Below are 143577 nucleotides of genomic sequence, written 5' to 3'. Positions count from 1 at the left end.
ACCTGACATATCATGCACTCCCATGTCTCATGGAGTATCTACTTGTCTCAACTCGAAGATAATGTGAAGAGGTCCCCATTTGGCCTATGGCACATTACATCCAAATGGCATTTGCACATCCATCTATCCTAGCTTGATGATGAAGCCATCCTCAAAAAGCTAAAGAAGATGCACCTCATAGAAGATTATACTTTCTTCAAGCCATGGATATGGGGTAATTTATGTCCCCTCAATATTTATTTGTATGATGTCCATCCTAATGACATGCTTTAATTTATTGTGGTCGATTTGCATCATGGGTACATCTAGATTATATTGGAATGGTTATAGGGTATCAATTTAGATGCCACAGTCCCTTAGTCATCCACAAACATGTGCAAACCAACATCCCATGTCTCCTTGTTGTGAATTTCTTTTGGCCTTTTTTGGCTTATATGGTCTTCTATCTTTAAGCTTTTGCATTTCCATTCAAATTGTCTTTTTTCTTTTCCTTGAATCTCTTGTTTACTTGGTTTCAAACTTCTTGTCATCCCTCCTTGTTTTCAATTCAATTGTTTCTTAGTGACATGAAGAGGGTCTTGAGATCTTTCAATAACTTAGTGTTTTACCCTTCTATAATGGAGTTTAGCTAATTTGGATGAGTATGTTGAACATGCAATCACTCCCCCTACTCTCATGAGTCAACATAGATGTTATGGCTATGCACTAGAGGTGATCTAGGGGAACAGTCAAGGTGTCTACAATCACTTTCCAAGTCAATCAAGATAGTCATGATTGTGCGACTTGAAGTGATAATTGAGATCCTAGGATGTAGTTGAGGTTATCTACAGCTATAAATTCAAGAATTATGTATAATAGTTTGATTCCGATCCTTGTCACGAAGGTCTAGATTGATCAATAGTCAAGATGATCAATTGATAGTCAAGATGAGGATGCTTGTTAGAAAGGTCTAGATCGATTAATAGTCAAGATGAGCTAGATCAATTGATAGTCAAGATGAGGATGTTGTTAGAAAGGTCTATATCAATTAGTAGTCAAGATGAGGATGCTTGTAAGAAAGTTCTAAATCGATTCAAGCTAAGGATGCTTGTTAGAATGGTCTAAATTAATTGTTAGTTGAGGTGATCTAGGGGCTACAAATTCAAGGGATTATGTATAATCACTTTGATTTTGATGCTTGTCAAAATGGTCTAGATCAATTGATAGCCAAGATGAGGATGCTTATCAAATGAGGTCTAGATAGATTGATAAGTCAAGATAAGGATACTTGTTAGAAAAATCTAGATCGATTAGTAGTCAAGACGAGGATGCTTGTCAGTCAAAAATTTCTAAATTAATTGTTAGAAAATATGTGCATGCTTGCCAAAGAGTTCCAAATTAATTGTCAGTCAATATTAGGATGTAACAATCAAAATTAGCTTATAAATATTCAACATTCTAGTCTTCCAATCAAAATTTGCAACATATGACTAGTTGAGGTTATGTTTTTGCTTAGAGATAGTTCTAGATTGAAGTTGGTCATGGACTAAATATATAGAATGCTATGTAGACAAAGTATTCAACAAGTAGAGGTACTTAGTATGTAGTTAGTGTGATGGGTTTACATATTCGAGTAGGGTTGGAAGCATTCAAGGTGAGGCAAGGGTGATGAAGATCTTGATAAATTTAAGCACATACAATTCAAGCCACACATTTGAGGTGATGCATGAGACAAAAATAATGTAGATCTTGAAGAATTTGAGCACATGCAATTCAATCCACATATATGCAATAGATCTCAAGGTGTGAATCCAATCAATCAAATCAATATCTCTTTCTTAACTCAATCTTTTATTGGAAATCCATGATTAGAAGCATAGTTGTTAAGAGTAGATGTTGTGTGCAAATCAATATGTGTGGATGTAGTAGATGGATGATTTAAGACTTTCTAGCTTGTCAAATGTAGCTTTTCTAAGATGTAGTTGACTTGATCTTCATAACTTTTGGTGATTATTTGCTACATCTCTCAAGGTTTTGATGCAATTATGGTATGCTAGTATGCATGAAACTTGTGTTTTTTATAGTTTGGCTTCAACTTTTTGTGTTATTTTCCTAGTTGAGGTTATCAAAAGAGCTATTGAGGTGATTATGAGCACCTACTACACACTATTTCAACCTTTTTTGGATAATGGGCACCTCTTCAATTTGCATTTTAATGGCTAGATCTTATCATGTGTCACTAGATCTTCCTACTTTTTTCCACTAAAGGTGATGTTTGATCTTAGTGATGATAAATTTATCAAATTTTATGGTTAGTCAAGGTGATTTTTCAACTTTTGAACACCTTTTGGATGCTTCATAAACATTTTTGGGATGGGTTTATTCACCTTTCAAATGGGGGGCAATGCAACCTATGCAATGTTTACGAAGTCATGGAGGTATGAGGATGCACTACTAGTGATATAGAAGCAATATTATCTATTTACCTTGATCAAAATTTGTCCAATCAAGGTGATTCTAGTTGAGGTGATACTAATTACCCTGAGTGGTTTTGAGGTGGTGACCACCTTGAGTGTAGTTGACAAAGTAGTGTGGATTAATTATGAGATTTTGCCATTCAGATGGCAAGAATCACTATTTGGCTACTTACAATAATATAGCCAAGGTTAACACATTGTGCATGACTTATTTTAGATGTTGGATGCAAGCTAAATCACCTTGAGTGGAAGGTTCAATCAAGATGATGGATGTTGATAAGGTGATCTAGTCAAGATAAAGGTCACCTAGATCAAAGTGATAAGTATAGTTAGGGTGAAGTCTAATCAAGATGAATGTAGTCAAGGTAATGCTAATCACCTTGAGTGGAAGTGGTGTTGGATTACCTTGATTGGAAGGAATCCAACCAAGGTATTGAGGTTCATTCAAAGTGATGATCACCTTGGTTAAGGTGAAATTAAATCAATATGATGGTCAAAGTCAAGATGGATTATATTGAGTGGAGATGATGATGGCATGTAGTCAAGGTGATGACCAACTTGAGTAGAATTCTAGATGAGTGCATACAAGTACCCACACTCTATTGCCTACATACATTATATGAAGCCATGCTTCTACCACTTTTTAACTCAAAAGAAGGACGAGAAATGATAAGCAAATGCCCAAATTTTGTATGCTTTCATTTTATGCTTTACAAGCATGATATGTCTTGAACTGCTTCAATTTGTATAAGCAAGAAAAGTAATACATGTATCCATTGCTTTTAGCTTAACAAAAGTTTGAAAGTAAGACCTTTTTAATTATTTGTATGAATTTGATGGATAAAAAAAGAAGAAAAAATATTATGCTATGCTACTCTCTACCCATTCTCCATCAAGCTAATTCTATTCTCACTTGGCCTTTATACTCCATTTTTGTGAGCTTTGAAAAGAGTGTTTAATCAAAGAGTAAAGGTTCAATTCTTTTGACAAGCTTAATCTCCTAATTTGCTAGTCTAGCTAACTTAAACTAGCCATCCACATTTTGGATTAGCCATGCTTCTCTAATTAGAGAGATAACTAATCTATTTTAAGACATAAATGGCTTGATATTTTAAGCACTCGTGGTCTCCTATCTCTATACACAATGAGAGTTCGAGAAACCACAAGGGAGGATTCCATCCTTAGTCCCAACAACAAAACCTAAAATAAAGTTTATATTCAACAAATTGGACATTTGATGAACTCTTATTCATTCAAGAGCTTCCCTTCTTTTGTGGTTTATGGCTATCCCTCACACAACTAGCGCGTAGCTAGCTTCAAATCATTTATACCCTGTCCTCTCATCCTGTCAAAGTAGGAAAAGAAATAGTGATCCAAGAGTTTGTAGTAGAAACATTAAAAAACACATTTCTCATTGTAGTCAATTCTCAAAAGAGAGGTTTATGGCCTCAAAATCCATATGTGGCTCCTCTTGTGCTCCAACCATCGATTTGCCACCACTATGCTCCCCTCCAAGGCATCAACAAGAAGAAGAATAGCAAAGGAGGAGAAGAGGTTTCTCCCTCTTGGTCTCACACTCTCTCCATCTTTCCCTCACTACCTCACTTTTTTTTCTTACGCAAGCATGTGACAAGTGTTCTTATGTTGTGGGGTTGCATGTGCTATGTCTAATAATGATTATTGATAGTGTACTATGGGTGGCATGCAAACAAATAATAGGAGTGGAGGGCATTCCTTGCTTGGTGTTCTCGACTTTCTTTATGGAACATGATTAGTAGGCATATCTTAAAGCATAGAGGTAGTTGAAGATTAAGGGTCATGCTAATGCAATGGATCTAAATTGGATTTGTGTTTGTGGGGATAGATGGTACAATATCAGTTTAATGTACAAGTGAATGTGTTTTCACTTTTCATATTGTCTTTTTTGTGAATGTGTGCTTAATTTAATTCATATAAGAAGCCTAAAAGGGAAAAAAAAGGGGGTTTGGGGGGGGGAGAGAAATGAAAGTGCCAAATCAAGCAAGTTTGAAAAGAACAAAGAATGAACATTATTGGGAGGGAAATAAAGATGGAATAAACGAGGTTTATAGAGGCATGATGTTGTAACACATGCAAAACAAGAGGTTTAGACATGATCATTAAGTTTATTAACAAATATATTGAAATAGAGGAGGGTAGTCATATGTTTATCATGAATAGCCTCCATGTGTAAGTTGGGGGTAAGTTCCCATAGTGGGGTTGCCTCCTCCAAAAGAGGCCATATGTTATCATTGATGGATTCTAAGTGGCATAATCTCTTTAAGACATTAAAGATGGTTTATAAAGACATTACAAGTGATGATTCTTTTCTTTGCCATCATTTTCTTACTTATATATAAAACATGCTTTTTTTGGGCTCATGTGTGAAGACATTAGAAATTGTGTGGCATTGGCATTGTTGGTTAGGTCAAATGGTTAACTTGGTATTCGTGCTATGTTATTTTTGGTACATTCTTATATTAATTTTTTCGATGTAGTGTCAATCGTTGAATGGGCACAAAAAGGAATTTGACCTCCTTTGTTTTGCTCATGAATATGGCACTATACTTGTGTGTATAGTCCTATTTCAAAGGCAAAGCAAGCGGGTATTAGAATGAGAGAAAATGCAAGTACCTCCTCCAATGAGTTTATTGATCAAGTATGTATCATTGAGGATTTTGCACAACATGGTGAAGTGGCTAATTATGGGCAGGAGGTTGAGAGTTACCCATTATTTGTTGCCAATAAGAGGAGGGCCAATATGTGTATAACAAGTGTTAACCAGTTTCAAGAAGTATTACATGTAGCACCTTCTAAAGGTAATAAATAGTAGTTGATGGGGTCCAAAAGTATGAAGGAAGTATCGAGGCCATCAAGAGTTATTAGAAGCACCATTCTCATGAGATGCCAAAAGTAGCAGCTGCCATAAATAATAACTACTAAAAATATTAAGTAAGGGTCCTCATTTGGAAATGGCAAGAAGAGACTCCAGCCAGGGCAAAGAAATATAATACAAGAGTAGTTAGAAACATTTTAGTCCTTTATCTCTCAAAATAGAATCTCCATTTCCTTTTAACTCCCAAGACTGGTCCAATAGTATTTTAGAGTTACGTTGTACAAGACTTACAACATGTGGAGAATGCTTTATCTCTCAAAATAGAATCTCCATTTCCTTTTAACTCCCAAGACTCGTCTAATAGTATTTTAGAGTTACGTTGTACAAGACTTGCAACATGTGGAGAATGCTTTGTATGGGAGCGAGCATGGTCTTGCGTGAACCTCGAAGTAAAACTAAAATTTTTAGCACACATGTATACAAAAACATCCCATAGGCCAAATCAAATAATCCAGCGTACGCATTTCAATATCATAAAAATAAGATGCCTAAGAAGACATAGTCTAAAGACCATGAGTATTGTTAAGTGTATAACAAGGGAACTAAAGGGTGGAGGGTGCCCACTTAAAAGGAAAGACTATTATTTAATGTGCAAAAATGAATAAAGAGTCCATTCTAGTGTGTGCAAACTTATGAGCTCTTGCTTCCATCTTCTACTCTCTCACTTCCACCATAGTCAACGTTTCAAAGAGTAAGACACACACACAGAGAGAGAGAGAGAGAGAGAGAGAGAGAGAGAGAGAGAGAGAGAGAGAGAGAGAGAGAGAGATGTGTGTGTGTGTGTGTGTGTGTGTGTGTGTGTGTGTGTGTGGGACCAAGAAGGAGAAATTTGTTTCAATTATTGAATCCATTTGTTTTCCTCTTGATTTTCTTCTTTTCTTAGTGGCAACAAAGGTGAAGATGAATCAGATTGAAAAGATAGCTTGAGAGTTTCAAGGCAACATCGTGAGAATTGAAAGGCCGTCAAAAACCCTCTCATGAATTGGACTACAATGAGGAAGGTAATTTATGGCGAGTCTACTACAACCTTTTAGTTTGCTTTGTTCTTTTGCATTTGTGGGTTTGAGTGGAGAGAGGTTAGTTGTTTTAGATCTAAAATACAAGTCATATAGTTGTTAGCATCCATAAATGTTAAGGTAGCTATCAAGGGCACCAAGAGTTATTAGAAGCATAAAGCTATCACAAGTATATGAAGAATAGTATGTAACAATCAATAGCTAGAAATAATAAGAAGAGATGAAGGCATGGCCCCAAAATATAATACGTAGTTTCTAGAATCATTTAAGGTCTCAACCTCTCTTAAAATTTATGTCTCTATTCATTTTTCAATCCTAAGACTAGTCTTTGGTATTTTTAGGGCCAATATGTAAATTGCTCCTAATATTCAAAGTGAACACGTATTACAAAGTTTGAGCACCAGTTACTCCCATTTAAATTGTTCAATCTATATGTAGAACTAAAATCTCCACTATCCATGTATGCACTAAAATATCCCCCACTCTAAATCGAAAAATCTCAAGCATGCATTCCAATGTCTCACAACCAACTATGAAGAAATAGTTTAAAGATTGGGCATTCTAACTAGACAAAAGAGGGACTAAAGGGTTTAGGGTGCCCATCCACAAAGAAATACGATGTATAAAAAATAAATAGAGAGCTCATACTGGTGTTTGCAAACTTATGAGCTCTTGCTTCCATCTTATCCCTTCTTACTTCCACAATACCCAAAGCTTGAGAGAGTGTGTGTCACTATGTAGGAGAAAGTAGTGAAGCTTTTCTAGGAGATAGTGAGGGAGAGGGAAGTAGAAGCTTCAACTCCATTCTTTGCTCTTCCCTTATTCTTATTCTCTTCAACCACAAGGGGAAAGCTTGAGATGGCCACAACTTTACCTTCAAGGACACACACACACACACACACACACACACACACACACACACACACACACACACACACACACACACACACACACACACACACACACACACACACACACACACACACACACACACACACACACACACACACACACACACACACACACACACACACACACACACACACACACACACACACACACACACACACACACACACACACACACACACACACACAGAGTATGGGAAGGAGAAGCTTCTTCTCCATTCTTCATCCCCTTACTTTTCTACCTTTCTTAGTGACGATGAAGGTGAAGTGGACTAGGTTGAAGAGGTGGCTTAAGAGCTTCAAACAAGCATCGCTTGGATCGTGAGGCCATCAAAGATCCTTTCAAAGAAACTAGAATACAATGCAATATTTGTGTCCATGTTTTTGTGAGTCTATGATATTTGAGTTAGCATTATTCTTAAGCATTCACCTTATTCATTAGAGAGAGGATATTTGGTTTAAAGATAGAGTAAAAAATGGCTATGTGAGAGATAGCTTGAGCCATAGAGAAGAAAAAGCTTTTGAAACAATAACAATTCCACAAAGGTCCTACCATTGAGCATAAGCTATAACATTGTGGGTCCACTATTGGAACATATAAGTAATCTACTCTTTATGGTATTTGGTACTCCTGCCATTGCATTGAGATAAGAGATATAATTAAGCCGCTTATGCTTTTTAGAATAAGGGACTCATTGAGCCACACATGCTTATGTCACGATAAGGGACCTCACCAAGCCATAATGTAGTTGCTAGAATAGAGGGTCTCATCAAGCCACACATACAACTACTTTAAAAGGCCAAAGTGAAAGGAAATTGAATCTACTCCATGCTTTGCATCCACATAGTAAAACAAAGTACTTGCATACAACGGTGCCCTTGTGTTTTTATCTATTATGGGGGCATATATAGATAAGTTGCTCACTTATAAAATGAAATGGGTACATAACACATAATGGCATACAATGGTGCCCTTTTGTTTGTGTCTATTATGGGGGACAAAATTGATAAGTTGCACACTCATGAAACATAACCATAATACATATTACATAGAGCATGAGTGGCAAAATCCATTTGAAGGTATACCTAGACTAGTGCCTTTATTATTGAAGGATCTTCAAAAGATCAATTATGCATGTACTAGTTATGCATAAGCTTTTTGCTCATTGGGGCTTACTTATAAAGTGATCACACTATCAAGATAAGCATGAGAATGGTTCAAAATCAATCCATAAATAGCTAATGCTCTATGCTAGTGGAAAGTGAAATCATAGCAATAATTCATAACCATAGTGATGAGGAGGAGCTTGATCATTGTGATGTCCATGTCTTTATGCACAAAGGCCAATGCAAAATTATACTTTGTTGATGTCAATATTAACAAAAAATAGTGTTGCCATCTTCTTTGGCTAGCATTAGATTTAGGCATTAGGTGTATCAAGATGCCATGGTATTGATCATTAATGGTAAAGGCAATAATTTTGGCATTTACACATGTAATACCAATTGGCCAAAAATACAAAAAGCTCCTTTTTTTTTCCCCAAGTTGCACATGATCTCCTTGACTTTTTTTTTAAAGAGGGGATTACCTCATTCTCATACTCTATCATTTTATAGTAACCTTTCAAATCAGCAAATGCTAACCAGTTTGATAGATTAGTTTTTAAGATTAGGAAAGGTTTCTAGCTTCCTATGAGATAGCTATTGAATGTGATTTTATTAATTGCATGGAGAGCTTAATGAAACCAATCATTGCATAAGTAATGAACAAATATATATTTGCTAAAATTTGTGCTAACAACAAGTATCGATGATACCCAATATAGCCTTTTTAGTAGACGAGATAATCGAAATAAAGTTGATACAAAGGGTAACAATCTATATAGTCATTGGATTGTACCTTGCAACCCTTGTTTGATAAACAAGCTATAACGTCCATATAAGTGTTATCACTCATGCTAGTGTAGCTTGACATCTATGTGTGTGATAGACCATCCACTGTAGTCAGTTAACAAGAGATTGGTGATGAAAGTGATAGATACCTTGATATGGGGTATGTTATCACATCTAAGGCATGTTGGCACATTTTTATATAGCCACTTTTAATGAAGACCAAATGATTGATTAAGGTTTTTTGAGTTAATAAATAGTTTTATAGAACCTTAATCATAAAGCATGGTAGCATGCTAAGGTATTGACACAAGCATTGATGTAATATATGAAAGAGTTTCAGTCTAAACATGAATGTATCAACTGAACAAGAGTTGGAGAAAATGAAGGGGTGAGCATCCATTCCCCCAATGGTAGTTGGCAAAATTGCGTATGAAAAAAGGAGTATCAAGATCTCAAAGTTACAATGACTCTTAAGCTTTTTTGAGTTGTTTTGTATGATAGTGGCAACAAGAACTAATAATCATTTCACTTTTATCATCAATCCCCAACACACCATTAAGTGTGGATTGTATTGATAGGCCAAACCCAATGAAGCAAAAGATGCTACAGTTATGCAATGGGCTCATCAATGTGATGGTCTATGAACACCCAACTTATCAAGCCCAATTTGAAGCTTTATAAGGCCAAGAGTCAACATCGACACATGAGACAAATGACAAAGACCATAATCCTTATATAGCAGAGTAATAATACCTTCAAAGGACTAATGTGATGTCCCTAGCAAGCATTCTCTTTGAAAACTTATGTATCTCATATCTCCAATATGTATGATTTCACAATAAAAATAATATGTGATGTCTACTACCACAATTCAAATGCAAAGTCCATCCAAGTTTTAGCGTGAAGAATAACAAAATCAACATGACCAATAAGTTCAACATGAACAAAGGGTCAAAGACCAAATGTCAAACCAAAGCTAGAGCTAAAACAGAAGGCTAAATCTAGATTTGGTAGTCAAAGACAAAGTGAGGGGCCAAAAATATCAAAATAATCAAGAGTCTAGCACCAATAGTACTAAGAAAACAAAAGAAATGGAAGGCCATATAGATTGGAAGTGAATAGATTAAGAATGACAAGTTTCAAAAAGAAGATCAATTGACAAGAGCTTATTCTAATTTCCTTTCAAAAAGCCTTGTAAATTCATAAGTGTTGTATCTGCTTTAAGAGGCCAACCATCTAGTAAGGGGGGAATACTCTTTGTTCATAACCTTGAAAACACTCCACACTACCTCAAAGGACTTTTAAGATTCAAGCTAGAAAGTCCCTTTCTTGTAACTTAGAAAATTACATGTAAATGATCGACATATCTACTTTCAATCTATATTTAAAATTTGGATGTATTGCATCTCTTCTTTGCAGTGAGCCTATGAAAGTGATTATTCTGGGCAATCCAATGTTTACTGTGTTGCAATATGGAAACATCATCTAAAGACAGAGAGGATTAATTCCATAAACCTCTGTTTTAGGGAGGTGGAAATGTGATTGTGGGCTACCATTGGAGTCCTGAACCTAGGACTAACCAATGTCATCAAACCTATTCAAGGGCACTCTCTTTAGTATAATGAGTCAAATGTGAGTGCATTTGTCTATGTGTGTCTCATAGCATCCTCTCACATGAATGATATTAATTATCACTTGCCTTTTGAACAATTTGCACAACGAGAAGCCCAATGTTCAATAATGATAAAGCCATGTATCGACTTATTTTTTACACATTGACATGATCAAAGATGTGGTCATGGATGACAACACCTAAGAGCTATGATCATGGAGTGATTTACAGGCAATTAGTAACATCCTAAGGCTAGAATATCATTGCATGAGGAATTTCCATCACCGCGGCTTTAGAAATCAAGTAGAGAAATGTGAAACAAAAGGAGATAAGGGAATTTGTCATACATGTTTTGTGCCTTCCACATGCACAATTTTCTATAAATATTTACTTTTTCTTCTTATTATGGATGAGAAAGTGCTTCATTTGAGGACTTGCAAACTACTAATTGTGTGCTATACTATATGTGAAAAGAGGATTGCATTTGAAAGGGCATGCTTGAGAGTGACAATGAATGGTCCCGTTGCTTAGAATAAGCCACTCGTGTAGACTCGAATGCACTTCCAAACTGCTTTGTTACGATTTTGGTTTTTGTGAGCCTTCCTTTTTAATACAACTCTAAAAGGGATTAATAGTGCCATTTATGGAAGATGTATTACATATATTGACATTGGCACATGTGCAAAGTGAGTGATTGCAAGGAGAAGCCTCTATGAAGTGTCGAAACATGTGCAAGGAGAAGCCTCTATGAAGTGTCGAAACATGTCCAAGAACAACCCTACTAAAACTTCACATTACTATTAGGGATAGATGGGCACTTGCTTGCAATACACTTATTCAAAGCAATCATATTGATTGGTTAAGATAAACTTATGTTGTGGGGTGAAGCTGAAATGATGTACTTTTCGAGCAATACATAGTTCTCTACGGAGAACTTAGATCTCCAAGGGGTATATGTGCTATAAGAAACCTTTTGGAGGCAAGATTGTTCCTTTTGGCATTGATTTTAGCATATACTGAAAGGTGTCCAGGAGGACTTTGTTAATACATCACCTTTTTTTTTCCAAACTATAGTCCCATAGCGATGTTTTGATATTAAAACAAAAACCTATCCAATTTGAAAGCTAAAGATTCTTGTTGAGGGTGATTTTGTTAGCTAGATAAAAAGTATTTGGAACAATACATGATAGCACAATGACAAAGACAATATGTGTCTAAAATGGTGATTCATGGTGGTTCCATTCATGACCTCATTGATTTTTAAATGTTGATGCCTCTACTATGCATGATCATGTAATTCCAATAGTCAAGTGACTACCTTAAATGCTAATGCCTTGCAAATAATGCTAGGGGAATAAAAGCAATATTTCAATGCAAATAATGTTGCTAATGGGAATGAGAACTCATTCCTTTACTCTCTAGAATATCTAAATTCATTTCTTAGAGGTGGCTTCTCATCTATTTACTAATCTTGAAGTTGAACATCCCTATTATCTTGCTGAGAAACTTAAGCCCACAACTGGATTGTGTAGTGGTACAAGAATTATATGCAAGACACTTTATAAGAAGTTCATAGAGGTGGAGATAATAACATGCCTTACATTGCTATTAAGCTATTCATCCAAATATTTATTTCATTCCTTCTATGTTGCATTTACCAGTCTTTATGAGATGGGGCTAATTTCCAATATGGTTGGCATTTGCCATGACCATAGAAAGGCCATACATCCAAACATAATCCTTATTGGGCTTGTTTCTCAAAACTTCAATATTCATACATGGCCAATTAAATGTTTCATTTTCTCATTTTGCTTGAAGATGTTGCTTAAAAGCAAAGAATGGTAAATATAATGACATCTCTCGCATAAGTACAAGGTTGTTCATTCTAAGGATTCTTTTTTTTATTTCCACTACTTTGCATTTATCATTCTCTATGAGGTGGAGATAATTTCTAGTAATGATGGCATTTGCCATGACCAATGCAAAAGCAAAAGGTCAAACACTATCCTTATTGGGCATGGATCCCAAAACTCCAATATTTACACATGGCCAAGTAAATGTTGTAACGCCTCATTATGGTATGCCAACTTGCTCATAAGTTGCTTTTTCTTTACTTGGCTCTCTCACAAAAGGCTATCACTACAATAACCCTTGATCACCAGATATTAATATTCTCCCTCTAACAAAGTTTGTTTCTCTTTTTCCACTTTTTAGACTTGCCCATCGCATTATACATACTTTGTGTAGAACATTCATCAACTTTAGTGGATTGCCACTTTTTGTTTTGTTTGGTTGAATGTAGATCAGTCAAGGTTACTATTCTTAGCTTAGGTGCATACAATCATCTAACCATCAACTTCTTGAGAATGTTTATTGGTATCCCTTAGTTGTGGTAGGTCCTTATAAGGTGTCTTTATAAAATGGCAAGCCCTATATTATAGCAAAATGCATTGTTCATGTATCTTATTCTTGTTTCTATGCTATATAGAACAACACAAAGTAGATTGTAAAAGCCCTTACCTAAAGAAATGACAGGTATCAAAAATCTTGCACAAAAGGACAAAATAGCTCGTGCAATTTGGGCAATAGTGCAAATGGAGCTCAAACAAAACCTGAATTGAAAATCCAATAACCTTAAGCCCCATATGGGCTTACACATAACTTACAAATGCAATCTTGTCGCAATAAAAGGGGATGAAGTGGATGGTTATGACAACTTTACCTAAGAGATCAAAGTGCACTCTAATACAATTCTAGAATTAGGGTATTAGGAATACAACACATTGAGCTCCATCAATGAGGTGACACTTCTCTCAAACGTTGTCAAATTGCTTCTATGCTATGGATGGTTGTAACCTCTTCTTCCAATATCTTCCAACCATGCAATTCAAACAAAAACAAATGAAAAACTATCAATTAGACCCAACCTTGCAAACCCTCTAGCAAAGAGGTGAGTGAGGATGACAAGCACATGTGGGTTTCCTAATTCCTTCATCAATTTTGCTCAAATATTACACTCTATTGCTTCAACAAAGTATCTTGATGATCTACATAACAACAATAATCATTTTCTTTAGGGGAGAGAGTTAGCCAATGCTTTTTCAACAAGCATAAAGATCTTCATTGATGTTACTCAAGCGTTAAGCAAAGCTTTCTTCCTTAGCACCATCATCATCATCATCAAGCTTTCCAAGCAAGGTATTAATTAGTGCGAGCACCATCATCATCATCATGCTTTTCAAGCAAGGTAGTGCAAGGACCAGTCTCAATGTGTATGTGCTCACTTATGCTCTACACAGAGCTCCATCATCATATTACAAGTTACAAATCATGTGAGACATCTCTATTACCACCCAAACATCTCTCTTTATTTGTTATAAGTAATTATATTAATCACATGAGAAATGTAGGAGTCATAGGAAAGTAACAAAAGAAACAACCATATGCCAAGAAACTAAATATACTCTAAGGAGAAGGCCAAAATGCTAAATAAGATCCAAGTGCCAATGGAGAAGACCCTTGAGCCAATCAATATCATGGTGAACCTCAAAAGGGAAATCAAAGATGAAGGCATTCCGAGTGATTGAGTTGTGATCCCCCCCCCTCGTAAGGGCTTTGTAGCTATACCATGATGTTATTACCGAAAACACCTATATAGGGAGTAGTAGTGACTCTGAGCCCTGCTTGGTTTCCACTCTACTTGTGATTCCCTATACCCAATGGTGAACCCTCTCATGTGCGGCCTCATGAGGGTGTAGTCCTCAGATGTGCCTATGTTGTACCATTTCTTTGATTGAATAATACAAGAGTATACCTTGCTCTCACATATTGTGTTACCTTTCTGCATCGTGTTGAGTGAGTAACAAGTGCAGGTGCATCACACTTGGTATTAGAGCAACTCTTGCTCGAAGTGAAGGAGTGCTCACAGAAGTAGGAGAAAAGGATTTAGTGCCTCGAAGGGAATGAGCCACAACAACCCATGTTGTGTCGCCCAATGTCATAATGCCTCATGGTGTGTCGACCCCTGACGCATCCTCCCACGTCGCATCGATTGACCCTTATCGTGTCAATCCCCGTCGCGCCAACCCCAACGTGACGCCCCGGCATGGCAACCCCGACACCACCAACCATCTAAAGATATGATGCGACTTCCCTATGTCACAACCACCACCCCAAAGGTGAAACACAGCTTCCCCACGTCGACAACCCCACCAACCACAAGGAGGACAATAGAGAGAATGTACCCATGCCAACAATGGAAGAAAGGAAGAAGAGTGGAGGGCAAGAATGGAGAGTAGCCCAAGAGAAGAAGGTAGCTCGATTGGAGTGACGGTTGGAGGGCATGTCAGGCATGCTAGAGTCAATTTGGAGGAACATGCAGATGAAGGAAGAGGAAGAGGAAAGAAGAAGAAAATTAGAAGTGGAGCATGGCTCTAGAGAATGGGTGTTACAACAACAAGAAGAGGAGTAAAGGTAGAAAGAGCAATGCGACTTCTAGGAGAGCACAAGATACAAGAAAAGACAAGGAAAAGATAGTAAAAGCAGGAAGTAAGAAACAAGACAAGAAGAAGAACAAGAAGCACAGCCATAGAGAAGAGGAAGATAGTGATAGCTCAGAAGATGACTACAACAAATTCAAGATGCCCCAACCTACCAAGTACAAGGAGAGAGAGACTGGCTAGTTCTAAAGAAGTAGATCATAGAGATGGACAGATAGTTGAAGTATGCCAAGATCACCGAAGACAAGAAGGTAGAGGTGGCAACCATCTACTTGGAGGAGGACGCTACTAGTTGGTACCTGCTGGAAAGAACTAGAGCAGGGACACACCATCTTTTCATGGGAATAACTCCAAGAAGAACTCAAGGATTACTTCATTCCAAAGATGGAAAAATTCAAAGTCAAAGACGAATGGAGGAACCTCAAGCAAATGTAAGGGAAGATAAAGAAGTACGTTAGTAAATATATGCAAATCATGCCACAACTACCCAACATGGACACTAACACCAAACTGCATGGATTCTTATTTGGGATGCAAGAATGATCCAAAAGAGATGTAAAGAGGTAGGAGCCAACCAATTTAGCTGAGGCCATGAGAATGGCTGAAAGACTAGTGGATTTGGAAGGCAGGAGGATGGCCCAAGGGAACCAAAACAATTTCAACACCAACCTCAACAACTCATGGACCTAGAGACCCAATGCCCCCAAAGGCCAGTTCACAGAAACACAAAGCCAAACTACCAACATAACACTAGTTGCAGCACAATCTGCATTAGTACCAAGAGGAGCAAGTGGAAGATGGGGGAATAATCACTAATGTGCATCATATGGTCCCAATGGATCAAACACATCATGGTGGAGACCCCCAGGCCCAACCACAAGGATTAGATGCTTTATATGCGGAGGACCACACTATCAAAACAGATGCCCCATGAAAGACACAACATCATCAAGTGGATCAAGGGTGAATGCCACTAGTGTGTATGGAGGAGATGAACCACAACCCCTGCACATCCAAGAAATTCCTAACGGATGTGAGGAAAGCATGGATCACCCAAGGGTGGGGACAACCCCATTACATGGCAGCTCGAGTAGCAACAATCCACCACTTATACATCAAAGGAAGAGTGAGCGAATGAAGTTAGGCCATTACGGTGGACATAGGGGCCACTCACAACTTTATCACATCAAAGTGTGCAACCAAACACAAATTGAAATTGTCCAAGGCCCCAGAAGGATTAACAATAACATTCGCGCAAGGAGAGGCCAAAGAAGTGAAATATGTCTCTGCAGTGCAAGTAGAAGCCGAGAAATGGAAAGTAAAGCTCAACTTCTTAGTAATCCCCATGGATGATTTTGAAGTTATCTTATCTTAGGCTTGGAATTCTATGATAAGTATGTCATTGCAATGTTTGGAAAGGGAGTGAATGAGATGATGCTGGATATGCAAGGAGAATCAGAGTACCCTGTGAAAGAATGCAATTACCATGCAGAACACCAATCAAAGTGCAAATGAAGAAGAACAAGGCTAGGACTACTTGCCAAATAGTGAAGTCAAGCCCAAACCAACTAAGGGGGCCAACCCAAGCAACAACATGTCAAATGAACCCCATTAGACCACACATCATGACATATAGTGCCAAGCAAGTGGAGAGATCTGTTAAGCAAGGAGACATGGTAACCCATTGAGTAGGAGACCACCAAGAAGCCAAGACCCCAAACCAATAACTCAGAAGTGATAGAAATGATGTAATGCCGGTAGAACTACCCAAGGGTCTTCCACTCAGAAGAGATGTGGATCACAAAATTGAGCTCATTCTAGGATCCGCCCCACCGACCAAAGCCCCTTATCGAATGAATCACACAAAACTCATGGAATTGAAGAAGCAACTTCATGAATTAGAAGAATAAGTTTTCATCCACCCCAGCAAGTCCTTTGGTACCCCAATGTTGTTTGTGAAGAAGAAGGATGGGGGGCTTAGACTATGTGTAGATTATAGGGCCCTTAATAAAATCACCATAAAAAACAAATATCCCATGCCCCTAGTGGAAGACCTCCTAGATAGGCTACACGAAGCCAAGTACTTTAGCCACAAAGAGACCTTAGGTCAGATTATCACCAGATTCGCATAGCAGAAGAAGATATCCCAAAAATAGCTTTCCGCACCAAATATGGTAGTTTTGAATGGTTAGTCTTAGGATTCGGGCTAAGCAATGGCCCAGGCACATTTTTGTGGCCTCATGGATGGAGTCTTTAGACCTGAGATAGATGTATTTGTCATTATCTACATTGATGATCTACTAGTCTATAGCAAAACCTTAGAAGAACACAAGCAACACTTATGCCTAGTTTTTGAGAAACTGTGGCAACATGCTATATGCCAAACCAGAAAAATGTGAGTTTGCAGTGAGGGAGTTAGAATTCCTAGGCATCATTCTAGGATCAGATGGTATCAAAGTGGACCCCAAGAAAGCGGAAGCTGTCAAAAAATGGCATGTACTAAAGACTATAAGGAAAGTGCAGTAGTTCCTCGACTTCACAGTATTTTGTAGAAGGTTCATCAAGGATTACAGTCTCATCACTGCCCCACTCTCCCACCTCACCAAAGAAGATAACACTTTTACATGGGATAGCTTTTGAACAGATGAAGAAATGCATGAGCCAAACCCCTATCTTGAAAGTACAGAACTTCACCAAACCCATTGAGATCTCCACAGATGCATCCAATTATGGCATTGGGGGAGGTACTGGTGCAAGAAGGCTACCCCATAGCGTATGAATCCAAGAAGTTCACAGATGCTGAAACTAGATGGAGCACACATGAGAAGGAAATGCTCGCGGTCAGCCACTACCTCAAAAAATGGAAGCATTATGTTCGAGACAAGCACACAGTAGTCTTCACCGACAACATTTCCCTCAAATACTTCCAATCACAACCCAAGCTATCGGCAAAACAAGCTTGCTAGCTAGACTTCCTAGCTGAATTCGACTTGGAGATAAAACACAAGCCAGGCTCCACCAACAAGATAGCAGATGCCTTGAGCCGTAAAGCTGACTTGAAAACCATCATTGTGGTCAGTAGCAACTTCATGGAGCTAGTGAAGGAAGCCTTGGAACATGACCAAGACATGCACAAAATTATCCAAGATGTGGAAGTTGACAAGACCCCGCATGGAATGTACACCCTTGAGGAGGGGAAGGGCAAGAAGCGAGCTTTTTGAGCGAGCTTTTCTGGGTAACCTTCATTTCTTGTTCCACATATTCCACTTATTCCTCCTATTCTCTTGTGCACATATCAAGTACCACTACCGCCCCTACTACCACCACCATCTCCACCACCACCATCACTATCGCCGCCACTGCCATCACCACCACCTCTACCGCCACCTCCACTACCGTTGTCATTACCGCCTCCACCGCTTTCACCACTACCGTCCGCTCCCATGTTTCTCCCTCCATGTTAATTAAGCTCTCTCTCTCTCTCTCTCTCTCTCTCTCTCTCTCTCTCTCTCTCTCTCTCTCTCTCTCTCTCTCTCTCTCTCTCTCTCTCTCTCTCTCTCTCTCTCTCTCTCTCTCTCTCTCTCTCTCTCTCTCTCTCTCTCTCTCTCTCTTGGCAACTTCTCGCTTCTCCCTCACTTACACTCACCTTCTCTCCCGCTTGCTCTCTCTCTCCTTGTGTCGCTCACAAATACATATTCACCCACTCTCTCTCTATCCCTCTTTTCTTTCCCTCATATAAAGACAAAAAAAAAAGTAAAAAAATATTATTTAATTTCTCCTAAATTGAGAAATTAATTAACTAACTAATCAATATTGATTAATAATTAAGCAAATAATTAATTCACTGTAATTAACTATTAATAAATTAGTTAATTTTTTATTTTAATAAGTTAACTAAAAAGGCAAAAAGTGTTATTTGATTTCTCTTAAATTTAAAAATTAATTAACTAACTAATCATTAGTGATTAATATTTAAATAACTAATTGAATAAATAATTAATTAATTATTAACATATTAGTTATTTTTTTAGCAAGTTAACTAAAAAAGTAAAAAGTATTATTTAATTTCTCCTAAATTGAAAATTTAATTAACTAACTAATCAATAGTGATTAATAGTTAAATAACTATGAACTAATAATTAACTAACTATTAACAAATTATTTAATTTCTTATTTTAGCAAGTTAACTAATTAATGAGTTAATCACTATTTGAAAGTAATTAGGTAACTAATTAGTTAATTAACTAATTACTAATTAATTTAATTATTAAATTAACTTACTAATTAATTAATAAATTATACTAAATAAATAATTAGGTAAAATTTTATTAAGTAAAAAAATAAACGAATAAAATTAACTATTAACTAATTAACTATTAAGCATTTAATTAATTTTTAACCAACTTCACTTATTAATCAATCTATTGATTAATTAAGTAACTAATAAAAATTAAGTAATAGCTTTTTTGAACAATTAATTAATTAATAACTTTTAAATTTAATTATTTAATAAGTAAGTGATTAATTAAGCCACTAATTAACCAATAAATTAATGACCAACTCATCATTAATTATCTAATTAAAAACCAAGTAACTAATTAAGAAATTATTTATTAATTAACAAATAACATTATATTTTATATTAGTTACTTTGTTAAATAATTAAGTACTTAATATTAATAATTAATAAATAACTAATTTATATATTAGTTATTAATTAATTACCTAGCCAATAAATTTATACATTGATCAATTAGTTGACATTAATAACTATGTGTTTAAAATTAATAACTACAAACTAAAAGATAGTTAGTAATAACCAATAACTAGTTATCTAAAATTAATAAATAATTAATTAAAATTAATAACTAATAATTAATAATTGATTATTTATGAATTACTTAAATATCTTTAATTAGTTATAAATTAGTTTTTAACAACCAATAAATATATTTTATTCAAGTAATGATTGCTAATGGTAATATTATATATTTATTTTATTTAAATTATTAAAAAAATTATCATATAGTTATCTAATAATTAAAAATATTTATTACTCAATTATTTAATATTAATACATTAATTAACATTTTATTACTTTCATATAAATCAAATAATATTTAACAAGATGATATCCGTTAGTTCATTGATTAGATATTTAGTGTATCGATCAAATTATATCAATTAAATTATTAATTAATTTCTTAATTCATAATAGTGAGCTTGTTTTATAATTCATGTATATCAACTAGCTTATTGATTAATTAGCTATTGCAGTAATCAAATAGTATGAAGTGAACCATTGGTATAGTAATATTACTTAACTTGTTTATTAATTTATATATTACTATTAATCATTTCATATACATCAATGTATTGTAATAGTAATACTTATTAATCAGTTAGTATGATTGTATATTAATACGTTAGTTATATGGGACTTTTTTTGGAGGGAATGAAGAGAGAGTGCAAGTGCATGTGGATTAGGATCTTTTTGCCCATCGAGAAAGGGGTCATAGGCGTGCCTGCCTCATCTATCTTAGTTATTTGGGTTTAGGGTCCAAGGTATGAGAGAGTGTGTGCGTGTGAGCCAGGATGGCTAATGAGAGAGTGTATGTGGATTGGGATCATTTTGTCGCCAAAGAAGGGATCGCCGGCAACCTAATATTTGGTGTACTAGCACCCCCCTCCCCCCTTTCTCACATCTCTCTTTTCGTATGGCACATGTCTCCCAGTCTCCCTTTCTCCATCTCTCTCTTTGACATGCATTTAAAGCCCCACTATGTCAGAGTAGTTATATAAGGCCACACCCCCCCTATGACACAACGCCTCCCCCTCCCTCAAGTTGTGGATTATTTTCTTAATCTCGTAGGTACATACACCTCTCTCTCTCTCTCTCTCTCTCTCTCTCTCTCTCTCTCTCTCTCTCTCTCTCTCTCTCTCTCTCTCTCTCTCTCTCTCTCTCTCTCTCTCTCTCTTCCTTTCCCTCACTCTATCCATCACTCCTGATCTCTCTCCCAGGCTCCCTCTTGGTGTTCTCCAACCCCTCCTCTCTCTCTCTCTCTCTCTCTCTCTCTCTCTCTCTCTCTCTCTCTGTAGCACCCATATCCACTCACACACTCTCTCTCTATCTCCCTTTTTTGCTCTCTCTCTCTCTCTCTCTCTCTCTCTCTCTCTCTCTTCCTTTCCCTCACTCTATCCATCACTCCTGATCTCTCTCCCAGGCTCCCTCTTGGTGTTCTCCAACCCCTCCTCTCTCTCTCTCTCTCTCTCTCTCTCTCTCTCTCTGTAGCACCCATATCCACTCACACACTCTCTCTCTATCTCCCTTTTTTGCTCTCTCTCTCTCTCTCTCTCTCTCTCTCTCTCTCTCTCTCTCTCTCTCTCTCTGTGTAGCACCCATATCCACTCACACACTCTCTCTCTATCTCCCTTTTTTGCTCTCTCTCTCTCTCTCTCTCTCTCTCTCTCTCTCTCTCTCTCTCTGTGTGTGTAGCACCCATATCCACTCACACACTCTCTCTCTATCTCCCTTTTTTGCTCTCTCTCTCTCTCTCTCTCTCTCTCTCTCTCTCTCTCTCTCTCTCTCTCTCTCTCTCTCTCTCTCTCTCTCTCTCTCTCTCTCTCTCATGCCAAATACTTTATATATATAGCACTCGCACACGCGCACATGCATGTACACACATACACACACACACACACACACACACACTCTCTCTCTCTCTCTCTCTCTCTCTCTCTCTCTCTCTCTCTCTCTCTCTCTCTCTCTCTCTCTCTCTCTCTCTCTCTCTCTCTCTTGTATATGACATACACCCCCACACTAAGTCTTTCAATATCACCCATATGTGACATGAGTATTTGTACATGTGTAGATAGCTTTGGAAATGGATCCAACATCCACTGCTACACCAAATACCGAGGTCCACATATATGTATCATCCCTCTCTGCCAAACCTATTATGCACTACACAAGTAGTCGGTTCCTAATGTTGAAGAAGGAATACATTTGCAATGGCAATGGCTACCGTGTTCTTGCTATCGCCCATGCAAATGGCCGAATACAAAGCACGCTGGTCCATTGTAACAATGACCATGAGGCTGTCCAAGTATATGTTCTGGATACCTTGGTCTCGCAAGACTATCTTGTCGAACAAGGAAATGGGCATGCATTGCAGCCTTCCCCCACCATAGACCTCACCCAGAGCCCTTGTAGCATTGAGAAAACAACAATCACCATGGAAGCATCACCACCCTCCTTGGACATTGAGAAAAACAAAATCATCCCTATCATGCTTGATGTGGAAGAGGAGGGAATGTGACAATCCTCTTATGCTGTAAGTATGGTTGAGTACATAATGTCTTTGGGGGGCCGACATCGAGTCTCATATCATTTGCTTCAGAATATGAGAGCTATAGAGAGAGTGGAGGAGATCCCAGTTTTCTATGATGGCAATGTTGCGTACGAGCTTCCACCAGTAGCAGACAATGTGCATCCAATAGAGGGTATGGAGCAAAAGTATGATGGCCATTGCTGAACAAAGCCCACGTCAACATTGATGGCATTCATCGGTACTATTCGTTGAAGCAAATGTATCGGAGAGCTAGAGTGTCCTAACAGAGATTATATTGACAGGTCGATTTTTAGCTCCCCAAACAAGGTGGCATGAACATGTGCAAGATTCTTCATTCACTCCACTGTCATTAAAGTGATTGCAGAGTCGCATGACATGGTTCTAGTACCCTATCGCAAGTAAATCACACTAATCACGTCCAAATGCATGCCATGCAGGAAAACTTAGTACCACCATACCGACTGTTGGGATGTCAATTGTTGGTCTCATGTGAGATGAAAGAAGAGGATATAGATGCACAAGCTCTTTTTGGGACAAACATGAATGAGGTGATGGAGAAGTGTGGACACCCAAGTGCTGATTTTCGAGGATTCATGGCAGATGAGGCAATTGCCAATTGGAGGGCCATCCGCACAGTGTTCAATGGTGGTCCATATAACATAATGCAAGGAAGGGAGAGATCTTGCTTATTTCATTGGGAACAAAGTCTCCAAATACACACATCACAATATGTGCATAAGAGTTTTCAAGATGAGCATAAGAGCTTGTGCCGCATGTGGAGGTGTGCAGTCACGGAAGATGATGCAATAATGCAATATCGATTCATTCAGGCTTGGTGGGCCGCACGGAAAGTTGTGGATTGCAATATACCAACAATGGATTGTTGGCTTAGTTGGTGGCATATCAGATCCACGTTGGAGGCGGCACTTTGTCAACGTAAGATTAGTTCATAATAGTAGGATGTGACATGTGGTGCATTTGTTTTCTCGTGCTCCATACCTTCTCGTGCTATATTTTTATCCAGGTGGTGGAGGACATTGCTCATATGCCAACCACAAACTTAGCAGAGCCAATGTATGCAAGTTGGTTGGTAGGGGAGGGATTCAAGGGATCCATCAGCTTGTATGATGCATGTGTCAGTGATTTGGCCAATGCTCTACTATAGAGCACAAAACGACATGTATTCATTGATGGAAAGTTCTATGGTGCAGGACCCAGAAGCTTTTAAGTTGACTACAACAAGGAATTAGGCCCACACTCAAGGAACGATAAGGATGGTTGAGGAGGTGCCAAGAGGAATTGAATTGCATTAATGTCTCGATTTTCGAGGGGACAATGTGACAATAGTAAGAAAACACAAGGTTGATGGGAAAGTGGGGTCCGAGTAAGCCAATGCCTCTCACAAGCTTAGATGTTGATGGTGCACTTGGTTCAAGTTCATATCTCATCCCTCAAAAAAGGATCCAAACTAAACTTCGCCTATTCAACCAATCAAAAGGAAAGTCTCCAAATACTCGAAGCATCATGTCAAACCAATCCTGATCGACGTCATTTGGGCTATAAGAAGGATTCCAGCTCGCAGCCATGTACAATGTCAAGGATGGTTGGGAGAGCTAGAGTGGGAAAATGCAAAAAACCTATTAAATATACATCACATGGGATGCCTGCACCTTCATTTTGGGGCATCATGGAGTGGTCTAGCTCAAGAGGAGAAGCTAGTAATCAACATGGAATGTGGTGCCAATTCATGTGGTTTTGTAACGATAGTGTGGACCATACATGGAACATTTGTTCTTACATTCAACACGCACCGCCCAAGGTTCCACAAGTATGGCCAGTGGCACGAGGCACTAATTTGACCATATAATAAATCCATACATTGGAGAGTGGTGGGTTTGTTTTACAAAAGGCGATATAAGAGGTGGATGTTAACAAGGCCTCATGTAGATATCGAAGAGGTGTTTCACAAGCTGTAGGGAAAAGGATTGACTTAGCATTGGCTCTAGATGCAACTGTGAAGGGCCACACAATGGTGAAGGCCTTAAAGCATGAGGTTTTCAAACTAGAGACAACTAACTCAAGTGTCATGCATTAGTGTTATGATGTGCACATTGCAAGCAATATAACATATTATTGAAGGGATTTCATGGACCGTGCTGCAGAAGGAAAAGCATGTTTGGTATGCAAGCACCTATACTATGTGTACCTCTAAATGTTTGGGATGGATGCAAATGCCAACATGTTTATATACCAACCCACACTCACAGAAGAAAACTTGCACATTGTATTTGGAAGCAAAATAGCTTTTCCAACACCACCTATATAGTGACCAGCAATGTAATGTCGACACTACCTCTTAGCACAACCGCATTTTATTTTGTTGAGAAGTCATCATTATATAATCCATTTGAATGGCAAGCCTTTGGTAAACTTGTCTCTCTTAATTTGACATGCAAAAGCATGTTTCCCAAAGTTAACACAATATAAATGTACATTTGGATTGCTTGTATGAATGACTTGTATCATATTTGTTGGGGAGAGGAGGGGAAGGGAGAGAGAGGGGGAGGAGAGGGAGCTATCAATGCATTGAAATTTGGAAGGTGAGAAGAATTGAAGCTTGCTTGGAAGTGAGTTATGGCGGAGAGCAAGAGCAAGAAGAGAGAGAGATACAAATGGGAACTCCAACCACCACAATGTGTGGCCGGGCCTTCCTTTATTCAAACTGTCACTAAAAGAATAAAGAATAAGTGACTGTGACGAGCGCTTGTCACCTGCAATGTGCAATGGCGGGTACTGTCAGTGTAGTAATACATGGGCAGCTAGGCGGAGGCCTTTACCCCCAACAACCTCCCACTTAAAGGCGAATTTCCCCTAGTGAGAGACAAAAAAGAAAAGATAGTACAACATATACACATGTACAATAGGATGAGGAAAAAGACGCCATCTCATCCAAGGCCAATCAATCTCTTGAGGAAGGCAAAGCACTCGATAGTGAGGCTTTTCGTGAGCAAGTCTGTAGGATTCTGCTCAATTGAAATCTTGACAAGGTCAACAGACCTGTCCTCAACGACCTCGTGAACGAAGTGATACCTCACCTCAATATGTTTCGTCTTTGCATGGAAGACTGGATTCTTGGCCAACTGAATGGCACTCATAGAATACGAATGTAGTGTAGGCCTAGCATCAGTCATACCAAGGTCTGCAATCAAATGGCCTGACCAGATAGCCTCCTTGCAAGCCTCTGTGGCTGCAATATACTCAGCCTCTGTAGTAGAAAGAGTTGTACACTTTTGCGCCCTGGACATCCAAGAGATAGCCCCTTCAGTATAAGTGAAGACATAGCCAGAGGTGGACTTCCTACTATCTGCATGTCCTGCATAATCAGAGTCAGTGTACCCCACGACTCCTGTATCCTGGCTACCATAACAAAGACACATATCTGTTGTGCCCTTCAGATACCTCATAATACCCTTCGCGGCATCCCAGTGTTTCTTGCCAGGTGTAGCCATATAACGTGCCACAACCCCAACTGTAAAAGCAATGTCTGGACGGGTGGCTATCATAGCATATATAAGACTGCCCACGACAGATGCATAGGGAATCTTGGCCATCTTGGCCCTCTGCTCATCTCTCTGCAGACAATCGACCTATGAAACCTTCATATGATAAGGTAATGGACAACCAATAGGCTTAACATCCTGCATGTGGAAGCGCTCAAGGACTTTATGAATGTACTCCCTCTGTGGTGACAGATAGAGTAGTCCCTGAGATTGATTGCGCGTAATGTGCATACCAAGTATATGAGAGGCTTGTCCCAGATCTTTCATCTCAAAACTCTTCTTGAGCTGAGCCTTAAGAGCATCTAGCTCTTCATGAGCTGTCCCTACTAAAAGCATGTCATCCACATAGAGTACCAAAATCAATAAAGAATTTTCACGGGCTTTCTTTGTGTACAAGCACAGATCCATAGCACTGCGACTGTAGCCCCGTGACTGCATGAATGCATCAAAATTATGGTACCATTCCCTAGGTGCTCCCTAGGTACCTGCTTCAAGCCATATAGACTCTTCTTTAGCTTTCACACTAGGTGTTCCTTGCCAGGGTCTGCAAAGCCTTAAGGCTGCTCCATGTAAATCTCATCATGCAAGTCCCCATGTAGAAAAGTCGTCTTGACATCCATCTGGTACAAGTCCAGGTCAAGCTGTGCAACCAAGGCCAAGACTAAGCATAGGATGGTCATCTTGACCACAGGAGAAAAGAATTCATCAAAGTCAACACCACCAATCGAGTCTTGTATGCAGGATTGGGGTGTCCAAGGGTACTTTTCAGCTTGTACACCCACTTGCATGGCAAAGCCTTCTTACCCTGAGGCAAGGAAACCAAATCCCAAGTCTGATTCTTATGCAATGAGTCAAGCTTAGACTGCATAGCCCTCTCCCAAGAGTGACAATCACCCCTACGCATAGCCTCATTATAAGTGAGAGGAGGCTCTCCTGCATCTGTAACCAGTACATAATCCATACAGGGCACAAAATGGTCAGGAGGTCATCTATCTCCAGTAGAACGCCTCAATCCAAGCTCTACTACATGATCAACATCATTTCTAACATCAGCAGATCTAGCATTAGGGCCATGAGCATCAAGTGATGTTGAGCGCTGTCTAGCTGCGGGCTGAACGGGAGCAGGTGGCTCCTCCTGAAAGATAACTTTGCATACCTCAACCACTTTCTCAGGCTGCATATGCATTTTGTCCTCATGAAAGATGACATCATGGCTGCAGATCACTTTTTGCGCCTGTGGATCACTTTCCGCGCCTGCGGATCCTATAGACAGTAACCCATCTCTCCTGCATCTCCATAGCCAATGAAAATGCATTTGACACTTTTAGGATCCAACTTATTGCATTTGTCCTTTGGCACATGGTAGAATGTCTCACATCCAAAGACACGCAAATGATCATAAGAGGGGGGATTGCCTGCCCATACCTCCTCTGCAACCTGAAAGTCAATGCCACTGCTAGGAAACCTGTTAATGAGATGCACTGCAGTAGTAGCTACCTCAGCCCAAAAGTGCTGCGGTAAGCCAGCCTAGCTAAGCATGCTACGGACCCTTTTCTGAATGGTCCTATTCATGCTTTTAGCAATACCATTCTGGGGTGGGGTGTAAGGGGCGATCAACTGACACTTAATACCCCGCTCATCACAAAACTGCTCAAAAGCACGTGATACATACTCACCCCTATTATCTAACCTTAGGCAATTTGAGCCTTTTTCCAAATTGGTTCTTTGCCAATGCAAGCCAACGGTGAAATGTGTCTAAGACATCGGATTTTCTCTTTATGGGATAAGCCCAAACCTTGCATGAGTAATCATCTATGAAAGTAACAAAGTACTTTGCCCCACTAAGTGACTGACAAGGCATGGGCCCACATACATCTGAGTGCACAAGAGCCAAGGGCTCACCCATGCATTTCTTACCATACTTTTTATGCGTATTTTTAGTCTGCCTACCATACAAACAATGATCATAAGAATCAAAATACGAAGAGTCAAAAGGCAAAAGATACTGCAAAGCACGGAGCATTTTCATTCCTTTAAGAGACATATGCCACAAACGAGCATGCCAAAGGGATACATGGGGAATAGAACCCACAGACAAAACATGATCCAATGTAGCTCCAAATACAAGTAAGGGATAGAGGCTGCCAGACTTGGCACCTCTTGCAAGTACAAGCCTGCCTTCCATGCAAAGTCTCCAAAAGACACAAAATACCTTGCATCATCAAGCTGTCCAGCTAACATAAGGATGCGAGTCAACGCAGGTACATAGCGTACATCATGCAAAACAAAAGAACTGCCAGAAGGAAACTACAGCCTAACATCTCCAATGCCCACAATGTCAAGAGACCTGTCATCACCAAGACGCACAGAACCAGACATGGTACGATAGGTATGAAACCAATCTCTACAGGGTGTCACATGAAAGGACGCACCCGAATCCAAGAGCCAGCATTGCGCATACATAGAATGTATCTTAAAAGTTTGTAAGGCATCGCATGAAGAAGCTGCAAGTATGTAATCATCATCTGAATCAGTGGCCTATATGACATTAACCTCTTCTATCTTAACACTGGACTTTGCAGGTACAATGCTGCACTCAGAAGACTTTTCCCACACTTTTTCTTTTTCATTTTCCTTGCACTTATCATCGCGTATTTTATGGCACTACGGCCTAATATGTCCTGCTTTCCCACAATAATGACAAGTAAGATCAGACTTCCATCCACGGGACTTACTGCGACCACGTGACTTGGACTTGGACTTTTGAGAGTCCCTACCCTTATGATCATTATCATGCTTTCCATGTCTGCCACCTCTAACGGTCAATGCATGTGAAGAGCGGGAAGCATCATTGTTTCTCCTGTTGATTTCCTCAGTCAATAAAGCACTCTCAACATCTTTGATTTTCGGCCCATCAAGCTTGTTCGTGCATATGGTAGTGCGAAAGACATCCCATGATTCAGGCAAGGTGCCAAGCAAAAACAACGGGTGCAAGTTGTCTTTGAACTCAATACCCTATGACAACATACTTTTCATGATAGCATGAAACTGACTGAAATGAGATGAAAGGGAGGCCCCCTCCTTCATGCGAAGGTCCATTAACTGCTTCAGTCAATATATCTGTGATGCAAGACTCTGCTGCGCATAGAGCTCCTGAATCTTCTCCCATAAATCCCATGCACTCTGATTCTCATCTTCAACAACATTATGATGGACCTCTTCTGAGAGTGACAAAATAATGGTAGACTTGCATAGCTCATCAATTTACAGCCAAACATCATCATCCATATCCTCAGATTTGACACCGTTGAAAGACAAAGGTTTAATATGCAGCTTCTGCACCAAAACCTACCATATTTGGGACTTCCAATACCCATAGTTGGTACCATCCAACTTGGCAATGTTAAAGAGAGTTGTGTCTTTCAAATGACCTGCCATATTGTCCCAAATCAAAGCAAAAAAGTAAAATTGCAAGTTGATGTAATTAGCAAAAAATGCACTAAAGCCACTGCTAAAACTGGTCGAAAGGGTGAATTTCACCAAGAGAAGCACCTTCCACCAAATATGACCAAGATAACATCAAACAGTAAGCATTACCCTCATAGAAGTGCTCAAAATATGTAGATTTCAGCTTGCTATAATAAATGACAGAAGTATGTAAAACTGTCCCAAAATGAAGCAATCACTAGTACATATATCACTGCAACTGTCGGGTAGCAAGATACATCCAACTGTGAGTTTCCAAGGGCAAGAAGGTACCAAGAACTGTGAAATCAATCACATGTCAGGCAAGAGACATCTCATAGGTCTAGAAGTCATGCATGTATGGGTCTCGGGATAAGAGAAGAGACCAATCACAAGCAGAACTGATAGAGCAAGAAGCTCAATACATGACCATCCAAGATGCATACAAAAACTAACAAACCTGTGATAGAGATAGGTGCCTACCCCAATAGGGGTATCAAATCAGCCCACTATAGACAAACTGCAAACATAAAGCTCTCAAGAGAGTAAATGCATGTAACGGTCCCACAAGCTCAAGCTCATCTATAAATACGACTCTGTGTACATCCAAATATACCAAGAGGCTCCCACTGGAAGTGAAGTTAGATGTAAAGAGAGAAAACGATGCTCTAATACATCAAATACATAGCATCAGACATGCCAAATCCTAGTAGGGTACATCCGGAGCATAAATCCCAAGCTATTTTAGACCCGTAAAGCATAAGCCTGAAAGCATTCAAAGAGCATGCAATTGTCAACCAAATGTAATGCCCAATAGATCCAAAATGCTCAAATACATCTGAAGATGAAGCTCCAAGTAATTATCAAGCATGGGCAAACCAAGTGGCATCCATATTTGACCAAAGCATAAAGGCAAGAGGCCTAGATGTCAAGCAATGACAATAGGCATAGACCGGTCCAAAGCATGCCAACTAAAGCCAAATGCCAGTGAAGAACGACCAAGTCGGAGCCAAAGACAAGCTCGATGTCGTACCCTGAAGGTCAATACTTCATTGCATATCCCAAAGACATAGCCCGAAACCAATAGGCATAACCAAACATGAGATAATAGGCTTCAACCCACTATGGTACAACAATGATTTACTGTTCAAAACTGAGTATTTTCAAAAAGAAAATCAGTCTAAAATGATGGCATAACATGTTAGAGACCATTGCCAAGTGCATTGCCAAGTCCGAAGAAGAAGCATGACATAGCCATCAAATGAGGAGTAGGTGAGTTGATGTAGTGTGCTGTCTAGAATAGCCAAAAAAATGGCGCAAATTTGTTGATCCCTTCTTCTGCTCCTGTGCATCTACTGGCCTCAATGGTAGTGGTTGGAGGCTTCGGGGGGTGCCTAGGGAGGCCCACAAGAAGCCTCAAGTGCCCAAATGCAAGAGGGAGCAAGATCCAAGCTCCAAGGGTTTGAGCTATGGCTGCCCTGTTTGACCGCAACCTGAGAACTGAAGAAAAACACTAAAAGAACACTTCAATACCTCTGTAGCAATGCTCTAAGGGTGCCTCAATAGACCCCAAAGGTGCTCGAGAAGCCGGGGAGTGACGGGAGCTCGGGAAGGTCGGCTATGGCTGCCGGGAAGGAGACCCAATGCTGTAGGTATTTGAATGGAAGCTAAGAATGCCATGAACCAAGCTCGGGAAGTTGGAAAGCCTTGCTTTGATACCAATTGGAAGGTGAGAAGGATCGAAGCTTGCTTAGAAGTGAGCTATGGTGGAGAGCAATAGCAAGAAGAGAGAGAGACACAAATGGGAACTTTAACCACCACAATGTGTGGTCGGGCCTTCCTTTATTCAAACTGTCACTAAAAGAGTAAAGAATAAGTGACTAAAAGAGTAAAGAATGTGTGGTGGGTACTGTCAGTGTAGTAATACACGGGCGGCTAGGCGGAGGTGCCTTTACCCCCAATAAAATTAAAGTTCTAAAAACACCGAGTGGCTATCCAAGCATTCACATTGTGTGTGTGTATGAGAGAGAGAGATATATATATATAATATATATATATAGGATTTAATAGAAGAGTTTGTTACAAGACATGCCATAATCTGATGTGAGGCATTATGATACAATGTGAATTGATCGCATGCATGAGAGAGAGAAAGTGAGAGAGGGAGGGAGATAAACACGGAGAGTGAGTGAGTAACTAAGATTTATATACGTATATATATGTATGTATGTATATGTGTGTGTGTGTACATATAGGTGAGAGGACAAGAGAGAGAGAGAGAGAGAGAGAGAGAGAGAGAGAGAGAGAGAGAGAGGTGTGGGCCATGGTGTTCCATTCTTCCGGAGTGATCTCATGAATGAATCCACATTATGTGCTAGAGAGAGAGAAATTGTTTACATGAGATGGAGTGCTATTTGATCAAGTGTGGTAGAAAGAGAAAAAGAGAATATACACATAGAGGGAGAAACAAAGAGAGAGAGAGAGAGAGAGAGAGTATGTGTGTGTGTGTGCATGTGTGAGTGAGTGAAGATAGTGGCTGCAATTGTGGAGATGGTGGGGATAATGGTAGTGGTGGTGGAGGTGGCAACAGTATTGGTGACAGCCACAGAGATGGTGGTAGTAGTGGTGGAGGTAGTGTGGTGGTGGTGGTAGTGGCGACAACGGTGGTGGTAGTGGTGGTGGAGGAAGTTGTTGTGGTAGTGGTGGTGGAGGTAAAAAAAATCAAGGGGTGGAATAAGTGGACTATGTGGAACAAGAAATGGAGGTTGCCCAGAGAAGCTCGCTTAAAAACTCTCTCAAAAAGCTCGCTTCTCACATGCACTCTGAGGAGGGAATCCTACTTGTGGGGAAGAAATTGAATATCCCCAACAATGTGGAGTTGAAGAAACTCATTCTACATGAAATACATGATGGAAAACTAGGAGGACACAAAGGACAAAGCAAAACCTTGGAGGCCCTTAGAAAGCGGTTCTTTTGGCCTAGCATGAAAGAAGAAGTCATTGACTACATCGAGACATGTTCGACCTTGCCAACTTGTAAAGGCACCATGCTCAAAGCCAGTGGGATTACTTCAACTTATGCCCATACCAAGCCACCCATGAGATGTAATCAGTATGGATTTCATTGTGGAGCTCCCCCAATCCCATGGATACACTGTCATTTTTGTAGTGGTGGACTATTTCTCTAAGCAAGCCCACTTCATCCCTGCCAAACCACCATTGAACGCCAAGGAGGTAGCCTGCCTCTTCTTCACGCATGTGTTCAAACTACATGGACTACCCTTAGCCATAGTGTCAGATAGAGATGGAAGATTCATGAGTGACACGTGGAAGGAACTCTTCAAGACTTTGGAAACACAATTGAGATTCTCATAATCCTTCCACCCTGAAACAGATTGACAAACATAATGAGTCAACCAAGGCATTGAAGTTTATCTCAAGAGTTACTCCTGGGTGGACCAAAAAGATTGGGCCTTGTACCTTGATGTGCTGGAATTTTACTACAACAGTTCCATCCACTCCACCACGGGTTACATGCCATTTGAATTGGCCATAGGAAAATAAGTCATCACCCCACTTGCCTTAGCATTTGGAGCGGTCAAAGCTGAAGATCAAGATGCAGAGGAATTCTTGAAAAAAAAGAAGAGATCGGAATACGATGGCCAAGCAGAGCCTAGAACAGAGCAAAATCACCATGACAGAGCAAGCTAACAAAAAGAGAAATGCCATACTGTTTACTAAAGACGACATGGTCTTAGTTAGCTCTAAGAATATGTTACTCCCAAAGAATATGAGCCCCAAGTTCAACCACCGCTACTATGGACCTTACCGCATCACTCAAGTGCTAAATGAAGTCACCTACAAGCTCGACTTGCTAGAAAGTGTATGTGTTCATAATGCTTTTCATGCTCATCTTTTGCGCAAGTTTTATCCCGACAACCAATGGGGATGACATGTACCAATTCTCCAGTCCAACGGTCCCTTTGAAGTAGAAGTAATCCTTTGACGTCGAGAATAAAAAGAATACCCTGAGTATCTCACCAAGTGGCGCGGGCGTCCCCTCAAGGAAGCCACTAGGATTTCAAAAGTGGAGGTGCGCGAGTATGACAAAGACGCCTTCACCATTTGCCTCAAGGAGAACCTCACTACTCCTTCCAATGCCCCTTGAGCCTCTCCAAACGAATGGTTCTCAATCATAGGCCTAGTAACGCCTCCGCTCCTCAAATGTACTTGAGTCGAGGGTAGACTCGCATGGTAACCCTAACAACAATAAACTCAAAGAGCCCTACCAAGTCTAGATGGGTAGAAACTAACCAGCTTGCTAGAAAAAGCTGTGTTAAGACCCCCAAGTCCTAGTGCGGAAGACACATACTATTCTAATAGTATAGACTGTGTTAAGACCCCATAATCGTCTCACCAAGTCCTAGACCGGCGGACACTGGCCAACTTGTTAGGAAAAGTTGTGTTAAAACCCCAGATGAGTCAATAAACGCTATCCTTAGATTGTTGAGGACAACAATCCAATAAGCAGGGGTGAGTGTAAGGGCTGTGTAGCTATACTATGCATTATTACCGGAAACACTTATATAAGGAGTAGGAGTGACTTTGAGCCCTGCTTAGTTTTCAGTTTACGTGTGATTCTTTATACCTAGTGGTAAACCCTTTCATGTGCAATGTCATGAGGGTGTAGCCCTGAGATGTGTCTACGTTATAGTATTTCTTTGATTGAATAATACAAGAATATACCTTGCTCTCACATATCGTATTACCTTTCTACACCATGTTGAGTGAATATCGAGTGCAGGTGTATCACACCCCCACCACCGCCCAACCCTTGCCCCCTCACCCTTCTCTTTGTTTAAAAGTTTGAATGGTTTAAAAGTTTGAATGAGTTGAAATATTCACCGAGGCCCTCACAGACACACACACAAAATCAATTCATCTATTCATAATGCTGCCATCCCTATGCTCTCCACCTGCTCGCAGTCTGCCTTCCTTGCTAAGGCTTCTACACACCTTCCCTCGCACCTCCGTAGCTCTGCGTGCCCTTTCTCCCACTCACCTCCCGTTCCACCATCTCCATGCCGGCCACCATGGCCACACCTGCCATCCTCAGCTCCTCCATCGACTTTCGCTCTCGTCAGCGTCCTCCGTTCCTACGTCTTCTCCTTTCATCGAAGCATCATCATCATCATCATCCAAGGTTCCTCCAGCAGAAACTTTCTTTGCTGATGACGGCATCACTTGGAAGTCCCTTGGTCTGTCGCAGGAAGTCGTGGAAGCTCTTGAGAGAGCTCAGCTTCAACGCCCTTCCATTGTGCAGGTTAATAAAGGCCTAGTTCCATTCCTTGTTCCTTGTTCTGTTCTTCTCAATGCGTTCAAGTGAATTAAAGGAAATAAGTAAAAAAAGGCACTTTGAATAGGGGGCCCAAGGAATGCAGTTGTTTTACATGCGGACTTGCCTCGAAGTAAACGTTTGGTTAACACAGTTCTGTATGTCTGGAATGGCTCTTCTACTTTATAATGGTCGGCAAGAAAAGCTGGTTGGACTGCAGATACGTGCAACATTCATGCGCCAGCAGCCAGTGGTGCACAAGCCCACTAAGATGTAGTATGCATGCTCTTCTGATTTTGTACATGGCATTGCATTCAGCCAGGTATATGTTAGTCTTACAAGACAAATTGTAAGTATTGCATATGTTGGCGCATCCTAAGTATTCACAGCAAGTTTCAGAATCACGATGTCAGATGCTGACAGAGCCCATAGTAAAGTTTGGACACGTTTATATTCTTGTTTGCAACTTGTGCCTCTTGGCCTTAACTGTAGAGAACCTCCTGGATTGTCATCAGGTCTGTTAAGATGCCAGATGAAGCCTGGCTAACTGCATAATGTCCAACTATGTTGACAGGAACCGTCCCCTACATTCCAAGCCATTCTTTCTGCTTTGGAAATTGTTGCAGATCTATCCACTGGTGCCTTGAGCTGAGGTGCTGTGATTCATATGGACACGTGGGAGCTGGATTGTATAAGAAGATGTAGATGGGCATGTGCACAAGCATGAGCTGTGTTGAAGCATAACAGGAGATGAACATCATCGGCGGCCAAATGACAACTGCACAGATAGATAGGTGGGAGTCAAGTAGCCTGGAACTTATTGACATGAATGGGGATGGGAACATGCACGGGGTCGGGGGATGGCCAAAAGTAAGGGAGGTGAAAGGGAGTGGGGTGCCTTATACATGACATTTTAATTTCATATTCGCTAGATATATGCATGTGATGTGGTGGCTGAAGCTGTGGCATCCTTTGATGGAGTGTTAGTGTTGGCAAACTCTTGATGTATCCTGTGATCCGGATAGATTTGAGCCTTTTTGTTAGAGGTAACCTGACCACCTTTGTCGGCTCTCGTGGCCTTCCATTTTTCACCCCGATTGTGTTTTTTCAAAATTAACTAGTTTCTAATTAGGAAGAAAGCTTTTGACTTCAATTGCAAAAAATAGCCTCGCACCATCCTACTAAAATTATCTATGGCGAGCATAAAAGACTTGCTCCCTTTTGGAAATTCTTGCCCCATAGCCACAAGAGAAGGAGAAGGACAAAAGGTCCAAGGGTCATCCCCAATTGGCCCTATTGTGGAAAGACCACCCATCCGAAGAAGAAATGTTGGAAGAAATACCCCCTTCACCAAAGAACAAAACAAGGAGTGCAAGGCTACATCAACCATGACATGAAGGTCAATATTTGTTTATCTATTTGAGGTAGCTATAACGCACATGCTTGTCCAAAGACTCCTTGGCTAATGAGTGCAAAGTGTCTCGCCATATGATCTACCACCACAATTGGATATAGGATCTCCACGACAAAGGGGGTTCAGTCACCATAAGTGAGAATTCTTCCATGCCAATTCAAAATGTAGGGACTATACCACTACTTCCTAAAAGACAAGACTCGGGAATTGACGTCCTACATGTACTGGGGCTGGGCTTCAACCTTCTACTATAAACTCATAAAGAATCTGCAAGGTTTGTGGGGAGGAGCACAAAGTGTGAATGACAAACATTCTGACATGTGACGAAGAATTTTGAAAGGAATGAAATAACGAATCAATGTTGATACAATGGAGGAGCATCAGGGTTCTATTTCTTGAGGATTGGTACTTAGGTGAGTAGAGATGAGTTGATGATGCCGATCAGAGCTGGGAGGTGATTGCATTGTTTGGACTTATCGGGCAACAACACTTGTGGATGACAATTCTGTGCGGAGGGAGTGAAACGCAGTCCTCCACACAGGGGGATGTTAGAGAAGACATTGGATGATGATGGACAATTGTAGAGGAGTGAAATACAGACTTGAGATCATGATGAGATGATGTAATTCTTCCAAATGATGGCTGCTGTCAAGATAATTGTTGGGCAATGAACTAGAGAAGAAAATGCAAAAGTGCTGAATAACAGGTGTCCACCAGACGTAGTAGTAGTAAAAGGAGTGCAAGCTGCATAAACATCATTAGCTGTCAAGGAGTCTCGATGACACAAAATGTAGGTGTATATACACAATAGGATTCCCAAGGAAGAATGGTTATATGGCAAGGGTCTTGATGATGTGGGTAATCAGCAGCAGCAGTTGAGATGGGAGTGAAGCGTAGTCCACCTTAGCTATAGTAGACTTAAATGAAAGCACTTCAACTTGCAATCCAAGAACTCCACTCGAGAGGAAGCCTATGAGGGAGAACATTAGACAAGGTAAAAGCCGAGGGTGCCCAAAGGGTTGACCTTAGGAGAGAAGCCACTAGCTGTGTATCCATGTTGGTGAGAATGTGAACTCATGCTTGATCTTGGGACTCGAGAGAGAGGGCACTATCTTACGGGAATGTGTGGCTTCTTTGGAGCCATGGATGGACGACAATGTCTCACTCTTGATGGATCAAGCTACGGAGTTGAAGATGGTAGGGAACAATCATTGACATCATCTCTTGATGAGCAGATTGTGAAGCTAAGGGTGATGGTGAATAACCATTGGTTGTTGACGGAGTAGATTGCAAAGTCCAGGGTCTTGGAAGCCACTAAACGTGGGGAAAACTTAGTAGGGCATTAGGATGCTCTCTTGGAGGGCTTATTGCCTTTTAAGGTCTTAGGGTTTCTCTTGCTTGCAAAGGCTTTGTGCATGTAGTATGCAGCTTGTTGCCTTGAGCATAGAAATTTGATATTTGACCAAAATGATATTCATCGCATAAAATTGCAATGGTACAAGGAGTGGCTAGGGTATGTGCATATACTTTGATGGCTTTGGGAGCAAAGGTCTAGGACAACAATCTTTTGTGGAGTGACCGTTCTTGCTGTAATAGGTGCACCAAGTGGTTTGTGCATCCTCCTTTGTAAAAGAAGTCATAACACCAATGTGTCAAACTTGTAATGGAGGGTGGGAGGGAGAAGAAGATAATGGTATCTCCTAGATGATGAGTGGAACAAAGAAGAATTTGGATTTTGAGATAACGTTGTCACTTCATGCAACCATTATTTGCCTTCATTGAGGATGAGGATCTTTAGCTCTTGGAGCATCTTTGCTTTGATATTATGCAAAGAAGTAGAAGGGTTTGCGGGGAGGAACGTAGAATGCGTACGGCAAATGTTGTAACATAAAACTCAAAAATAGAAAGCAAATGAAATAATTAAGCATGTACAATGTTGATACAATGGAAGACTCTCAAGGTTCCATGTGTTGAGGAGTAGTAGTGAAGTGAGCAAAGATGAGTCGATGATGCTAATGAAAGCTAGGAGATGATTGCATTGTCCTGGTTGATGAGGTGGCAGCACCTATGGATGAGAATGCTTTGTAGAGGGAGTGAAACACAATTCTCTAGGTAGGAGGATGTTGAATACAATGTCAAGGCATTTGGGAAAATATTTGCACATTTGAAGCAATGGGGCATTTTGGATCAGTCATTTCCCTAAATTTGCGGTTTTTTCAGGAAAGAGTGAAGTGTAGGCTGCTATGTCCCGAAATTTGGGGCATTTGGGATATGAAAATGGCTTCCATATTGGGGGCATTTCTAGCAAGAAATGCTGGTTGAAGAATCCCAAAATTTGGCCTTTGGGATCTGAAATTGCCCCCCAAATTTGGGGCATTTTCAGAAAAGGAATGCAGATTGGAATACCCCGAATTCAGGGGCTGTAATTGCCCCAAATTTGGGGCATTTTCAGCAAAGTAATACAGGCTGAAATAACCCTAATTAGGGCATTTGGATCTAATATTGGGCCTGAATTGGGGGCATTTTTAGCAAACACATGCTTGCTGAAATTCGGGCTGCAATCCTGCATTTCTTCTGCAATTTCTTTTGAGTTTACTGAATATTGTCAATTTTTGCACTTTATGTGATTTGGGATTTGGATTTGTTGGTTTGGCATTGTCATGGCAGCATTGATATCTTTGGGATCTTTGTCATCCTTACTAGGTCCTTCATCAACAACTAGATGAAGTTGAAACATTAGTTGGCCATGGTGGAATGAGGTAGATGTAGGTGAGCCATTGAGAGGTGGAGGGGGGGGATTCACACTTGGAAATGTAGACTTTGCCATGCACTCACACTAATGGGCAGATAAATTGAGAGTCCACTTGTTGCATGAGGGGAAAGAGGTGTTTTTAAACCCTAATGTGTCGATTGAGAAAAGGCAGGAGTTGCTTGATTATATAGTCAATACAATGGAAAGTACATATGCTAGGAGGACACCAAACATAATAGTGTATCTAGCATCATGGGTGAAATGTTCCCCTAGTATCCAACCTGTGCACGAGACATGACAAGCCAAACTTGATATAAAATGGACTAGACAACAGACTCACTTCCTAGTTGTAGAGCCAAACAGATTTACCCTTGAGCTTGGGAGGTAGTAGCACTCTGGGGGCCACAACCACATTCCAAGGGTTGGCGTCCCATACTACCAGCCCATACCATCTCGGTGTACGGATGTGTCAACCAAAGGGCCAAGAGTCCAAGAGTAATGATTACACAATGAATGTGCACAGTAGGGCCTTGAGTCCTATTTATAGGACATGGTTGCCATAAGCCGAAAGTATCCTTAGTGCAATCACATTAAGTCACTTCGTGACCAATGCTACTAGTGCAAATTCGAATGTCTAGGAATATGTCATGAGGACATGTATTTTGAAACCTCACTTAACATGTGGATTAATTTTTTATCACATGGTTAAGTAAAGGTTGCACGTGTGAGGTGTAATTGGGGCTAGAGTAAATTTACGAGCTTAGTACTTGAGAAAATCATGGGTTATTGAAGGCAAAAGTTGCTATAAGTTATGTTGCATAGGTACTTGGTGGTATTCGGTACCAGTTGTTGGCCTAGGTTATTTATTTGGCCATAAGTGTTAGTTGATGACACTAAAGAAGTGGCCTTTAATGGTACGTAATGCCAATCTAATAGTAAAAGATGACGCAGAAACACTCGGGAATGGAAGTTACCTAGCTAATTTAATTATTGGCTAGTCAAATTATTTTGGGCACTGAAATAATTATTAGATTAATTTTCAGTATCTAAAGACTAAAAATTAATATTTAATTATGAATAATGTTGGAAAAATCATTTAGGAAGGTTGCCACTTATTAAGAATACCCATGCAAGGTTGAAAAATGTCTTTAGAGGTTGGAGAGAGGCATTTTAGTGCATTCAGCTTGTAAGAGGGAGGGAGGAGATGTTGCTGCTCTGGTCTGTAGCCATTGGAGGACCTTTTGAGGCAGCAAGGGGCAAGAGAAGACCAATTTGTAGCAGACAAGAGTATTTATAGCTATTGAGATAGGGCACCAACTGTGAATGACTGATTTTTTTCAGTTCTTCCCGAAGAAAGTTTGAATTTTCTCTCTCTTGAGCATTCTCTCTCAACTCCCAGCCTTTCTATAGCCTTGCTTCGAAGATTACAGCATTGAGATACTAGAGGCTCAAAAATTTCAGATTTCTCTACTATAATCTTTAATTTGCAATAGAAATCAAGATTTAGCAATAGCCTCGGGAAGTTTGCAAGAAATTGGAAGGCTGAAGTTGTTTTCAGTTAAATTCAAGTGGAGGGACTAGTAAATCAATGAATTTGGGGCATTTTCCATCTCCATCAAAGCGGATGAAGGCCAATTGATTGTTTGAATCAAGGGGCAAATCAGATTGAAAAGTTTCTGATCATTTTGGATAGCAAGGGGAGTTGGAATACTGAAAGGGATTGGGAAAATCCGATTATACATCAACTTATTTTTCAATTAAGTCAAAGAAACACCGAAAGGGGTGTTAGTTTTTGGGCCAACAGGATGTCTATTGTCCAAAATTGTGAGTTAATTTGCATTTCTTAGTTTTGTAATAAATGTTGTTGTAAATGGAGATGGAAAGGAGGTGCAACATAAGTAGATGGTGGGATGACTAGAAGAACAAATGGATTGGTTGATGCAGTCGTTGAAATTGATTTTGGTTCCTTTTGTCCATTAAATACATTGAAGGAAATGAGAATGGTTCACCCGCTACAAAATGACATTGGGAAGAAAAAATTGAAGCTAAAGAAGGGAGTGAACTTACAGGTGTTTGAATTAATCTTTTATACACATTATCTTTCTTAGAGTTTATGAATAAAAGTTTGTATTCTTGTGGACTTATAAACCAATATTGTGATTGCATAGTTTCATCTTTATGAGAATCACTTAAATCTTGCTAAAAAGAGGAAGTACATTGAAATGATGGAGAAGTGTACTATTGTGTACTTCACATAGGAGTGAATGAAGGTGTACTTCACATAGGAGTGAAAGAAGGGAGAGAATTTACAGGTGTTTGAATTAATCTTTTGTACACATTATCTTTCTTAGAGTTTATGAATAAAAGTTTGTCTTTTTTCAGACTTATGAACCAATATTGTGATTGCATAGTTCCATTGTTATGGGAATCACCTAAATCTGGGAATCACCTAAATCTTGTTGAAAAGAGGAAGTGGACTTAAAAGATGGAAGAAGATTGTAGTATTGTGTATTTCACATAGGAATGAATGAAGGTGGAGATTTAAAAGTCCATAGATGAAAGAGGTAGAGATGGAGATGAAAGCGGTAAACAAATAAAGGGTTTGTAATCGATGCCGATCTAGACATCAGGACTTCTAGTCGTTTGTGGTGCTTCCGTTCTTCCTACAAAATCATTAAACTGGTGCACTGAATCTAAAGGGGAAAAATCAGATTTACCTTCAATTTGTTGTTGAGCTTGATACATGAGAATGAGATTGTACTCGGATCTTGAAATCTTGTATGGTCTTTGGACTCCATGGTAGTTTGATGTCTCTCCGCCATAATCGTAAATGATTAATGTGTACATTCCATGATCTCTAAAATATTCTCCCATAGCACAACCGAAATATAGTGCTAGAAAGTATGGAGGAGCAGGGTCCAAAACAATAATTGGCACAATGATAAGATATTCCAAAGCACTAGCTTTCGACAGAATCTTAACCAATTATGCCATAGTTGAACGTTATGTTGGATGTTGGAGAAGCAAGCTACGAGGTCCAATCCCATTCATTTCTCGATGGATTTGGCTCTGGAGAATGAACTCGTGATGTTGTGTTTGAAGTCATCTTGCCTTCTTGTTGTTCTTGTGTCTTACGAAGGGCTTTATAATCAAAGGCCTAGGTTTCTTCAGAGAGATCCTAGTTTTGATACTATGTAGAAAAATATTGGAATGCAAAAACACAAATACAATTGTACGACAAAGGACAAACAGAATAGAACATAGATAGGGTTATAAGGAAAAACCTAGAGACAATAAACACAGTGAGAGTCTGAATTGAATGAATGTGTATAATACAATGGTCATGCAACAAACATACTATGTAGTATGAATATTGTAGCCTGAACTCGTGTCTTGAGGATTGAATAGGTAATTTGCTGAAGAGTGTGTCGTACTTTGACGGATCCTAAAACATAGCAAGGCAGCCTCTAAAGATGTCTGGAAATAACAGATGTAGCAGTAGATGCCGGATTTGTGTGTTAGGTTAGGGCTTAGCAATATGCACACACTCACACACTCACAGTGAATAAATGAACTGCAAGAGAAGAAGAGTGCTGGAAGGTCACATCCACTATGCGAGAATGAATGAAAGTACAATCCCTAGGGAACTAAGTATCACACCAATTGATGGGTGTTCACACGGGAAAAAAATCATTTTCTAGCTAGAAGGTAAAAAGTGCCCGTGAGATAAGAGAGCATTGACATCCAAACATAGGAGGAACACGATAGGTGTAATAAACCCCAAGTGAATGATGTGAACGTATGCAAGGAATAGGTAGATCAATCCACAAATGTTATTAAGCCAAGAGCTTTGTGAAAGGCTTTGAACTTTTCTCTAGAGAGAGCTTTTTTAAACACATCTACCAAGTTGTCCTGTGTAGGGACATAAACCAAGTTAGTCTCCCTTGCATGGAATCTCTCTTTGACATAATGATTTTGCATCTCAATGTGCTTAGTGTGAGCATAAAAATTGGATTTCTTGCAACTGCCATGGCACTTTGATTGTCAGTGTAAATAGGAGTGGGCGATTGTTGTCCCACACTAAGATCAACAAAAAAAACATTTGAAGCATAGACATTTCAATGTAGTTGTAAATGCTGCCATGTATTCACCTTCAAAGCTAGATGTGGCCACTGTAGACTACTTCATGCTCAGCCAAGAAATACATGAATCCCTGAGCGTGAAACAATTGCTAGTTTAGTGGACACCCTCTTGTCAAAACAACTAGCTCAATTAGTGTTTGTAAATGCATGCAAGGAAAGAGTAGTGCATGTAGGATTGAAAAGGCCCAATGTTTGAGTGCCTTTGAGATAATGAAAGGCATGTTTAATTGCATGCCAATGTGTAGTACTAGGGCTGTGCATAACGCATGCCAACTAAGAAACCCCAATTTGAATATCTGGTTGTGTATTACTCAAGTACAATAAACAGCCAATAGCTTGTTGATAAAAAGAAGCATCAAAAGGTTCTCCTGCATCCTCAAGTGTAAACTTGTGGCCTGTCTCAATGGGAGTAGAGATAGGTTTGCAGTCTTGCATTTGGAAATGCTCAAGGAGCTGCCCAATGTACTTAGATTGTTTGCGAAATAAGAGGCCAAGATCTGTCACATCAAAAGCATGCTGCAATTTAGCTTTTAAAGCTGAAATATGTGTCTCATGAGGTCGAGTCAATAACATATCATCCACATAAAGCATGAGAATCGAGAGGCTATCCCCATCTTTGTGAATATAAAGTGTGTTAGAATTTGGTAATTTTGGGCAGTGCCCAATGTATTTCATGTGGCGTGGACACTTTATATAAGTGTAAATGTAGTGTGTGTACCTAGTGTCTTTAGACATTTAGTTAGTGACACACTAAGAACTAAAGTAAATTAGCTTGACTCTAGTTAGTTGGTGGAAGGCTGGTTAGGTCAACTCATGAGCTAAACTAGGTTGTACTTTCACTTTTTTAGTTCAGTTCAGCAAGTACACTCTACTCTCTTGTTGCAGCTCACTCACTATCATTGTCTTGTTTCTCTCTTCTCTATTGCTAGTCATGTTTTCTTATAGTTGGTATCGGAGTAGCCTCTACATGTGGGTCTCGAATAGCCACCATTAGCTAGTGTTGCTCTACCAAGATCTTGTTGCCACAAGCTCAACTGAGCTCAAGGAAGAGAAGGAGCTGCATAGCCTAGCTTTGTCGCTAGTTGAGTCATTCGCCCTAGCAGCCCGGCTAGCTCTAGTTAGCTGTTGATTCTTCAGCATGTGCTGCCACCTTTGTCCATGTGCACCGCCACAATTGGTCAGGTGCCTGACTGCCATTGCCCACTAGCTCCTACCATATTTGCTGTTGCAAGCGCCGCCTATGCTTGCTCTGTTGTCCGCCACTCGTCAGAGGCTCCATTGTGGAGAATGTGGAGCTTTGGCATGCTCGTTATGGACTTATGAGCATTGGGAGTTTGATGACTCTTTAGAGTTGTCATATGGTAGATGCATTGCCTCCAGTGGAGACTCCACCTCCTCATGCATGTGAGGTATATATTTTGGTCAAGATGCATAGGTTTGCCTTCAAAAAGGTGAAATGCGCACTTTCTAGAAAATATAGCTTATTCACATTGATGTTTGTGGTTCAATGAGGACAGGTGCACTTGGGGGTCATCTTTATTTTGTTACATTTATTGATGACTACTCGAGGTATACATGGGTTGAAGGCTAAGTCTGATGTATTCATGTGTTTTAAACATCTTGTGGCAAAGTTGGAGGTTGAAATTGGTTTAAGAGTGTAGATATTTCGCACATATAGAGGGGGGGAGTATATGTCTCTTGCATTTGAGATGCATTTGTTGAATCGTGGCATTACCCATCAAGCCATTGTGAGAATGACTCCTTAGCAAAATGGAGTAGTTGAAAGGAAGAATCATGCTCTCATGGAAATGGCTTATTGTATGTTAAAAAGCAAAGGGTTGCCACGTAAATTTTGGTTAGAAGGGCTTCAGTGTGTCAATCTTGTATTGAATAGGGCACCTACAAAGGCTTTGAAGATGATCCCTCCATTTGAGGCTTAGCATGGCAAGAAACCTTAAGTTGAGTACTTTTGGGTGTTTGGTTGCATAGCCGATGCACATGTTGTGAAAGAGGATTTGTGGGAAGCTTGATGATAAGGCCATGAAATGCATTTTTATTGGCTACAGTTCGAAAAGCAAAGGCTATTGCATGTATGACCCACGCACGAAGGTGTTTGTTAGTAGGGATACCATATTTGGTGAAATTGCAGCATTTTCTCATGATCAGTTTCAAATGCTAGCCACACATGAGATTGGTGATATTTTCAAGGTCTTCTACCGCTTTCTTTGGAATCGGTGCTTACTGTAAATGGCAGGACAGATTTGTTACAGCAAGCTGTTCCAGCTCCATATGCTCTTGAATAGCAAGGTATTGATGAGGGTTTGCTACATGTAGTGGAGGTAGCAGTTCAGCATGAAAAGGCTGCTGTAAATGCAGCAAAAACAGTCCCAAGATTGTTTTTACAAACTCTCTAGGAGAGTAATATGCATGCCCCATTACCTCAGCATACTAGAAGGGTCGCTAAGCATGCTACACATAATGTAAGGGGGGCACATTTGGCTGATATAATGGAAGTAGATGATTGTGATGAGCATGTGTTTATGAGCTCACACAAATAGAAGTAGAATCACCCTTTGTCATGTGCTCCATCTCAAGTTGCTTATGCAAATAGGCTACACAAGCCTCATTGCGCACTTGAGATAGTGAGGCAAGCTTATCCCAAGCATCCTTGACTGTTGTGCATGATCGAATATGCGGGACAAACTTTTCTTTTGCACGAAAGTGCAATCGAAGCATGAGCTTGGGATCATGCCCATCCCATTTCGACTGATTTGCTATGGGAGGTGTAGGAGGAGGTGGAGCTGAAGAGATCCATTGGTGATTGTGGATGAGCTAGAAAAAGCTGTGATATCCTATTTAGTAGGGATTGCAGGCCGAACTTTTCAACCACATATATAACCCTAAAGCTATTTGGCAACAAGTACATGTTTCATCATGTATGCCCATATGGGATAATTAGTGCCATCTAATTTGTTTGAGTCTCTTAGCATGTTGAGCAAATCATTTTGCCCAGCCATTGCTTGCTGAAATTTTTGGTTTTTCTATAACTTGTTGTCCAACATAGAAATGCAGTTGTAAAAAAAAAATAAAGCAAATAAAATACCAAAAACTTATAAATTTATGAAAAATTGATGGCATTGATGAAGAATTTATTTGGGAAAATGTCGCAAAAGCCCCAAATTTAATGTGTGAAATTTGGTGAAATTGGAGCTCTAACGTGAAAAGCCCCAAACGCGGCAGATGTGAGAAGTTAGGTGGTAGATTGAACAGGACGGCAGGCTCCAATGTTGATGATTCCGGTCTTTTGGTTAGTGCAGCCAAGAAGCGAATTATTGGGGGCAGTGTGGTTGATAGATGAGAAGTTGTGGTAGATAGGACATCGTGCAGGCTGTCAGTATAGATGCATAGCAGGAAGCCGAGCTTGAACTAACGGTGTTGCATAGACAGAGAAGAAGGAGAGCAATGATAAGTGCAACATTGTGAGAGAGAGGGCACTGAGGAGAGAGAACTGCAAAATGCAGCTTGATGAATAGCAAACATAGCTTGGTAGGATTCCATTAGTTGGTGGAAAGACACCCTAGTTCAGTAAAACACAATCATAAAACGGTAGAAAGTGGCACAGGCTGTGAGATAGAGGATGGAAACATGTGTTAGATGGGTGAAGAAAGTGTGGAGTGGCTTTGGCTGAGATGTCCTCCACGAATTGCGACAACACACTCTTGAGGCTGTTTGGGATCCACAAAAAAAGGAGGGAGTTGATGCTGCCATTGCACGGTTCTTTTTTCGTGATCACATTGCATTCAATGTTGCGAGGTCACAATATTTTAAAGCAATGTGCAAAAAGATTGGAGAGTATGACATGACTTATACTCCTTCATTAGAGACCTTGCGTACCACATTGCTTGAAAGGGAAAGGCAAGTGGTGGAGCAAGCAATTGAGAAAACCAGGCATGCACTACAAAAGAATGGTATGTCACTCATTGCAGATGGATGGAGCGACTCACATAGAAGATCTTTCCATGGGGTGGTTACTTACTCTTGAGGTGAGATGTACTTCATTTCATCTCATGATGCTTTGAGAATAGGAAAATCGGTTGATACTCTTGTTGCCGAGTGGGCAGATGCAGTGGAGTTTATTGGTAGAGATCTTGTTGTGAGGTTTGTTTATGGTGAGCCTGCAAATAGGGTTGTAGGTGTTATTTTGTAGAATGTATATCCGCATGTTATTGTCTCTTATTGCATGGCTCATTGTCTAAACAACTTGCTAAAAGACATTGGAAGGTTGCCATGGATACAACATGTCATTGATAATGCAAATTTGATGGTGTCATTTGTGCTAGATCATCAGTTCTTGTGCCATGAGTTCAGCAAGAAGTCCAACAAAATGTTGTTAAAGTATTCTAAAACTCGGTTTGGAGTCAATTATCTTATGTTGGGTTGATTGAGCACATGTAGTGGTGCTCTAAGAAAGCTCTTTATCAGTGATTAGTTTGCTTCTTCACCATTGGCTATCACTGCTGTTGGGATAGAATGCAAAGAATTGGCAGAGAATACTGTGTTTTGGGAGGATGTGAAGTGCATTGATGCTATGGTGCAGCCAATAATGCATTTGTTGAGGCTTGTGGACAGTATGCAACCATGCATTGGCAAAGTCTATGAGGTCATGGATAGGATGATAGAGAGATTGAAGGATTTAGAGCCCAATGTAGACATGTATGAGTCCACCCATGACTTGTGTATCAACAGATGGAGTTCTTACTATTCCCCTTTGCATGTAGCAATGTTTGTGTTGGATCCAGAGTTTTAGGTGGCAATCGAATGAAAGACAAAGAGGTTCAAGCTGGTTGAAGGACTCTCCTGGAGAGAATGGTGCCCAATGTTAATACGAGGAGAAAAATTAGAAATCAGCTAGCACAATATAGAGAGCTGGAGGGCTCTTTATGGTGGGAGGATTTTGGCGTTGATGGGCCTGAGTTGCAAGATTTAGCCATTCACGTACTTAGTGAGGCAGTTAATTCATCTTGTTTGGAGCAACCGTGGGGCTCCTACAGCCTATAACATAAAAGAAAAGGAGTCGCCTTGGCACAAAAAGGCAAATGATTTGGTTTTTGTGAGTGCCAACTTGCATATGCTTGGTGGAAGCATGATTGCAAAAGCAGATCCTTTTGTGGAGTGGGAAGAGCAACAGACAAAAGAGACAGAGGAGCACATCAGGATGAGGATGAGGATGAGGATGATCATAGTGATCATTGTGATGAGGAGGTTTTCGAGTGGTGCTTGCAACCATGGCATGACTGATGACACATTTCGATTTGTCTTTGCGCTAGCTTCCATGTTTCTTGGGCCTTCGCATTTATGATATGCCATTTTGTCATTTTGATTTGGAGTAGTCTTGACTCCTTTTGTCATTTGACATTTTGAATTTACTAGAGTAGATTGTCTACTTCAGTCATGTCCTGTTTTTATGTCTTTAAACTTTGTACTCGTTGAAATTTCGTTATCAATGCTAGCTTGTCAAATGAGTCATGACATATGTGCTTCACTCTTCACAGCTTATTTTTACTGCATTATTAAAATTTTAAAACTAATGAGCTTTGCACTTGCCTTGGGGGATGGTCCCCTGGGCTCATTAATGTGAATTAGTGTTAACTTTTTTGTGTTACTTTGATGGTGCACATTTTGGACAAAGGTAAAATTAAAAAAATTATTAATTTTTAAGTATATTTTTAATGTTTTTAATGCCGTCCCGGTCCCCTGGTTTCATATCCCCTATCCCCTATTTTTGGCCATCCCTTGTCACTTGTGACTATGGTTTATAAACATGATACGCTGATTTGAAAGCTCTAACATAGACACAAGCAGCAGCCACATTGTGTCAAAGATGTTTGCTTGGTTTCTTCTGTTGGCATATCGTGTTGTTATCCTCATCTAATTGCCATCTCTCAATATTTTCTCATCAAACTTGTAATTATAAGTTACACATTTCTTCTTTCCATCAGATGTTTTTCCTTCTAATTGGTGGTTGGTTCAAAGGATCATTGGTTCTTGTATAGTCCACCATTTGTGAGTAGTAACAATGATTTTGAGCAAAAGATTAATGTGCACACTTGTTGCAGATGAAACCTTTAGAGCATAGTAACAATGAGTGGCAACCTGTACAGATAATGATTTTGAGTGTAAGAGACGGCAAGGTAAAAAACCACCCATGTATGCACCTAGAAGGCAGTTATTACTACAAGTTAAAGAATCTTTGCTGAGAGCAAGCATTATGCCAATACCAAACTTAATAGACCATGATTTCTAGATCCTTCATTAAAGAAAATTTATTAAATGTTCATATAAACTTGCTCGGGCAGAAAATACAGCGCACTCTTGGCAGCAAATATAAACGAAACTTGAAGTTGCTATCACAGCAAGTACTACATGCACTATATCAGTTTGCTTCATGTTTTGTGATAATGCACCTTTGCGTAGCTAAGAGCATCTTTTCTGTGACATTGATGTATTGTTGTAGAGGCACTTGTTTAATAAGTTGTTATCTTGCTTACAGGGTGTGGCAATCCCATCCATCCTAACTGAGAGTGATGTGGTCATGGCGGCTGAAACTGGAAGTGGGAAAACTCAAGCTTACCTTGCACCTCTTTTCCATAAGTTATTGACAAGAAGACAAAGCATTAAAAAAACAGAAGAGAACCCTTCGGTTCAGGTCCTGCAACATTTTGCACTTGTTCTGTGTCCAAATGGCATGCTTTGTGAACAAGTGGCCCAAATGGCCAATGCACTTCGTGATGGCACTGGAGTTCCACTGCTGAAGGCTTCTGTTATCTCAGGAGGTCAGGTTGGTTCAAATAAAGCTATACAGCTCAACTTTCAAGTTTTGTGGAAGGAAATTTATCAATAGAGATTGAATGCAGTTTCAATATGAATCTGCAGTACAGTTTTTTCACTTGCAAGGTTCCATGATTGCTATGGTAAATGATGCAGGGATGGCCAATAACACCCCCAGATCTGGTGATTGCAACCCCAGCTGCATTAATGAACCACCTTTTTGCTTTTGATCCCAGGCGTAGACGAAGAAATGCCTTCATACGTGATGTCAAATATGTGGTAAGTTTGTATATAATTACTGATACAGAGACATAATCATGCATTTTGTACATTCTTTAGCTCACTTTTGATCTGTTTATGTATCAAATAACAGGTTTTTGATGAGGCAGACATGCTTTTATCTGGGGGTTTTGAAAATCAAATCATAAGGCTTTTGAACTTGTTACGGTTTGAAGAAAAACAACTATCTAAATCAAAGTCACAGGAAGCTATGCTGGAAACTATTGAATCTAAGGCTCTAGATGTAAGACCTTGGACAGAGTTTGAGCCTGCTGAGGTAACTTCTGAAGATGGAGTGGCCACTGAGGACCTGGAGGGATCTGTAGAGTCTGAAGAAGATCAACAAGCTGAGTCAAGTGACAGTGGAGAAGATGAGGCTCCACGTCCAGGGCGTAACCAAAAACGAGACTGGTTAAAGACCAGAAAGCTTTACACAAGGAGCAAACAGTACATATTTGCAGCAGCTACACTTCCTGAAAATGGGAAAAAGACTCCAGGAGCTGTCCTTAGACGTCTCTTTCCCGAAGCAAAGTGGGTGAATGGGCTATTTCTGCATCGACATAGCCCCAGGTTGTAACCAGCACTATCCTATATTATTATACAATGGAATCGTTTATATTGTGTAGTGATTTTTCTTGAATAGACTGCACTGTAGCATGAAGTCTTGGAGAGAGAAAGTTGTTGGCTTGTTGATAATTTTATGCAAGACCATACTTGGATGAGAATATGGTTTGCAAGGTTTTGCCAACAACTTGATTATGAGCTTTGTCAGATATTACTGCTTGACAGGTTATTTTGGGTAATTGCATTACCTGAAAATCTCTTGATTATACGAAGAAGATAAAGTAAAGTTTCTCCCAAAACAAATGGGAGTGTATAACTGAATCATTCAAAAGTGCGTAATGCCATGTATGACTATCCAAGTCACAACAAAGCATTGGAAAGGTGAATTAGTGTTTTCATGCTCATAGGATTGCTGAATTGCTTCATTCATAGTGCCACCATAGAGCATGCAATTGTTGTTTGAGAATATGGTGCATGTAAGACATGGATCCTAGCTTCCTTAAAGCTGGAAAGAGAGAAACTTTGAAGGGACTTCTATGACTTACTCCTGTCCCTTAATACATCATGCCCAAGGCATGCCTTTTTTCTCTTTTAGATGCAGCTTTCAGGTATAGTATCTCCGTCCGTTTAAAGAAGAACCTGCATTATGAAAAATAGATCAGTGATTCTTCAACCCCTAGTGGCTGGAAATTCGCTCGCTTACTGAACTCTCTGCCTGAATTGCTGTAATCATCTGCTGCAACCTGTCATGGGAAAGATCTCCAGTCATGCATGTTACAAGTATGTGCACTTATTCTTAGCTCTGGGTGTGATGGACATTGCATTAGCAGTGCAGGACATGGGTAGGACCTTGGAATTTTTACTTGCCAAGGGTTAGAATGTGAAATTTTCATTTTAAGGGCCAAAAGAGTGGTTAGAACCTTAATGTGGAAGTTTTGGCAGGCCCATTGAATTTTAAGGTTTGGGCAAAAGATTGGGTAACTTATTAAAATTAATGTTTGGGCAGGCAAATTGAAAGGTTAGGTGGGCTATCAATATCAATGTGAGATTTTTCCATGGGCAATTGGAAAGTAAAAGCTGCCATTGTACTGAGATTCTTCCTATTTAGATGCATGTGAATTGGGGCAGCCATTTGGGCTGGATTTAGGCTCAGAGAAGCCATTTTGAATCTGGAGAGAGGGTTCCTAGCTGTTACGCACTGAATAATAGCACCAAGACCTGCTTTTTTTGGATGATAATCATGAGGAAACGAGCAGGAAAGGATTGTGGTACTACGAAAGATGTCATGTTGCTCATTCGGATGCTGTATGCCATCTTCTCTGGCATTGTGCTGCTGCTGATTTTTATCAAATCGGGGCTGATTATCAACTCCCCTCCTCTTTTCGTAAAGGGTAATTGTATATTCTCTCTCTCTCTCTCTCTCTCTCTCTCTGTGACTTTCAAGTGTAACATTTTGCTCTCACAGGCCAATTTGGCCTTTGTAGACATTAATATAACTCTCTCTCTCTCTCTCTCTCTCTCTCTCTCTTTCTGTGGTGACGTGCTGAATCAAGGCAGTTTAGGGCTGCATGTTGCATAAACACCCTTGTTTGTGGGTAGACATCAGCCTTGGAATAGATTGCGTCAGTGCTATTGTGCATGTGCTCTCGAGTTGGAAGCTGGACATACTTGCAATGTTTTCAGGCTGTGTAATCATGGATATGCATGTTGATTCCCTCGTTTGAAGGCCTCCCAACCTCTGATGTCTCTATAGAGATGAGGTGGGCTTGAGGGCCGAAGTGCATCAATGGTTTGCTCCAAGCTAGTCTAACATCCCCTCTAGTGTCGAAAAGGGAATAGGGTGTGATGGCTATCCAAACCTTTCATGACCTTGAGGTCTCCATGGGCCTTGTGTTGGAGGATGATCACCACTTTGTCTCCATTGAGGGGTATTAGCTGCAAAAGGTGGGGTTGAGGTCTATGTAATTGTTGTCAAAATGGTCAGACCTTTGACAATATTGGCAGGTAGTGTTTTTCTCAGGTACATTTATGCCTTTATGCCATCCTTGTTCCAATTGGGATTCTGTATTCCCTTATTACTCGCTAGTATTTGTATCTTTGTTTTCGCCCTTGTTATTGCATTTTCCTTGCTTCCTTTTTTGAGAAGTGGAAACTACGGTCCCATTTGAAGATGGCAAAGAGGGCTTTTTATGAACTTGATTAGACATCCATGCGTAGCACAACATTTGGCACTTGTGCTTGTAAAAAGTAGGCAAGATAGACCAATAGATCACTTGTTGCATTAAATTAAAGTACTTGGGGAGAAATCTTTGAGGAACAATTGGTTTTTGGAAGTCTAGTAGTGGCAAACTAAGTTTGGGTAAACACCAATTCTTAGCTAACTTGACCTTAAGGTCAACTTGTAGTGATTTTGAACTCTTGGAGCTCATAGTTGAGGTTGTTTGTGGAGTCTATCCCAAGTGACATGATGGTTTGTCAAGTGAGACCATCGTGATGGTCCGTCAAGTGAGACCAATGGTTTGGTGCGAAGTCAAAAGTGTTGCGATTGAGAGTAGAGTGGATAACCTCACAGGAGGACCAATTGGGGTATGTTGAGCCCTTAAACAAGGTCCCCAATATTGTATGAGTCTAAAATTTGTCACATCAAGCTAGACCAAGTAGTAAAGTTAGGCTTGTTGGAATGAATTCTATTAGTGAAAGCATTCTTGGCAAACATAGATGTATGGAAAATAATTTTGGGTGTTACGTGAGAGGGGTAGGGTGGGAAGGAAGATGTGGGCCCCTATACTACAGGTGGTGCCCTATGGATAGGCATGGTGACTCGTGGGCCATGGCCCTTGCCCAATAGAAGGATATGGTGGCTAATAGTGGATGGATGGCCCCTAGGTAACATGTGCAAATTGTGGTACCATTTAGATGACATTAGGTGCTTGATATTCATGGATATGAAATCCTTGCATGGAGGTTTCCATAGGTTCTTGGTGTTAGAAATGCGGGATCTAGAACATGACATAACCGGAAGCTATGGAGGATGGAAGGAGAAGTGTAGACTCATGATGGAATGGACACTGTTTGTTACACAAGTGAATTAGGTTCCAAGATTGAGACTTGGACTCATAAACACAATCTTGTGTATGTGGACAATGACATTGACAACTTTACTGAAATGAAAAGAGTACTATCATTGCATTAAGAAAGGAAGCAAGTACAATGCTTTATAGGAAAGTAGGAAACTGCAGTAGGCACCATTGTGCATATGGGATAAGTTAGCTTGCATGTCCTTGACCCTGAGACTCCATACAAAGAGGCTGTTTGAGTGTGATTGCTGATTCTCAACACCCCTCCTCAATCACAACTAGGAAAGGCACAAAGTGTGTAGAGGCTGTAATGAGAACCACCTGCAAAGTGTGGGCATACCACAGACATGGCAAAACACCAGAGGCTGTCGCAGAAAAAGCTAAGTGTGGGTACCATAAACATGGTGGACATCCAGAGGCTGTAATAGGGGCCTCACAAAGTGTACAGGGACTGTAATGCCGAGTTACATAAGGAGTTTACAAAGCTTATGGCAGGAAGCATTAGGGCAAGGAAAATACAAGGCTATTAAAACAGTCTATCAGAATTATGAGAGTACAAGGACTGATGAGTCTTGTCCTTCCGATCCTGGTGGTCTTCATCTTCATCTTCTTCTTCCTTTGCTCCATTTTCTTCTTCTTCTTTGACTGCGACTAGATAGGCCTTTTGGGATCTCTTTCTTGCGTGGCAGAACTTCTCGGTGTGTCCGGTCCTTTTGCAGAAGTCACAAAAGAGCTGATCTTTCTTGCCTTTGTACCCGTTGCCAACATATAATGCATGCTCATCTCTAGAGGTACTTGGTTCTTCTTTAGTTTTTAGCTTCTTTTCTTCTTCTAACAGTGATGCCTGGATATCAACAAGTTCAGGATTTGGCATGTTGATTAAAGTTGTTGATATGTTATTATATTCAGGAGGCAAGCTCTTAAGTAGAACACCGATGCAAACATCTTCATCCATTTTAATGTTTATTCCTGCAAGTTGGGTTAGGAGTCCTTCCATGTAATTGAGATGTGTGGCAAGTGATGTGCTGGACTTCATTTCAAGCCTGAAGAATTCAATCAGGAGACCATACTTTGATGATTTAGATTGTGCACCGAACAGGGTGTCAAGTCTTTTCCATGTATCCTGTGAGGTCTCACAGTTATCCACATGATGGATATAATTGTCGTCTAGCTCCAATTTGATAATGGCCTGGGCTCTGTCATCATTCTTTTGCCAAATAGTTGCAAGGTCCGCGTCCCTCGGTTTCTTCTCTTTGCCATTTGTGATGGCCCAGAGACCCTTCTTCATCAGGATGAGCTTGATGCGGGTTTGCCAAGTGTGGAATCCAACTCCTTTGAATCGAGCATTTGGCGAGTCTTTGCCCATGTTAGATTTACGGGAACAGTAGCAAATCAACTTCAGACTTTATTAGATTTGAGCAACAGAAGAATTGATTGAGAGACACAAGTGCTAAAAAGCACTAACTTAGTGTCAATGAATACCAAATCTGCAAAAGTCTTTTACTCCAAGTGATCTTCCCCTTCTTGATTTGATGCTGATGCCTTCAGATCTGAGTTAAATCAGTAAGAGTGTTGTACTCAAGTGTATCAAAGGATACAAGAAAAATAGTGTCAAATAACACTTGATAAGTATCAATAGATACTGTTCTTGATGAGCCTGATGTTGATGCTGGATCTTCTTGAACCTTCTTCTTGTTGATTTTGATGTTTTGATTTCTTGCTGAAGATTGAGTTTTGGAGTAGATCAGAGTATCAAAACCTTCAGTTGATTGAAAAGCTGCTGTCACTCAAGTCTATGAGAGGTCTTCAAATCTTCAATGGTCTTTAAGTGCTTCAATGCTTCAGAGATCTCCCCTCGATTTGATGGACAAATGTTGTTGGAGACTAATCAAATCAATGAATCAAAGTGGTAGGGTTTAGCTTGACTCAAGCCAATAAGGAAAATCAAGTGAAATGGAAGCTTGGAAAAAATGGCTATGGAGTCCCACAGTTAGGGTTTTCAGCCTGACTGGTTTTCGACCTGGCGCAGCTCGTAGGACGGATTATTCGGCGTGTTGGTTGATGAGAAGCAAGCCTATGGGATAAGCTTCAAAAGCCCTAAGGCCGCAGGGTACATCGCGCAGTGCAGAGGGAGAATTAGACGTACGACCAGCACAGGCACAGATCTGGACAGCAATCACGACTTTGAGCAATGCTGGAGCATAGACGGACCAATGTCAGACTGTGATGTACCAGGAGGCTTCGCCCTGACCTAGAGAAGATATTCATAGAAGAAATCGTGAGGAGATAAGGTCTGTAGAGGAAGATATGGAGGCTCCAAGTACTGCAGGTCCAGTTTGGCTATGGCTGCCAAGGGGTAGAGAGTGAAAATGAAGTTGGAGATTAAGTCAAACACTTGAACTGAGCTGGATAGAGATCATGAGAGACTGAGGGAGCAGAGAGAGGACCTGAAACATGCTAAGCCATGCTCAGCTGCGCTCTGATACCATGTTAGAAATGCGGGATCTAGAACATGACATAACCGGAAGCTATGGAGGATGGAAGGAGAAGTGTAGACTCATGATGGAATGGACACCGTTTGTTACACAAGTGAATTAGGTTCCAAGATTGAGACTTGGACTCATAAACACAATCTTGTGTATGTGGACAATGACATTGACAACTTTACTGAAATGAAAAGAGTACTATCATTGCATTAAGAAAGGAAGCAAGTACAATGCTTTATAGGAAAGTAGGAAACTGCAGTAGGCACCATTGTGCATATGGGATAAGTTAGCTTGCATGTCCTTGACCCTGAGACTCCATACAAAGAGGCTATTTGAGTGTGATTGCTGATTCTCAACACTTGGTTTGGGGGATAGATCCCCACCATTGATGCATCTCCTACACTCAATTGTGGATAAAAATAGGGCCCTATGGGATACACATCTAAAGTTGTGTATCCCCTGTGTAGTGAAGTGTGGCAAAGGTGGATACATCGGTGAGTCTGCAATAGAATTAGGTGGGATAAGTGGGAATTTTGAGTAAAATGATGCACCAAAAGTAATACCATTTGAGTCCACAATGAACGAGAGGTTGCATGATCTTTTTCTTCTCGAGCCACCTCTAGTTACATTCACATACTAGTATGGGTTAAGGTTATTGTGAATACTCACACCCATATATTGCATAGCATCGGAAGGACTAGATGGAATAAGAACTTGTTTACTGTTTGGAACCAACCTTCCTTCTCGGGGAGGGTGGTAATGGCTTGATTAATCAAGAATTAGAGCAAACATAAAATTTATTTAAACTGAAAATGTAAATGTTACCACTTAATCTTGGACAATGGACACCTTGTTTGCCCTAATACTGGCGCCCCTTGTAGTATTTCTTTAACTTTTATTAATAAACTATTACATTAATAAGGTAAATTTATGGGAGACAGGCGTGAGGGATGATCGTCCGGGGGCCTTGGGCACCCGAACGAGGTCTAGGGGAGCCTAGAGAGTTAGAGAGTCCGAGAATAGTAGGACTTACCTGAAGTTAACAGCTGGCAGTCGGATTACGAGGAGGGGAGCCAACAACCTTCTAGGCGAGGTTGGGAGGAGAAATGAATGTCTCGTGCCACAGATTTCTAAGAAAAATTCAGTCCGCCATCGCGAGAGATTTAGCTCTTCGTAAGAGTGATTGTCACTTATCACTGGTATCAGAGCCGCCCGGTCTTGCTTTAGCTTGTCTCTCATGAAAGCTTTCGATTGTCCTCGCGAAGGCTTTCTCTGGCGCCGATACGTCACACGTCACCCAGGTACCAGATTCGAGTATTCTTCACCGGCGCCCACACGTCATACGGGTATCGGATGAGAAGACGGCGCCTACACGTTACACGAGTACCAGATTTGAGAAGACGACGCCCACATGTCACACGTCACACTGGCCCGTTTCCCATCATACATGATTGAATTCGTGGTGTAATTGAACGACAGTAGCAATCAAACAATAGTTAATACCAGTTGGACGAAGCCAGTCTGACGAATCTGACATAGCAGGGGTATAGCTGGTTCACGTGACTGTTGGGAAGGAGTGTGTTTAGTCCCCTCCTTACTCGGTGTTTCTGCCAATAAGCTTCATTTTCAATGTGACTTATGGTAGATCCCCATGAAATGGAGATATAAGAAGAGCAATGGGAAGAATTTTTTGCCACACGAGAACAATTTGATGATCTAACTGCTCGTGTGCAGGCATAGGGGGTTCAAATGGAATTTTTAACTCAAACACTCACCGAAATAAAATCTCAATTAACTTTATTATTAGAAAGGGATAAAAATAAGCTAGAAACCTCGGATATTCCATCTTCATCGAAAGATTTGGATGTGACTATGCGAGATTCTAAAGAACCCCACCAAAAGTTGAGGGATAATCCAGTCTTAAAAGATATGAAAACCTCTCAGTTTCACGGGGAGGAAAAAGATAGAAATAAAGACACTATCTTTAATTTTCTCCAAAAATGGGAAGATTTGCACAAACTTAAAAATACTCCACCACATCTCCAAGCACTGGAGGCCAGCTTAACTTTGGGGCCAAAGGCGTATAAATGGTGGTGAACTTTAAGGAGGCAAATAAAATACCTGAAACCTGGGCTCAATTTGAATCGGCCTTTTTGAAGAAATTCCTTTCTAAAAATGAAATGGAAAGAAATTGGGAAGATTGGGATTATGTCAGACAAAAGGGAAGACCCCTGTTGACATATTTGGAGGAATGTCATGCGATAAACCTCAAATTGGAAGGAATAGATGAATTTCAAAAGACAAGAGGATTCATTAGGGGACTAGATAAGGCCTGTAAAAAGGAGTTCACCTAAGACGCTTGAAGAGGCAATTAAATTTGCATTAATCAATGAAGATAGTACGCGTCCAGGTACACTCACTAGTCTCACTGATACAGAGCCTAAGACTAAGGAATTGGGAACCTCAAAATTTGTAGGTAAATTTAAAAGGAAAATGCCATTTCTTAAGGGCAAGAAACAACCCTTTGAAAAGAAACAATATGTAAGGCCAAAGTTAAGTCCAGATGACTTGATAAGGCCAAAAAAGAAAAGCCGTGTTTCAATTGCCTATCCCCTAACCATGCTGCCTGGAATTGCCCTCAAAGGAAAAAGAGGGAAGATAAAGGAAAGGATAAGGACAAGGGCAAGGAAAAAGAAAATTAAATCCATGTAGTGCAGACCTTAGAATTAAAGGGGCATGAAAAGTATAAATCTTTGGAGGTTTTGCACAAGGATGTACAACACAGGTGTTGTATGTCAACTTCTATGTGGCAGCGTACTTTTGGGTCACATGATTTAGTTAGAGTGAATGGATTGATAGCTGGAAAGAGGATTAGAGTCATGATTGATGACTTTGCTACCCACAATTTTATAAATTATGCACTTGTCAAAAGATTGAAACTTCCCCAACAAAAGAGTGGGCATCAATATGTTGTTTGTATGATGCAAGGTCAAGATAATAAGATATGGGATACAATGGTATCCAATTTGGAAATTGAAATTCAAGGATATAAAGATAAACTCAATTTCCAAATTATGAATATGGAAAGAGCCGATATTGCTTTGGGGAGGGAGTGGCTTTGGGGATTGGAATCATCTTTAAAACGTAGTTATCATCATAATACACTGGAATTTGAAAGGGATGGTAAGACTTTTGTGATTCAAGGTGAACATGAAGTATCTGATAATCCTTTGTTGTATTCCACTGAAGTTCAGAAGCTGATAAAGAAGGAAGCTTGTGAGGTATATATGTTATGGTCTCTTCCTGTGCAAAACACTTTTACTTTCTGTAATATAAAGCAACACTTTTCTTATGTTTGTGAGTTGAATGTAAGTAATGAATTAAGTGGTTTTTTAGATGAATTTAAAGATGTGTTTTTTTCTGATTTACCAAGTGGCCTTCCACCAGATAGGGGTGATATAAATCATCCAATTGACACAAATAAGGATACACACCCTATTTCTAAACCACCTTATAAGTTAAGTGAAACATAGCACCAAGAAGTTGAAAGACAAATTAAGGATTACCTTGATAAAGGGTTTATACAACCCTGCAATTCACCTTGGGCTTCGCCAATTTTATTGGTAAAGAAAAAAGATGGTTCTATGTGACTTTGTGTTGATTATAGAGCACTTAATAAGATAACGGTGAAGAATAAATTTCCTATGCCCAGAATGGAAGATCTTTTTGATCAATTACAAGGGGCAAAATTCTTCACAAAAATAGACTTAAGATCAGGCTATCACCAAGTAAGAATTAAGACACAAGATGTTCCTAAGATAGCATTTCGTACTAGATATGGGCATTATGATTTTTTGGTGATGCCTTTTGGCCTTACTAACGCATCAACTACCTTTATGAAGCTGATGAATAGTATGTTACGGCCCTATCTAGGACATTTTATAGTAGTCCTCTTGGATGATATCTTGATCTTTAGTAAATCAAGAGAAGAACATTTGGAACACTTACGATTAGTATTCCTATTGTTAAGAACACATTCTCTTTATGCGAAGAAAACTAAATGTAAATTCTTCGCACAAGAGGTCAAATATTTGGGGCATATTATCTCGAAAGAGGGAATCAAGATGGATCCAAAAAAAGTAAGGGCAATTATTTAATGGCCATTTCCAAGGAACCTGGAAGAGCTGCAGATCTTCCTAGGATTATTTGGATTTTACCGTAGATTCATTCGAGATTATGCCAAAATAGCTGTTCCAATGACATACCAACTTAAAGGGAAAGGGAAGAGTTTTAATTGGAGAACAAACCAAAATGAAAGTTTTCAAAAACTTAAGGTAGCTATTGCTACAACTCCAGTACTATTAATTGTGGATCCCATTAAACCATTTGTGGTTGAAGCTGATGCCAGTGATAAGGCGATAGATGCAGTCTTATTACAAGAAGGTCGATCAGTTGCTTTTGAAAGCAAGAAATTAGACCGTGCAAAACAGAATTATTCTGTTTATGAGAGGAAGCTGTATGCAATAGTACATGCAATGAAGAAATGGAGACACTATTTGTATGGTACCAAACTTTTGATCTTGTCGGATCATGAAAGGATTAAGTGGCTTAATGACCAACCGGATCTACAGGGACGTAAAGCCAGATGGGCCGAATTCCTCCAAGAGTTCGACTATGAGATAAGGTATAGAAAAGGGAAGTATAATATAGTGGCTGATGCACTCAGTATAATGCCCATTATAAATGAATTGAGTTTTACTCAGTTCACTTCCGATTTGCTTGAATCCTTGAAAGGGAAATGCCAGGTTGATCCGGCATATTCCAATATATGGGAAGCAATAGAAAATGGGGATCCAAATGGAAGGGCCTCCACTGAGGAAAGAATATCTGAGGATGTTCAACAAGGAAATGGAGCATCAGGGGTTGCTCAAATGGGATTCAAGTGGAAGAATTTTACCATTGATAATGGTTATTTACTCTACAAGGGTAGGATATGTGTCCCGAAAGATAAAGAAATAAGGCGCTAGATACTCTTTGAGTGTCATGATATCCCTAGCGTGGGACACCTAGGAGTTAATAAGACTTATAGTCTTATTAAAAGGCAGTTCTATTGGCCTGGAATGAATAAGGACGTCCTTGACTATGTGGTCAAATGTAATAAATGCCAGGTTAATAAAGCTGAAAGATTGAAAATGGGAGGACTTCTCCATCCATTAGAGATTCCTTCGGGAAAATGGGAGAGTATCTCCATGGACTTTATTGTTGCATTACCTAGAACACAGAGGGGGCACGACTCTGTGTGGGTGATTGTGGATAGGTTAACCAAAATGGCTAGGTTTATTCCAACTTCAACTGATGTTAAAACACCAGAATTGGCTAGATTGTTCGTAGAGAACATATACCGATTGTATGGCCTTCCGGCAAATATAGTTTCTGATTGGGATAGAAAATTTGATAGTCAATTTTGGCGTAATATACTGAGGAAGTTGGATACTAAACTTAGCATGAGTACGGCGGACCACCCGCAAACTGATGGGCAAATTGAAAGGGTTAACCAAATCCTTGAAGATATGCTTAGGGCATATGTAAGTAAAAGGCAAACTAATTGGGAAGAGTATCTATCGATAGCAAAGTTTGCATATAATAGTGCCAAGCACTCTTCCACTGGATATAGTCCATTTATGTTAATTTATGGGTTTCAGCCCAGAGCTCCTCATGTAGTAGGACTACATAAGGAAAAGGTTCAGGCAGCGAAGGATTTTTTGGGGAGGATATGAATAGTATGTTAAAATTTGCTCAAGAAAATATTAAGAAAGCTCAAAATCGAGCTAGAGCTTATGCAGATCCTCACCGAAGAGACATCTCCTTTGAAGAAGGAGAATTGGTTTATCTTAGGGTGCCTGAACAAACTAAAACCATGAAAACGGGACGATGTTCAAAGCTTTCACCCAGGTATTGTGGTCCTTTCATAATACTTAAAAAGGGGGGAGAACATGCTTACAAGCTCCAACTACCTGCTGGTAGTAAAATACATCCAGTTTTTCATGTAAGTAAGCTAAGGAAGAAGCTGGGTGATTTGGATAATTTAATCTTAAATGATAACATTGAGGAGCTATTAGATGACCAATCTAATCCACATGAACCAAAAAGAATATTAAACGTTCGTAACAGACGAACAAGGAATACTATTTATCAAGAATGTTTGGTTAAGTGGAAAGATTGTTCAGAAGAAAGCTCAACATGGGAGCGAGTAAGTACCCTAAGGAAAAGGTTTCCCAATTTACATTTGGACCTTCCAAGTATCGTTTTCGAGGACGAAACCGATTCTTAAGGGGAAGGAAATGTTACATTAATAAGGTAAATTTATGGGAGACAGGCGCAATGGATGACCGTCCGGGGGCCTTGGGCACCCGAACGGGGTCTAGGGGAGCCTAGAGAGTTAGAGAGTCCGAGAATAGTAGGACTCACTTGAAGTTGATGGCTAGCAGTCGGATTACGAGGAGGGGAGCCAGCAACCTTCTAGGTGAGGTTGGGAGGAGAAACGAATGTCTCGTGCCACAGATTTCTAAGAAAAATTCAGTCCGCCATGGCAAGAGATTTAGCTCTTCGTAATACTGATTGTCACTTATCATAAACGTTAAAGTACATTGAGATCCAGCCCGATCTCCTTCAATCGTCAATACATCTTGCTGTCCATAGCAACTAGCAAGCTTTTAAACTAATTTGCCCCTTGGTTTGCTTGGGGATTGGCCTTCAATCTACTCCTTGGATGACAAATTCTACCCCAAACTTAAATGATGGCTGGCTGGGACTCTTGAAATTCTTTGAAATCCTTGTTTTTCATCTGCTGAATTTCAAGTACTAAGCCTTGACTTATGAGCACTCTTCCATGGGTGGCTGGTAAACCTGATTCCAAGCAGGAATTCTTCAATTTCATCCTCTTGATATTGAATTTGGTTGAGATCTCTTGAGGGAAGTTATGAATTGGTTGAGAGAATGGAGAAGAAGTTGGAGAGAGACAAAATTCAGAGGTTTATTGCCAAACTTGGCTGAAATTTGATGTTTCCCTGCTGTGAGTGGCTGATTGACTATAGCCCACCATCAACAGCAGCCCCACATGTAGTCACCTATTCTTGTGGGCCCCAAACTTATTGTCACTTGCTTGTAGGCATTCTACAAGGGCCGTCACTCGTCTCCAATGGCCTCGTGACCAACTAGGGGCAGCTCATTGATAGTCTTCGATGGTTGAACTGATCATCAATGGTTGGAAAACTGCAGTAGCAACTCTCTCTTCCTCTCCCATTCTCCACCATGCTACAATGAGGGTCCAATACCCTCATATAGCCTTTCCCTCACTCACATGGGAAGGTTTTGCCAAGTGCAGCCTTCTAATTGCATTTTTCAGCAATTTTCAGCCCAATTAAATTACTTTTTAGAATATCTAATTTTTAGAATATTTAATTCTGAAAAGTAATTTAATTATTAATCCTTCTTTTAAAACTAACATTACCAACTAACAATTAAAATTTGCTAGAACAATTTGTACCTAAGTATTTATGAGCATTTATTAGCCCTTGGATTGGCATTAATCAATTAATTAATGCCTAGTTCCTAATGTCACAACTGACATTAATGGCTAATAAAATGATCTAGGTCAAACTTGATACCAGGAACCACCTTGTACGTGCCAAGGATAAGTTATTACAACTTTTGCCTTTGACACACTGCTGACATCTTGAGGTCCTTTGCTCGTCATTGTGAAATAACTAACTTGCACATCACATGTGGATCTCACATTTGCACATTTGATTGACACTTAATCAAATGCTAAGCAAAGCATCAAAATTTCACATCCTCGTGACACTGTTAACCAAACTTGATGGGTCCCAAGAGATTGGATATGGTACGTATCCCATGCTGGTGTGTCCTCTTTAGGCTGATCCATTGGGAGTTTCAGATCCTCTTCAATGTCATACTTGGGCTGCTGTACACAACCCTGAGGGTTGTGTGCTTGGTCATTTGGATGGTATGCTGAAGGGATAGGAGCAGTGCAGAATGTGTGCTGAGGTATGCCCAGTCCTTGAGTGCCTCTCTCATCTCTCCTTGTCAAAACTTCAAATAATTCATCTTTGGTGAGTTGGGTAGAAAGTTCTGAATGGGACACCTTGAATGATGTCAAGAGGATTTTGCATTTTGGATGTTTGATGCCACTTCCTTGAGTCTCCATGAAGTAGGTGTCTGTGCTGAAGAAACAGGCATTGCAGGTGACTGCTTTGATGAGTGTGGCTGAGACATTCTCCTCTCTGTATTTGTACTTCGCTTCAAGTGCACCTAGCTCTTATACCATGTGCAGAAATGCTTGAGCAAAGATAGAGAAACTTAGGAGTGTATGACAATCACAAAGGGAATAGTAGAACTCAAGATGAAGATAACTTGGAAGATGAATGCTTGAATGAATCAAACTGTACACTGGATATTCTACGAGGGCCTCAGACCTTTGTGTCTTGAGGACTAGGATGAGGTGTGCTGAGGAACGAGTTGGAGACACTGATGATGTTTGATGTTGGCAGACGCAATGTAGGAAGCCCAGAATGCTGTAAATGCAGACCTGGCTGATTGTAGAATGATGTTAGCAGTTTTGAACAGGGCAGATGATGGGTGGCCTGCCAGGGAAGAAAATGCAGGTGTGGCAGCAACAAGTGAAAGGCATCTAGAACCAAGATGCAGATGCCAGTGCAGATGGTGGCTGCTGTATGCTTGTCGTTGATGCCAGGCAGCTTGGTATGGCAGCAAAATGTAGAATATCTAATGAAGATGACTGCTGGTAATGAACTCAAACAGTTGCATAGGATGATGACTGATGAGACACAGCTGGAAACGATTGCAAACAGGTTGCTTGGGCTGACTGTGGTTGTGGGCACCCAGGCATGCAGAAGATGTTGATGCTGAGGATGAGCTCCAGATTTGGTTGCTTGCTCTGTGAGACCATGCGGACAGCAGGGTAGTAATCTGAGGGACCTCTGCAGGATGGTGATATCTAAGATAGACACATATTTATAGAGGATTAGGCGTGCATTTATCGTACTGTAAAAAATAAGGCATTTATTTTTGGTAATTTAGCATTAATTGCTTTTGGGGCTGTTTTAGGGAGGCTATAGTAGGGGTTCATATACAATAATCTAGTTTAAGTGCAAACCCTAAAATTAGTGGTTCAATAGAATGATCATCATCCCCTATCATGGGGGTGCGGAAAGGGGGAGGAGAAACACCGGATGAAGAAGAGTCAAGTACATGGCCAGCTCAAAATATGTGAAATGAATATCCTCTAGTGGTATGGACAAGGAAGGTTGCAGCTAGGCACCAGGAGGGAAGCCTTCATGCTGATCCAAGAAAGTGAAGCTTAATGTAAACAGGAAAAACGATATGGGAATATTGAGCCATCCAATTCTTCAATGCACACATACCTTTACTTCAACAAAGTTCCTTTAGGTGCTTTAGTGTAAGAAGGGTTTCCACTCTCGAAGGGGAGATGATCTAAAGAGGGAAAAGTGAAGACAAGCTAAAGCTAGCAATTGCTAGAATCTGAAGATGTGTAGGTGGGAATAGGGGTAATATCTTGTTGTGACATGGGCATTTGGACTGAGGGTGCTGCACTTCACAATCTGTTGGAGTGAGGGTCTCATGGGAAAGTGGCATTGGCCGATTCTGGTTGCACGAGAGAGGTGGATGGGAACTCAAAAGTAGAGGTGAAGGACACATCCTGCCTATCCTCGAGGGAGTTGAAGAGTGTTTGAGGATGAAAGTTTATGGGATGAGTGGCAGACTAGTCAAAAAACCCCTCTAATAGGGGCTGGTTGAGGGGTAGATGATCAGCAGGTCTCCACTGATTAGTGCAAGCACCTTGTGGGCGTCATGGATAAGCTGCAGGCAGCATTGCCTTCTTTTTGTGCTTGAGGTCCTAGGTGGAGTAGAGGGTCGGGATTTGGGCAGGCTGTCCCTGGCCTTTGAATAACATTCGCAATGAAAACTATCTGCCTTTTGGCAATATTGGCACTAGCTATTTTTCTTGGGCATATTCTGTCAACCTGGCTTCAGTCTTCAGGGGAGGGTACTTTTGTTCCTCATTCGCCAGTTGGGTGTTGTTTTTGTTCTCCCCAATCCCTTGCTTCCCCTTTTGAGGGGAGGGAGTGGTAATGCCTCTACTAAAGCAATGGCAAGTCCTAAGAAGGACAAATAGCTCGAATGCTACCAAATCAAATGCCAATGAACCTAACCGGCAATCCATTCCTAAAAAGAATCTACATTGCACCCATTGCTAGATGCCATGCCATTTTGATGAGGAATGTGGCCCATGGGTTAAGCCTTTAAGGCTAGATGACAAAAATGTAAGCAATCTCGCATCCCAATAGCAATTGGACCTTGTGCCCACCAAGAGGCAGCAATGTCACCCCCCTGGTCACTGACAGGGGGTTATGATGTTGCACCTCACCAAAGCAATCATGGCCTCTATTTGTGCAAAACAATCCAGCCTACACCAGAGTCGCACTTTCTCAGCTGATTATGGCATAGGAACCTTTTGTTTCATAGCTGACCAGATATGTGGCATCCTATAGTAATCAACTATGTTATGACTAAAGGGTTCATGGCTGCCAGTTGCAGCTGTTTTCTGCTTGTATCAGAGCTAGACTTGCTTAGCTAATTATGGCATTCTATACTAATTGCCTGTCTTCTTGTAAATGAAGTTTTTAGAGATGTCTTTTGAGGCGTAAAATAGACAATCATACACCTTGAAATAATTCTGGAATAAAACATGCTTTTCCTTAAGCATGGTTACAAGGTTAGATTTGTGTTTTGCATTGGTTATTTGAAAGTGTATTAACTGCTATCTCAAGATGTATTTCAGTCACAGAAGCAGATTACTGTTCTCGCACAGTTGTTTTGAGTGTGGTCAGTTCATCACATGAACCAAAAAATACTAGAGTTAGGTTGATCGGATTTTAAACCATTATGTGCTATATCTAAAATAACAAAAGCTCATAAACACCCTTTCTATTTCATTGCTGAAGGCTTCAGGAACGTTGGCTTGAAGTGGATGAAAGTACGCAAGTGAAAGCCCTATTGGATGCATTAGCTGAGGATTCAAGTCCTTTCAATGACAGTTTTCCTAAAAAGACTCTAGTTTTTGCAAACAGTGTTGAAGCAGTAGATGCCATATACAAAATATTACAGAGGTCAAATATTGATTGTTTATGCTATCATCGTGATGTACCTGCTGAAGAAAGGACACGGAGTCTAAAAGCTTTCCAAGAAAAAGGCGGCGTATTGGTATGCACTGATGCTGCAGCACGGGGCCTTGATATCCCAAATATCAGTCATGTTATCCAGGTGCTAGATTCTACTGATTCATACTGATTCTGTTGCCCTGTCCTGCTCACTCCTTTCTAATTCTCCTCTGATTTCTCCATCCTGCAACTTTTGGTCCTTTTCTGTTTGTCTCAGCTTGTTTTAGTATCGTGCATGTGGATGCCAATAATAAAGTGATGAGGACGACAACACTTGTAATTTGAAATGTCTAATCTGCTTTGTGTGTTATTGCAGACATTGGCCTGTTCATCTGCAAGCCTTTATTATAAAACAAAATCAAGAGAAAACATTGTCTTTAGTTTATGGTGGTTCAATTGCTTAAACTGTCATGGCATTTTTCTTTGAGGGATTACTAGCTCACAGATCATGTGAGTCGTAGCACACATCTATTTGTATGTATATTTGCTCACAAATCACGTTCTATGTGTATATGCTTCTATATGTTATCATATGTATTTCTATATATTTGTGAATCAAAAGCACATTATAGGAGTTCAAATGGCAATTCGCAGCCCAATTGCAACAAGCAGCGACATTACTGCCCTTCTGTTAGCTTCTTGTCAAAGGGGGAATTGACATTGGAATTCATCCCAATGTGTGCAATAGAATATAGTGGGAAGATGTGCACTTTTGCAAGCATGGCAGTGGGTGCATGTGATGCTTCCTAGGAATCCCCCTAGCTTAGCTTGTAGCAGAAGGGAAATGGCTATCCAATTGCCCATCAACACCAACTTTGGGAACTTTTCAAAGAAGTTCTAATCAAGCCAGCCCATCTCACAGTTCCCTCATTTCTTGGATTTGATGATGGACAACAAGCTCCATTTGTGCCTTTTCTAGACATGACACTCCATCTTATGAATCCCGCATTCATTGTGTTTGGTGAGGGACTAGCTCCATTTATGACTTTTCTAGGTATGGAAGACAAGAATTTTAGAGATGGTCACGTGAGGCCATAGTTTACGTGTTCCCAATCGAGTATAGGGGCATCATTTGTGATACTGTTGCTAGGAAGGGATGTCATGATGGTCCTTGGTGAAATCTTACTGGATGCAGCTTGAAAGGCTCTACATGTGATATTAGTAGTCTAGCTTGTGCCAAAGTTGATATGCAAGGAGCTTGAAGTCAGTGAAAGCTGGGCTAACTTTAACTTGGCCGCTTGGGACAGACTGACATATGTCATACTCCATTGATGAACAAGATAGTGCATACCCATCGGAATCTTTGCTTAACTTGAGCATTTAGGTTGCTAATAGCAATTGTTGTGGTGGAAGATATTGATTTGGGAACTTCAGCAGCCATCTTGAGACATTGTAGCTTTGCATTGTTGATAAGCACTTTCAAATGGTAGAGGCTAGTGTCAAGTGGATCGTGGTCAATAATTGTGCTTGAAAATGCAATATTGAAAGTTCCACAATAATCTTGGACCATATGCTTCTTTTTATGTGATTAACCCAAAGTGTTTAACATGTATGATTGGGCTGAGTTTGTATGTTCTTATGCCAAATTGAAATCGGCCATTGATTTCACAAGTTTTTAAATTGATCAGGATGAGTTCCACTAGTCTCAAGGGTCTAGGACAGTTATTATTATGGATTTCAAGTTCCAAATTGAACTTCTTAGTGTAAAAAGTAGAAGTGCATTTTGACACATGGCTTCCTAGGAATTAATGCTGGCTGGATGGATCTTGTAGGAAATTTTGAGTTCTTGGTTGCTCTAGGTTCTAAAATTTGAGGTTGCAAAGTCTAACTAAAACTGAAGGTGAAGTAGTGAATGGATTTCGTAGGATACTTTGAATACTTGATGTTGCATCAGGGTCTGTAAATTTGCAGCTACAGACCCTTTGTATCCTTGCCAAGCTTAGAATAACTGGATGGTTCTCTTTTGGGCCAGTCCACTAACCCTAAGGTTTTGGAATTTGAGGTTGCAAAGTCTACTAAGTGGCTGAATGAATCTTGTTTGAAATTTTGAGTACTCTGTGTCATATTAAGTTGTAATTTGAGGTTGCAAGGCCTAGCTAAGGCTAAAGGTTAAGTGTTTGTATCCTCACCAATCAAACAATTTTTGAATTGTTCTCTATGAGACCATGAATTGGAGTGCTTACATTAGGTGTTTGTCAAGAATAACTATTTGATAATGAACATGGGCCATGGATAGGTGGTTCTTGCATTACATGTCCATATTGTAGATGCATGCAACATGCATTTGTGTATTAGTGATAAAGCAAAGATCTCAAAATGTCACATCCTTGGTACTCATTATTGCTATTTGATTTGTGTTAGTGCAAACACTTGTCTTACATTTGGAGGACCATGGCAACCCAGCATTCAGTAGATTTTTTAGAAGATTGAGATGAGAGTCCTAGGGAGGAGCTTTGAGGTCAGATTTGCAGCTGCCATCATCGGAGCTTGGAGATCTGTTTTGTCTGGCCTTTGTTAGTTATGACCGGTCACAATTGAAGAGAAAGGGAGGTGCCTCTTGTCTTCAATCACTACCTAAGATAAGAGTTTGGACACATTCTTGGACAAAGGACTTACCCCTTTCTTAGGGGAGACTCTTCCTGCATGTTGTTTTCTTAGTGGAAGACTAGTATATGCTTTTCAAGAGCTATTGTAGGAGAACCAAATGCAATATATAAAGATGCCCAAGTTTTATGTTAGTAAAAATCAGCTCCAAACTGCACAACCTTTATAAGTTCTTTCATAACATAAATAGCCAAAACTGTACAGATTTTGTTTGGCAATGACTCTACTTGAACTTGTAAAAATGTTCATATTCTCTATACTTAAATTGGAAAGAGTGCAAAACTTTGAAAGGCTTATGTTGACCATGACTATTTGGTCCATTTTGTGAGAAGTCCAAGCAAGAAGCTTCTAACAATGTCATTGATCATGGTCTGTAGTTCGAGCATGGATCCATGGAATCAACTTGTGCCCTAGCTGAATTTTCACATTTAGCACAGCCACTTGGCCCTAAACTTGTGTCACCAATAGAGTTTAGACGAGGCTGATACCATTTTATGCAAGTTACGATTATATATATAACACTCCACTTGGCCCTAAACTTGTGTCACCAATAGAGTTTAGACAAGGCTGATACCATTTTATGCAAGTTACGATTATATAAAACACTCCACTTGATAGGATGATACAATTCATGTGACTGAGGTTTATCTATCCTCCATAACCATCAGATGCTATGTACATATGCCACACCTTGTTGACAAAAATCCTCTGATAACTTTAGATGACAAATCATTTATTAAGTGCATCCTAGAAGTGTGGATTACATGTATGGAATATGTTCAATTTGTGGTATGTGATTGAAAGTACATTTGCAACCTCTTCATTTGCAAACTTTCTTGCATGGAGGTGTTGTGTTTTAGTCATCCCATCTAGCTTGATGATATCAATTGGTATGCAATTCCCCTACTAGTTAGGTGATTGGAAGACAACTGCCAATTTCACTTGCTTCTTTTGGAAGTAAAGGAATATGTTGAATTTGTTGAGATCTTCACAGGTCTATTTAGGGGCCTTGGCAGCAAGCAAAGGCATATTGGAACATCGATTGTCTAGAATGAGAAGATCAATTTTCAAAACATTGATGTGGTAGGTTGTGACTGCATCAATGTTGCAAACCAACGATCCAAATAAGCCTCACGAGATCCATATTGTCTCAATGATTTTGCCAAAGGTGGTGCCTTGTATGGAGACAGTCATCCTATTGTCTTTGAGATTGGGGAGCTTACCAAATCCTCAGATGTATTACCCTACACTAGAAAGCTTTGCTCTTTCTATCTAAAACTGGCGAGGGAAAGATTATTTGGTAACCTGTTGGACTATGGTAGATGCCAAGGGTCATGTCCCCTTCCAAGCTGCCTGCTTCATGGTCTCTTGGCTACTCCCTACCCTGTTCTCTAGATCCTCTTATCACATTGGAGTTACCTCATATCTGGTAGAGGGAGAAGCTGGAGCTGCCTAGATGCTGAATCCTGGCTCCTATTAGAATCTCTCTCTTCAATTGCTACACCTTCATAATCGAAAGACAAATTTGAGACTTGTGTGCATTTTTGAGAGTCTGAAGTGACTTTCATTACTTTAGCCAATGCAGGAGGGGAGACTTTTCTTTTGTGGAGTGCTCATAAAAAGGGTACAAAATGGAATGTAAAATGCAAAGAACCACACATGATAAATATAGAGGTGGAAATGACTTTTTCTCCAATGCATTTTTAGGGTTTTCAGGTATGTCCTGTCACATTCCTGGTTATCCAGATGCTTGATAGTGAATGGAATGTTTTAAGTAGTTTTGGCTTGTATGTCTTTGTATTGGTGAACATTTGTTTTTTTGTATTTGTTCTTAAAACTCAGTATCACACCCCATTTATTGAAGCATTTGCTGTTAACCTAATAAGCCTATCTTGTGCTGGCTGCACCATCTGTTTTTGCCTGAAAAGGCTGTGCTCCAAGTAGACATATGTCCATATGCAGATTCCAACCAACCATCTTTTATCAGAGTGGATGGATTAATAGGAGCAAGCCAAATGTTGTCGTAAATTAGTAGGCTTGAACATGATCAGCTTGTCTTTAAAGGTTAAATATCATTATGGGAGAGTATTTTCTTCTTGAATATTTCAAATTTCATAGTCATGCATTTATTTGAAGCAATACCAGTTTTTCTTTCTCCAACACAACCAAATGCCACATCTTTGCTTTGTGATAATTTTTGTCAATGTCAATGGAAATTCATCTTATAAGCACAAGTGCACTAGTCTATTTAGTTCTTCACTTGCACTGACTGTTACTGATGAAGCTGTCTAGTCTTTGTGACATTATAACTACAGTCATCCATTTGGTTGTTCGTCAAGTTTCTTTTTGTGTATCTGAATGGAAACTTGTTGTTAAATGGAATATTTTACTTCGTGACTTACGTGTATAATTCCTTGAATAATGGTGAAGGCATGGAATCTGTAGATTTAATCTGGAACTTTTTGACTGCCAGGCTGAATTTGCAAAATCAGCAGTTGAGTTTCTGCATAGAGTTGGCCGAACTGCTAGAGCTGGGCAACCAGGGATGGTTACAAGCTTGTACACAAAGATAAACAAACCTCTTGTGGAGGCAGTGAAGCAAGCAACAGCAGCGGGTCTGCCTGTGGTATTGTTCTCGTTACCCCATATATTGGTTTCATGGATGTTGAGGTCATTGGGGACTACTGTAAAGTTAAAAGGACTTTAAAAGCAAGGGATGAATCCCTAACAAATGGGTATAATATACTGGCTCACGAGTTGTTGAGGTCATTGGGGACTTCTGTAAAGTTACAAGGCCTCTTAAAGCAAGGGATGAATCTCCAATAAATGTGTACAAGAGATGTATGCTAATACTGACATGGATGACTCCAAGAACTCTCTTTTTTTTTCCCATAATCAAGGGCCTACCCTAGTGGTAAGCCACTTATTTTATTAACCCACTGACCGGAGTTAAAATCTCCCTTGCCTATACTAAATGACTGTGCAGGATATAGGAGTTGAACCCAAAAGGTTACCTCTACTAAATGACCGTGCAGAATACAGGAGTTGAACCCAAGACCTTGTGGTCACTACGTGTTCAACTTAAGCAACTGAGCTACACCTGTTTGGTCGTGCAAGAAACCCACACAACCCCCACCACAAGTCCCTTTTTTAGCCAGAGACAGATCTCTTCGGTTGATTTGTTTTATGATACATCTCAATCACATCTTGGCTCCACTGCAATTGTTACCTTGCCATCCTTGCTAGCACTTTACTTGAAATAAATTTGCCATCTATTCCAGCCAGGTCTACTGCACTCTCTATGATCTGGGCCCTTATACTTGTCAGGATGACATTATAGTATAGCTAGCTGCTTCCCTACCTCATCTGCAGCTGCTGCTTTTCCAAACACCAGATCTACTAGCAGATCACTGATCATGACTGTCCTACTGGTAGTGGGACGACAACGAGTTTCGTGAAATCCAGGTCCAGCTTCTGAGACAGGTGACTTTGGGAGCACACATTCATAAGCAAGTGCAAGTTATCTTGTGGCCTCTTCTTTGACACAAGAAACTGGCATGCCTTAAAATTGGAACAAGAGTTGTAACAATTATTGTTGGTATAAGACGACAGAAGGCATAGAGGATCTTCTAGGACCACTCGCCAAGTCCGGTTACCTCTTTCAGAGATACCAATGCATCAAGCCTCTACCATGCCCTTATGCACCTGCCTCTCCTTCCTTGCTTGAGCCATGCTCATCATACTCCTCCTTTACAGCAGAGATGTTAGGAGATACCATAGGCAGACTCCAAAATAAAAGAGCAAAGGATCACGATAGTTTAGTAGCAGAGTACTTTTAGCACACACTTGAGATCTCGGCACCTTTATTTTCACAGGGGCATGTAATCGGTTAGTGATAATAATATCGAGCACCATAGAAGTGAAATAGGGCTTTCTTCCATCATGCACCATCTTTGGTATGTACGTTGACAAGGTGTCAGATTACATCGCTGGACTTGGAAGGCTAGGTTCAACGTTGGCAGGAGTGTTGACACCCATTTTGCTTGATGTAGAGGACATCACCCCTTATATAGTTTGGAATCATGTTCATATGGTTAATTCAATTGGACATGGGAAATGGAAGATTTCATACTCGTCTGAGAAAAGGCAAACATACTTGACTATTGTGAGATTGAGAAATCGAGGTCCTAGGCTTAAAATAATATGCTGCTCTTGCAAAAGTGTCTCTCATGCAAGGATAATGAAGTTTGAAAGTTCAAATTTTAAGTTTAAGGTTCTATAATTTTTTGTACAATATATATTCATTGGTTATTTTTTTCAACAAAATTTAGGGTCACACACTGAATCATACTCCAATCATACTTCCATGGTTGTACGTGTTAGCCATATGGAACTGTGTTATGAAAAAACTATGGCTACAATGCCATCTAGATGCTATATTGATAGGATAGGGACTCCATTGTGATCCTTGGAAAAACCAACGTAATGGCCTTCAACACCTCCTTGTATAGGATTGGGAGACAGGATATTGTTTACATATAGAGAAGAGCCAATCTCGACCATGTCAAATCGTATGTTTATTTAGAGATTACTTTTATAGGGCACTGATTCTCTGTGCGGAGAATAGTTAAGGCATGCAAATGTTGCATTAGGAGAACCAGGGAGCCATTGTGTCCATGTCTAGTTCCAAGAGCCATGGATGAAGCTCCGACTTTTTCAGACATTGGTCACTCCCACATTATTTTATTGTGCTTCCATATGGGGACTAAGCTCATATCATAGGGAAAGAAGGAGAGGAACACTAAGGGAGCCAACTACAGAATTCTATGATGGTAAAATGGTGATGGAGTGACCGCTAGTGATGATCTCCCATCTTATTTGCTGTAAGACATTATTTGGACTCTCATACATCCTGGAAAGAAATTTTCATCAATTTAAATCAATTATGTGTTTTGAAAGGACAACTTGCTCAAAAAGTTCTATAAAAGGGGTCTCAAGCCTTCGTATTGCCACACACATCCCTTCATCTCACATTATCAAAACCAACATGTCATCATCATCCTCTACTACCAACCTAGCTTTTGCTCTCTTTCATTTGGGTCCAAGTGCTGCCACCTACTATCCAAGATTTTCTTCTCAATCACCACCTCTCTTGCTGTTGTCTCCTTCCTCAAGACAGCTCTGTTTCATCCTCCACGTCGCTTGCCCCATCAACTATGTCCAAACTGTTGTGGCTTGGCTTCTATTAATGTCTCCATGCTAGATGTCATCAGTTGTGGCTGGTTGGCTGTGCTATAGACTGCCGCACCTCAAAGGCTTTGCTGTGTTTTCTGCTGTCTAGCATCTCCTCAGCCTCGGTGAGCCTTTCTCTATCAAGACTTGCGTTATGTTTCTCCTATTGCCATTGTAGCTGCCTAGCATATTTTCTTCATCATCTAGTATCAAGCATTGGTGGTTGGCTGGACCTCTATGGTTAATCAATAATTGGTGGTTTGCCACCCTGCTCTTTGCTCTCTTGCATTTGGGTCCAAGTGCTACCACCAGCACTATCTTGGATTTTCCTCTCCATCGCCAACCATTCGTGCTGTTGCCTTCCTCTTAACAGTTGTGTTTCATCCTCCACATGCTGTCTGCCCTATCAACCGTGCCCAAACTGCTGCACTTTAGCTCTTGCTTATGTCTCGACTCTCCACCAATAGACATTGTCATTTCTGGCTGTGCGGCTGTGCTAGACTGTCCTATGTCTGTATTTTGCTGCTGCCCTGCATCTCATCAGCCTTGGTGACCCTTTCTCCATCAGAAAAACTGCTACTCTTTGGCTCTTGCTAATGTCTCCACTACTAGACATTGTTATTTCTGGCTGCATGGCTGTGTTAGACTGTTCCAGGTCTGTGTTTTGCTGCTGCCCTGCATCTCCTCACCCTTGGTGACCCTTTCTCCATCAGAAACTGCTGTAATTCGGTTCTTCTATTGCCATTGTAGCTGCTTAGCATCTTTCCTTCATCATCTGGCATCAAGCATTGGCAGTTTGCTTCACTCAAGATTTGTCCCTATGCCATTCCCACAACAGACATTGGCTGTTGGACAGCCCTTAATCCTTGAGCATCTGTTGTGTCACAACCCACATACTCAAGTTGTTCATTGAGTTTCCTTTGAGCATCTATCATCTTTCTTCTTCATTTGTGTTCTTGCCTGAGTTCATTTGTTAGTTGTTTTCATATACTCGAGTCTCTCTATTTTCTCTATAAACCCTAGTGTATCCTCACACTCCATGTTCTCTAGGTATGTGTGAAGTGGAGAAAATGGTCTAACTGGAAGGCCATCTTTGTTCATAGTGGTTGGACTAGTGTGCTCCATGTCCTCTAGGTATGTAACTGAATGATATCTGCTAAAATCACCCTATTCAGCTCTATGTGGCTAAGATCAAAGGAAGGAGCCTCCATGTTGTAGTGGAAAAGAGAAAGTGTATCTATTTTATACCACACACCCAAATGAGGTAGTCACCTTTGCATACCAACAGTGTGTGTCCCCTCCAGTGCCACTACAATGATGACTCCAAAGCAATGTGGGAGTCCCAAAATTTATGTAGAAGAATCTCTATCTAGAGACAAGAAGAAGACTCTGTGCCCCACCCAAAAGGTTCCACCCCAAAGAGACCCAAGGCATTGGACCATGGTGTGCTATTGCTCGAGGGCCTACGAGGAATGTGAAGGTGGTGGGCATTTTCTTTAGACTCAGCCAAGAAGTTCAACCCAATGAGGCCAAGACATTGGACCCATGGTGCCACAAAGGATTGCCTAGGGGAAAATGTGGTGCAAGGAGTCAATAGTTGCTTGGGATCCTAGGTGAGGAGGAAGCCCATGATTCTCTTCTTGATTAGGTGAAAGGGAACTTGCTACACAATGTGTGAGTTTTCATGTGGAAAGATGCCCACAAATACATATTTCCACTTGTCCAAGTGGCTAAAATAAGACAATGCAATGTTATTCAAAGGAAATGCACTAAGGGGTATGCTCACAAGTCATGCAATAGGTTTTCACTCGGACAATGCCCTCGAAGGAGACTTGTTCGCCTATCCAATTGCCCTTCAAGATGGAAGAAATGTGTACAAACAAAAGGATGTGGAGATCAAAGACAACGAAAATAAGCTGAAACTTGAATGTGCCATGTGGGGAAAGTAACACCCTATCAAATTATGGTTGGCTTTGTGAAAGAAGGAGGAGCTGAAGTAAACTAAGGTGCCAAAAACTTGATGCAAAAGGAAGAAAAACACCTCAGTTGAAAAAGCTAAAAGGAACAATTGCCATCGTAGCATCAAAGGTGCTTGAAACGTGGCCTTGAGAGGGGAAGCTTCCATATTGTTTGAAGAAGTTGGCCTCAATAAGGAGAGAACATATGGAGCCACCAAGGGGAGGACCCAAGTGAATTTCTACAATGTTACTCCTTAAGCCAAGCATACACTACAATAGGAGAGCTCGATAACCCTTATATAATGCTTTTGTAAAGGAGATTAGGAGAGAGAAAGTCTGTAGAAGAGAGATAAAGTATAGAGAGAGAGAGAGAGAGAGAGAGAGAGAGAGAGAGAGAGAGAGAGAGATGCTAAGCAAGAAGGTTGGAGATGAAAAGGATTTGTATTACTGAATGAATAATGAAAAAAATAGTGCTCTTATATCTTATACTTATGCCAATGTGGCTAGAGTATTACTCTCTTACTAAAATTAAATGTCTATTTTCCACTTCATTACAACTCATTACCACCTAAGAGTTTTTGTCATAAAAAACTTTGGGATATCTCTCATGGGTCTATCTAGCATAGAGAGGTTGACACGGCAAGGTAGGGTCCCTTAGTGATGGTGTAGTATTCTCTGTATTTGTAGATGATGCTTGTTGTGAGGATGTGGGTGATGGGCTTTGCATCTGTCTGTGGTTATGTTTAGGGTGGTCCCTCCTAGTCAATCAAACTGATGAGGGATCTATGATGGAGGGAGTAGTCGATGCTCTGGAAGAACTCCGTGAGTGCACGTTGGTGTGTGGCTTTGTGTCTTTGTTGTTGGGTTCATAAGAGGTGCTCTTTGGGGTGGCGTAGCTTTGGTAAGAAAAGCTTGAGACATCTTTGATTCGGGAAATCCATAACCCTAGATAGTGATCCAAATCCCTCTCTAAACTGTTGGGTATTTGACTCACGCCTTACTTACGCCTACGCTCATATGGGAGTGTCGGTGATCAGTAGGACACTGGGGCACTTTTTACTCTCGGTAGGAGAGGTTTTTTCCCCCATACTTATGGTCTTATTGTCGTATGTACTTATGTGCTTATGTTACACACATTTGGGCACTTAGTGTGTGTCGGGTGTGAACACCCCCTACAACCCTAAGGTTTAAGGGTTGTACTTTGTACTTTCAGATTACACTTATTCAGTCTATTCTCTTGGGTGTCGTGCTTTAACTCTGTCTCTCACTCTCACAATGTCTACTGAATCCCAGCTGTACCTCGATCCTCTGATCTCACATTTGGTATTAGAGCACAGCTCTGAACTCAGCTTCTGCCTGCAGTCTGCAGTCTGCAGTCCACGCCAGTTCTGCTCTAGCACCGCCTGACACTGCTCGCCAGTCCCCGTCAGGTTCTCCCTAAACTGCCTTGGCGGTCGCCAGCTTGTCTGGGCGCTCCAGCACGTCTGCCTCCAGCACGTTCGCCAGTCGCCACCAGTCTGAAGGGCGACGCCAGCTCCAGCTCCACGTCAGCAGTCAGTCTGCCCGTCGTCAGTCTCGTCAGTCAGTCTCGTCAGCAGACAGGCGCGCTGTTCACCAGCGCCGTGTTCCTCAGCGCTGCCTTTGTTCGACTGTCCGCCTGTCGTCCGCCCGTCAGACATTGGTCAGCTCCACGTCAGGCAGCCCGCTCGCCTGACGACCTGCCACTGCGCAGCCCGCCTGCCTGACGACCTGCCACACAACACGTGCAGTCCGCTTGCCAGACGACCTGCCACGCAACCAACCTGCCCGCCGTTTGACACCCGCCTGCAGCTCGCGACAGTTCTCACGTGTCCACATCAGCAACCTGCATTTCGTTTGCATGATTTGACCAGCGACCTGCCTCTGCTTGTCAGCCTGCTCAACGGCAGGTACATTTTTTAAACATTTTTTTTTATAAATTTCAGCCTAGATCACACCTCTGGAAGAGGAGGTTCATACGCGCAGCACAGAACAGGTGGGAACTAAATTTCATGCAAATTTCTGGACTGGACCATCAGAAATTTTGGGGCTTTTGTGTATTTTGTGGACAGTTGCATTTAAACTGCTGGCACAGTCACAGAAAGACTGTTTTGATAGGAATTTTGGCAAAAATTTTGGGGATTTTGAGATAACAGCGTTGCAGTGCACTGTTTGCACCTTGGGAAGCGTGCATTAAAAGACAGTTTTCTGACAGAGTATGCCCTTGCACATTAATTGTAGAAACGTGTTTGCTGCAATTTCTAGAAATTTTCAGGTTTCCAATTCATACTGCTTTGACATTGCTCATTTTGTCTTTGGAAATTTGTCATCATGGCAAATCAGGGAGGTGATGTCTTTACATATGTATCCAAGGAAGATAGACTGGATGAAAACAACTATTCCCTTTGGTCATTCATGATGAAGAATGTATTAGTGGCCAAGAATTTATGGGATTATGTCAGTGGAGAGGAAACTCGACCGGGAGTTGTAGCTCCCGTTACTCCTCCTCCCCATGGCGCACGTGGACAACGGGGACCTCACCCCGCTCCACCTCAGCCACTTCCTCCAAGAACTGCAGCTCAAAAAGCTTAGGATACCCGTGATGCACAGGCCTTGTCGCTGATTGCTCTGGCAGTTCAGCGGTCCATCATACCTCATATCCGTTCGGCATCTTCTTCAAGAGATGCATGGCTGACTTTGGAGCATATGTTTGCAGGAAAGAATGAGACTCGGATCTCTTTCTTGAAGAAAGAGTTGGAAACTCTGAAGATGCATGAAGGTGATTCTATGCAGGATCACTTAAATAAGATTCAGGACTTGAGGGAGCAGCTCATGAATGTAGATGAGTATTTTTGGGATGCATTGTTGATATTCACCACCTTGAATTCCTTACCTCCTTCGTACTTGTCTTTTCATACTGCATTAAACCTCACCATGAGGATTGCTGAGCACCCACTCACTTTCATTCAGCTGGTTAGTTTGCTTCTAGAGGAGGAGCAAACACAGAAAAATAGTGGTGTGGATGCTATAGTCTCTGAGCAGGCTTTTGCGGCAAGACAGAAAGGCAAGAACAGCAAGGTGAAAAATGCTCCACAGAGTTTTGGCACTTTGGGCACATCGCAGAATCAGTCACAAGGGGGGACGCAAGCAAAGAAAGGAAAATGTCATTATTGTAAGAAGCCCGACCACTATATCACTGAGTGCAGAAAGCACATTGCCAAAGAGAAGAAGAAGGAGTCAGGAATGTCTGTTTCTACTACTCCTTCCACTGCTAGTGAGTCCGCGTCCTTTGTTGTGGACAGGGACTATTGTTTTTACACTTGCAGTTATGACATCTCTTGGGCCGATAGAGCACTTAACTCTACAGAGGATGCTGATACTTGGCTCTTTGACAGTGGAGCTTCTAGAAATATTACATCTCGCAGAGATTTGTTTGCTTCAGTTAGTGCACCTACCGTTGGGAAATCGGTACAGTGTGCCAATAATGCATCATACCCTGTTCGTGGTATTAGGGAGATCCAGCTCACAGCCATTGATGGCTCTATTCCCCGCCTGCAGGATGCTTTATTTGTGCCTGGAATCAAGAAGAATTTGCTTTCTATTTCTTCTTTGCCACGTTGTGGTATGTAGGTCACCTTTGATGATGACCGTTGCATGGTTAGAGAAAAAGAATGCATGACTTTGGTCTTGACAGGATCTTTGTGTCATGGTTTATATGAGTTGGAGGCTCTTTCAGTAGATCAGTCAGCATACTTGACATCCACTCTTACTCCTGCTATGGTATAGGCGGAGTTATGGCATGCTCGTTTGGGGCATGTAAACTTTGGCAGCTTGATGCTTTTGCAGCGTACTTAGATGTTGGATGGCTTACCTCTCTTGGAGAGACCTCCTGAGCACTTATGCGAGGGATGCATTTTGGGAAAATTGCATTGGTTCTCATTTCCTCGTGATGTTGCTTTCAGAGCAACAACCAGATTGCAGTTGGTGCATTCAGATGCTTGTGGGTCTATGCAGACCATGTCATTGGGTGGTTGTTATTATTTTGCGACATTCATTGATGACTTTACACGTTTTTGCTGGGTCTACTGTTTGAAAAAGAAGTCAGAAGTGTATGATGCATTTTTGGCTTTCAGTGCACTTGTTGAAAACCAATCTGGATGCAAGATTAAGACTCTCCGTTCGGACCGAGGGTGGGAATACATGTCCTCTATGCTCAATTCTTTTTTGCAGCAGAAGGGCATAGTCCATCAGTATACTACAGCTTATACTCCACAGCAGAATGGGGTAGTAGAGAGGAAAAATCGGTCACTCATGGAGATGGCCAGATGTATGCTGAAGGCAAAGAGCTTGCCTCATAGTTTTTGGATGGAAGCAGTCATGTGTGCTTGCCATATTTTGAACAGATGCCCTACCAAAGCCTTGAAGACCATCACACCATTTGAGGCTTGGAACAGCCGTAAACCTTCTGTTGGTCACTTTCGTACCTTTGGGTGTCTTGCCTATGCCCATATTCCACAGGTACTTAGAAAAAAGTTGGACAACAAGGCTGTTAAGTGCATTTTTATGGGATATAGCAATGAGAGCAAAGGCAACAGACTCTATGATCCTGTTACGAAGAAGGTTTTTGTCAGCAGGGATGTTGTTTTTGATGAAAAATCAGAATTATCCTTGGCTGGTTTGGACACATATCAGGCTGCCCGTGATGTTTTTGAAGGGCTGCTGCCCATTACTTTTGGTGATTCAGCTGGAGGTTCAGAAAATGAACCTAATGTTCAGCCAGTTGCTCCTATGGAAAGTGCAGAAATTCAGCCATTGGCTGATCTGAATATTCAGCATCATGCTGAAACTGAAATTCAGCAAGAGCTTGCACACAGCCAGGATGCTAGACAGCTACCTAGATGGTATTTGCAGACTATGCAAGATAGTCCTTTGGATGCACCCATGGCTGGTTGTACTAGAAGGCAAACTCGTTTGCATGATTCAGCACATACCATGGAGTTTATTATGGCAGCAAGTACTTTTGATAATGAAGAGCCTGAATGTTATGAGGATGCACAACACAGTGTGCATTGGATGGTAGCGTTGCAAGGTGAATTAGATTCTATTACTAAGAATCAAACTTGGGATTTGGTGTCCTTGCCATTTGGGAAGAAAGCCATTGGAACGAAATGGGTCTACAAATTGAAAACAAAAGCAGATGGATCCATTGATAAATACAAGGCACGGCTGGTAGCTAAATGCTACGCACAGAAAAAGGGCATTGATTATGAGGAGACATTTGCTCCTACTTCCCGTATGACGACCATCAGGTCTATGATTGCTTTGGCTGCACATTATGGTTGGACAGCTCATCAGCTAGATATCAAGACTGCATTTTTACATGGGGAACTTCAGGAGGAAGTTTATGTACAGCAGCCCATTGGTTTTGCAGTTGAAGGCTCAGAACATTTGGTATGCAAGCTCAAAAAGGCACTATATGGTTTGAAACAAGCTCCTAGAGCTTGGTATGAAAAAATAGATGCTTTCTTGCTTGGTCAAGGGTTTCTAAACAGCTCATCTGAGTCTACCCTTTACGTATGTAAAGAAGGGGGATCTATGCTGATTATATGTCTTTATGTTGATGACCTTTTGCTCACTGGAACACATGCTGATCAGATTTCAACATTCAAACAAAATTTGCAGCAAACTTTTGACATGTCTGACTTGGGAGTTTTGCATTACTACTTGGGCATCCAGTTCATACATGATGCTTGAGGTATTGGGCTATCACAGTCAAGGTATATTGGGCAGCTTCTTGAGAAGTTTGGCTTACAGGATTGCAAGCCAGTTTGTACTCCCATGGAACCTGGACTGAAACTGTCATTACATGATGACAGTGATTTGTTTGATATACATATATATGCTCCTGCAGTTGGATCTCTTATCTATCTATGCAATACTAGGCCGGACATACAGTTTGCAGTTTCAGCTTTGAGCAGGTATATGCATCAGCCACGTATGTCACATTGGCAAGCTGTCAAGCGTGTTTTTCGCTACTTGCAGGGTACTCGTTCTCTTGGGTTGCTTTATGCCAAGGGGGGACCACTGCAGTTACATGCTTACAGTGATTCTGATTGGGCTGGTGATTATGATACACGTCACTCCACTAGTGGCAATTGTTTCTTTCTTGGCTCTTCTTGCATTTCTTGGCTTAGCAAGAAACAATCCACTGTTGCCACATCGTCATGTGAAGCTGAATACAAGGCAGCTTTCACTACCACAGTTAAATGCGTATGGCTTAGACGCTTGCTAGTTGATTTGGATGTATCTGTTACTGAGCCTACTCCTTTGTTCATTGACAGTCAGAGTGCCATTGCAGTGGCACGGAACCCAGTGTTTCATGCTCGCACGAAACACATTGAGATTCACTATCACTTTGTCAGAGAGAGGCTACATGCAGGTGATATCAGCCTTGTGTATTGTCCTACCACCAGTAATGTGGCAGACATCTTCACCAAAGCTCTTCCTCATGACAAATTTGAAGCATTTCGAGATGCTTTAAATTTGATATCCTTTGGTGGCGGATGATCCTTGTACTCTTGATCACTCTTCACTCCAAGGGGGTTTGTTGGGTATTTGACTCATGCCTTACTTACGCCTACGCTCATATGGGAGTGTTGGTGATCAGTAGGACACTGGGGCACTTTTTACTCTCGGTAGGAGAGGTTTTTTACCCCAGACTTATGGTCTTATTGTCGTATGTACTTATGTGCTTATGTTACACACATTTGGGCACTTAGTGTGTGTCGGGTGTGAACACCCCCTACAACCCTAAGGTTTAAGGGTTGTACTTTGTACTTTCAGGTTACACTTATTCAGTCTATTCTCTTGGGTGTCGTGCTTTAACTCTGTCTCTCACTCTCACACTATCTACTGAATCCCAACTGTACCTCGATCCTCTGATCTCACATAAACAAGCAATGGAAGCACCCTCGGGTCTTGTAGTATATTGGGCATCTGCACAAGTAGTATCGCTCTATCTTTGCATTGAGCCAACAAAGCTGGCAAATCTTGTCCTCTGGGGGGGGGGAAGTTTGCACTGTATTTACCTATCTCGATTCGAAGCTAGTGTGAGGAGCATACAGGCACTTAGTATCCCCTTGTAATGCTAGCTATCTAGAGGACTCTAGTGCAAGTTGGGAGTATCTCTAGCTCGGCAAGGTCCAAACCCTATGCAAGGAAGTGAGCCTCTAGAAGAGGGCCTTTGCCATTATGGGTGGTACTTCCATCTCTGCTTTGATAATCTCATACGGTATAGAGCGCTTAGTTCAAATTATCCATGAAATTATTAGTACTAGGGGTCATGAAATTATTAGTACTAGGGGTCTCTCTATTTCCTCCCATCCCTCATATATCTCCTTCCCTCGGGTAGTACTAATCCTGTGTGGCTAGGAGCTCGATGCCCATATGAGGGTCCCATATAGGTGTTGGTGTGACCAAAGTATTGAAGTGCGAGAGCTTCGTCGAAGGTTCCTAAAATAATATGCGTGTGCATTGGATCTCTATCGACCAGAGAGCCACATAGCCTTGTGTCAATCTATTCTCTGTGCTTCTCAAAGTGAATCTCGGCCTTGAAAGTGTAATTTCTAAGTAAACATAACTTTGGACCACCTCCACTATCTTCTTTCCATATGTGAAATGGGATATTGATTGCCGAACAAATGGGCAGAATTGTGAAACACCATAACCTTGGTTTTCCCAAGGTTCACTATGAGATCCTTGTCTTGACAGAAGGCTTGTATTGCATCCAGGTGGTGTTGTGATCTTTCCAGCGTGCTAGAGATGAGGACTATGTCCTCCGCATATAGTAGTATGGGTAATAATATCCATATACTGTGTGTCCTGCACCACCAACCAAATGGGGCCCCCCCCCCCCCCCCCCAACCCGAAAAAAAAAGGCTAGCTCTCTTCTGTAGTCAATAAGTGTAGTGTGATATCTCATTGATATAAAGGCCGAATAGAGTAAGTGAGAGTGGGCATTCCTGTTTTATCCCAATGGTGTTGGTGGTCTCCTCTAACAGCCCTCTGTTGAGCTAAAATATGCATTACTTGCTGATTAGCCTCTTAAACAGTCCCAAAACACACTAAAAAATGTTCTTTTAGAGTAAAATCCTAAAACAGGGAGTGGTTTGAGAGACTTTAGTGGAAATCCTAATTTTTGGGGCGCCCTTCCACATCTATAAATAGACAGGCTGGCCCCATTCAACCTCATTCCATCTGTGCAGGTTTCTCACTCCACGTGCAGATTTCAGCCATCAGCCTCCTCCCATGTGGTTGTTCAGCCCTCGAGACTGCTGCCAATCCATCCGTGCTTGCTCCTGCTGCTGGTGCCTTCATCCATGTTGATGTTAGTTGCTGGAGACATCATCATCTGTTGCGCTCTGATCATCTAGTCATCGCCAGCCACATCAGACACTGTTTCAGCCTGCTGTTTACAGCAGACTGTGCACAGTTTCCAGCCTCCGATCGGTGGTACACTGGTGGGTTTACCAGTTTCCAGCCTCCAGGCTGCTGAGTTTTGGTGACCAGCCTGCTGCCATTTACTATTCAGCACTCCTACACTCCAATTGGTGGTCACAAACTTGGGATCCGTCTCCGGTGGATGTCACAATCTCGGCCCTTGAGTACAGTGTACACTCTTACATTCATTTACAACATTCATTCACTTCTGAGTTGTGTTCTCTCTCTCCCTTCTGTTTGCGTTTGAGTTTTGAGTTTAGGGTTTGAGTTTTACCCTCTGTGTCTGTGTCTGTCTCTTTGTGTTTCTGTCGTGGTCGTACACTCTGTGTATCCTCAGTGCAAACCCTAGCGGTTTTTTTCACATGGTATCAAAGCTGGTGCTCTTGTAAAGAGTATCCTGCGGATATTGTGGAGAGCTAGTCTTTGTGTGAGGCTCACAATATGACTCGTAACCGAATCACAATGTCCTAGACACCTTCTTCTCCAGTTCCTATGATGTCTTATCAGGCTTCTCCATCATTGGAGGCCCTGAGACGGCATTATGGACTTGGTGAGAAGGACGACACTCCACCTTCACCAGATTTCACTAACATGAAAGAGGAGGACTTTGAGGAGTACTATCGCAACAAGTACGGTGATGTTTATACCCCTTCTACCAGTTTTGCTACCACATTTGGACAGGTTGGTGAGGTTGGCCACCTCTCCGATCATGGAGGAGATACACCATTCGGAATGTCTGGCGATCCATCTTCATAATCTTAGCTAGGTCCAATGTCAGATATTTACAATTCTTTTGTGTTTCATGAATCAAAACCCTCGCCTGTTTCTTCTTTTGAGGTACACGATTCGGATGGCTTTGCGTATGTGAACTTCAATAAAGGGGACTCACGAAGTAGACAAAATTCAGGTACATCTACAGCTTCTGTTTCATTTGAGCATATCACACACACTTCTCACTTCTCACTTCCCTCCCATCCCACCCTCTTCTATATCACACCTCTCATCATCTTTCCAAAACCTTGGATTACACTCTACATCTGCATCACACACCCTAGGGGTTGGATCTTCCATCTCCGCTCCTAGCACCTTTTTCTTCTCCACCCCTTTTTCTACCTCTTTGTACCATGGTACTTCGTTAGGGGAAATGCCATCCTTTAACAGAGTATCTCTCACCTTTCAGCAAACGACCACACCCATAACTCCTGGGTTGATTGTGATGGGCATCCTCCTCACTATCCCTAGCTTTATATCTCACATGACCACTCAAACGCAGGGGTTTCCATCCTCTGCTTATGGTGCGTTTTCACACTCTTCTTGGGTTACATCTATGCAAGGATTTCCCTCTTTTGCTTTCCGTGTTTCTGTCCCACATCCTTGGGTTTCTCATGTGGCTACCATGCCCACATCCTTGGGTTCCTCATGTGGCTACCATGCCCATGCCTAGTTAGCCCATCCCTACCTATGGATCCACCGTGCAGACTATCCACATGCTTGGTGGGCACTCTGGTGTCCATTCCTAAGCGTGCTCCACTCCCCCATTCTACCCCCACTATACTTTTTCACACTATCCATCTCCAAGCACTACCACTCCTGTTGCAACAGCCAAGAATGCCTTCACGGATAAGACACGTTTTAACAGGTCAAATTTCACTACTTGGTCTAATTTCATGCAACAAGTGCTTGAGTCTCAGGGTCTTTGGGACCTCGTCATTGGTCTAGAGCCTATGCCGGACCCTCGACTAGCTCACCCTGATTACATCCGTCAATGGAGAGCCCGGAATGCCACAACCAATGTTGAGTTGATACAGGGATTGCTTCTTGAGTTTCACTCTCAGCTGTAGCACTTCCGCTATGTTAGAGCGTTGGAGTCACCTTCTCGATCGCTATGCAGCTCGTGATTGTACTTGGCGCATCCATCTCGACTTTGAGCTTCAAGAGTTCTCTATTAAGAACGGGGATGATGTGAAAGTCAAGCTGGCTGAATATAGGTGGTTACTTGTCGAGTTCACCACTACTGGCTCTCCAAAGTCAGATGACAATTAGGTTACATTATTTTTGAATAAGTTGCCCCAAAAATACTTCAATTTCATTCAACACGTCATCTCCCAACCTGATTGCCAACCTTCTATTAGTTTGAGTGTCAGTTCTTGCATTACGCAAGGCTGCATGATCAGGTCCACAAGAAATCCTCATCATAGTTCTATTCAGAGCAGAGGGGGTTGGTTGCCTCTTTTTCGAGAGGGAAAACCACCAGTGGCAAGAACTCGCAAGATGCGAAGGCAAGCCAATCAAAGGGTGACCCCTCTTCCTCAAATGGAACCAAAGAATCTAGACCTATTTGGCAGCAACTCCCTAAGAAAAACCAGTTTTGCACACTGCCAGAGAGCAAGCCATGTGGATGTGGAGTGTCGCTCCAAGGCCCAAGGTCTTCCACCTAAAAAGCCACAGCAAACCGTTGCAATTGCACAGTCCAGTGGGGCTACGCCTTCCGCTCCTGCTTTATCTGCTCCTTCAGCAACTGTTGTTGCTAGACATGTGGCTCGAGTATAGCCTCAGCAGCCCATCTCTTTCACTACCCCTGAGGGATTGGTTGATTGGTTTGCAGGTTCTGATCCCGTTGCACTTCATGCATCTATCTCACCTTTCTCCCCACCTCATTAGGTGTTCCCTTGGTAGAGCCCTGCTACTGGATGTACGCGATGGTGGCCATCTCTTAGACTAGCATATCTCTAGGTTCTTTCGGATACCCTAGGCTAGTCTAGCATTCATTTTTCGCACTCTTAGAGTCGGGTCCATAGGATTCATTGTCCTTAGCTTTTACCTTCTTTTGTCTTTCGCTGCATTTACTCACACACATACACATTCATTGCATTTATTTTGAGTTAGATTTTCTTTCTGTTATGTTTTGCTTTGGAGCATCTCACCACTAACCTCTGTGTTTGCAGATTCTCATCTCTTTTGCAGGGTTTTGTCTTTTAGTGTAGGGCTAACTTGTAGATTGCTTTGGTCCTACCTAGGCTAGAGACATGGGGATGCGCACTGTTTCTTTCATGGCTTCATCATCCTAGGAGTGCTTGCTCTTCTTCGAGCATGGCGGTTTTCCCTCCCGAAGCGGATCGAGCAACATCTCTCTTGATGCTATCATGGTGGTGACTTCTACCTTGCTCTTCTAGCGGGGTGCTTCATCCACTTCATCCACTTCCTCTTCTTTCATTTCTTATGGTTCGTAGCACCATATGAAGACCAACATCAGGCTCCTCTTCCTTCTTCGGCATCTACATCCAGGTTGAGAGGGGATTCCTACCCTTCTTGGTATTCTATAAGCTTCAGCACTTTGTCTTCGATATCGGCTTTCCCCCTGTTGTATCTTATCCTTTGCATTGCATGATTTCATCATCTTTGTACGAGGGCGCTTGGGCAATTAAACAATTTTCCCATGATGGACACTGTCCAAGTGGCACTTGTTGCATGAGCATTCTTCATCATGTAGCATACTTTGCATCTCATTTTGTAGAGCACCACTTGAGCGGATCTTAAGTTGTTTCCACTGGCGGCTGTTGTTATCCTACCATCATCCTTCTTTATCACATGGATACCTCATTACCTAATATTCCTCGTCATGAACACCCCGAGTGGATGGGTTAGCTTGTCCTGTTTTGTGATACGTTAGGTGTATCCTCCCTACTCTCGTCTTTTGGGTCACTATTACTCAATCGGCCGCATCCCATAAAATTTACCTCACTTATTAAAAAAAAAACAAAGTTCCATGTGGTTCCATCCACCTTTGTAGGGCTTGGTAGGCCACTGGGCAACTACCGTGCATCCTTTGTCCGATGCCCTGTCCTCTCTGGGGTGACTACTTGGATTCCCTTGGTAAGATAACCATCGCCTCTGTAGTTTTGGTAGGCTATTGGGCGCCAACGTGGACCCTTTGTCCAATGCCCTGACTGCTTTGGGGTGGGATGTCTTGGGGTCAATAAACATCACATTGGTTGGTCTAACCTTTCGGCTCAGTTTTGGGCATGAGAGGGGGTGTTGAGCTAAAATATGCATGTCTTGCTAATTAGCCTCTTAAACAGCCCCAAAACATACTAAAAAATGCTCTTTAAGAGTAAAACCCTAAAACAAGGAGCGGTTTGAGAGAGTTTAGTGGAAACCTTAATTTTTGGGGCGCCCTTCCACATCTATAAATAGATAGGCTGCCCCCATTCAACCTCATTGCATCTGTGCAGGTTTCTCACTACACGTGCAAATTTCAGCCATCAGCCTCCTTCCACATGGTTGTCCAGCCCTCGAAATTGCTGCCACTCCATCCACGTTTGCTCGTGCTACTGGCACCTTCATCCATGCTGACGTCAGCTGCTGGTGATATCATCATCTGCTGCGATTTGATCATCCAGTCGTCACCAGCCACGTTAGACACTGTTTCAGCCTACCGTTTATTGCAGATTGTGCACAGTTTCCAGCCTCTGATCGGTGGTACACTGCCGCGTTTACCAGTTTCCAACCTCCAGGTTGCTGAGTTTTGGTGACCAGCATGTTGCCATTCACTATTCAACACTCCTACACTCCGACTGCTGGTCACAGAATTGGGTTCCGTCTTCGGTGGACGTCACAGTCCGACATTGCTCTACCCTTGAGCACACTGTACATTCTTACATTCATTTATAACATTCATTCACTTTAGAGTTGTGTTCTCTCTCTCCCTTCTTTTGTTTGTGTTTGAGTTTTGAGATTTGTGTTTAGGGTTTGAGTTTTGCCCTTTGTGTCCGTGTCTGTCTCTTTGTGTTTATGTCATGGTTATACACTTTGTGTGTCCTTAGTGCAAACCCTAGCAGTTTTCTTCACATCCTCTTGGTGCTCATACTTGTCCTGTAACAGACACGTACAATGCTAGTATCCCTCATCTCATCACCATCGGGATCTCTAGCTTCTATAGTCTCTGCATGAGCCTAGAATGCGGTATCGTGCCAAAGGCCTTATAGAAATCCACAAAGCAATAATATACTAGTCTCCCCTGTGCCTTGTTCCCCTTGATTATGGCTTGGAGTGTGAGAATATGATCAAGAGTGGAGTAGCCCCTCCTAAACCTTGCTTGTCCACATGCTCAATGTTGGTGATGCTTTGCCCCTTTTGCTTAATACATGCTTTAGTATCTATCTATAACGCTTGGCTAGCATGTTGGCCCAACCATGATCGTTCTATAGTTTGTAGGAACCATGGGGTCTTTAGTTTTTAGGATTGATGCTATTGCACTAGCTGACCAACTCGTAGGGAAGCCTTTACACTGTGCCTTGTTGAATAGGTGGGCTAAGAGGTGCTAGGATATCTTTGGCATGTGATAGGTGCTCTACTACTAGTTGATCATGGTCTTAAGCTTGACCGTTCTAAAGTTTGTTGGTGGCATCGTAAACCCTTGTTGTGCTGAAAAAGATAATGACATGGGTCTCTGTCTTTTGGTGGTTGGGCAATGGGGGAGGTGATAGCATATGCATGCCACGTGTTTGGCATTGTGAACCCTTGTTTTGTTGAAAAGGATAGATGACGTGGGTCTTCTGTCCTTTGATGGTTAGGGAAATGGGGGAGGTGATAGCATATGCATGGCATGTGTTTGGGGAGGTGATTGGTGTATTGGCTTGGGGCTCTTTGGAATGCTTTCCACTCCTCTTTACTGTCATGTCCCAATAATAGCTAGTAAAACTCGTGTCAATCTTGATAGAAATTCCCTCTTCTTCCACCGCACTAGGTGGCAAAAGATTGAGCATGTCTGGCTATGTGTATAGGTACCTCATGCTTTGCCTTGTTGGAGATGAAGACGGGTTTCCTTGTACTCCTCGTCATACCAGCTATTTTGTGGGACATTCTTGCTTGGTGGGGTAGTATGGATGTATGTGTGGGGAAAATACATGGTAGTTGAGGTGTGAAGTGCTCAGGCAAGGTTCGTCGTAGAATCCTCCAAGGGTATGTGGGGATCCATCTCCTGCAAGCTCCAATAGAGATGATCTGAGTAAGCACTCATTGTCACTCTAGTGAAGTGCTATTTGGGGAATCTTGGGTGGCTGCTTACTGGAGGGATCGCACCATGTTTGTAGGTGATGGTAAATTGTAGGTAGGTGTGGTCGGTTGTCATTGCTAGTGAATGAGGGGACACTTTGAAGGACTGTATGTTGGGGATGAGGGATAGGGGCCCTAGGAGGTAGTCCACTGTGCTCACTTCTAGTCTTTGTACGGATCCTCTAGAGGGGGCTCCTCCTATACATCTGGATGCATGCTTATGTAGAAAGCATGTGAGAGTGTTTGATCCAAGCTGTTGAAGATGGCTAATCCATGTGCGCCTCCCAAGGCTAGGAGGTGGTCACCATAATCTGTGCATTTAGTTGTCTCATGTCACATGTGATGTCCGACCCATCTCTTTTGGTGCTCTCTCTCTCTGCACATGTGGTCCTCACTCTCAAAGAAGGAAACCTACCTCTGTGCTGTGCAAACATTGAAGTCCCTCGCCAATAGGACATCTCCAATTCTGGAATAATGCGTAATGTCCTTATATAATGGTAGATATGGTGACTCTCCCCCCTGTGGTGCATATGGAGAATGTGCGGGAGCAAAGTAGCACATTGCGATGTATATATCACGAGGTTGATGTGTATGATCGGGATCCACATGAAGCAAGCCGCCTCATCTCTTCACATGACATGTACCATATGTTGTAGCTCCTTTCTATATAGCACTAGTCCTCTTGTAGACTCTATGGTCCCTTGTCATGATCAGGTGATGTGTATGTATCGGGATCCACATGAAGCAAGAAGCCTCATCTCTTCGCATGACCTGTACCATATGTTGTATCTCCTTTCTATATAGCACAACTACTCCTCTAGACCCTATGGTCCCCTGTTGTGATCGGGGTTTAGGGCAGAATGTCATCTCCCATTTATATTTTCTCACCTTTGGCAAGTGTGTGCTTGGACTCTGGTGTGTCTCTGTATATAGGATGATGTCCCTGTTAGTGAAGGTCTCCTGGAATATCCATGCATCCGTCCTTCTGGCTCCATTACAGTTCCACACTACGAACTTCAAGTGTCTCATAGGCCATGTCCCATCGTTGGCCCCTATCTGTGATAATGATGCACCCGTAGAGAGAGAGAGAGAGAGAGAGAGAGAGAGAGAGAGAGAGTGTGTGTGCGCGAGCGCGTTGTCACAGTAGGAACCAGGCAGGAGCAAGCTATTTCCAGCCAGGCAGAGGGTCATCCACAACAAGTGATTGCTGCCAGAGGATGATTAGCATCAGCTGATGGCATTTTGGGGCTGGTGACAGCCTTCTAGAGCCTCTGGAACAGCATGCAACAGCATTTTTGCTGTCCCTGATCAGGGCAGCAGCTGATTCGGACATAGTCTAGCAACAAGATTGGGAAATTTCTCTCTTTGCAACTTTTGCTCTCCTTTTCCTTCAATCCCTCAATAGTTCTTAGCCATATCCAGCTTGGGGTGAAGAGCAATTGCAGAAATTGTTATTGAAATCCTAATTTACAATAGAAATCAAAGTTTCCGCACCCACCTCAGGATCCATGCCCAATTATTGAAGACTCAAGTACTTGGTGTAGCAGCTGAAGGCATTAATATGCAGCTGATCTGAGGGGTAGCCCATTCCCAAATTATTGTGGCTTGCATGTGGGAGATTTGAAGACCTGATTTGAGCCTTGGATTGTTGTGGAATCAAGGGCCAAATTGTGCCCAAGTAGTGCTGGCCATTTATGACAACCATTTTTATTCAAGCCTCAAGGGCCACTAGTTGTTGGGGCCAATTGGGTGTTGGCTGTCCAAGATTTAGTGGTAAAGTGTGTATTTCCAGATTGTGTATTTAATGCTTTCTGTAATGTGAATTAAATCAGGTTATCACCACCTTGTCCAAGAAGAAAGGCTGGTTTCAGATAAATCTAGAAAAATATTGCTAAATCTGGAAATATATGAGGGTATGGTTGCACAAGTTCATGTAGATGCATACAACAACCTATGATTATACAAAGAATGCCAAAACAAGTTATAAAAGGTATGAAGCTCAAAGCCTTGCCTAAAAGCTTGGAATTTAGGTTGAGGAGGAGCATTTGTTAGTAGATCTACCTTGAGTGGGTACATATGACACTCTAATATCTCTTGCTGACATGCACTCATGAAAACAATGATGCTCCACCTCAATATGTTTTGTGCTTGCATAGAATGCTAGGTTCCTTGCAATTTCCAAACCACTCTCATTATCAGTGTAAAGGAGTGTTGGAGCCCTTTGGTGAATATGAAGATCTGCAAAAAAGTTGCTTTGTACTTAGCGTCACAATTGGATATAGTAATTGTGGTTTGCTTCTTGTTCAACTGAGAAACAAGTGAAGCACTTGACTTAAAATGCTTGCCATTGTGAGGGATGTGAGTGTGTGATCAACCAGGCAAATCACGATTTGTAAACCCATGCATGGTAAGTGAAGCATTAGCCTTGTGGAAAAGGCCTAAATCCTAAGTGCCTAGGTATTTGAAAACATGCTCAATTGCTTGCCAATGTTGAACCGAATTGCTATGTATAAACCCACTCGAGTTGGAAATTGCAAACCGATGATCCAGTCTAGTGCGATATTAAGGGATGAGACATCCAACAGCTGGCTGATAAGTAGTAGTGTTGAAAGATCCATTGAACATCAGAAAGGAAATGGAAACTAGGCTCCAATGGTGTAGACATTGGCTCACGATTCTCAAACTTGAAAGTGCCATAAGAGCTATCAAAGTATGTGGATGATTGTAACATAATGATGCCCCCCTCAATAGTGGCAAACTGAGTGCCCAAATCCCAAATAACGATGAAGTAGACCCAAATCTGTCATAGTAAACGTCTGCTGCAAAGCATGTTCAAAGGCTACAAGACCCAAATCATCATTGCCAGACCAGAGCCATCATTGCCTGCCGCTGGTAACCCCTCCCAAGATACCTTAGTCCCTCTATGTTAGATTCTTTGCTGCAGTGGGAGATTAAGAAGAGCAAATATTACACCAGGCTACTGTTGAAGTTGCAGTACTTGAGAAGCTTGCTTGCATAAAGCACACCAACAACGTAACAGTCAAAGCCTCCTAAATCAGCAGAGAGGTTCTTTCTGAAATTTGATGGAGTGTGAGATCTTTTCAAATGGTAACTTTGAGTTGTTTTGGATGCTTCTTATTGTTGTATGCTGCTTTTCAATCCTGCTTTGAGGAGCATGATCATACAGTCAGATTTCAGTCTTGAAAGTTAGTTTTTATAAAATGTGAAAGTCTGCTTAAGTTAACTCACAGCATCTTCTGTTATCATGTTTTCAGTCATCTGTTTTATTTGTTATGCAGGAGGGAGCCTTCAGTAGAAAGCGAAGCTTCCGGAATAAGATCAAGAGATCTGGTAAAACCTATATAGTCTTTTTGACAATTATTGTACTGTGTTTTCGCCTTCTGAACGTAATTTATTTTGCTGACATGTCTTTATGAGAGTGTGACCACTGAGTTCCAAACAAATGTCCACTCCTCAAATGTGTGTGACGTAACGGATGGAAGTTTGAGCACCCCCAAAGGTGAGAATAGTAAGTCAATGTAGCAATGTAGAGGCTAGCTTGGACAGTGGGCCTCTAACATGTTGAGCTCCAAGGCGCAAGGATCGAGACATGCAGTGCTTGCTGTCAGCAGAGAGAGAGAGAGAGAGAGAGAGAGAGTGAGCACGACTTGTGGGTACAATGACGAGTGTATCTTTTTAGGCTTTTAGATATATATATATATATATATATGCTAAGGGTGTGTTCACACCCGTGCACTTATAAAAGGCACGATGGCACTTTATTCCCAACAACCTCCCACCTAAAGGCAATGTGTCTTAAGGGGAGAAAAGAATCAACGAAGTCTAGGTATGTACAAAGCTGAAATACATATATCTATCCAACTCCCATCATCTGTCGGCAATGAGCAAACTGCTCTGTTGGAAGACCCTTCTTGAGAAGATCTGTAGGATTATCATCTTTATGCACTTTGACAAGCTCAATGCTCTTGCTGTCTAGCACATCTCTAATGAAATGATACTTCACTTATATGTGTTTCGTCTTTGCATGAAAGACGGGATTCCATGCTAGCATAATAGCACTCTAACTATCGCAATGGAGAACATATAACTCTGTAATACCGAGCTCTTCCACCAGATGTGAAAGCCATAAAGCCTCCTTGTAGGTCTCAGTGGCATCCACATACTCTGCTTCTGTAGTAGACAATACAACACACTTTTGTAGCTTGGAGATCCAAGACTTGGAGAGAGAGATCCAAGAGACTTCTCCTCCTATGAAGGTAAACACATACCCAGAAGTGGACTTTCTGCAATCCGTATGACCAACATAGTCTGCATCCGTAAAGCCAACGACAGATGCCTCTGCTTTCCAAAGCAGATGCACAAATCCCTTGTGCCTTTGAGGTATCTCATAATACCTTTCAGTGCTTTCCAATGCTTTTTACTAGGGTTTGCGATGTATCTGCTAACCACTTCCACTGCAAAGGTAATGTCAAGATGTGTAGCAGCCACAACATACATCAAATTGCCAACAATTGAAGCATATGGTATCTTGGCTATTTCAGCCTTCTTATCATCAAATGTAGGGTTGTCCTTTGCACTGAGTTTCACATATGGAGGCAATGGAACCTCGATTTTTTTCCCCCCCTCCATATTGAAACACTGCAAAACCTTGAAGATATACTCCTGCTGAGATAGATAGAGGAATCCTTTTGACCTATCTTTGAGTATTCGCATGCCAAGAATGTGATTTGCATCACCAAGATCCTTCATGTCAAAGCTGCCATGAAGACTTTGCTTCAGTGAGTCCAAGGCATGAGTATCCCTGTCAGCAAATCAGCATGTCATCAACGTACAAAACCAAGATAATCAGGCTGCCATCTGTGGCCATCTTGGTGTACAAGCAATGATCCACTTGACTTCTATGAAAACCTTGACATTACATAAATGTATCAAACTTATGATACCATTCTCTTGGTGCTTGTTTCAGCCCATATAAACTCCTTTTGAGTTTACATACCATCTTCTCTTTCCCTTTTGCCACAAACTCTTCAGGCTGCTGCATATATATGTCTTCATGCAGATCACCATGTAAGAATGCAGTCTTTACATCCATTTATATGAGCTCCTTATCTTCAGCTACAACCAAGCCCAAAATGGTTCTCAATGTAGTCATCTTGACTACAGGAGAGAAGATCTCATCGAAGTTCAACTCCATGTTCCTGCTTGTACCCCTTCACAATCAATCTTGCTTTGTACTTTGGCGAGGAATTAGAAGTGACCTTCATCTTGTAAACCCATTTACATGGAAGGGTTTTCTGCCCTTTAGGCAACTGCACCAAGTCCCAAGTGCCATTTTTCTCAAGAGATTCCATCTCTGACAACATGGCTTTATACCATTTCTTGGTGTCCTATTTGTCCATTGCTTCCTTGAAGCAAGAGGGTTCACCATAGTCTGTCAACATGACATAATCAGCCACATTGTTTGCACCAGGAATGAATCTATTAGGTTGTCTAGTAGTCCTAGATGATCTCCTAGCCCAATGATAATTTTTTGTTGGCTGTTGAGCATTTTCAGCTTGCTGTCCTGACATTTCAACCTGCAAATCAGCATTAACAGCTTGTTGTCGTGGCTATTTTTGCACATCCAGTGGCTCATTATTATAGGCAATAGATGGCTGATCATTTTCAGCATTATTTTGTGCATTTGCAGGTTCATTTACAGAAGGTATTTGCTGCTGTATAGCGGGCACATTTTGCTGTCCAAAAGGTATTTCTTTCGAGAATACAACCATACGGACCTCCTCAGTCTTTTCGTGATGTTTATGCATGCGATCTTCTGGGAAGATAACATCATTGTTGCGTACTACTTTCCTTTTCCTGGGATCCCATAATCTATATCCCATTTCACCCTCGTCACCATATCCCAGGAAAATGTATTTACAAGACTTTGGCTCAAGTTTGCTGCGTTTTTCTTTATGAATGTGCACAAATGCTTTGCAGCCAAACACTTTTAAGTGTGCATACAAAAGTGGCTTGCCCAACCACGCTTCTTGGGAAACTCCCCCTCCTGAAGACCTATTTGGTGACTGATTAATCAAGTGTACAGCTGTCATAACAGCCTCTGCCCAAAAACCATGGGTTAATGTAGCATGAGACAGCATGGTGTGGACCTTATCTTGTATGGTCCGATTCATACGCTTTGCAACTCCATTTTGGGGTGGATTATGAGGGGAAGTGAGCTCCCTCTTTATCCCTTTGCTATCACAAAATGCCTATAAGGCCTTGGACACATATTTCCCATCATTGTCAGAGCGAAGACACTTAAGTGTCTTATTAGTTTGATTTTCAACCAATGCCAATAAAATTTTGAACTTGTCAAGCACTTCATCCTTGCTATGAATAGGGTAAACCCATACCTTCCGTGTAGCATCATCGACAAAGGTGACAAAATATTTATTTCCCCCTAAAGATAACCCTAGTATCTGACATACATCGGAATGTACTAACTCTAGAGGAGAAGATTTCAGCGAAAGAGACTTTTTGCGAGACGTTTATGCATGTTTACCATAAACACAATGATCACAATGCTCAAAATTAGCATAACGAAGACAAGGTAAGTAACCCAAATGAGAAAGCACTTTCATTCCAGTTTGACTCATGTGTCCCAACTGGCCATGCCACAAAGAAACACTTGGTTGCTCGGTCACTCATACTAGATACATGGAGATGATACAAGGTATCACTTTTACAACCTCTGGCAATCACTCTAGATTCCTTACAAATTTTCCATTTTCCATCACTAAAATTGGCATGAAATCCATCATCATCTAGTTGCTCTGTGCTAATCAAGCTCTTCTTGAGCTGAGGTACATGTCGTGCATGCTGAAGTGTGAATATAGAACCATGCTGACATTGCAACTGCACACTGCTAATACTTGCAATGTCACATGCATAGTTGTCCCCAAGATGGACAACATCATGTCGACCCCCCTAGTCAGAGAACCACTCACGATGAGGGGTGACATGAAATGAAGCATCTGAATCTAGAATCCAAGTATGCATGTCATCATCTGTATCTGCAAGTAAATCATGTGTACTAAAGTGTGAAGAGACCAAGAGTACGCCATTTCCACTGTCATTGTCATGAGTGACTACATGCACCTCTTCAATTTTGACACAGTTCTTCTTAGGTTGCTTGTCTTTCTTCTCTTCCTTGCTATCATCTGTCTTCTTTCCCTTTCCTTTCTCTTTCTTTCATTTGTAGCAGTCACGATTAAAGTGATCCTTCTTGCCACAATGACGGCCTTCAACATCCTTGCCATGTGATTTATTGCATCCCTTGCTTTCAGATTTGCCTTTCTTCTGTGATCTGCCCCTAGTATGCAAAGCACTGGAAGACTTATTGGATGCATTGTTTTGCCGATTCATTTCTTCCATGAGTAGAGCACTCTCTACATCAGTATACAAAAGAATCGCATTAGAATTGCTCATAGTAGTCTTGAATGTATTCCAACTCTTTGGGAGAATGCAAAGCAAGAACGTAGCCTTAAATTCTTCATCAATCAAGAACTTCAAGGTAACTAGTTGGATGAAAATGGAGCTAAACTCACTCAAGTGAGTATACATTGCTGTACCCTCTTTCATATGCAAATCCATAAGCTTTTTCAGCCAATACACTTTGCTTGGGGCACTCTTGTGTGCATATAGTTCTTCTAGTAGAGTCCAAATAGCATATGCAGAGTCCAAACCTTTAGTGTTAAACAGCAAGGCATCAGAAATCGATAGCTCGATGGTTGGGCGTGCAAGCTCATTTAACTCATCCCAATCTTCCTCTTCCAAATCTGTAGGGTTTGCCTCTTTGGTCTTAATCGGCTTTGCTTGCTTCTTCTGCAACAGGATATTGTAGCACTGTTTTTGCCAGACTGCAAAATTATGTGCTACTTAAAGCTTCTTAATGTGCATGAGATTACTATTGCCACTGCTGCCAGCCATGATTTTCAGCAAAAATGTGACAAAAAAATTCAGCAAATGCAGGCCTAAACTGTCACACAAGTGACCAAGGTACAAACAAGTACCAACCAACAATAAATGACCATGTAGAAACAGAAATTTCAGATCTGCAAGTAAATTTTCAGAAGCACTAAATTTTATGCTACAGCCCTCCACAACTGATTACAGCTGTTTCAGGGAGAAATACATCGCATTGCATGAGAAGTCCCAAAATTTAGCTACAATTTCTGTTGTACATGTACTCACAGGCAGAAAATTTGACACGCACGGTCAAAAGCCCAAAATTTTTGTGCACAAAGCATCAACCATACATCTGCACCGTTTCTGACATGCATAGAATAGGCCAATTTTGCCAAAATAAAACAATTTCAGTAAAACCCCCAAAATTTTTCAAGTGCTAGATGTCCAAATTGCATGGAATTAAACCCGCATGTACATAAAATGACCAAATGGCGCACAAATTTCGCCCAAACAGCAAAAGCCCCAAATTGCACGGGGTCCAATATGCATCAATGTTGAGAAATCAGGTAAATTTCAGCCCAATTTTGCATGTACATGAAAAGCCCCAAATGTTGGAGGCAAAATGTCACAAATTCCTGCAATTTTTGAGACGAATTGTTTTGTCTTGCATCACAATCTCCAAATTTGGGAAAACCCCCAAATTTATGGGCGAAGATTGCAAATCTACACTCTGTGTGTTATGCGCACAAACCCTAGTTTGAGGGAGGGGTTTCAAAAAAAAGATTTTGAAAAAAAAATGTTTTGGATGACGGGTCCGTTGACCCGTCAGGACTGATAGTGTCCGTTCGGCTGTGTGGTTCTTGTCAGTTGCCGCGTCTATCTTCAGCGTGCCTTCCGTCAGTCGCCGCGCATCAGCTTGTCGCCGTGTAGTTACCTGTTGCACAACAGCGCCCCGTCATGTAGCACCGTTGCCTCCAGCCCCGCCGTATGCCCTGCTGCTTGCTTCGTTTGCCTGCGTTGGGCCTGTTCGCCAGTTGTCTGCGTCAGCAACAAGCGACTGCCTTGTCTTGTGCATGGAGCAACTATTGCCTATCCACGACTTGTTGCACGCCATCCAATAGTTTGTCACTGCTGCACACCCCCGTCAATCCTATTGCCCATGCCTGCAACTCGATGACTTGGACTTCGTCAGTCCTATTGCCCAACCTGCAACTCTGACTTTGCCGATTGACTCATGCACGACTAATGGAGCATTCAACACCTGCGCTTTGATACCATTTTGTTGAGCTCCGAGGTGTGAGAATTGAGACATGCAATGCTTGCTGTTAGCAGAGAGATAGAGAGAGAGAGAGTGCAGAGTAGAGAGTGAGAGTGAGCACGACTTGTGGGTACAATGACGAGTGTACCTCTTTAGGTTTTTAGACAGATATATATATGAAAGTACAATGTGCTAAGGGTGTGTTCACACCCGTGCACATATAAAAGGCACGATGGCCCTTTATTCCCAACATAACAGAGGTAGTGTGGGTGCCACCTATATTTTGTATGGGAGGTTGACCCATGGGTTCCAAACCTGGGACCGATTCCTCAATTGGCGTAATGGAATAAAGATGACCTAAGAGTTTCCTAGGTCCTGAAAGTGTCTGTAATAATTCGTTCCTCCTAATTGGGAAGAGCTCATGAGTAAAAAAATACAAGAGAATGGCTGTGAGGATCCATTCCTCCTGATGGGGAAAGCTTCCTAAGAAGTATGCGCATCATAGTAACACAGAACAGGTTTTGCATACAAGAATGGGGCAGGAATTGGCATCCCCTGTTACCATGAGAGGGGGCTCTAGCATGGGAACTAGACTGGGACAGTATGGGGACGGGATGGGACTGGAACAGGAAACTAGAAAATGGCCATCCCTTGTTACTAAGATGTGCATTCTAGTCTTTCAGAAACAATAGATTTTCTTTAACAGCCTGAAGACCTCAAACTCTCAATTGGTTGATAAAGGTTTTCAACTCAAAGAAGACCTAGAATAATATACCTCAAAAGCAAGCCTCTGGATAAGCAGTGCCCATGTCTCTAATAGAAGAGGATACTGACCATGGTTGCCGTTGGGCTAGCATCTTCTCTGAAGTCTTATAAGTGGCAAATCAGACAATGTGTTTGGGCAAGATCTAAAGCAGTATAGCAGAGGTGCAGGACTGGATTGTGTGTGATTTTCCTAAAATAGGTGAATGGTGCTTTGGTAGAGGAAGCAATAAAATAACATAAGTGGCTTTGGCTACTGATATGTTGGAAGTATGTGACTTAAAATAGCTCATTAGCAGATGCATATTGATGCCCGAGCTTGATATTTTCCTAACATAGGTGAATAGTGCTTTGGTAGAGGAAGCAATAAAATAACATAAGTGGCTTTGGCTACTGATACGTTGGAAGTTTGTGACTTAAAATAGCTCATTAGCAGATGCATATTGATGCCCAAGCTATTAATATTCCTAGAAATTAACTTCATGATGGAGAACCAGGAGGAGTGTTTGATGTTGGGGTGTTTGGATTCCAAATTCTCTATATTGGAGACATTTGGGTCTCTGTAGTTGGTTCACTTTAGGTTAACTTTTAAGGCTGAGGTAATGACTTGATTGCTCAGTATGTGTATCAGATCGTTTAAATGTGGGACCCCAAGCTCTTGGATATGGTGCTTGCATGCATGGTCAGTGGACACCGGACATTGTTAGGAGTTGTGTGGCACAAAAGCGGGGCCAAAGGTATTGTTAGGAGTTGTTTAACTCAAGGACAGAGTGAAAGGAGATTGAGAAATGTGCATTTCTAAGGTTGAACTACAACTCTTAATTCATGTGAAAGTTTTGACCAGTGAGCAGTTGTGGATTATGTCCAAGCAAGGGCCTTGTGACTTATGTATTTAAAGAAGGCCCTTAGGCATGTAATACATTAAACAAGCAGGGGCTTTGGCATTAATGCAGCTCATGGGATTTATGAGCTGGCTGATGCACTTGGCAACCTTGTCAAGCTATTTGGAGGTCTGTCTTCCCAATTCTCAATAGCTCAAAGTTGATTCTAACACTTCCTCCTTGCTGCAAAATTCTGAATTTAAGCCATGGAGAATGCATTTACAGCAGGTATATGGTTGGGACAGAAGCCAGTCTTCACCTCCAGTCATGGGAAGCCCATATGTCATCTTCATGTGAGATCTCAAGCCACATCATCTTTCTGGACATTTTAGTCGTGGACAGTGTGTATTTCTCACAGTGTTGCTGTGGAAGAGTTCACCATTTGTGAGAGGAACAGTGTGGGTATGCATGGCAATTGTGCATGATAGTTTAATTAAAGATTGCACCATGAACTCTGGCCAAATTTCCCTTATGAATAGGAGCCTGTTTCAGTGCATCCCTCATCCCTCATTCCTTTATTCCAGCCAGCTACTACCATCCATCTCCATGCTTGGATGCCCACTCTTGTCTACTCCTGTCTCCCGGCAAATACCTCAATTAGTGATGACTAATCTTGGTTTCCAAGAATGGAGGTTGTATAGAGTGTAGTGGGTAATGTTGTCTCCTAGCAAAACACGCCCTTTCGTTAGTTGATTGGTATTGCTCTTACAAGACATGGCCATAACCATACCTCTAGATTCCATTATAAAGCTAAAGAAGGACTCCAATGTACAACCATTTGATGAGCATACCTACTAATAGGAGAGTGGAAAAGTTACTATGTCTCACACACACATCCAAATAGCTTATTGAGTTTTTATTTTAAGTTAGTACTTTTAATGCACCCCAAATGTCTCAATGGATCACTTTTGTATGCGTGTTAAGTTATATTAGGTGTACTTATGGTTATGGTTTGCATTTCAGTAGTAGACTAACCTTGCAAGGATACAATGAGTTTGATTGAGTGGGAGACTTCGATACCTGATGATCTCACTGTGGCTACATCTTCCTTTTGGGCTTGGCTTCGATCATTAGGTTAAGCTGAAAATAAGATATTGTTGCTACATCTTCAGCCAAACCAAGTTGTAAATGATGGTACTATCGAGGCTATTGATGCCAAGAGCTTATTGGAAAAATTATAGCTTCCATGCGAGATCTCAATGATCAATTTTTGTGATAGCTAGTGTGCCATAGCACTTGTTGGCAATCGTGTTATCAGCCCGAAGACGAAGCATATCAAAGTTCATTACGATTTTACTTAAGAGCAAGTGAAACTAGGATACCTTCATCCAATATCTTTATCGACAGGAGCATAAGCTCACCACTCTGAGGCTAGTAGCATGGGATAGGTACTCCTAGGCAACTTACACACATACTAGTAGTACTCTATGAATACCCTCCCATAGGAGTGGTAGATTTTGCATCTCGATTGGCTTGAGCTTGCTAGCTTGTGTGTTGGACCATGGAATGATTGTGGATTAGAGAGTCCTATAATGACTAGACATTGTAGACTCCAAGTATCCTTAATGTCTATGTGCCCATGGAGGTCGGGTTTTTGGTTGGAGATTATGGTAGGTTTGCTTGATGTGGAATCTTGGATTGTTAAAGGTGACTTCCAACAACTTGGAGATTTTCAAGGACCAAGCATGGCAAATGAGGTGGCAGATTGGGAAACCTTCATCCTTGTAGTAGGAGCATGATAACAAGAGGGTTTAGGCATCCCAAGTGCAAGGGCTCCCTAGATTTCTCTTGGGGATATAGTCTCTATGTAGGGGAGTTGGGGTGCACTCGAGGAGGGCAGGCGGGCAGTTAGTAAGGACCGCCTTATTTGATCATGTCTCAATTCTCCTTACACTCGATGCCTCTTGCTTTAGCCTTGGATCCTTTCTCTTGCTGTATCCTAGATTCAATATACGAGTGTGAGGAGGTGAGAAGAGAGATCTTGTAGTAGTTATGGACTAGGGAGTGGGCACAAGATGGATTGTAGAGGAGGTTGCATTGGCCCAAGGGAGTTGAGCAAGAATTGTTTGGAGGTGGTTCTCTAGGCTTGCCAATAGTTTTGGGAGGATGAGAGGGCCCTTTGCCAAAATCTATCTCCTTTCCCCTTTTACTTAGGAGGACCTAGCCTAGGCTTTCCAATCATAGGATGGGTAGAAAAGCCATGGAGAAAACGGGCTGTCCAAGGCCTTCTTCTTTGCATACTAGGAGGAGGTGAAGTTCCCCCCTTCTGCGAACATTTCAAGAGATCTTCAATTTTGGGGGCAGCATGTCAACATGTCTAGTCAATCTTTTTCCCAAAGGGGAAGATTACTTGGATCTATCCCAATGATGGACGATCACCTTGTTGTTAGTTGCCTATAAGGTATTGTCCAAGATGGTTGGCACAAACTTTGCCCTGTCCTCCCAAATATCTTCCATGACATTCGGATAGACTTTGTCTAGGATAGGAGTAACTTGAACAATGTTTTCACCTTCTTTTGAGGCCACAGAGTAGGTGTACCATATTGGCGAGCGGGTGGCTATGCTTCTTTTGGACTTTGAGAAGGCTTATGACAAGGTTGATTGGGACTTCTTGGAGGGCACCATAGCATGGTTGGGCTTTCCTTAGGAGTGGATTAGAGGGGTGTCTACATTATACAAACCGGCCGCTAGTAGAGTAATCATTGGAGGGCACAGAGGAGCATTAGTTGGAAAGATCTGTTCGTTAGGGCTGTGCTCTAGCTCCATACCCCTTTCTACTCTTTGCAAAGATGATATCTTGCTTCCTTTGCTTGAGAGTGAGTGACTTGTAGGACCTTTGCCTTCTTGTGAGAGCCGAGTCAGAGTTGGTGGACTTGGAGTCTGTTGATGATATGAACGTCTTTGTCGAGGATGATGAGGTGATGCTTGAGAGGGAGAGAGTGATTGCCGAATTCCAATAGAGGTGTTTTGCACAATTGCAAATGCTAAAATCATTTGGTGAAAGTAAGTTGGTTTCTTATGGACCTAGATTCCAACACTTGAGTGTGGCATCCACTTGAGTTTCAAATGGGTGAGCATGGGTTAAATAGTCAAATTCCTTAGGTTCCAAGTGGGATTTGACATTACTTGAGAATAGTGTTCATTCTGGTACTTAATCCCATCAGACACAAGTTGAGCTATTGGAGCATAGTTTGCCTCTTCCGCGGGAGGTAGGGCCCTAGTAGTCAACCACATTCTTTTGGTAATAGCTTGGTACATTGCTTCCTATTGGTGTTTCTCTTTGGCATGTGTGGTTCAACTACGCCACTTGTGGGGAACTTCCTTTGGGTTAGTTTAGATGGGTCCAACGATTCCCGTGCCAAGGTGGCTTGGGAGATTATCATCCATCATTGGTCCAAGGGGGGTGTGGGGATCATTGATTGAGAATATTAGAGTCTAGCCTTGTTGGGCTAGCTAGTGGTTCGAGGGCTCACCCTAGTTGGACAGACTTGGAAAGTCCTTCTCTAGGAGGGCTTTTAGGAGTGGAAACCATGGCTAGGTAGTGGTTACAGAGGCTGTCCTTAAGTTGGATCTTCACCACGACATTGACCATGCTACCTTGATTCTCTTTTGCTCACAACTTAGTGTGGGTTTGGCAATGCTTGGATAAGGCCCTCATATAGAGGTCCCTAGCTTTGCCAGGAGAAGATTGACCGTCAGCTTGTTTGAAGCATTTCGAGATGCTTTAAATTTGATATCCTTTGGTGGTGGATGATCCTTGTACTCTTGATCAGTCTTCACTCCAGGGGGTTTGTTGGGTATTTGACTCACGCCTAACTTACGCTTACGCTCATATGGGAGTGTCGGTGATCAGTAGGACACTGGGGCACTTTTTACTCTCTGTAGGAGAGGTTTTTTCCCCCAGACTTATAGTCTTATTGTCGTATGTGCTTATGTGCTTATGTTACACACTTATGGGCACTTAGTGTGTGTCGGGTGTGAACACCCCCTACAACCCTAAGGTTTAAGGATTGTACTTTGTACTTTTTGGACACTCTTTCAGTCGATTCTCTTGGGTGTCGTGCTAGACTCTGTCTCTCACTCTCACACTGTCTACTGAACTCACAGCTGCACCTCGATCCTTCCATCTCACAGAATCCCCCGTGGGGCTTGCTTGCAACCCCTTATCTCGCAAGATTGCAAAGCATCGCATCACAAGACCGTTTCCCAACCTGACACGCACCTGTCACAACTTGACACATACACCTCAATACGACACGGCACGAGAGTTCCTAAAATGGCCCATCTTGAGGGCAAAGCTCATATTCACAAGAGAGGGACTTTGCACATTACAAGCCAAAGGCTGAGTAACATGGTTTGCAGGCAAGAGTGGAGCTATCAACGCACATCAAACACGACTTGACATTGCAGGGTGAGGGAGAAGCCCATTAAATATGTAGAGGGTTCATTAAATTGAGCAACTTTTCCTTGCCACAGAGTGAGAAATCAACATATTTACAAAACTAGTTTATGGCGTGATTCTCCAATATCTTCTTCCATGGATTGGCATTAGCTCTCTCTCCTCTTGAATATCGACATCATGGGGAGAGGGGGTTCTCATAACTTTCCCTTCCACCATCCGGTGGTAAGAGGGTATATCTATTGTGCTTGATGCTTATAAGATTATGGTTTTTATTACTGCATCTTTATATGTTCTTCTATTATTATCCATACATACCTTGATTTTTCCAGCTGCAATTCATTGGCAATCAGATCGCCAAGCTGACAGTGTTTATCTATAGCAGATTTGCCAATGTGGTTGCTATCTTCACGAGTTGCCCGACATTGGATCATGGAGCTTGTAGGCAATCTCATGGACAACACATTGATGCCCTTTGATCCATAATCTGGGCTCCCTAGGCATTTAAACTATCATTAAATGCAATTGTTGCCCCTAATGTCCTATGCACTAAGTGATACTAGGGTTAGGGTTTCATTTTATTGGAAAAAGATACTTTGTGTGTCATTAGCACATAAGTGTGGCATTTTCATTATGATTGCCTTGAGCATTGTACTCTTTCTCACTCATTAATACACCGCCTTTTCATTTTTATGGAGTGACGTTGTGCATCAATTATATCTTTCATTCTCATTCATTCTTCATTTAATTACTGCACAATTACCACAGTTGGTGAGGAGAGTCGATGCAATGGCATCAAGAGTATCAGCTGCCACTAATTCCAGATTGCTGCAGCCAGCCAGGCCCAACGCACTGTGTTTGAGGCATCTTTGATGTTGTTCGTGCATCATCTGCAGCATGCATTGACATGTGCCAGTTGATTTCTGGTTGCTTCATCTTCAATCGCCAGGCTGATCAGCATTTGTGCATTGGGTCGTGCCATGCAATCCTGTCACATGCTTGCGCCCTTGAAACTCCTTGTCACAACTGCCTTTGGAGTTGTGTGATTATTGCCCATTTACTATACCAATTGACAACTTGTTGCTTTGGTTAGTGCACCCAGGGCACATTGCCTGTTGCTGATGGTATCGTCCAGCCAAGTCCCAGCTAACAATGGAAAACTACAAAATGTATACAAACTTTAGAGAAGTCCTTTAGTAGTTGAAAAATATGGGAGGAGCCATTTTACCTCCATTTTTAAGGGCCATAGTAACTGCTTCATGATGCTCTTCTTATCCTAGTTATGCGTGATTATCATCTCTTCTTCATCATCCCTTTAAACTTGCATTGAGTCTTCAAAGAATTGGCTAAATAATTAGATTCAAACATCCAACTCCATGTAGTGTTACCTGTGATGTAGCTTGGCCTTTTCAATCTTTCACTTGTCAACAGAGTTGATCCTAATTGGACTGAAGATCAACACTCACTTCTCCTTAAAGAGTAGATTGGGATGAGTGCACATTATGAAACATATTGAATACATAAGGACTAGATAACATTCTACATAGCAATGCTATATTTAACATATACTAGAGAGTATTTAGCCTCTTTTCTATGATGAAAACATAAACACGAGATTTTTCCCATCTTGATCACAACTAGTCGCAACGTTCTTGTTGACACGCTTCAACTACCGTCCATCTACCGCCATGTAGACCTCTACTTGCTTTTGCCTTCAGTGCAACACAATTTTCAGTCAATTAAAAGAATAGTTATTTTATTCTCTTATTTTTACACCAGCAAAAAAGCCCTTGTTCACACATAAGCCCCCTTCCTAAGCACGACTTTGAGGCTTTTCTTGAATTTGGTGTTCTTCATCAACATTGAGGCTCAATTCATTTGTAGGCATGACATTTGGCATCATTTGGGTGAAAAGTTCACAAAAACTCTTTGAAATTCTCTTCAAATTCCTAGTAAAAATTTGGGGGTTTTTGTTGTCCGAGTGCATTTGCACTCAAATTTCGTCAAAGAATTTGGGGTTCTTTGGAAACTTGACAAATTTTATGAAAATCGAGGCTTCAACTAGCTTCAAGCGTGCCATTTGACATCAGTTGGGCAATAATTTTATCCACTTTCGTCAGTTTCTTTTCAAAATTTGGGGCTTTTGCTCAATTTCAGCTCCGAGGCACTTGAAATTTGGGGCTGTTGCCTCAATTCACTTTCTTTGGTCTTGAATGCTTAAAAATCATATTATTTGGCTGTTGGCTTTGTTTTTTCCCAACATTGAAGACAAATTCTCTTATTTTGGCGCATTGATTGGTTGAATTTTCTTAATTTGTGCTGCTGTTCACATTATTGGAGTATTTTCAGCTAGTAATATCTGATTTCAGCATATTGCTAACCACCACCTTGTTTGGGCAATATTTTATTTCTGAAAAGTATCATTTTCAGCATAATTTTCTCTCCCCTAAGCATGAGCACAACTAGAGAAAATTATTATTCTTCATATTGACTTCATTGAAGACTGAAGTGGCCACTATCTCTTTTATCAGTGGTTTATTATTATTCAAGCATTTATATTTTCTCTCTTCACTTGGAAATTATATTTTATTACTGATTTCCACTTATGGCTAGCAGTAATAATGATTTGTTGGGTATGGTTGGTGTCAATGACAAGCTTGACGGCACAAATTACCCAATGTGAGTTTACATGATACGACATGTTTTTTTTACAAATAATTTATTACATATTGTCATTGGCATTGAGCAAAGGCCCGCTTCTACAACACCACACCACCTCTCGCCTCCACATCAAGAGGTGGCCCTTATGATGCCGAATCATCTTCTTGTTCAACATTGCTTTCCACTCGAGAAGATTTGATGGAATGGTTGTGATGCTCAACTATGTGCTCTAATTGCCTTATTTGTGAAGAGAGCTGTCATTCCACACGTTCGATCATGCAAGATAGCTAAGGATGCATGTGATAAGCTTGCATCATTATATCAAGTGTGCAATGCAGCTCTCATTGCTTACCTATATAAGCAATTGGAAGACATCCTCATGGAAGGAGGTAACTTTGATGCCTATCTCACTAATATCAAATATCTTATTGAGCAGTTATTAAATATTAATGAAGTGATCCTAGATAGCGAGTTTGTTTTTATCACTCTTAATGGTCTACTGGAATCATATCAAGGTTTTGCTACCAGTTTGTGATTGATTACTATGGGCAACCAAGTCACCTATAGTTTCAACCAGCTTGTCTCTCTCTTATTGTAGGAAGAACAAACGTAGTCTCAATCACAATGTGACCATGGCAACTGAATAGGCCTTTTTCACCCATCATCATGGAAAAGCCAAACCTAAAGTAAAAAACAAGCCTTGTTGGTAAATAATCAATAAACTTTCATGTTGATCATCCTTCTATTTCCACTCTCTTTCCATTAAAGATATCTTTCCATGCTAGTCCATCTTCTTCCAACCCTTCAAAGGGTACAATCAATAAACCCAATAAGTGTAATTATTGTTGAAAGACGGGGCACGACATCATTGAATGTCGTAATCACATTAAATTGGAGGAGGAGGAGGAGGAGGAGTTCGATCTTGCTCTCATTCATGAGACCGCGAACTATACTCAGTTTAAGGATTATACTTTTTTCATTCAATGTAAGTATAATCCTTCTATTTGTAATACTTTTTTTTCTATGATTGATGCAACTTCTACTTGGTGTTTCAGCAGTGGTGTATCCAAGCACATCATCTCTTGCCAAGCATTCTCTCTCTCTCTCTCTCTCTCTCTCTCTCTCTCTCTCTCTCTCTCATGTACCTAGGGGCAACACGGTCATGTTTGCTTACAATGCCTCTTATGCAGTTAAAGGCATTGGTCATGTGTAGGTTGTCTTTGGTTTCACATTCCTTGGACATCGTATGATGTTCTCTATGTACTTGGCATCAAGAAGAATCTTATTTTCATTTCACTCATTGCAGCTTCAAGGTGTCACGTCATTTTTTATGGCCTTTGATGTGTGGTATATGATGATCATGTTTCTTCTTTCATTGTCTTGATAGGCATTCTCACTAAAGGCCTCTATTGTCTTGATATGTATGATTAGCAGCTTGCTGAAAATCCTATTGATTGTCTTATTAACAAAGGAATCCTTTCATGATACACATTTTAGAGGACATGGTCAGAGATCTTCCAAAAATTCACTTGCGATCGAATCACATTTGTGAAGGTGGTTTACATGGTAAGGTGCATCAATTTTCCTTTTCTATGGATTGTCATGTTCATTGACCATTTGTTTTACCTCTTTCAGAGTGATATTTGTGGTCCTATGTGGATCAAATCTCTTGGTGGATTCCTATACATTGTCAATTTATTGATGATGAATCTCGATTCACTTGGATATATGGGCTGAAGTCTAAGTTTGAAGTCTTCTCTTGCTTCAAGACTTTTATTGCCATGGTGGGGATTCAAAAGTACCTTTTGGATTTGGACCCTTAGTACTGATAGGGGGGTGAATTTATTTCCAAACAATTTTCAAAGTATCTTGCATCTCAAAGTATTCATCATCAGTACACCGTCCGTTACTCCCCACAACAAAATGGAGTAGCGGAACAGAAGAATACGTCACTTGTGGAGATGATAAAATGCATGTTAAATAGTAAGAATTTATGAAATTCTTTATGGTTCGATGCTATTCTATGTGCCGCTTATGTTTTGAACAAGTGTCCCACAAGAGCTTTGTGTACCATCACTCCTTATGAGGTATGGATTGGCTCCAAGCTTTCTCTCTCATATGAGGACCTTTGGTTCATTGGCAGATGCTCATGTGCCTTCTCAGAAAAGGTACTAGTTCGATGATAAGGTTGTTTGCTACATGTTTGTTGGATATAGCGCTAAAAGCCAAGGGTATTGGCTTTATCAACCCTCCACAAGCAAGATTATTGCCAATCGAGATGTTATTGTTGTTGAAAATGCTTCTCATCCCTTGCTGATTGTCAAAAACAGTATTATTGATGCTTAGACATCTCTAACAGCCTACTACCACTGTTCCACAATGGTTCCATGGTTGATCCTTCTACTCAGCCTTCATTTTCACCACCTATAGATACATTGCAGCAGCCAATTCAGCCTGATTTGCAGCCACATCAGTAGCGTGATACATTGTCCTATGAGCAGCCCACTATTCATGATCACTTGGAGCACATAAGGGTTGAAATTCAATAGCCTAAAAGAGTCCCTCGTTGGCTGATGTACACTCTGGGATTGCAAGCAACCTCTTCCTTTGGCTGCTCGCACACAAGCCTCCATTGGCAAGGAACAAGGTAATCTTCTTGCATGTGTATTGGTGGTTACAACATGCAATGAAGAACTTTTACGCTATAAAGATGCTTTTCCAAATGATCGTTGGGTGGAAGCAATGGATGAACAGATTGATTATATCCACTAGAATAACACTTGGGGAGCTATGTGAGTTACCTCACGGCTAGAGGCCTATTGTAGCATATGTAGCACACAATTTGATTCGCTCATTCACCTTCTAAGTTATCTCCATCTTGTGTTTTATTGTTCACTCAATGCTTGTTGTACAATTTTGGCGCTGTATCTCTATTCAAGTAATCTTTTCACCCCCTTCTTAGAGGCTTATTCACTTGGGCTTAGGGCCTTGGAAGGGGGTGCTACCACTAGGATAATCAGGTTTTCCCCTTTCCTTCTCCTAAGAAGGGTGTTCATACGCATTGTAGACTGTAATTGTTTTGGAATAGGGGTCATTTTCCTCCACAAAATTGCTTAAAAATGCACTAGCTCTGTTGCTTGTTAATTCAAGGTGTTTGCAAGGAAGGTATGGGGAAGTTTTTGTTATGTCTTCACAAATTTACTTCAAGGTCAAGAAAATGGTATTGAACATCTAGCGATATCACTCTTTATGATGGTTAACTTATACACACAAGGATACATTACTTGAATCCCTCCTTTTTTGGATACTTCAATAAGATGATTTGGGACAATTTTGTTAATTAATTGCAAACTAACTCAAACTTACACAGATTACAGGTAATTAAGTAATATATGGAAAAATCAGGTATGTTGCTATTTTGAGCCTGTCAAAGAGATTTCCAAGGATAAATGACACAATGTGACATGCTCCCTCTAGAAAAATGGCAAGCATCCTCGAATGCATGATGCATCTGAGAGTGACTAAAACACAGCAGTCGTAGACTTCCAATACACATGATAAACTGTTTCACAACATTTCCCATTGTTACAACCACTATGAATCATCCCCATGCATTCGAAAAAGAAAATAGCAAATTTTTAACAAAAAGGTGTCAATGTGGCTGCAATTAAGATCCATATGTATTGTTATGACTAGAATGTCCCGACCACTCATCATTAGTCCCAAAGTAGATATACTACCAGCCAACAGTACCTTGGACATCGGGGCCAATCTGTTAGTGGAAGTACCACCCAACACTTGAGCATCATGCAGTGCTCCACATTTTCGCTTTGCTGTACCAATCCCAGTTCCAACCAAAGTGGGTTTCCACTGAAATGCCCCTAGGGAAAGCTGCAACAACTGAGGTGAATAAATGACCCTCTTTCATCCACTTCATGTCTGCCAATGAATAATTTTGGGATTTCACCACATAGTGGCATGAAACCTTCACTTCTGATCCTTAATATAGTTAGAAGAAATATAGCTAGGAACTGAGATTGTTAATGCTGCATTTTCTTAATATTGTTAGAAGAAATATATAGTGTTTGACTATTTAGGCAATGTTCTGATCTTTGTTTGCAGAATTGGCATCTCGATGATATGAGGAGCCGTTCAAGTTGGTTAAAATGGCGGAGTTACATCTGATGAAGTCATGCTAACAATAGCTCATTTGAAATCATGGCCTATTTGGACAGGACCTGGGTTCCCTGTTGTTCTGCTCAGGTTTCTACCTATCACATCCAAAAACACATTCCCGAGCTTGCAGCAGCATCATGCAAGCTTGATGGAGACTCTGAGCTTAAGACTGCTCATTCCATTCAACTATCAATGTGAGGTTCTGTACTGTAGGAAGTTATAAGAGGGCCTTCCTACACTGATTATACCCTCAATTAATGCTTCTTCACACCTTCACGCAGCAAACTGTGCCCCTGGTTTTCAAATTTCTTCCTCTTTTGGCATGGTTGAACTGGAAGACACAAGCCCTATTTTCACTCCGAACCCTCAAACTGTGCCCAATGTGAAATTCTTCCAAACCATTGCCATTCATTACTTAAGCCTCGTAGTTTTCTTTGGCCTGAGATAAGAGAGACACATTCTCCCCTCCAAATAATTAGCTAAGAGGGGGCAAGGGCCATCTTAATGTTTTCTTATGTGCAGATAGGACAGCTCACAAGCCAAAGTTTGAAAGAGCTCCAAATATTTTGATGGGACAGTTCTATCATCCAAATGTATTTAACGAACATGCAATTATATGAGAGGTATTGACCTTCAAATTATAATACCGAAAGAAACATGACCCCATGCACATGCTAGGTGTGTCTTAAGGCTAGTGCATGTATGAAAGCAAAACTTCTATATTGTCATTTTTGTGGCCTGCTTGATGGGTTGTTGAATTTTCGAGTGCAACGTTACTTTTTAATATGTAAATTGGTAGTATTTTAAAAATTCAGTTGTTGGTTTAAAGCATCCAATAAAAGTTAAGATGCTCTTTGCTTTCGCTCTCTTCATTGGTTTGTTTAATGTTTGACATTCTTATATTGTGTGGCTTGGAAGGATATTATTTGCTTCAAGCTTTACTTTTTGGACATTTGTATAAGCCTTTCAAAATGAAGTCGTTGAGAGAGAGAGAGAGAGAGAGAGAGAGAGAGAGAGAGAGAGAGAAATGAAATCATATATTAACATCTACAAAAGGCCAAAATGAGCTATGAGACCATGAGTTACAATCATGTGAATGATGGTACAATTGTTCGGGCAAAATATGTAGCACAAAGAAAAATAAGAAAGGAAACTAACTATGGCTATGTGTAAAACATATAGCTCTATCTAGTAACAATGAGCTTCAAATGGTACAATCTCATGTGGGTATGGAGAGCCTAGCTCTAGTCCGAGCAATAATCCCTTGTATACGCCTATGGATGTGTAGTAAGTGTCTGTGTTGAGGCCTAGGGCGTCTGGATCGGCTAAGCTGAATGGCTCGATCAATCAGTACTTGTTTGTGTGTGGGCTGTGGCGGTGAGAGGCTCTCGTGTGGATTGTGGTTGTAATTGTATTGAAGTCTTTTGAGTCTCCTTTGCAAAGAAGTCTGTGAGCTGTATTTGTGAAGGGCCTCGGTGTCTTGGAGCAGCCGTACTCTTGAGGAGCATGTCACGAAGCCATCGTATCTTACGAAGAAAGAGGTCAAGGTATCGCTGATTAGGTAAATCCATAACTCTGGATAGTGGTCCAAATCCGTCTCTAAAGAGAGTGGAAACGGCCACATACCTCATAACACACTGGGCAGCAGCCTGGATGATCTTGCGAATCTCTAACCTGCTCAGATAAAGGGATGGTGCAGCAAGGGAGTACTGGAAGGGGGGTAACTTGTCCATGTTAAAGCCATGCAGCTCAAAATAGGATGACATCTGTACATACCAACATGAAGTATCACCCTCTCTGGCAAGTTGCTTGGAGGACTCAAGGGCCAACCATGCATATCTGTGTCTAGGTAAGTTCCATATGCTACGTATGTATGCGATCGATCGGGTGAGGGCCTCTACCACAATGGGTGTACCTGCGAGCTCAGCTTTGATGATCTCATGTGGCACTGAGACCTTACATTTGATCATCTTAGATATCATGGACACTAGGGGTTTCTCCATTGACCTCCATCTATCATAAGTGCATCTTGATTTGCTACGGTGGTCAAAACTGGGCCCCCATATCTGTACTCCATAAAGAAGTGTGGATGTGACCAGTGTATCGAAGAACCATAGCTTTGTGCGGGGTTCTTGGAATTGCACATGTGAACACATCCTCTCCAAACCACCTAGTGCTATGTATTCGTGAGTCAGTCTAGCGTCTGTTGCCTCTTGCATAGAAAAGGTGGGCCCTGTGAATAAGACTCCCATGTATGCATAAGAATCCACATACTCCAGCTCCTTAGATCCATATGTGAATTTAGGTGGTGATCTCTTGACCCACTGTGTTGTAGTATTAAATACCATCACCTTGGTTTTACCAAGGTTCACTGAAAGCCTACTGTCCAAAGTATAGGAGTGTAATGCGTCCAAGTGTTTGTGTAAACCCTCTGGAGAGTCAGCTATCAATATAACATCATCTGCATACATTAGGAGAGGTATCCAAGTGTCAGCGTGGAGCTCCTCTATCTCTTTCTTGTGAAATATAATTTGCAATCCCATCAATGTACATGCCAAATAATGTCAAAGAGAAGGGGCATCCCTACTTCATCCCAATGGTGGAGTAAATAGGTGTCGAAAGGCCCTTAGGTGTCTAGACTTTGCCCACAACTCTCTCATACAGTGCCAAAATACCCCAACTGAGCTCTTTCGGTACTCCCATGGCATGCAATCTATGTATCAGCCAGTCTCTCGGTACTGTGTCAAAGGCTTTGCGGAAGTCCACAAAGCAGCAATAGGTTCGTTGGCCATGGGCCCTTCCCTTCTCGATGATTGCTCTAAGTGTGAGGATGTGATCCAACGTGGAGAAGCCTCTCCTAAAGCCAGCATGTCCCTGTGCTTTAAGATTCCACATCTTTGCCCACCTGCTTAACTCATGCTCAAGGATTAGCCAATGTATGCCCAACCATGATAGTCCGATAGTTACTGGGTAGAGGAGGGTCCCCTAACTTGAGGATAGGCACAATAGTGTTTGTGCTCCAGCTTTCTAGTAGGCCTTCACACATGGCTTTGTTAAACATGTAAGCTAGGAATCCTACCACCAAATCTCTAGCATGGATCAAGTGCTCGGTTACTAATCCATCATGATCTTGTGCCTTTCCTCTGCTAAGTTTGTCAATGGCCTCTCGGACCCTACTTTCTGTAAAGAAATTGGTGGTCTTTGGACAAGGCTCAAGTGGGTTAAGAAGAGGTGGTCGACCCTCCACAATATAAAGACTAGCTGCATACTCCTCCCATATAGTGGTGGACATAATAGGTGTGGTCGGGCAATGCTCTCTGAAAAGCCTCCAAGCCTCTCTAGAGTCTTGGCTCAAGAATAACTTATATAGGTCTCGCTCAAACTGGGCCAAGAATGTTCTCTTCTTCCATCGTGTGAGACATCTAAAGAGCATTTGTACCTGTCTGTGGGTAGTGGATCCCAGTGCTCTCTCTCTTTGGAGCCGTGCTTTGGTCTCACGGGACTCATCATCATACGAGCTGTTCCGAGGTGTCACCCCGGTGGAGGCTCTCTGTGTGGGTCATGAGTGGGAAGGCTACACCTGCAACGATGTGTAGGGCCTCATTGAACTGTTGAGTCAACTCCAGTAATGGAACGTCGGGGTCTGCATCATGTAACAATCTAAGGATCTCCGCCTCATAGATATCCTTTGTCTCTTTAGAAAAGAGGCATCTCCGGTGTCAATGAGCTGCATGATGGGTCTGCGTATCAGTGAATTGGAGGTCGATGGTGAATGATAGGTAGGCATGATCCACTGTAACTCCGAGAAGGCATGGGGATATGGAGAGGTCTTGGATGTGAGATATTAGCATCGGTGGGGCAAGAACATAGTCTACTGTGTTGGCACCATGTCGGTGAGGATAACATGTGAAGGCGCCGGATAGGGGGTATCTAGCCATGCCATTGAGAATGGCCAACCTGTGTGCTGTGCCCATCTCCACAAGGTATCTCCCATATTCGATGACTTCCCCCATATCTTGAGATGTCCTCTCTAGTTGTAGCTCTCACACATCCTGCTCTTGTAGCATCTCCTCAGATGCATCAAAGAAAGACACCTGATGGGAGGCTGTCCTGGCATTAAAGTCTCCTAGTAAGATAACCTCTCCCTCCTTCGAGAACTCCCAAATATCCTCATCCAAAGCCACATATGGTGATTGCCCCTTTGGTGGGGCGTATTGGGATGTCATAGGGTGGAAATAGCATATGGCAACATACAAAGTGCGTTTCTCACCACACACTCTCACCCACATGTATTGGGCATGCTCATCTTTGTGTACTGTCTGGATCATCTGTTGTGTTTGGCACCATTTAGTTGGACCCTCCACGCATCCAAGAATTGGGTTTTTGGAAAGCCAAAATCGATAGTTTTTGTAGCCACACGTGAAGGTGGTTTTCCATTTTCTACGTCTTTGGGGCTTTGGTATATGTAAACAATCTGGAATGCATTTTTTTAGATTGTACTTTTTAATGAGCAATGCTATTGTTGGTTTGAGAGGGTGGCTTGATTGGTAGTTTAGCATCATTTATCTTGTAGATGGTTTTACAATGAATGGTTTGCTTGCTTGCCATACTATGGTTTTCTTTAGTCTCATTATCAATTGTATAGTCCAATTGTGACTCTTGTAGCTTGTATGCAATTTTTATTTTTGGTAATTACATCCCCAGAATCCCAAAATAGGAATCCTTGATAATTCCCACACCCTGCAACTTGATGCATTGTGCCTCGAGTTGCTACCAACATAAATACTCTATCTAACCTAAAGGTTAGATTGACCTTTTTGCCATTTGATTGCTAGAGACCTCATCTGATATACAAGTTAGGACCTGACCAATATCTGTTGACCAATATCCGAGCTTGCACATAGCTTCTCATAATGGGGACCTTACAACTTAGAGCACCATATATCAATGGTGGCACCTTATGATGGTGGAGTATTAAGGATATCTAAACCCACCCCCCTCCCCCCAATGTCCACCCACAAGTGAGCTATATTCTCAACCCAACATGGAGTCTTTGAAGATGAACTCAAAGGAGATCCTTCGTAAGAGATTTGGTGAAGATATCCGCTTCATTCTCCTTTGTTAACAAACTCTATCTCATCCTTAATCAAGTCACACACAGTGATATTGGATCTCAATGTGTTTGGAGTGTACATGAAAAACTAGATTTTTGGCAATGGCAATGTAACTTTGATTATCACATCTTAGCATTGTTGGGTCTTTATCTTGTACTCCCATATGTGATAGAATCATTATTAACCATATTGCTTCACATGTAGCAAAACAAGCTGCCTTGTACTGTGCTTGGGTAGAAGATAATGCCACAATTGGTTGCTTTTTATTGATCCAAGAGAATATTTTTGAATCTAAAGAGAAACAATATCTAGAAATTGATCTCTTAGAATCACTAAGTCACAATTTTCCACAAGAGCATTTTAATACTATATGTGATACCATAGTCAATAGTTCCTTTCAAGTATATGAGCACCCACATCTCAGCTTTCCAATGACTTTCTTGTGGTTTGTTTGAGAACCTAAGAAAAAAATCAACGTCTACTAGTGTTGATGTATTCTCAATGGATAACTTCACATTGATCTCCATAAGTGTAGCTATCTTCTTACACTCAGTTATGTCAAATACTTTTAAGATCTCCCATGTATACTTCTTTTGAGAGATGAAGATTTTACCAGGCTCACTTAAATCCCCAAACAATAGTACAACAAGTCGAAGTTTGTTATTTCAAACTCAGAGCTCAAATCCTTTCAAGTTTGATGGATCATATCTTCACAATTACCTGCAATAAGTAGGTTGTCCACATATAAGACAATCACTACAAAATTTTCACCATCACTGTAAACATATAAGTTAGCATCTGAGGTATATCTTTTAAAATTTGAACCTTAAAGAATTTATCTATCTATTGGTACCATGCTCTAGGGGCTTGTTTAAGCCCATATAATACATTCTTTAGCTTAAAAACTTTGTTCTTAGAATGGGGGACCTCAAACCTCGGTGGTTGAGCCACATACATCTCCTCCTTGAGGTTATAAAAAATTACACAACGCATCGAACAAAATCTGAGAAAGAGATAGAGTATACACAATAGATAAGAAAAGAATAAAAAGTTCTTTAGCTTCAAACAACTGATACAAAGATGGCTCTGTCCACCTGTGCACTTTCACTATGAAGCTTAGATGGTGATCTAGATAGAAGATAGGTGAAGAGCTTAAGGCTGCAGCTCTGACTAGGTGAAAGATAGATAATGGATGGTTGTAAAGGGGTTTAGCTTTTATAGCTTGCAAAGGTAGTTAGGTTGGCTTGATTGACCTAGTATATGAGCCTCCACTAGTTGACCATGTAATATTCAAGGGAATATTCCTTGACGGACCCTTTCACGGGGGTTGCTGGTCCCCCTAAGCCAAGGGCTGCTTCCATGGACCCCGAACTCCAAAATAGGGGCCCTTAATAACTTCCTTACCCCGCAACTCGATGCAATGTGCCTCGAGTTGCTACCAGCTTAACTACTCTGTTTAACCCAAATATTAGATCCACAATGGTTACCTTTTTGCCATCCGGTCACATAGACCTCATCTGACATACAAGTTAGGACTCAACTAATATTCGGACTCACATATGGCTTCTCCTCATAATGGGGGCCTTACAACTTTGAGCACCATGGATCATTGGTGGCACCTTATAAGGGTGGGACATTGAGCATATCTTACACTCCCCCTCAATGTCCACCCGCACGTGAACTATCTCCTTGGCCCAATGTCGAGTCTCTGAAGATGAACTTGAAGTAGATCCTTCGTAAGTGCTTTGGTGAAGATATCGCTCCATTATCCTCTATTGGACAGTAGACTAGTTCCTCTATCCCATCCTTGATCAAATCACACACAGTGATACTGGATCTCTATATGTTTGGTGCTTGCATAAAACACTAGATTTTTGGCAATGGCGATGCAACTCTGATTGTCACATCTCAGCATAGTTGGTTCTTCATCTTTAACTCCCATATGCCATAGGATCCTTCTCAACCATACTGCTTCATATGTAGCAAAACAAGCTGCTTTGTACTCTGCTTTGGTAGAAGACAATGCCATTATTGGTTACTTCTTACTAATCTAAGAGAAAATTCATGAACCCAAAGAGAAACAATAACTAAAAACTGACTTTTTGGAATCACAGTCTCTTGTCAGTCTCTTGGCCAATTTGAGTCATAGTTTCCCACAAGAGAAGTTTTGGAACTGTATGTGATACCATAGTCAAGAGTTTTCTTTAAGTATCTGAGTACTCGCATCCCAGCTTTCCAACGACTATCATGAGGTTTGTTTGAGAACTTACTCAAAACACCAATAACAAAACTGATATCTATTCTAGTATTACACAAGTAGATTAGATTGTCGACCAACCTTGTGTACCTCCCAATGTTTGCTAATGCTGATGTATCCTCAATAAATAACGTTGCATTCACCTCCATAGGTGTAGCTATCTCCTTGCACTCAGTCATGCCAAATGCCTTCAAGATCTCCCATGCATACTTCTTTTGAGAGATGAAGATATTTCCTGGCTTTTAAACCCTTCAACTTGTGAAAATCCATGGGCAACCAGTTTGGCTTTGTAATTTTCTAAGATACCATCAGCCTTGTACTTTACCTTCCAGACCCACTTGATGCCAATAACCTTTCTCTTTGCTAGCTGATACACTAGCTCCCCAGTGTCATTCTTCATTATGCTGTCATACTCGGCTTGCATAGTTGCCTTTCGTTTGGATCTACAAGTACTTCTTCTAAGTTAGTTGGCTTCTTTACTTCTCTCATAATCTTAGTCATCAAGGCCATATTGACTCCTTTGCTCCTCTATTCTCTGAGACCTCCTTGGTCCGCATCTGTCTTCTTCTCAACAGATGTAGGCATAGGATTATTGTGGTCATAAGTTGCTTTACCCAATGCGGCAATTGATTTTTTGATGGGGTGATGTCAGGTTGGTGAACTTCTTTCTCATCATTTGAAGATGATGCTTCATCCTCCTTAAGGATAGTGGAAGAACTTGCATTCTCCTCCTCCATTGTATGTGGCTACTCCTTGAACACCACATCACGACTCGCGATGATATTCTTTGCCTCTTGGTCATAGAATTTGTAAGCATTGTGCTCATCACTATAACCCAAGAAGATACATTTTCTGCTTTTTGGTTTTAACTTGTTTCTCTTCTCATCTGAAACATGTTCATAACATTCAAAGAATTCTGACATGTAAGACAGATGGTTTCTTACCAGTGTAAGCCCCATGAGGTGTTTTTCCCTTGAGAGCCTTTGTGTAGCTCCGATTTAGAATGTAGATTGCAGTATTAACAGCTTCAGCCCAAAAATGGTTAGGCAATCCCTTGCTCTTTAGTATGCATATTGCCATCTCCACAATGGTACAATTCCTGCATTCCACAACACCATTCTGCTGAGGTATGTGAGGCGTTGTCAATTGGTGCTTGATCCCTTTGCTCTTGCAAAAGTCCTCAAACTCCTTTGAGTTGAACTCATCACCACTATCTGTTTTAAATTTCTTCACACTTTTCGCTGTTTCATTCTTGACAAGTTTTAGCTATTCTTCAAACTTACCAAAAGCTTGAGCCTTATCATGAAGGAAGTACTCCTACATCTTTCTATTGTAGTCGTCGACAATCAACATAAAATAAAATCCCCCCAAGGCCTGTGTAGGCATCTTACCACACAAGTTAGCATGCACCAACTCTAGAGGATCTTGTGATCTATTCTTGTTTTCTTGTGGAAATGCCTTTCTTTGTTACTTGCCCATCATACAAGCTTCACATGGTTCCTTCAATTTAGTCACTGCAGATAGGTAAGCAACCATACCTTGCTTGTGCATCTCCTTCAATACTGCAGATTCGATATGTCCAAACCTTTTATGCCAAAGCCTACTTGTGCCCACTCCAGCGGTGGTTGCAAGAGCACTTAGCTCATACATGTTGTTTCTTCTTTCTCCTTTGCTAACAACTTTACCAGTATTGTCGAGAATTTATGTACGTGTCTTCTTGAACCTCACTTTATGACCAAGATCAGTTATGGTAGCAATTGATAACAGATTTCTCCTAATTTCGGAAACATACAACACACTTGAAAGATTTTTGACTTCACCATTTGCAGCAACAAAAAAAAAAGTATTAAGGGCAGTTACTAGTCCATGAAAATTTTGTGAACAAATCCGAAGACACCTCCAAGCTAGCTCCTCTCGCTAGTCTTTTGAATCCTAGTGCCAACCATTTGGTTGCAGAAATTCTTAATATGAGTGATGAATGCTTCAGCCGTCTCTCCTTGAGCAAACTTCTCCGCTGCTAGTTGATTCTCCAAGTTTTGAATCCTTCTTTAGTTTTGCGTTTCATACTGGCTTCTTAGTACATTCCATGCCTCTGGTACTTTGGTTGTATGCTGAATAAAAGTCAAAACATTATCAGAACAGCTTGTAACTAAGGCACACAATGCATTTGTATTCCTTCGTTTCCAAGCTCGTAGAATATTTGTATTTGGAAGAATCATCACACTAGAATTTGATGGGTCGGGAGGTAAGCTGTGGTTCTACGTAAGTCCCCAACACAGTCTCCAAAAGCTCATAAGAATCAAGGATAGTTGTAATTTTAAACTTCCATAAGGTGTAGTTTGTACCATCTAACTTTGACTTCGTTGAAGGTTGGTGGATAAATCCTCAATGTTTGAATAGTCGGTGCAGTAGCACCACCTCCTGCATCGCTTCTTGATGTGCGAGAACTGCTTCCAGAAGACGACATCGTTTCTCTTTGTTGTGGAAGCCTTTGCCTCTTACGCACTCTTTGATCTTTAGAGTCCCTTGGGCTCTAGTACCATATAAAAAATTACATGGCATAGTGAATAGAATATGAGAAAGAGATAGAGAGTACACAATAGATAAGAGGAGAATAAAAAAATTCTTTAGCTCCAAACAACTGATAGAAAGATGGCTCTGTCCACCTGTGCGCTTCCACTGTGAAGCTTAGATGGTGATCTAGACGGAAGATAGATGAAGAGCTTAAGGCTAGCTAGAATAACTCTAATAGGGTGAAAGATAGATAATGGATGACTGTGAAGGGGTTTAGCTTTTATAGCCCACGAATGCGGTTAGATCGACTTGCCATACTAGCCTCTACTAGTCGGCTAGGGAACATTCTAGGGAATATTTCCTTTACCGTCAGAATATGACCCCCTGATAACTCCCTTACCTTGCAACTCGATGCAATGCACCTCAAGTTGCTACCATCTTAACTACTCTGTCTAACCCAAAGATTAGACCCACAACGGTCACCCTTTTTCCATTCGATCACATAGACCTCATCTGACATACAAGGAAGGACTCAACCAATATTCGGGCTCACATATGGCTTCTCATATTGGGGGTCTTACAACTTTGAGCACCATGGATCATTGGTGGCATCTTATGAGAGTGGGGCATTGAGAATATCTAATAGAGGTCGCCATTCAAGAACATTGATTTAACATCCATTCTGTAAATTGGTCACTTTTTATGAGTGGCCACTATAAGTACTATGTGAATAGTGGTTGTTCTAGTAGTTGGTAGAAAATGACTCTTGAAAATCAAATCCTTCAACACATGTGAAAATCCTTGTGCAACTAATTTGGCTTTGTACTTTTCTAAGCTGCCATCAGCATTGTACTTTACCTTCCAAACCGACTTGGTGCCGATAATCTTCCTCTTTTCTAGTTAATCCACTAGCTCCCAGGTATCATCCTTCATTATGATATCATACTCAGTTTATATAGCTGCTCTCCATGCTAGATCGGCAAGTGCTTACTCCAAGTCTACCAGCTCCTTTACTTCTCTCATAATCTTAGCCATGAAGGCTATATTGCCTATGTGAGTAGAATCCTTTCTTTGCTCCTCTATTCTTAGAGACCTCCTTGGTTCATTTGCATTTTCTTCAATAGTTATAGACATAGGATTACTACGATCATAGAGTTGTTTCACCCATCGCGGTAATGACTTTTCCGGTGTGGCTTGATTGTAGATTGGTGAATATTTTCCTCATCATTCGATCCTTTCTCCCTGAGGATAGGGATAGCTCTTGGAAGAACTTATATTCTCTTTCTCGATTGTATAATGGATGAACCTTAAACACCACATCATGCCTCACTATGATTTTCTTTGCCTCTTAGTCATACAATTTGTAAGCCTTTTTCTCATCACTATAACCCAAGAAGATATATTTTGTGCCTTTTAGTTTTAACTTGTTTCTTTTATCCTTTGGAACATGTGCATAACATTTACATCTAAAAGTTCTAAAGTGCGAGACATATGGTTTCTTACCAGAATATGCCTCATGAGGAGTTTTTTCTTGAAGAGCCTTTGTGTGACTGTGATTGAGAATGTAGATTGCAATATGAATAGCTTCTGCCTAAAATTGGTCAGGCAATATCTTGCCCTTAAGAATGCACCTTGCCATTTCTAAAATGGTGAGATTTTGGTGTTTAACAATGCCATTTTGTTGAGGTATATGAGGCATTGTTAATTGATACTTAATCCCTTTGCTCTTACAAAAGTCTTCAAACTCCTTTGAGTTGAACTCACCACCACCATTTGTTTTAAACTTTTTTAAACTTTGCCCCGTTTCATTCTCAACAAGTTTTAGCCACTCTTTCAACTTAACAAAAGCTTGAGCCTTATCATTCGTGAAGAAAGTATGCCCACATCTTCCTATTGTAGTCATTGATGATCGACATAAAATCAAAAGATCCTCCCAAGGCTTGTGTAGGCATTTTACTGCACAAGTCAGTATGCGCTAACTTTAGAGGAGCCCTTGCTTAGTTCTTACTTTCTTGTGGAAATGCCATTCTCTGTTGCTTGCCCATTCTATAAGCTTCACATAGATTATTCATTTCATTTACTACATGTAGGTAAGCAACCATACCTTGCTCATGCATCTCCTTCAACACCACAAAACCAATGTGATAAAATCTTTCATATCAAAGTTTCCTTGTATCCATACCAGTAGTGGCTGTAAGAGCACTTAGCTCATACATGTTTCTTCTTTCTCCTTTGCTAGTAACTTTGCCAACATTATTGATTATTTCTACACTTGTCTTAATAAACCTCACCTCATGGCCAAGATCAGTTATAGAAGCAAGAGATAGCACATTTCTCTTAATCAATGTCAAACCATTATCAAAACAACATGTAACTAAGGCAATATCATTTTAGAGAATTGGAAAATCTTCCAAGTTCCACATTTAAATAAGGAGTACAGGCCCGACCAAGTGGCTAAATTTTAATCCATATTTGAGAGTGGGACTTGGGGGGATTGCTTATGTTGTATCTAGGAAAAATTTCACCTTTAAGTAAGGGGATAAGATTCGACGATGTGTCCAAATATTAGTGACATTAGGAATTTCTAAAATTTATGAAAATTTCCAAATTCTTGAATATATGATTAGGCACACAATGCATATGCGTTTCTTTCTTTCCAAGCTGGTAGAAGATTTGCATTTCGAGGAATCATAACACTCGAATTTGATGGATTATGAGTGGATTGTGGTTCAGGGTGAGTCCCCATCACCATCTCCAAAGCTCATATAATGAATGGTAGTTGTAATTTTAAAATTTCACAAAGTGTAGTTTGTACTATCTAACTTGCCTTCGTTGAAGGTTATGGAACGACTCCTTAGTGTTTGAATGATCAATATAGCACTAGTACCACTTGATATGCCATCATTGCTACCTGATGTAGCAGACCCCATTTCTCCTATTCGCTATTGAAGCCCTTGACTCTTAGACACTCTTCACTTATCATAGTCTCTTGGCTTTGATATCATGTAAAAATTACACATAGTGCAGAAAATCTGAGAAAGGAGTAGAGAATACATGAAAAATATGCAAAAAAAAAACTACTTTAATTTTAAACAAATTGATACAAATATGGCTCTATCTATTCATGCATTTCCATTGTGATTCTTACATGGCAATCCAAATAGATGATAGAGGAAGAGCGTAAGGCTATACAAGAGCTTTTGTTAGAATATTAAGCTCCCGTTACTCTTCAGTCAGTCTATATTTATGTGTGTGATCGACATTAGCTGGATACAATTGTACACGTGTATGACATTCAATAAGTTGATGTAGTCAGTGACTTAACCACAATTAGTCTTGGTTAGTCATACTTATGTATGTAAGTCTCTTTCAGTTAGTATGATGGAAGAATAATGGATGAAAAATAACAATGAGCTGAGTCTTATCTTTTGCTCCACTTTGTCTCTCCCCCTCTCTTCCAACATGGTATCAGAGCTTGAATGGCTGAAGCCTGAAGGCTTGACAGTGGCCATTTGACATCAAGACATCAGATATGAAGAAAACGTTATCAAAGAAAACTGATTGCAGTCCGTTTTGCAGAAGCTATATCTTGTTGTAGAAATGTTTTTTGGAGAAATAGCCCTTTAAAATAGACAGTTTTGATGTGGTCTACAACTTTGCAGAAGAAATTTTTTTCAAAACTTTCATAGATTTTAAGATATTCAGCACAGACCTGTGCAGACTGACTGTTTACTGCAGTAAATAACAGATGATTCCAAGGCACTGCTGGCTTTCATCCTAACAATGTACATGCCCTTATTATCATGCATTTGAGCATGATATTGGAGTGTTAAATGCTCAGTTTTAGAGCTTATTTGCAAGCTGGAAACAGTGAGCTGGTTGTTGACCTGAATTTGGAAACAATATACCTACAGGGTTGAAGTATTTGTGATACTTATTTGCTACTGACAAATGCTTGGATCATATTAGTTGAGTGGTAGATGCTTTTTGGAATATTGTGAGTGCTGAAAGTCCAAAGTTTAGACTGATTTGTTGCTGGTTATACCAGGGTATTGACTGGTTATTGTTTGTAGGAAGGATATCTACAATCTTCACTTGACATACATGCAATATATTATGACCGGTTGGACATGTATCAACTCCTCCATAGAGTAGCAACAATTGAATGAGATATTTTGGGGCTGTTTTGAGGTCTAAATACTCTTGTTCTAATAGAGAAAATATTGCTGGTTATAGTAGTGGGTTGATTGTATTTGGTACTGCTACTTGCATATAGTACAAACATTGATACTTGTATGGATATAGTTTGTTGCTGGGATGTTTTGCGACTACCACAGAATGTTTTGAACTGATTTGAGCTTGGTTTATGCTCAGTTGACTGTGTTTTTTCATTGTTGGAATACAATTTACAACAAGCAGGTTGTCAGAAAAACTATCATGAATTGCAAAAAATTATCATGAATAGCAGAAAACTGGTCCTGAACTATAGGAAAAGAAGTCAGATACTTACAGGTTGTATATATCACTGAATATCTAAGCTAAAACTATGGCAAATGCTCAAGGCACTAACAATATCACTCAAATTGTGGGAGAAAAGTTGGACAATAAAATTTTTTCTTTATGAAAGTTCCGTATGAAGAATTTTTTGGTTGACAGAGGTTATTGGGACTTATGTACAAGTGATGAGACCGAACCTCAAATGCATGAAAGAAATCTGACACATGATCAGAAAAGGGCTTATAAGCTATGAACTGAGAGAGCATGCAAGGTGTTATATTGGTTTCTTATGTATATCAGATGCTATGGTTATACAGATTACTAGATGTAGTTTCCTAAAGGATGCATGTGACATACTCATAAAGAATTATGAAAATGTGACACATGCAAGAAAGATTCAGTTGAAGTAACACTTCAATAACATGTCTAGGCATTGCAGAAGTATTCAGGCCTACACTACAGAGATAAAAAACATAGCAGATCACAACAGAATGCCTGGTATGGCATGAATACACATGGCCATCGTGGATCTGGCGATTTTCAAGGCAGGGGAAGATTCCTTAGAGGCAGAGGAGGATCTTGGTAGTTAAATGATCAGTCCAACATGGACAAGGACTGTCATTATTGTGGTATATATGGGCATATATCCAAAGATTGTCATAAGAAGCAGACTGACATGAAAGCCAAGTGTAGACAACATATTAATTATCCTTCATCTAGCCGAGTTCCTAATGATTAGGGTGACATGTTGTTTGCCATGCAGCATGTGTCTAAGAATGCATCTAGGTAGAATAGAGATAAGAGATGGTACATTGATTGAGGGGCTTCAAATCAGATAACACCCCATGGAGAATGGTTTGATGAGATGGTTGCAGGTTCACATGGATATGTTTGTACTGGGGGATGACACTCATTATACTATTCAACATAAAGGAGTTGTACATTTATTGATCCATGATGGCATGAAAAATATCTTGCATGATGTACTACATGTACCTACAATAACCAAGAATCTTTTGTCAGTTGGACAGATGGCAGAATAGAATTTGCAGGTGAGATCTAATAGAGATGGATGCTTTGTTGAAGAATATGATAATGACTGTAAATTGATTGCTAAAGGCCGAAGAGATAGCATAATATTTACTCTTGATATGTCAATTTTAAAATTAAAAGCAGTTATGTTTGCACATGATGATGGTGCTATACGGGATGTTGAGATATGGCATAAGTAGATTGGCTATGTGAATGTACAAAAGTTGAAATCTATGCAGCAAAAGGAGATTGTGCTTGGACTACCTAAGTTCAAATATCATGACTTTGGACATGTATGTGATACATGTCAGTTTGGAAAGCAAGTACAGTTTCCATTTATGAGACATGTACGGAATAGCTCAGGACCCTTATAGTTGGTACATTCAGATGTATGGGGTCCATCTCATAATGCTTCGTTTGGTGATGCTCGTTACTACGTACCCTTCATTGATGATTTCAGCAAGTATACTTGGCTTTACATATTGAAATGTAAGGATGATGTGTTTGATGCATTCAAGGACTTCAAGAAGGATGTTGAAAATGAGTTGAGCTGTAAAATTTCATGTCTTAGATCAGATGGAGGTGGAGAATATGTCTCTAATTACTTTGACAGGTACCTTGCTAAACATGGGATCAGAAGACAGTTAACTTGCAACTATACACTGTAACAAAATGGTGTAGCAGAAAGGAAAAATAGGGTAATGATGGAATTAGCAAGAGCTATGCTGAATGAAAAAAGTTTGCCAAATGGTTATTGGGTTGAAGCAGTAGTGACTGGTGTCTATGTGCTGAAAAGAACTCCTATAGCAGTGATTTATGATGTAACTCCATACGAGAGGTTGTATGGTTATAAGCTTAACATTTTACACTTGAAGGTATTTGACAGCATTGCATATCACAATCTATTCATGAAGAATATAGATGATGGATATGTGTTTCTAGTGGTTTACGTAGATGATCTTATCATCACTGGAGATGATGAAGAGGGCATTGTTGAAACTAAATCATGTTTACAGGCCGAATTCAGAGTCAAAGAACTTGGTGAACTAAAGTATTTTCTTGGGATTGAGGTAGTCTCTACGCCTCAAGGTATATGGCTGCTACAGAAGCAGTATGCTCATGACATGTTATAGAAGTATGGTATGGCTGAATGCAAGCCTATGTAGACACCTCTTGATTAGAATCTCAAGCTATAGATTGATGTTGGGAATGATAGAGAGAATGTGACCATGTATCGACAGATGGTGGGAAGCTTGATACATTTGAGTATTACACATCCTGACTTATGTTATGTAGTGGGGCTGATTAGTAAGTTCATGTAGAAGCCTCGCAAACCACATTTAGATACAGTCAGGAGGATCATGAGATATGTAAAGGGTACCACACTTTATGGGCTATTTTATATGCATATGAAAATCCCTTAACTTGACAGAGTTTATTGATGTTGATTGGGCTGGTTGTGCCTATGATAGGAGGTCAACCGGTGGTTATGCATTTGGATTGGGTAACATTATGATTAGTTGGTAGAGTAAGAAACAGCCTACCGTTGCATTGTCTAATACAAAAGCTGAGTATAGAGGAGCTGCCTTAGTGGCTTGCGAAGCAGTTTTGTTGATGAAACTGTTGAAAGAGTTAAGAATACAGCTGGAAGCAGAGTGAGATTGCATTGTGATTACCTCAGCAATGTTATGTTGGCTAGCAATCCTGTCTATCATGCTATGTCCAAACATATTGAGGTTTACTACCATTTCATATGAGAAATGGTTCTTACAGGGCAGATTGACTTGATTCATGTGAAGACTAAAGACCAGGTAGCAGATATATTTACCAAGTCTCTTGGTAAAGAAAAGTTCATATATTTCAGACAGCTACTTGGAGTTTATCAGATGGTTTGAGCTTGAGGGGGAGTGTTTGAATATCAAGCTCCTGTTACTCGTTAGTCAGTATATCTTTATGTTTGTGATCGATATTAGCTGGATACAGCTATATATATGTGTGACATTCAATAAGTCGATGTAGTTAGTGACTTAGTCTTGGTTAGTCATACCTATGTGTGTAAGTCTCTTTTAGTTAGTATGATGGAAGAATAATGGAAGAAGAACAACAATGAGCTGAGGCTCATCTTCCGCTCCACTCTGTCTCTCCCCCTCTCTTTCAATAGCTTTAACTAGGTGAAAGATAGATTGACAATGGCTTTGGAGGGGTCTTCCTTCTATATCTCGGGAAAGTAGTCTAGTTGGCTTGTTCGACCATATTATGAACCTTCCCTAGACAACTAGGGGCCCTTTATCATTGGGCTAGGGGTGTTGCCCTTGGATCCCCATGAGACCTTCAAACAACTGTGAAAGTGGTCCTCGGATCCCAAAATAGGGGTGCTTGATAACTTCCACACCCCACAACTCGATGCATTGTGCCTTGAGTTGCTACTAGCATAACTACTTATCTAACCTAGAGGCTATATCCACTAAAGTCACTTTTTTGCCATCCGATCACATAGACCTCATCTGACATACGAGTTAGGACCCAACTAATGTTAGGGTTCACACATGGCTTCTCCTCATAATGGGGGCCTTACAACTTAGAGCACCATGGATCATTATGGCACCTTACGAGGGTGGAGCATTGAGTATATCTAACAAACACATAGTGTTGGTATGCTTAAATGTGCACTTGTATAAGCTTACATAGGATCAAGATTGAGGCTCTACACTTATTGACTACAATAAAGATTGTCCTTATCTCTCACTTAGTTATCTGGAGTTAACTGAGATTATTAGAACTGATATTGTATGGTTGGACATTGAGAGGACTTAGGTGAATCAACCACACCTTCTTGGCAGGAATATGACCCACTATATGACATATTTTTTGCATTTATTGAATATTAATTCATCATATGACCAACCTTTATGGACACCCCCTTGTCACACAATCTTGGATGTATATATCTTTATATACAAATATGAAGATTTGAGAACATACCTCCAAAGGACCACATGTACCAAATTTTTGGAGTAAGGGTTGAGTTAATTGAACATTACATTTGCTAATGCAAGGAGTCTCCTTATGGCATGGAAGCTTTATAGAAATAGTCTCAAACATCTCTAATCCTCAAACTCCATGATCTAATGTAGAGGTGAAAAATGCTCTCTAAAGAGGGTAGTGGTATCTCCTCTTGATCACACACACACACACACACACACACACACACACACACACACACACACACACACACACACACACACACACACACACAGAGGTTAATCAATGTGCCCAAGTCTTGCAACACATCATAAGAGTTTGTTTAAATGCATACTCAGAGAGTTTTCTCAAACACATGCTCAAAGACTTGATGCTACCTCAATTCCTTGTCCTCGTCATCCTCCCTTTCTCCCTTATCATTTTCTTGCTATTCTTCACCCTTGATTTTCTCATACTACTTATCATAATATTCTATTCTAGTTTATGGCTTAATGATTTCAACTTTTTTATAGTCTTTTGCAATATGGAAGCCAAGCAAATGATGTATGTGCTCGCACATGCGTGCATGCGTACGTGTATACGCATGCATGCATGCATGCCTTGCAAACACATATTATTTAGGGCTAAACTACCTATCATACATTGTCTTGACATTTTTTCCTTGTGTTCCCTTTGTCACATGAGACTCCATGTGGTCATATATTTTAAGGATTCACTTATATTTTTCTTTGGACTCTAAGATAGATTTTGACCACTAGTGCTATGCATTTTGACTTTTGTTTACATGAACATGCTATAGCCTTATCTAGAAATGGAGTTGGATGCTTTAGCTAGTGAGTGCCAATTCAAAATTGCCAATATTTGTACCTTAATATCCTAATCTAGGCTTTACCATAATGGATATTACCTGTGGATATGTTTGAGTGGCCATTTGCACAAGCTACTTGATTCTACTAGACTAAGAAGTGCACCTCTCAGCTTGGCTTTTGGAGGCCTTTTTTTGGTTTAGAGTGTGACCTTGCTCCCCTCCATCCTAGGATCACCATGGGAAAGTAGAATTTTGTTAAATTTTATGGTGCTAGAGGTTGTGCTACAAGCACATGTAAGGTATTGCATACCATAAGTAAAGAGGGAAAGAGTCTATCCTTGTTGAAAAGCTATAAAAGAAGTACTTGGCACAACTATCAATCAAGAAAGTCTCTTTCATGGCATTATGCTACTCTATTTGTTCTTTTTCTTTTTGCCATAGCTCATTTTCATCTTCTTGCTCAAACCATGTTTTGTAACATGATATTAGATCCCTAATCTTGAGGCTTGTGGGGTAGAGAGGCATCCATTGCTATACACAAGGTGATGAAGATTAAGACAAGGATGTGTCACTCAAGAGGTGCAAGTTTGGGATTGAAGCTTGCAAAGGTATGGAGCCAAGAAGGTACTAAGGTATACCTCCCTCATTTCCTTGTCATATCTTGATCCATTTTGAAGCCTACCATTGTGAAAGAAGAAGAAGGTTGTAGTCATTTGAGGGTTGGTTTCAAGCCCGAATTAGTTGGGTTTTCATGGTGGCTACTACCAAGCAAGGGGGCTGCTTGGTTCACAAGCACATGGGTTGTTTGTTACATAAATATAGAAGCTGACTAGTCAAGATTAGAGAAATAAGGAGAAGAGAAAGAAGGAAGATTGGGCATGGAGATAGAGCCCAAGGTGCTCAATCTAATTGCCTATTCCTTTGGCATGAATTGGTGGGGTTTGGCACTGTTAAACCATGTAGAAGACTTGACACAATTTTTTTTGCTTGCTACACACTATTTTCCTTAAGGGATAAACTTTTTCATAAAAGAGCTTTACTCTCTTATGTTGAAGCCCCTTCAATTTAAACTCATTTCACACCTTTTCTCCTTCAAGTTGGTTACTATTGAACCTTCCTCATACTTAACACTCAACCTAGTTAGTCTTCAACCCACTTTCACATTGAGAGCTCATAAATTGATTGTTGTAAGTTCTTGTTCATGTTGCATGAAGCCTTATGCCATTATTTAAAAAGTTAGACATAGCAAAATATATAAAATGTGGTTCTTATGCAAGATTTGACTCATTAGATATACCTTATACAATTAGACATTGCCATGAGAATCACTAGTAAGAGCTCTCCACTCTAAAATGTTCAAACTTGAATTAGTGGAACATTAAACGACAATGACTTTCACACTTGAAAAGTGAAAACCATGTACCATGTGATGAGGAAAGACCTTTGGGAAATATTCAAAGAACCCAAAGCTCCTAATGATCCAACATGGAAAAGGAAAAATAATAAAGCACTTCTTATAATAACATGGGGATTATCAAATGATGTTCTACGCCACATATTCGGGATTCCAAAGGCAAAATAAGCCGAGGATGAACTAGACAAAACCTCCGTCTCCCAAGCAATGAACTCAAAGATAAACCTTCCAATGGAAATTTTAGGCTAGATTTAAACAATTATGACTCCTTGAGTTCACTGATAAATAAACTTAAAAACTTGAAAGTGCAATTAGCTTCTATTAATAAAAAAATCAAAGAAGAAGTAATTTCTATGACTCTAAATAATATGGACAAACCTAAACAAGTGGTAGCAACTTTGAGAAATTTGCCAAATAGAAAACTCAACTAAATGGAAATTGTTGTTTATGAGCAAGAGAGAAAACTACATGCAGGAAGGCTGGACACAAGGAGCAAGATTATTGGAGCAAGGGAAAACCCAAGTGTGGGAATTGCAATAAATTGGGAGACACTGAGAAGAACTGTTGGGATAAAAAAGCCAACTATGTACAAGAACCATTATATTCTGAACAATGCAATGAAAGTCTTTTATAAAAAGTTGTGTTGGCTACACCCTTTTGACATTACATGAGCTCAAAATATCTTGCAAGAATTAAGGGGGGAACCTACATCCTTAGGTGCAACTATCTAGAGGATAAGCTAGCACCAAGGGGGAGTGTTAAAATATATGGTGCTAGAGGATGTGCTACAAGCACATGTAAGATACTATATCTTGTAACCAAATAGGGAAGTGTGTATCCTAGTTGAAAAAAAAAAGAAAACATAAATTATCAATCAAGCAAGTCTCTTTCATTACATCATGCTATTCTACTCCTTCTTCTTATTTTCCCCATAGCTAATTTTCATCTTCTTGCTCAGACTATGTTCAAGAAGGTGATGTTTTGGAAAACCTTAGTTTTTATCCATGAGGTTGTACCTAGCATTTTGAAATGTAACAACCTTCACTATAGTGCTTATTGTTTGGTAAAGTCATAGCTTGCTCTTATTGGATGATTAACATATTTTACAAGAGCATAAGCTCACCCTCTCCTAGGCGGCCAGTATATTGTAAAAGGTACTCTCGGGAATGTCACACACTTACTGGGAGTATTCTATCAGTGCCTATAGTAGGAATGGTGGAGTGTGTACTTCAATTGGCCCGAGCTTGACATCCTGTGTGTGAGACCATGGGATGATTGTGGATACATGCCCATAGCAGGAGTGAAGTGTATAATTTTATTGCTCAATGTTAATATCCTATGTGCGAGACCAAGGGATGATTGTGGCTCAGAGAGTGCCACGGCATAGACTTGTCATTGGACTCATGTCTTGTTTTCCTCAATGTCCATGCTCCACGAAGATTCATGCATGTGTAGGATTTTGGCTAGAGATTGTAGCACGTTTGCCCAAGGTGGGCTCTTGGATTTTTGGAGGCAACTTCAATAATCTACAAACATTAGAGGCCTAGGAGGGCCGATGTAAGGACTCAGTGTGCATGGCATATGAGGAGTAGGAGGCATGGGGGGACCTTCAAGCTTGGAATTGGAGCTCAAGATGCATGGAGGGACCCAACCTACCACATGTTTGACACATCACTAGACAATATTTTGGAGTGGCTGGATAGGTTCTATATAGGGGTGCACTCCAAGAGGGAAGGTGGGACAACTGGTAGGGACCACCTTACTAGACCCTAGTTCTTGTCACACTTGATGCTCTTACTTCAGCCTTGCATCCTTGTTGTTGTCACATCCTAGATTCAACCTATGGGTGTAAGGAGAGGCTACTTTGGACCAGAAAGTGAGCACAAGATAGATACATGGTAGAGGAGGTTGGAAAGGCCTTAGGGAAGTTGAGTAGGATTGTCAAGAGGTGGCCGGCTAAGCTCATCAGTAGTGTTGGTTTGGAGGAGAGAGCCCTTTGGTGGGACCTAGTTGCTATTTAGATGTTGCCTAAGGAGTCATCTAGGGATCCTACCCTCCATACCCAAGAGCTATCTGCACCTTGACTTTCATGGGCTTAGTGAATAGGAGGTCAGAGTTCTCCTTTCATAACTTTGCTACTTTTTGGGCACGGAAGGGGGACATAATGTGTAGAGGATTCTTTCACATGCACTAGTAGCACGTCTTTAGGGATTAGATTTGTAGTATTTGCAATCAATTTGGGAGGATCCATTCCTGCTCAAAGAAGGTGATGAATCTTGCTTCAGAATTCTATGTGCAACTTTTGTAACATGAGGTAGTTTTAGCTCAGGTGATACAACACAAACAATAGATTGGAATTGCATGCCATTCCTTGTCACAAGGGAGATGGCGTGATCCTTCCTTTCCCCCTTCATTGATAATGAGCTACCCTATGCTTTCCGCATAAAAGATGTGCAAAAGTGCCCTAGAGAGGATGGGCTATCCAAAGCCTTCTTCTTTGCATGTTGGGAGGTGGCAAAGAACCCCCTATTATGAGCATTTCATGAGATCTTTAGTCCAAGTTTTCTAGGTGGGACTTGACATTACTCCAACTAGTAGTTCATCCTAGTATTGGACTTCATCAAATGGAATTTAACCTATTGGAGTATAGTCAACCTCACCTTGGTGCATAGATATCCAGTGTGGTGAACTAGGTTCTCTTCGTAGTATCTTGGTACATTGCCTCCTATTGGTGTTTTTTCTCACCTTGCATGCTTTAGCTACATCACCTAGTGTGAAAATTCATTTTTATTGGAGAAAATGGGTATAAGGATTCTTGTGCCAAGGTCGCTTGGGTGATTATCATGTAGCATCACTTTGAGGGTGGTTGGGGATTATCGATCCAAAGTGCTAGAGTCTAGCCTTACTGGACAAACTAGTGATCTGAGGGCTCATGCTAGGTGGTCAAATATGGAGATTGTTCTTTAGGAGGGCTTCTAGGAGCGTAGATCGTGGCTAGGTGGGGAATGGAGACCATCCTTGAGGTGGATCTTCACTACAACATAGATCACACCACCCAAATCCTCTTTCCTTCATAACATGATTAAGGTTTGGCATGGCTTGTGTAAGGCTCTCATATAGAGGCCCTTGGCATGTTGGGAGGAGATTTATTGTTAGCCCATGTTTTGGAGCCCTCATGTACAAGACCATGTGATAGGATTCAAATTGGAGAGCCCCCTTGCATCTAGTGTGTAGGTCGGGAGGTTGGCCCTACTCACACTACCTTTATGATGTGGTTAGAGGTTTACAAGATGGAGAGTTGAGATGTTCTATAGCTAGTGGCAAGATGTCACATGGGGTTGAGGCTAGGAGAAGGGAGGTTGATGTAGCAATTCCAACGAGTGGCTAAATCCTTACTTTTTGGAGTTTGTGTAGCTTAGTAAGGTGTGTAGTACAGAATTCTCAATGATCATCATCCCCCTACAAATGGCAAGTAGAGTGGGTGGTGCTCTCCACTATATCTTCTTCATAATTTAGGCTAGTAGGTAGTTGTTTATTGACAAAGGTTAGTAGGATGAGGATATGCTAGCCATCCCTTGAAGGAAGATCTACATTATTGGCCTCAAAGGGAAGAGCTGATGTGAACCCATATGTATCTTGGTGTCAACCTCAGTTTGAGATGGCAGAAATATGAAGCAAAATGCGAAAAAAGTACAGAAAAAGAGCAAAGGCGTAGAGGCAAACCCTAAATCTAAGTTGAGGCAAAAAACACAATTTTAAATGGAAGGCATCCCAAAAAACTCTAAAAACTCTTGTTAAAGAGTGCTAGGCTCCCTCTTGTGCCATTTGTAAAAGAACGGATGGGTGTAGGCTTAAGGCATGAAGCAAGAAGAGGGAAATAGGAAAAAGGACCTTGCCACAATGGCCGATTATGTAAAAAGGGATGGGTGTCCATGGGATTTTGGGGTTTGTATATAAAGTTCAAAAAGTGAACAGAAGATAATTCTTGCGTGTGGCCAAAAGTGGCTCTCCTCTTCTTCTTCTTCTTGTTTGTGCTTGCTTGAGCTTGTGCTTGAGAGAGGGAGTGTGAGAGTGTGAGGGAGTGAGTGTGTGAGGGTGAGGGACTGGGGAGGAGAAGCTCTCCATCTTCTTCTCTCTTGTTCTCTTCTCGTCTTACTCGCGGCAATGGAGCTTGGAGCGTGGAGCTTGACGATGGAGCTTGCTTGAAGCTTGCACTTGGATCGTGGAGCTACCGGAGTGCTCGGGAGAGGAGGTAACTCGATTGGGCATGGAGGCAAGCTCACTACATTCGTAGGATCGAAGGCATGTCGGCTAGGTGATCGAAGGCTTTTGATCTTCGATACAAGTAAGTATTTTGGTAATTTTGGTTGTTCGATGATTGGGAAAGAAGGAAAAATCATTTCAATTATTTTCTTTTGATTCTTGTTGCATTTAGCGTAGGTTAGGATTAAGAAATCAGATTGGAGAGGCGTAGGGTTTACTGCTATAAAACATGGAAAAACAGGCACAAATTGGGGTAAACGGGGAAAAAAGAGTGGTTGGAATGATTAATGCTGGCAAGGGAGTGATTGGAGATAGCAAGACCTTGCCCGGGAAGGGGTTTAAGGGCTAAGAGACCATAGAAGAGCCAATCTTTCACCCTTGCAGTGAGAGAGAGAGAGTGAGAGAAGGAGAGAGTTTCCATTGGTGATTCGATTTGATCTTGCCATCGGGGAGTTCTTTGCATGCTTCAGGTATATCAAAACCTTCCTGCTATGTAGGCGTGCTTGGTGATTGCTTGGATCATTGGATTCAATGAGATCATCCTCAGCGTAGTCGTCGTCACACGTGACTCGGCCCGTCTGAGTGGCTTGGTTTTGGGCTTGGTTTTGGGCCGAGTCCTCAAATCGGCCCTCGGTTCTCGTGCATTTGGCCATTTTGGCCTATTCGAATGGACAACTCGGCCCGTTCGAGTCGGCCCACTTGATCCAACTTGATATTCGGTCCAACTCGGCCCCCGAAACCATTCTGCCCACTCGGCCCACTAACCTAATTTGGCCCTCGGCCACATCTATTTTGCCCGTTCGAGTCCACCACTCGGCCCCTGCAATTCGGACGAGTTGGGCCGAGTCAAATTGTTGCAAATTTTGTGGAAGTTTGTACCAGACCCAGCTAGATCTCAACAATGCCAACCTTTATGAGCCATCCTAACGCCCATAACTCGATTCTAGCGCAAGGAATAGGCCAATTCGAAAGACGAATTTGCTTAGCAGCTTGAGTAGATTGTTGAGAGAGTCAGCGCCTTAACGACAGCTAGTGGAGACATAGACCCCGAACGAACCTGAACAGAGTAAGACGGTGGAGTAAGAAACCCTAAAATCTACCAAGACAGCCAAAAATTTATCGAACAAGCCTATCAGATGGGAGTGTGTAAGCTGCTTAGACACTTGCTCTTCGCACTCATCTTGACTTCCAGCACTTGAAGTATACCTAAGAACAACCGAAAGCCCAATTGAGCACAAGTGTACAGAAAAGAACACACTCGCTGAGTGGAGGTAATTTGAGGATTGTATGCAATAATTAAGAAACTCACTCAGATAAAAGAATGTGAAGGAACCCACCAATAAGAGAAGATCCCAAGACATAGACGGGCAATCAGAGCCCAACGTAGGACTAAGCAAACAACAAAACAGAGATGTGGATCTACTTGCTGACCTCCTTAACCTTATCGACAACTTGGTGGAGCACGAGAACGCAACCATGTCAAAAGAAAGCTCAAATCGCAGACAGAATGAGGAACTAGACTTAGAAGTTTTCCTAGAAGTGATCCAGTAGTTGGTGAGTAGCTACGATTCTCACACTCGGTATGAGTACTGCTGTAGGACGATAGAAGCCATCATAATTGACCTAGAGGAGGAAAGAAAACTAGCCCACAAAGCACTGCAAGGCATAGTGGAACACAACCGAGACCAGTAGACTAGGAGCTTGAGACAGAATGTAGAGATGCGGGATATATAGTGAGTGTTGAACCTAATAGGGAGGAATCAAACTAACCATGAGAGAGCGGTAGAAGGAGACTTAACACTAAGTGAGCTTCTCATGAAGCGATTGCTAGACAACACAGTAGCAGAGCAGAGCGTTGCAATATTAGCTACGTCACTACTAGCAGGGTTAGGGGTGGACCAAGGCTCCAAGAGCCAGCCTAAGATACTAGTTGTCGCTAAACAGCTCGATAAGTACCAACCCCAAGATGATACGTACAACTTTATAGAGCAGTTTGAGCAGGTTTGCGAGGTCAATGGTCTCACTGACTTGACTCAACGCTCTCAAGCATTTGGGCTTTGCTTAGGTGACAAGGGTCAGACTTGGTATACAAGTCTAGATGCCGTAGAGCGAGTGAACTTCAATGGACTCAAAAACCTCTTCATTAAGAGATTTTTTGAGCCCGGATACTTTGACAACATGCTAGTACGACTTATGAATGTCAAGCATAAGGAAAAAGAGGACATCTGCGACTATGTGACCCACGTAAGGAGTCTCTTCAAGAGAATCCCGATGGGCAAATGAGCGACCAAAAGAGCAGTGTCGACGGTATTCATCAGTGGAATACGAAATGAGGAGCTTTATAAAGCCTTGGCAGGTAACTCGAGCTTGTAGCGAGACATGCTAGCTAGGGTGCTCAAAGAGGCCATTCGAATAGATGACCAATTGAAGGAGAGGAGATCTAGGAACTTGAACCAAGAAGAGACCAAATGTAGAAGTTCAGAGAGAGCTTCAGCATCCAGCGAGTGATCACGCACAAGTACCCAAGATAAGGGAAAGGCTGGAGACACCAACCACGAATTGACTGACATGAAAATGGAAATACCCAAGATGCAAGAAATGCTAAGACAATCAATGCGACCACATGTCCAATGCGTGTACTGTGGCAGGAATCACTTGCCAGAGTTGAGTGTTAAGATCCCAAGTCACGACCTCATGCTAATTGTGGTAGGTTTGGTCACGACGTTGCATATTGTAGATTGCCTAGAAGATTTCCATACTCACAACTGTATGGTCAACCTTACCTAGCGAATAGGCTATAACAATTCTTCAGAAGGGGAACCCCATTGGCCCTTCCCATGCCAAATGATGTTAAGCCAGCTGTTCCTAGAATGGATATAAATCCTATTGGAATACCCAGAACACCTGGTCCCTATGTGACACATCCATCAAGTGACACTCCAATCCACTACGTGGAAGAGCCAAATGAGGAAGAGCCTTACATATACCCTTATATCTTGCACGACGATGAGGGCAACACATTGCTTATGGGCTATTGACCAATACTGATGATGGCGTGAGGTAGGGGACCAGGTAGAGGCCTAGGAGGGCAGACCCAAGATCCATGGACTTACGGTCACCTAGGACACATCTCATCACATTGTCCTAAATGGGAGCAACAAAATAGAGACAAGGCTGACCTAAGGTGTCCTCAGTGTGGAATCACTCATCTCTTCATTGACTGTCCAAAGCGAAAACCATCCTCGAGTTCAACTAACGTGCCATCCATCCCATCGGTGATGTTCGGTGTCAAGAATCTTGATGGGGAGGCTACACCTATCCCATTGCATGTCATGACCTGTGCACAAATAAAGCAGACCGACATATCACTGCCAGGTCCTAGCAATCTTGACACAGCCTCGATAGGGAAGAAGAGCCATAGGCGAAGGAAGAAGAAACCTGAAGCTAAAGTCATGCTTAAAATTGAGAGTGCCACAATGCTACCTGCTGGAAAGAAAGTCACTAACGCTGAGGCAGAGACATCAGCCCCAAAGATGGCTGAAAAGGGAAGTGCTAAGGTAGGGGAGTACCCCAACCTAAACTGCTAACTAGAGGCCATCGAGAAGGCAAAGGGTTGGGTAAAGGAAGCCTAGGACTACCTGAAAGATGTGGAGCCCATCTTAGAGGACAAGATCGAGAATCTCTCCAGCATCAACACGCCAGTCTCACTTCCTCCACAGAAATCAAGAGATGCAATTGTGCCACAAGCAGTACCGCTTATGCAAAGCCTTAATGCTATGGGCCAGCAACCCAGTCATGGCCACTAGCTAGGATAATCCAAAACAGGAGAAAGACGAGTAGCCAATGACCTCCTTACCACTCTAGTGACCACCCCTGTGATTCTAAGCCTGGGAGATCTGCTTAGGCAACATCCGACCCTATGGTAGGACTTGAAGCAGTGGGTTGAAGGGTCACAAGAGCAAGCTATTGTAGACCTACAAGAACGTGATGCAAAGATGCAGATACCAAGTTTGACGTTGCATTCCACGCCTAAATCCTTGCACGCTATCACTTTTTGGGAAGGCACTGAGATACACGCGGTCTTACCGGTCTTAGCCCTAGGCGACACAACAAGGAAAGGGACTGAGATACATGTGGTCTTATTGGTCTTAGCCCTAGGCGACACAACAAGGAAAGGGATTGTAAACACACGGGTAGGAGTTAGTGTACTGAGCCACACAATGCTCCATACTTGGAGCAAGCCACCTATTGAGACTGCTAGGTTCAACGTCACATTAGCTAACAGAATGAAAGTGAAGCCATTTGGGGTGCTAAAAAATTGACAGGTGAAAATCTTTGGAGTCCCATTCTCAGTTGAATTTATAGTCATGAAGGGAGTGGACTACGATAT

The 143577-nt window shown here is 41.1% G+C and overlaps 1 protein-coding gene and 1 pseudogene across 4 annotated transcripts; one reads left to right on the top strand and one right to left on the bottom strand.

Annotated features, from left to right (window-relative positions):
- The first annotated feature begins 34594 nt into the window (after positions 1-34594).
- On the top strand, positions 34595-115071 carry EMB3108 (DEA(D/H)-box RNA helicase family protein). 4 transcript variants are annotated; one of them, XM_087694701.1, is made up of 8 exons: positions 34595-34997; positions 49868-50155; positions 50302-50424; positions 50519-50994; positions 67618-67936; positions 72911-73063; positions 95498-95549; positions 114253-115071. In XM_087694701.1, exons 1-8 carry the CDS (start codon positions 34626-34628, stop codon positions 114267-114269), a joined length of 1800 nt encoding a protein of 599 aa, XP_087550827.1. In that variant the 5' UTR covers positions 34595-34625; the 3' UTR covers positions 114270-115071. The 4 variants fall into 4 exon arrangements, with proteins under 4 accessions (XP_087550827.1, XP_087550828.1, XP_087550825.1 ...); XM_087694702.1 differs by lacking the exon at positions 114253-115071 and adding an exon at positions 111628-111758 and having other exon boundaries at positions 67744-67936; XM_087694699.1 differs by lacking the exon at positions 114253-115071 and adding an exon at positions 111628-111758.
- A 2954-nt stretch (positions 115072-118025) lies between these two features.
- LOC148025003 (uncharacterized) lies at positions 118026-118595 on the bottom strand (annotated as a pseudogene).
- Between the last annotated feature and the right edge of the window lie 24982 nt (positions 118596-143577).

The sequence above is a fragment of the Lygodium microphyllum genome, chromosome 15 (assembly GCF_053477565.2).
Source record: "Lygodium microphyllum isolate KBCC chromosome 15, Lygodium_microphyllum_v1.1.10, whole genome shotgun sequence".
In the NCBI taxonomy this organism is placed as follows: Eukaryota; Viridiplantae; Streptophyta; class Polypodiopsida; order Schizaeales; family Lygodiaceae; genus Lygodium; species Lygodium microphyllum.
The sequence above is the reverse complement of the archived record's forward strand: the minus strand, read 5'-3'. Positions and strand labels throughout refer to the sequence as shown.

Bases quoted from the DNA above. Each gene is read 5' to 3' on its own strand.
- EMB3108 (XM_087694699.1), top strand. From the start codon at position 34,626: ATGCTGCCATCCCTATGCTCTCCACCTGCTCGCAGTCTGCCTTCCTTG. The intron at 50,425-50,518 runs GTAAGTTTGTAT...ATCAAATAACAG, and splicing joins TACGTGATGTCAAATATGTG to GTTTTTGATGAGGCAGACAT. The intron at 73,064-95,497 runs GTATTGTTCTCG...TTTGTTATGCAG, and splicing joins CAGCAGCGGGTCTGCCTGTG to GAGGGAGCCTTCAGTAGAAA.